Here is a 119,335-nt window from a genome sequence, read left to right as displayed (position 1 = left end):
GGGGACACGTAACTGGTGAAATTCTACCGTGAGTTGCAGCAGAACATCAGGAAAACTTCTGCAGAAATCCTAAGATGTTGAAGATTATTATTGTTTAACAAAGTGGTGAGTAAAACCACTAGTTCAGCCCCAGCTGGACCGGGCACCAAACTTTAAAAAGGACTGGAAGGCTTTGGAGAGGGTACAGAAACCGTTTACCAGAATTATTCTGGATCACCATAACATGAATGGGCTAGAGAAGGTGGGGTCATTCTACTTAGACCTGATAGGGCAAGGAAGATTTCTGATGGGTGTTCACCCCAACATTCCTTCTCAGTTGCTGGGTCTAAAGCCTGGGATCCCTCTGTAACAGCGCTGTGGGTCGACATACAGCAAATAGCCTGCAACGGTTCAAGAAGTTAATTCAACACCACAACCTCAAGGATAGTTTGGGGTTGGCAGTAAATGCTGGTCTAGCCAACATGAATAACAAAATAGACTGCCTAACGGAGTGGTGGAAACAAATTCAGTTGTCGTTTTCAAAAGGGAATGCGATAAAATGCAGTTGAATGAGACTAGCTGGATTATTCATTGAAAAAGTCTGTGCAGTCTTAGAATAGGACAACACAAAGAAGCTGTATCTTACTATGATCTTGTAATAATTTCAGTGAGAATCAGTGACAGAGACTTTCTGTGTGCCTCAATGAAAATCAGTCCCTGTCCCCTAAGAACATTCACCTGTCGTACTGGTCTGAACTCTTTGTTTAAAGGGTGTAGTTGAAGTGACTGATGATGATTTTATCTGAAGGTCACCATGCCTCAGGTGAGGGGCGAGGTTGAGGAGGAGAGTCCCTCACTGTCACCTCAGCCCATGCGGGAATTGAATTCACGTTATTGGTGACACTCTGCATTGCAAATCTAGTCAACTAATTACAGAACCAAAATAATAAGTTTCTCTAGATACTGTTAAATAGGGCAGCTTTCATTTTCATCAACCAACTTTTATAAAAATGTTTATTAGAAGTATTTTGATGGAATAGGAAAATGACCAATACCTGTACTACAGTCTGTTTTACCATGGGCTAAATTATATTATTTAAATGTTTGCATTCTGGTGAAGGCTAAAAGAATAACTGCAGGCAGGTCCTGTGTCTGGTTTTAATAACTTAGAAGTGAAAATTAAACAACACAGACAAATCGTTTGTTTTATTTTTCACAGCAAGTTTAGCAGATTATGGATGTTGATACACTGGTTTAAGTTTGCATGTTTGTAGATGTGTGTGTGTCTGGAGGATAGGGTTAGAGGACTCTGAACCATTGACCTTTCTTGGCAACATCATTGTTGCTGAATTTGCAAGTCAATTGGTAATTAATTGGTCATTTTGGACATTTATCATTGCAATCAGCACCTGGTCATTTGTGTCAATATTTACTGTTTAAATGAAAAACAAAGGAGTAAAGAATCTAAGAGTTGCTGATAACTTTTGTTAATACATTTTGGAGTTTTCCCTGGGCCTTTTCTTACACTCAGTGAGACTCCGTTGCTATGATCTCCTCCCAGTGTTGGTGGGTGAATGTGAACTTGTTTTCCTAGCTCGGGTTTGAGGGGAATGGAAAGGTGTTGATGCACCAACGGCTGGACTGGAGGTCCTCCTTCTTCTATTGAGATTATTCCTCATCCTGACTGAGTGCACCCTTCTCTTGGTCAAGGAGCTGGGGTTTTCGGGCTCGGAGGATGAGCATGGCATTTGGAATGAGCCCGTACTCCTTCAGAGTCTTGGACTGATCGCTGTAGACTTGTTGAGGGAAGGTGCTGATAATGTCATAATCAGCCTGTTGCTTTCCCCTGCAAAACATCAACCACCAGGCAAAATCTTAAAGTCCTGGCACACAATAAGAATTTTCTGGTCAGTTTGGCACAACACCTCCCCTCAGGAACCAGCTGCACCCACTGATGATAATACCTTAATGGACTTTAGAAACTTCTTCAATATAATGGAAGAGGTAACTGAGGTTGGCAGAAGGGAAGGAGTGGCTTGGTGTGATTGGAGCAATTCCAGTTTAGAGGTATTGACGTAGGACTTAGTATATCTCCAATACAGTGGAGATCTTGGTAGCCCAGTAGTCAGTCGTAGCTCAGTGACTCCAGTCTTTGTCAGATGGTTAAGGGCTCAGGTTCCACTCCAGAGACTTGAGCACAAAATCCAATTGCCTTTTCTTAAAATACAGCAATGTCCTCACTTCAGAAGTACTTCACTGTGACACCCTGAGATTTTGAAAGGTATGATATAGATGGAAGTCTTTATTGATATTTGACAGAAGGGTGTGTAGGTATGTAGGGATATTTACAGATTCAGGGTTTCCATCTCTTCATTGTGCATGTTTGCCTAGATCAATACAAGTATTAGCTCAGCAGGAAACTTGTACTGAAGTGAATTGTTGATTTGACATTTTAAATGGATATAAGTTGTTATGTCTGTGACCTTTATTGTCAAGAATGTTATTCCTACAAATGTATAAATCAACATTGCTGATTTTTGTCTCTCAGAGCCACACGTTGTTGTCATATAACTGTTTGATTACAGACTTGGTGCTTATACACCAAGTCTTGAAGGTGTAGGAGTTGGCACCAAGTTTATGGAGTCATGGGGAATGCCTAAAAAGGTGAGTTCTATGAAGGGTAAGGGCTAGAGAGCCTCTCCCAACTGGGACAAAGTATAAGCAAGCTGACAAGGCACTCGCTACCCTCGTAGCGAGGGAGAACTGATTTCTAGGACTGGTGGGCTCAATTCCACCCTCCACAGTGAAAACTGTGTATCCAAGCACTTTAAACCAAAATGGGTCTGCTAAGTCAGGAAACCCTGCAACTTGTTGGACAGCCTCAGTAAGTAAGCACCCAGATGATATGATGATCACTCCAGGGGTTGGTTGGGAGGAGGAGCCAAGACAACAATGTAGGAAGCAGGTTCAATCCAGAGGCAGGTCATGCTGATGAGATAGGTGGAAACATGCTTCGGCACCGTGCAAGCACCCCCCCCCCCATAATATTATGAAGAACTGGTTTATGGGAGGAGACATTTTTCCAAGCCAGAATATTGCCCAGGATGGAGAATCTTCGCTACGAAGAGAGGCTGGCTAACCTGAGGTTGTTCCTTCTGAAGCAGAGAAGGTTGAAGGGTATCTATTGGTGCTGGATAAGATTGAGGGGCATGGTTGGGGGGATAGAGAGCAGCTGTTCCCCTAAGGTGAAGGGTCAATAATATGGGACCATTCCTTTAAGGTGAAAGGTAGGAGGTTTGGAACAGCTTGCAAGTTTAAAAAAACTTTCACCCAGAAGAAAAGATGGTCCACGATGGGCTGTTCAAGGGAAAGATGAGATTTCAACAACACTAATAGTCAGCATGATAGAAGGAGTAAAAAATAGTAACTTAATGCCAGAAAAGTGACACAGATCCAATATTGGAAACTTGGCAGCATCAATAGCTTCCAACATTCTGCATTCAGTGACATTACCGTAACACTGTGGGGTAATTTTGACTTGCCAGATGCAAAATTTTTGCTCTTCCACTTACTCTTTCACCACTCATCGATCAGAATGTGGGTATCCAGTTCTGCCTTGTCCATTGCCTTCATATAGTGATACAATGCCCCTTCCCCACCTCTTATCTGCAGCTCCCCTTACACCCACCCCCAGTCCTGAAGAAGGGTCACACCTGAAATGTTGACTTCGCCACCTCCTGATGCTGCCTGGTTTGCTGTGTTCTTCCAGCCTCCTGCCTGTCTACCTTGGATTCCAGCATCTGTAGTTTTTTTTGTCTCTAACTAAGTCAGAGGGAGCCAGATGACAGAGGCAGATGTCTGGGCAAATAACATGCCATGTTGGTATGACAGGTGCGTATGGCAGGCCATTCTACATTCATATGGTGCCCACCCTACCCCATGACATTGGTCTGTGCTAAATGAGACAATTAGCTGAATGGACATGGGTAATGTGACCTAGCGATCAAAGCAAGGAGCCTTACCTGTCCATGTGCTTTCTTCATTGTCATGCCAGCATATTGCAGAGGAGGACAGGTGAGGAAGGTATGCAAGTGCCAGATTGTGGTCTAGACGTGCAGTGAAGGATGGATGTTATATGTACAAGGAGGGAGGGAGGGATGCTTCCGGTGTACCATGTGCTGCAGCACGAGTGCAGTAGTTGAATGCCAGTGTTCCTGCAGTGGGAGTACAAACTATTTCACGGCTTGGTGTGACCCTGGCTATTATTTTACAGAAGGGCATTAGATTTGATTACTTACAGTGTGGAAACAGGCCCTTTGGCCCAACAAGTCCACACCGACCCGCCGAAGCACAACCCACCCACAACCATTCCCCTACATTTACCCCATCACCTAATACTACGGGCAATTTAGCATAGCCAATTCACCTAACCTGCACATTCTTGGACTGTGGGAGGAAACCGGAGGAAACCCACGCAGACTCCACACAATCAGTCGCCTGAGGCAGGAATTGAACCCGGGTCTCTGGTGCTCTGAGGCAGCAGTGCTAACTACTGTGCCACCGTTCCCCCCATATCCTTGGCATAGACATCCTTGTGATAGATGAGAGGTGTGGCCTAGGCACTCACATGGATCCAAGCATTAATGGGGTGGCATCAGAATGGACCACTGTGATCCACACCGGCATTGATGATCTTTGTCTCTGGATGTAAGATGGAATGGGATTACTACCCCCTGTATGTTGTACTTGCAGGTGAAACGGGCTTACAACAGTAGAACTGGGACCAATGGCAGAAAGCTGGGCCAGACTCGGAACTGGGTCAGCAGGGTCAAAGATGATTCGCTGAGTTGATGAGATGGCTATGGACACTGAAGGTGGCTTTATTGCAGATGGAAGATTGCCCAGAACAGATGCCAAAGCACTTTCAAGTATGTTGTCAATGTGGGGATGATACAGTTAATTTGCAAAGCAGAACGGGATGTTGCTATGATGGGAATCTGAAAGGTGTGTTGCTTGATAAGGGTTCTATAAATATGGCTGAAGGCACTGGTTTGGATCCATACTCTCAATGTCTGGGGTCTCAATCTAATTACATCCTTTTGTGTCTCTCAAAGGTCCCTATGACATTCACCTAATGCCTGGTCAAATTCATCCCTCAGGCAGCAGGAGGTTGAAGAGACGCCAGATGATATACCATCACATCTGACTAACCCACAGTCCACCAACACAGATATTACAGCTACAGAGGGATGTTGTGCATTGGTGGAACATGATGAAAAGCACCATACATGAGTACAGGAGAACTGTGACTCGGGTACATCAGCGAAAGGAAAACAGTCATGGTGATACTCCAGAGGGCAATGGGGTGGGGTCTCAGGAGTCAACATGGTGGTTCAATGGTGGCTAAAATGGTCACATGTTGCGACCCAGTAGCTGGTCCCAAGTAATCTGCCAACTGATGGCTCTGGAGGAGGGGGAGAGTTCTGAGAACATCACGTTACCCTCAACTACTTCTGCTTCTCCAGTTCCTGAGACTACAGCTGAGGGCTGTGGCAATGTCCCAGTGACAGTGGCTGCTCCTGTACAAATGTAGAGTCCATGGTATCAGGCCGATTTCCCCCTTGAACCCCAACATAATGAGGCTCATCCCTATTCCTCAATGCTGTATAGCTGGAGAAGAGAGCAGCTGTCTCCGCTTTCTCTGGGGTGAAATGTGGAGCAACACGTGAGGGTTTGTGAGCACACGGTGCCAGTTCATTTTGATCGTTGATGAATTTATAGTGGCTCCATTTACTATCAGCGTATCCATAAGTTCATGCACTAGTAAACCTTGACTATTCCCTGTGATACGTTTGATGGTTTACATTTAATCAGATGAGCAGAGGAAGGATCCCTATCACCTTCTTGCTTCCATCCCATGGTCAATCTTCTTCCTCCTGCTACCAGTTGAGACCCTTAAGTGGGAGATTAATGCCTGAGGACAGCCCTGTCATGGTTGCTGGTATGCTCCCAGGGGGTATTCCACATCCAAGGTACTCAGAGCCTAATTAATGGCTTCTGCATCTGGAAGGTGGTGAGCAGAGATTACCAACTGAGACCAATCCCCCCTACCCTTGTTGCTGAAACTCCTGATCTCATTGCAGGAACCCGTGTCCCACCATCACTCATCTATACCTGAGGTCCAGTGATCTTATACCTTAAGGGATAACTTAGCAGCAACAACTACAACTTGCTTTGTGGCACTGTGGTTTAACAGAACTGCCTGATGGTCAGCGTCTCACTGAGGGTGCAACCTTTGGTCTTTGATCCTAAGGTCCCTCAAATGATCTGTCATGGGCCTGAGTGGACAACATGAAGTGGGCTTTCCCAAAGGACGGTGACACAGAATTTCCCACCAGCTCTCTGACAATAGAGAGCCCTGTTACCTCTGCAAGATCCTGAAAATGTATTTTCTTCAACAAATGTAGTGGTCTGTCATTATATACCAAGAGAGAATAAGGACTGCAGATGTTGGAGATCAGAGCCGAGCGTGTGGTGCTGGAAAAGCGCAGCATGTCGGGCAGCATCCGAGGAGCAGGAGAGTTGACGTTTTGGGCATAAGTCCTTCATCAGGATTCCTGCACCACACTCTGGACTGTCATTATACACCAGTAGACTCATTTGCCAGCTAACCAGGAAGGAGCAACATCTTACCAACATTAATGGAGATAGCAGCCAGAGGTCCATCTTTCAGCAATGCTATGGGTGAAGGGTCTACTTACGAATGTCTGTGATGTAAGGAATGTTGTTTATAAGTAATTTGATATCATTTATTTTAGAGTTTGGATTTGAACTAGTGATGTGGGTATTGGTCTGTGAGTATGATGGGTCTAAAACTAACTTGTCAGTATTTTTCTACTGTTTCAGTAGAAGATCACATAGTTTTTTAAAATTTAACAATCAGGAAAGATTTCAAAGTGAGATTTGATTCATCCAGTAATCATGTCAACCCCGGAATCATAATGTCTGGCAGTGGAAATCTGATTCTTTTTCCAGTGTGCAGAGAATATCGAAGCTGGTTCACAAAGAAGTGTAAATGTTGCAGGCCGTTCCATCCTTTATTGTCCATCTATAGGTGCATTTGAGGATGGAGCAATGAACCAAATCATTTTAAAAATGGAGTCCATCTAGAAGGAAGTCAAATGCAGTGTGTTTTCCACAGAGAAGGCACAGACACTGTTCTATGTGTACATTGTGTGTCTTTTGAGAAGCTTGCAAGTGTTATTTCAGATGGTAAAGGCTGTGGTTTACAAGGAGCCTCAATGTATTACCAACACTGCATGCTGTCACTGATATCACTATGTGCCATTGTTATAGAGACTATGAAGGATTGGGAATGCGAATCAGTTGATTAGGGCCTGAGAATCTTCCTCTTACAGGCATTGGATTTCACCAACAATTCCTACTGAAACACAGAGCCTTCACCTGCAAAAACTGTTATTAAGTCGGGATACCTTCTTCAGAGATGACATCCTTCCTTGGGACAGGATCTCCTTCTTCTTGTGCTCTGTGGTGGCTCTGCCAATGCTGGCGAGGTCCTCTGACTCTGCCAGGTGTTGCTGCTGCTGCCTTCCCTCTATCACTCTTCATCCAGAGAGCAGCTGCTGCCTTCCCTCTATCATTCTTCATCCAGAAAGCTGCTACTGTCTTCCTGGTGGCTGGCTCAAGGAATGATCCCAGGAGGGCCACCAAAATTTGCCTTTCCATTTCTGTTTCCTGCTGTCTCTCAGTTACACCAACAGCCTAGTGATCTGGGACAAAGCTCTATTGAGAAAGTAAAACTTACATCTTCAAGACTGAACTTTGCTAAATTCCGCACAAGGAAAACATAGCTTTTTGGAGGCTTTTAGAGGCTTTTGTGACTTTCCCATAGTCATAGTTCACAAGCATGGGTTCAGTTACTCATAGCAACTGAAATTCCATCTATTTAAACTCCACAATACGTTATAAAGTCCTGGCAGATTTGCGACCTATTCATTTACAAATTACACCCTGCCACCTCACCCAACTGGAGAAAATGGCTTCAATCAGGAATCAAGGCAGGAGATGCAAATTCGAGTGCCAGCCAACCTTTTCAAAAATGCTAACTCCCACAAGGATACAGCTCATAGTTACAGCATAAGGTGTCGACTACTTAGAACTAGGATAAAGAGAATGTCTTCACACAAATGGTTGTGAACCTTTGGAATTCAGCTGTGGAGGGTCAGTCATCAAATACAAGCTTGCTTTTTAGATTGTAAGAGAATTAAAGGATATGGCAATACTGTGGCAAAGTGCTGCTGATCTAGAAGGTCAGCAATGATCTTACTGAAATGACAGAGAAGGGTCAAAGGGCCTGGTTCTGCTTCTCTATTGTATGTTTTTATAATCATCACCGAGTAATTTTAGTTTTCAGGTTATAACTGCTTTGCTGGAGTCCTGTGCCAGAAAAAGGTTTCTCTTTATGTACATCACTAAATCCTTCAATTATAACACCTCAATTAGATCCTTCTTCATATTTAGAAAACTCAAGGCCATGCAAATATGGAAGCCACTAACCTATTTCCTGTTACCTCAGGATGTGATGTTTGTATTCTAACAGTCAATGCCTCCAGTTAGTGGAGAATTGGGACACTGCCAGCTTGTTACCTGTTCTGGTTGAGGTAAGAGCGAAGGGCCCCAACTGTCTCACTGAAAAGCATTTTAACTATGTACATCTTCTCTCCATCCTCCGACTTGATCCTGAGCGTGGAGATATTTCTCAATCCTCGGTCATTTTCCTCACTGAACGCCAACCTATGATCAAGAAAAACAGAGGACTCTGTGATGCCAGTAGGGGCAGAGAATATACCCATGACACTGGACATTGGGTCAGGGTGTTAGCAGCATGCTGGATTGGACACAGACCCAGAACACTGGACATTGGGTCAGGGTGTTAGCAGCATGCTGGATTGGACACTGACCCAGAACACTGGACATTGGCCAAGGAAACCAAACACTCATTCAGGGCATTGATTCAGGTTAAGAGGAAATTTTGGTTGAGATGTCCAAAAATAGCAAAGGATTATGACTGAGTATGGAAGGCTAGTAACAGAAGGGCATAGATTTAAGGTGGTCGATAAAATAACCAGAGCGAAAATGTGAAATCATTTTTTTGAGGGCTATAGGAAAAGAGAAAGGGAGTGAGACTAGTTGGATAGTTCAACTGAGGAGCTAGCACAGCATGATAGGTTGACTGGCCTCCTGTGCTACATTGATTTGTAGATGAAATGAGAATGGTTGGGTATTCCTGGCTTATGATTCTACCAGAGTGCAGCTGAAATAGAGAGCAAAACTGAGTCAGGGAATTTGCTGATGAGGTTAAGGTGGTGCTCCTCTCTCTTTCTAAGTTTGTTAACCTCCAGGAGCATGTGCATTGAAAAAACTGCCAACAGTAGTTCAGCACTATAGCTGGGGTAAACATTATTTAGGCACGGTGGCACAGTGGTTAGCACTGCTGCCTCACAGCGCCTGAGACCCGGGTTCAGTTCCCGACTCAGGCGACTGACTGTGTGGAGTTTGTACATTCTCCCCGTGTCTGCGTGGGTTTCCTCCGGGTGCTCCGGTTTCCTCCCACAGTCCAAAGATGTGCGGGTCAGGTGAATTGGCCATGCTAAATTGCCTGTAGTGTTAGGTAAGGGGTAAATGTAGGGGTATGGGTGGGTTGCGCTTTGGTGGGTCGGTGTGGACTTGTTGGGCTGAAGGGCCTGTTTCCACACTGTAAGTAATCTAATCTAAACATTGACTGGTCATTAACTGGTACCTTAATGCAATCACAAGGTATAGAACCATATGGATCACATGTTCGGGGAGGTACTCACATCCCAGATCAGCAGCACACAGGCAGAGAAGAAAAGGGTGACTACTAGACAGACATGAGAACCAGACAGGGAGGGGAGGAGACCCCAGAGTCAATCTTGCTTGCTAATTGGTTCTCCACTTTGAAATGGGATGAGCATGATTATTACTCAGGGGAATACAACCAAATCAGTAGCATTATGGGCATCACACGACAGGAAGGAGAAGAGAGTGGAAGCGCAATAGAGATGTGTGATTCCATCGACGGAAGATCAGACAGGCCCTTACTGTGGCCGTAAAGGTGACTCCAGGATGGTGTGTTAGCTTCCTGGTACCAAGGTCATAAATCTTACAGACTGGGCTTAGAACATTCTTCAGGGAGAGAGTGAACAGCCTTGGAATATGACCCAGATTAATGCTAATAACTTAGACAGGAAGTGGGGTAAAGTCCTGTAATCAGATTTTAGGAAGGAAATTTAAAATGTCAGATCTCAAGAGCAATAATCTCACACCTGACGCCATGTGCTAGTAACACAAGAATACGAGAATTGATCAATTGAAACATGTGGCTGCAGAAGTGATGTTGGTGGGAGAGATTTCTGAAGAATTGTGACCTGTTTTGGGGCAAATGTGACTTGTACGAGCTGGATGGGTTACACCTTAAGAGGACCAAAACTGATATCCTCACAGGAAGATTTTCTGGGGTATGTTTAAAGTAGCGTGTTGGCCGGGGGCAGGGGAGCAAGGTGTGAAGTAGCTTGAATAACAAGGGGATAAAGCTGGTAAAGGGAAAAGAGATATTGAAGTGGATAACCAAATTAATGGCTCGAAGGTATCAATGGGATAGTCTAACTCCTACTTCTATTTCCTATCTTTCAACACCAGACCCCAGATGTTTGCTCTCGCTTCTCCGCCCCATGTATTTCAAGCTTCCCTCCCTCATCCCTTTATCAGTGACCCCTGTACCTCTCTCTTAGTTTTGCTAGTGTTGGAGTTTCAATCAAAATCGTATTTTCATTGGCTGGTTTGGAAGGGACCTGTGGAAGGAATAAATTGGACCAATTAAAACAAGGCTAGAGATTATACTAGGTTTGAAGTCAGAACCTCATCCCTGAATGGAGGTATACTTCATAATCTCCAATAAGCTTGGATAGTAGCAATAAAACTCATCGTGTTGCTCCTATCACATTGAACATTCACAATGAAGACCTTGAGAGACATCTTACCGATACCCAAACATAGTGAACAGTGGACCTGCTGGGAGGATTCCACAGAGCAACCATGGATAATTCCAGATTCCATTTCCACAGCGCCTTGGATTGATGGAGCATGTTCTGAAGGTTATGTCAGTCACAAGGTCTTAACTGCTGTTACATCCTCCACTTTAAGTTGGTGAGAAAATAATTCCTTACAATTGCCTGATAGACTCTTGTTTACCATCAACAAAACAAGGATGTGTAGTTAGGTTAGCCATGGGAAATGCAGGGTTGTAGGGAGGTGGGCGGGGTGGGGGATGTGGTGGTGACAGTGGCAGTGGTGAGGCTGGTTCGGATGGTCATCGGAAAGATTGGTGTGAACTTAGAGTCCTAGAGATGTACAGCATGGAAACAGACACTTTGGTCCAACCCGTCCACGCCGACCAGATATCCCAACCCAATCTAGTCCCACCTGCCAGCACCCAGCCCATATCCCTCCAAACCCTTCTTATTCATATACCCATCCAAATGCCTCTTAAATGTTGCAATTGTACCAGCCTCCACCACATCCTCTGGCAGCTCATTCCAAACACATACCACCCTCTGCGTGTAAAAGGTTGCCCCTTAGGTCTTTTATACCTTCCCCCTCTCACCTTAAACCTATGCCCTCTAGTTCTGGACTCCCTGACCCTAGGGAAAATACTTTGTCTACTTATCCTATCCATGCCTCCCATAATTTTGTAAACCTCTATAAGTTCATCCTCAGCCTCTGACGCTCCAAGGAAAACAGCCCCAGCCTGTTCAGCCTCTCCCTGTAGCTCAGATTCTCCAACCCCGGCAACATTCTTGTAAATCTTTTCTGAACCCTTTCAAGTTTCATAACATCTTTTCTACAGGAAGGAGACCAGAATTGCACACAATATTCCAACAGTGGCCTAACCAATGTCCTGTACAGCTGCAACATGACCTCCCAACTCCTGTACTCAATACTCTGACCAATAAAGGAAAGCATACCAAATGCCTTCTTCACTATCTTATCTACCTGCGACTCCACTTTCAAGGAGTTATGAACCTCCACTCCAAGGTCTCTTTGTTCAGCAACACTCCCTTGGACCTTACCATTATGTGTATAAGTCCTGCTAAGATTTGCTTTCCCAAAATGCAGCACCTCACATTTATCTGAATTAAACTCCATCTGCCACTTCTCAGCCCATTGACCCATCTGGTCCAGATCCTGTTGTAATCTGAGGTAACCCTCTTCGCTGTCCACTACACCTTCAATTTTGGTGTCATCTGCAAACTTACTAACTGTCCCTCTCATGCTCGCATCCAAATCATTTATATAAATGACAAAAAGGAGAGGGCCCAGCACCGATCCTTGTGGCACTCCACTGGTCACAGGCCTCCAGTCTGAAAAACAACCCTCCACCACCACCGTCTGTCTTCAATCTTTGAGCCAGTTCTGTATCCAAATGGCTAGTTTTCCCTTTATTTCATGAGATCTAACCTTGCTAATCAGTCTCCCATGGGGAACCTTGTCAAACACCTCACTGAAGTCCATATAGATCACATCCACTGCTCTGCCCTCATCAATCTTCTTTGTTACTTCTTCAAAACACTCAATCAATTTTGTTAGACATGATTTCCCACGCACAAAGCCATGCTGACTATCCCGAATCAGTCCTTGCCTTTCCAAATACATGTACATCCTGTCCCTCAGAATTCCCTCCAACAAGGTGCCCACCACTGAGGTCAGGCTCACTGGTCTATAGTTCCCTGGCTTGTTTTTACTGCTCTTCTTAAACAGTGGCACCACATTTGCTAACCTCCAGTCTTCTGGCATCTCACCTGTGACTATTGATGATACAAATATCTCAGTAAGAGGCCCAGCAATCACTTCTTTAACTTCTCACAGAGTTCTAGAGTACACCTGATCAGGTCCTGGGGATTTATCCACTTTTATATGTTTCAAGACATCCAGCACTTCCTCCTCTGTAATATGGATACTTTTCAACATGTCACCATCGATTTCCTTACAGTCTATATCTTTCATATTCTTTTCCACGGTAAATACTGATGCAAAATATTCATTTAGTATCTTCCCCATTTTCTGTGGTTCCACACAAAGGCCGCCTTGCTGATCTTTGAGGGGCCCTATTCTCTCCCTAGTTACCCTTTTGTCCTTAATATATTTGTAAAAACCCTTTGGATTCTCCTTAATTCTATTTGCCAAATCTATCTCATGTCCCCTGATTTCCCTCTTAAGTATACTCCTACTTTCTTTATACTCTCCTAAGGATTCACTCGATCTATCCTGCTTCCTCCTTTTTCTTAACCAAACCTTCAATTTCTTTAGTCATCCAGCATTCCCTATACCTACCAGCCTTCCCTTTCACCCTGACAGGAATATACTTTCTCTGGATTCTTGTTATCTCATTTCTGAAGGCTTCCCATTTTCCAGTCGTCCCTTTACCTGCGAATATCTGCCTCCAATCAGCTTTCGAAAGTTCTTGCCTAATACCGTCAAAATTGGCCTTTCTCCGATTTAGAACGTCAACTTTTAGATCTGGTCTATCCTTTGCCATCATTATTTAAAACAAATAGAATTATGGTCGCTGGCCCCAAAGTGCTCCACCACTGACACCTCAGTCACCTGCCCTGCCTTATTTCCCAAGGGTAGGTCAAGTTTTGCACCTTTTATAGTAGGTACATCCACATACTGAATCAGAAATTGTCTTGTACACACTTAAGAAATTCCTCTCCATCTAAACCTTTAACATTATGGCAGTCCCAGTCGATGTTTGGAAAGTTAAAATCCCCTACCATAACTACCCTATTATTCTTACAGATAGCTGAGATCTCCTTCCAAGTTTGTTTTTCAATTTACCTCTGACTATTGGGAGGTCTATAATACAATCCCAATAAGGTGATCATCCCTTTCTTATTTCTCAGTTCCACCCAAATAATTTCCCTGGATGTATTTCCGGGAATATCCTCCCTCAGCACAGCTGTAATGCCATCCCTTATCAAAAATGCCACTCCCCATCCTCGCTTGCCTCCCTTTCTACCCTTCCTGTAACATTTGTATCCTGGAACATTAAGCTGCCAGTCGTGCCCGTCCCTGAGCCATGTTTCTGTAATTGCTATGATATCCCAGTCCCATGTTCCTAACCATGCCCTGAGTTCAACTGTCTTCCCTGTTAGGCCCCTTGCATTGAAATAAATGCAGTTTAATTTATTAGTCCTACTTTGTCCCTGCCTGCCCTGACTGTTTGACTCACTTCTGTTCTCAGCTGTATGCATCTCAGATTGATCTCTTTCCTCACTATCACCTTGGGTTCTCCCCCCCCCTCAACCTTACTAGTTTAAATCCTCCCAAGCAATTCTAGAATATTTCCCTGCCAGTATATTAGTCCCCTTCCAATTTAGGTGCAATCCGTCCTTCTTGTACAGGTCACTTCTACCCCAAAAGAGATTCCAATGATCCAAAAATGTGAATCCTTCTCCCATACACAAGCTCCTCAGCCATGCATTCATCTGCTCTATCCTCCTATTTCTGCCCTCACTAGATCATAGGATTCCTGAAGAAGGGCTTATGCCCGAAACGTCGAATCTCCTGTTCCTTGGATGCTGCCTGAGCTGCTGCACTTTTCCAGCAACACATTTTCAGTTTACTAGCTCATAGCATTAGGAGTAATCCAGATATTACTCCTCTTGAAGACCTCCTTTTTAAATTTCTGCCTAACTCTCTGTAACCTCCCTTCAGAGTCTCAACCTTTTCCCTTCCAATGTTGTTGGTTCTAATATGGTCAATGACCTCCTGCTGGCCCCTCTCCCCTGTGAGAACATTTTGCACCCATTCTTGATCCTGGCACTAGGGAACCAACACACCACTCTGTTTTTTCTCTGCTGGCCACAGAAACGTCTATCTGTACCTCTAACTATAGAATCCCCTAACAATTGATCTCTTGGAAGCCGACGTACCCCTTGTGGCATTACAGCCAGTCTCAATACCAGAAACTTGGCTGTTCGTGCTACGTTCCCCTGAGAATCCATCACCCCTACATTTTCCAAAACAGCATACCTATTTGAAATGGGTATATTCACAAAAGACTTCTGCACTAGCTGCCTACCTCTCTTACCCTTCCTGGAGGTAACCCATCTATGTGACTGTATCTGAGACTTTCCCCCCCTCCTATAACTGCCATCTATCACACACTTGCTGTTGCAAATTCCTCATCGCTTCTATCTGTCTCTTCAACCGATCCGCTTGATCTGATAAGATTTGCAACCAACAGCATTAATGGCAGATATAATCCGCAGTAACCCTTAAACTCTCTTTAAACTCCCACATCTGACAAGAAGTTCATTACACTGCAAAGGCCATTTTTGCTCCTTCACAATCTACAGACCCAGAAAATAACACCGACTTATTCCTCTACAAACACCACCCCAGTTAAATTAATAGCTATGGCTTATATTTTAAGTTTAATCAAGAGACTTATCTCCAAAAACATATAATCAAGAAATAATCAATTTTTGGGCCGAATGGCCTGTTTCCATACTGTAGGGACACTGAAGTTCTATGAAAACATTACATCTGTCTTTCTCTTCATCTTTCTATGCCTCCTTTCCCACTTCATCCAGCACCTGCATGGGGCAGTGTGGTCACCTCCAAGTCTGGTGGCTCTGCAGGTTCATCTGCAACAATTCATCTTAGAGAAACAATGGTTTTGGGACTTGCTGAACCTTTGTATATTTCCAAGACTATTTGCATTCAATGCCTAATGATCAACACTAGGTGGCAGCAGATGCATGCTATATATTTTGATGACAATGCTGAGGCAGTGCCCAGAGACATGAACAAACTCAGGTCACTGAATAACAGTAATAGATTCTGGTTGTTACAGCCCAGAATTTAATCGAGTGTTCAAATGGTTTATGTACTGAACAAAGGACAAATGGAAGGTATAATGGACTAGAATCTAATTGAGAAGCTCAGGTGATGGTTTATATGCAGAAGCCGATTATAGCCACCTGGAATGACAGAGTAGACCCCAGTGTATCATCTCCTCTGAAAGACAGCAGCTCTAACAATACAGCCCTCTCTTCAGTACTGCATTCAAAGTACCAGCTTGGATTCTGTGCTCGAATCACTGCAGTGGGATTATGATCCTGAAGAAGGGCTCATGCCCGAAACGTCGACTCTCCTGCTCCTTGGATGCTGCCTGACTGCTGCGCTTTTCCAGCAACACATTTTCAGCTTTTAACTGCATTAACAATTACTTTGATAAATTAATATGGTAACATTTTCTCTATGGTATTTGCTGGGTGAGAGATGCTGAGGGGTTCCATTTTGTGGGTGAGACATTAAACTGAAGTTCTGCCTGTCAGATCAGGTGGATATTGAAAATTCCACAATTCTTCCTCAGGCAACTACTACCATCCGTCCTCAACCCCATCACCAAAAAGGATCAACAGCCATATTGTAGCATCTTGCTGGCTGCAAATTAGTTGCCACATTCCTGACCTTTTCACAGTGACTGTATATCAGGAAGGACTGTGCTGCTTAAAACATGAGCCATTGTGGATGCCTGAAGTTGTGTTTGGAAATCAAGTGACGACTCTTCACATCTGATTTCCAGACACCATTGAGTCAGCAAGTTTGACTGATCCTCCCCCTATCCAATCTGAAACAAATTTGCAGCAAAGAAGGATCCCCCTTGCCCGCTAGGCTGCCCCACACACAGTTACCTGAAGAATATCTTTGATGTCTCCTCTGATATCAATCACCTTCCCAGCCCGAATGATAGTTTTAGGCAGTTTGTTCAGAAACTGCTCCACTGACAGCTTTGGGCCTTAAAAGCAAGCGAGAAATAATTTTTAATTGTTCCATTTAGGTTTCATCATTGCCCACCCCACCAAGCTGTTATCAAAACCCCATTGCAGTTTTCAATGCCTGTGTTTTCATGTTTAGCATCCTCTTCAAAAATAATCAACTCCTCTTACTTGATCTAATCTCTGCACTCCAGCTAGATATCAAGTATGCCAAAATCTGGAGGAAACTAGTCACCTAAATGGACAGCTGTCTCAATGAAGTGTACGTGTGTAAATCATGGTGCCCTCACCCCCTCCGTAAATGGGAAATGATTGGTTTAAGGGCAGGACTTTTGAGAAAACTGTACACACACACACACAATAAAGACCTGGCTCATCTATCAGTCACCACCTTCATTCCATCCCCACCCCCTTTCACTTCCACTACTCTCTGTCACAAGCACCTGGGATGAGCAGGGACTGGATCAGTAAACGTCAGTGATATGGGGCGGTGTGGACCTGCTACATGCTTTGTTGGAACAAACACCTGTGCCCAGATTAAACGTTGTCAAATTCTTGGAACGCAAAGCCTCCAACAGATGTTTACACGCTTGATACGTCATGTTAAAAAGTGCCATTCATGTGGTCTCCCTTTCCTCTCAATGTCATTTTTTTAAATACAGTTATCAGTCAGGGGAAAATCGCAGAGATGGAGTTCCTTTAGCCCCGAGGCTGCTCCTGTCCCCTCCCTCTCTCCTGAGCCACACGCTTTCCCCTGGATCCTCTGCCCTTGAGACTGTAACATCCAGCTCCCTGCCAAGAGACTCACAATAACCTCATGCCACACTTGCCTCATGAGATGTTTGTGGACCCCACCCACCCAACCCCCATCCTCAGCTCCGCTGTGGACTTTTTCAGTGTGTCACTGCTGTTGATGGAGCTGGGAGACACGAGGACAGATCTAAATGAGAGGAAAATATGCTGGTGATGCCAGATGAAGTGAAGGTATACATGCAAGCTGAGGATGGGGCTGTGTATGTGCAAGCTGAGGACGTGAGTCATGATTGTGAGAGTGGGGGCTGTGTATACGCAGATTGAGGGTGGAAGGTGCAGTTTAATCACCGACTGTTCATGTGAAAATTGGGCTTTAATAAGGAGGAGGAGCCTTCACGACAATGATTTCTGATCATTGATTAGTGAAAATGGTGAACAAATGGGCACTGAGCAGGCCTGAGGATGTAGAAATGTTAAGGTTGCAGTGAAAGAGAGAGAGAGAAGACGTACAGGAACCACACTGACAGAATTAGAGGAATGGTAGTGTGTAATGTTCATCACTGATTGTGCAGCTGTGGTGGAATTGGAGCGAGAGCAATTTCTGAAACTAACACAAACAAACATTGCTGGAGAAACTCAGCAGGGCTGGCAACATCTGTGAAGAGAAAACAGAGTTAAAGTTCTGAGTCCAGCGACCTTTCTTCAGAACTGATTCCTGAAGCTAAATGAGGGCAGGGTGCATGAATAACACTTTGTTCAATTACTGTACAACTCCACGTGCACAGGCAGTTACTCGATGTTAACATATCTAACAGTCAAACCAGAGAAGATTACCACCTGTTTTGGCTGCTATAAAATTATTGTTTGCATGCCCTGTTCACTCCTCACTGTGTTCTCACTGAACTGCATTGGCTGCACAGTGATATCTCCATTTAAAACCTCTTATCCCCATACTCCAATCTTTCAAGGGTTTTACCCTCCCTATTTCTGTTACCCATTCCAACCTCAAGCTCTCTGCATTCCTGCTGTTCTGGCCTTGAATACATTCCTGTTGTTTTTGCTCCGTGAATGGCAGCTGTGACTTCAGTTGCCTGAGCCCCAAGCTCTGAAATTCTCTTCTGAAATCTCTCAGTCCATTTCCTCTTTTAAGACACTCCTTAGAATCTACCATTTTGGCCAAACAACTGCCTCTCACACTTCCTTTAAACGTTACCCCATTTTACCTTAAACCTATGTTCCCTGCTAACTGATGTTTCTGTACTGAACGACCATCCATTCTATCCATGCCTCTCATAATTTTGTAAACCTCTACCAGGTCACCTCTCAGCCCCCTACGCTCAGGTGAAAACTAACCAAGTTGTCCAATCTCTCCTTATAGCTAATACCCTCCAAACCAGGCACCATTCTGGCAAATCCTGTTTTGTACCCTCTCCAGAACCATCACATCCTTCCGGTAGTTGCTGTTGTGAAGTTGCTGATGAGCTACCTTCTGGAACTGCTGCAGTTGATGTGCTGTACTTTGACCCCGAAAGCCATTAAGGAGAGGATTCCAGGACTTTGGCCCAGCAACACTGAAGGACATACATTTCCAAATCAGGAATGGTGACTGGCAGTAGGTCAAAATCCTGGAACTCTGTCTCTAATAGCACAGTGAGTGCACATCAAATGGAATGCAGCAATATTAAGGATGCAGCTCAAGTACATCAAGGAACATAGGAATGTGAGTAAGCCATTCAGTCCCTCAAACCTGTTATGCTATTTAATGAGACTTAATGGCTGATCTGTGGCCTAACTCCACATACTTGTCTTTGCCCTGTATCCCTTAATATCTTTGCTTAAAAAAAAGATTTAAAACTACCAGCATATTTAGCATCAACTGTTGTTTGTGGAAGAGAGTCTCTAACCTCCACCACCCTTTGTGTTTCTAACCTCTCTCCTGATTGGTCTGGCAATAGGTGCTGGCCCGGGCAGCAAAGCACACATCCCCTGAATTAATTTCAAAAATGGTTCTGTACAAAAAAGTTAGTGGCAGCTGAAGATGATAGAAACTGGAGTTTCCAGGCAAGTGGAGAAGCCAGGATTATTTTGACAGTGAACAGCATCTTGCAAATGAACATAACAGGAATCGTAGTTTTGAGACAGGAATATCTGAACTGCAGCATCTGGATCTATCAGAATCCTAAGGCGATTTAGTTCCCTGCTCTCCACCCTGCCTGCGACCTGGGAAGGGCATGGAAAGCTGACAAGTGCTGGTTTTAGCTTGTCCAGTGGAGGCTGAAACTGGTGAAGCCTGGTGCTGTTTGGAGGATCCACCAACTCCAAAAAGTTGTAAAGGGGAGTTTAGAACAGGGAGTGAATCTGCCATTCCTTTCCACTACCCTTTCGCTTCTCCAGCCTCAGAACTCCCAAAGGCACAGGGTTTCAGTCATAGGGAAATTCAGCACAGAAACCGACCCTTCAATCCACCCAATTCAACGCTGACCATGTTCCTAAACTAAACTAGTCCCACCTGCCCGCACTTGGCCAATATCCCTCCAAATCTCTCCTGTTCATGAACTTATCCAAACATCTTTTAAACATTATAAATGTACCTACATCCACTTTCTTTCACGGTGTATTCCACACACGAACCATTTTGTGTAAAAAAAGTTGCCCCTCATGTCCTTTTAAATCTTTCTCCTCTCACCTTAAAAGTATGCCCCGTGATTTGAACTCCTCCACACTTGGGAAAAGGCCCTTGCTATTTACCTTACCTGTGCCCTTCATGGTCTTATAAACCTCAGTAAGATCACCTCTCAACCACCTACGTTCCAGTGAAAAAGTCCCAGTTTTTCCAATCTATTTTATGTGTCAAGCTCTCCATTCCCAGCAGCATCCAGGTAAATCTTTTCTGAACCCTTTCCAGGTTAGGAGTAGGAATATTAGGAATATATTAGGAATCTCAGCAATTCCTCAGATGTTGTTACTTTTCAACAGTACACTTGACATTCTTGTGCACAGACGTAGGACGAGTAAATTAGATAGACATTGGAACAGCGTGACTATGTATCTTTCATTTGTTATGAAAGCTGTGTAGATAACTACCTTTGGTGGTTTTGTGGATTCCCCTGGTAAGAGTGAGAAGGTTGAATGTTACAGGACAGGAAAGGAAGAATAAATTGTGCAAGAGGATGTGGAATAACGGCACTCAATGTGTAAAAAGAATTGCATAAAAGAAAACCGTTTTCCATACCACAGCCTTAAGAGGAAACCAAGCATGTTAAAGAGGCCTACAGCAGAAAGACAGGGAATGTCAATTCAAGTCAATTTTACCAGGGATCACACTTCACTGGTAATTTTATTATAGGGTTTCAAAAAACAAAGGTACTGTGTAAACACCACGGCCCAGCTTTTAGCATTGAGAAGCTCACCCAAGACTAGGGGTAGGCCTTAGTGTGTGCATATGGGGTCCTAGAGGAAGCTGACCCATTTATCTGGCTGCCTGCCTCCAGTGAAATGGGAGTCCATGGTGTTTGGAAGTGAAGAATGTGGCAAATAGACCAGTTCAGAGTAGGACTGTTCTCAGTGCATTTGTTCTGAATAGCTTGGGTATCCCTTTGGAAAGCGCAGCTTTGCAGTCCCAGGGCAAGATGTCTGCTAGCCTAGAAACTAGCAGCCCTTTAGGTCTTTCTGGGTCACCTGGCCCAACTTCTAACTGAGTTCATAACCCCAGACCAAAACTCAGAAATCCGGGCAGCCAATCTTGAAGGTTGAGTTTGTGGAGCCAGATTTCCCCACCTCTGAGTACTTAAACTGGGAACAAAAATTAGTTACTTCACCAACCACTGCCATCAGAAAGTAATTCTAGACAAGGACAGAGGACAACTGAAGGGAATTTTAGCAATTAATGGTCATCCTGTAGAAGTATAAGAAATGTTGGTGCAATTGCTTCTGTTTGGGGGAGAGTTTTGGGAGAGGCAGGATCTTCCAGGATGTTTGCTAGCTGCTAAATAAGTTACGCACTTAATTAAAAACATGTATGTACAGATTCCAGCATCTGCAGTAATTTGCTCCAAACATAGAGTCATAGAGATATACAGCATAGAAACAGACCCTTCGTTCCAACTTCTCCATGCCGACCTAACCTAATCTAGTCCCATTGGCAAAAACTTTGCCCATATCCCTCTGAACCCTTCCTATTCATATACACATCCAAATGCCTTTTAAATGTTGCAATTGTCCCAGTCTCCACCACTTCCTCTGGCAGCTCATTCCATACATGCACCACCTTCTGCGTGAAAAAGTTGCCTCTTAGGCCCCTTTTAAACTTTTCCCTCTCACTCTAAACCTATACCCTCTAGTTCCGGACTCCCCCACCGTGTCAATTTTCCCTATCCTTGCTCCTCATGATTTTTATAAACCTCTATCAGGTCACCCCTCAGCATCTGATGCTCCAGAGAAACAGCCCCAGTCTGTTTAGCCTCTCTCTATAGCTCAAATCCACCAACCCTGGCAACATCCTTGTAAATCTTTTCTGAACCCTTTCAAGTTTCACAACATCTTCCGATAAATCAAGACCAGAATTGCACGCAATATTCCAGCAGTGGCCTAACCAATGCACTGTACTGCCACAACATGACCTCCCAACTCCTAAACTCAATGCTCTGCCAATAAAGGAAAGCATACCAAATGCCGCCTTCACTATCCTATCTACCTGCGACTCCACTTTCAAGGAGCTATGAACCTGCACTCCAACATCTCTTTGTTCAGCAACACTCCTCAGGATGTTCCCATTAAGTGTATAAGCTCTGCTATAATTTGCCTTTCCAAAATGCAGCACCCACATTTATCTTAATTAAACTTCATTTGCCACTTCTCAGCACATTGGCCCATTTATTCAAGATCCTGTTGTACTCTAAGGTAACGTTCTTTGCAGTCCACTGCACTTCCAATTTTGGTATCATCTGCAAACTTACTAACTATACCTCCTAAGTTCATATCCAAATCATTTGTATAAATGATGAAAAGCAATGGACCCAGCACTGATCCTTGTGGCACACTACTGGTCACAGGCCTCAAGTCTGAAAGGCAACCCTCCATCACCACCCTCTGTCTTCTACTTTCAAGCCAGTTCTGTAGCCAAATGGCTAGTTCTCTCGGTATTCCATGAGAACTAATCTTGCTAACCAATCTACCATGGGGAGCCTTGTCAAACATCTTACTAAGTCCATATAGATCACGCCTACCATTCTGCCCTCATCAGTCGTCTTTGTTATTTCTTCAAAAAACTCAATCAAGTTTGTGAGACATGAATTCCCATGCACAGAGCCATGTTGACTATCAGTCCTTGACTTTCCAAATGCATGTACATCCTGTCCCTCAGGATTCCCTCCAATAATGTGCCCACCACTGACATCAGGCTCATTGGTCTATAGTTCCCTGGCTTTTCATTAGCACCTTTCTCAAAGAGTGGCACCACGTTAGCCAACCTCCAGACTTCCAGCACCTCACCTGTGACTATCAATGATACAAATATCTCAGCAAGAGGCCCAGCAATCACTTCTCTAACTTCCCACAGACTTCTCGGGTACACCTGATCAGGTCCTGGGGATTTATCCACTTTTATGCGTTTTAAGGCAGCCAGCACCTCCTCCTCTGTAATATGGATGTTTTTCAAGATGTTACCATCCATTTCCCTACATTCTATATCTTCCATGTCCTTCTCCTCAGTAAACACTGAGGCAAAATACTCGTTTAGTATCTCCCCCATCTCCTGTAATTCCACACAAAAGCTGCCTTGCTGATCTTTGAGGGGCCCTGTTCTCTCCCTGGTTACCATTTTGTCCTTAATGTATTTATAAAAACCCTTTAGATTCTCCTTAACCCTATTTGCCAAAGCTATCTCATGTCTCCTTTTTTGCCCTCCTGATTTCCTTCTTAAGTGTACTCCTACTGCCTTGATACTCTTTTAAGGATTCACTCGCTGTCTATACTTGACCAATGCTTCCTTCTTTTTCTTAACCAAAATCTCAATTTCACTTGTCATCCAGCATTTCCTACACCTACACCTAGCCTTTCACCCTAACAGAAATATACTGTCTCTGGACTCTCATTATCTAATTTTTGAAGGCTTCCCAATTTCCAGGCGTCCCTTTACCTGCAAACATTTGCCCCCAATTAACTTTTGAAAGTTCTTGCCTCATACTGTCAAAATTGGCCTTCGTCCAATTTAGAACTTCAACTTTTAGATCCGGTCTATCATTTTTCCATTACTGTTTTAAAACTAATAGAATTATAGTAGGCTGGCCCCAAAGTGCTCCCCCACTGACACCTCAGTCACCTGCCCTGCCTTACTTCCCAAGAGTGGGTCACGTTTTGCACCTTTTCTAGTAGGTACATCCACATACTGAATCAGAAAATTTTCTTGTACACAATTAACAAATTCCTCTCCAACTAAATCCTCAACACTATGGCAGTCCCAGTCTATGTTTGGACAGCTAAACATGATTATGCCCCATTCAGAAGAGGAAGAAGACAAAAAAATGCCAGGCTATTACTGATAATATGGATTTGGTGTAAAATGCCTGTGACCCAGAATTTTGTTGCATACATACTTTAGGGTACTTTCTGTTCGAAATGTCCCAACCAAAAGTACAATTTTGAAAGGCTAAGAGCAGCTGGACAGAAAAACCACTTGATTTCTGTTAAAACTTGCTAAACTGTAACATTCTGTAGTAATCTTGCTTTTTCAGACAGTGCTATCACTGTCCACTGGACAGTGTAACAACACCGAAATGTTTAGAGAGGTGGAGATACCAGGAGAACTTGCCATAATCATCCAAACTTCTCCAGACCTGGGTCAGGTGGATATTAGAGAACTGGAGAGTGCCAAATGTATATTGTAACCTTACTAATGTACTGCTCACATAGTAGTGATTTTATACTAATATTAGATTGTCTGCAGTAGTGCTGTTTTATAGCAGTCTTAAAGATATGATGAAATCTTATCAATGGAATGAAATTTGTGCGTCCTGGATGCTTTGTCATATGTTTCAAACAAAAGAACCATAAAGTTTTAGGCTCCAGGAATGGGGATCTAATAGTTAAAGCTGCTATTAAATGCAAACTGCAATTATTGAGGACATCCTTGAGAGGTTCTGGGGCATAAGATGGGCATAAAACAGGTAGAGTCACAGCCAATGTCAGGGGTTCAGTATCAGGCAATTTGCTGAAGTTAGTGAGAGCTAGTTTTCATCAGCTGGGAGAAAGTCAGAAGTTTCCATTTCATCAACTTCTATTTGGGAGAGCACATGTGGTGCCATGGGTCAGGAATCCTGCATTCACAGTTTTATTTGCTCTGGACGTACATAATAATATTCCTGAACAGCTCAATCAGAAAATATTTTTGTCAACTTCAACAGATAAGAAAAAATATTGCTGGCTGTAAGATAGGTGCGTTGTTTACTGACTGATGTTTACTGGCCAGGTGTATAGCTGGCAGCTACACCCCACCAAAAGTGAAGTTTCACCCCCCAGACATTTCTGCAGGAGTTTGAGAGATATGGTGACTCAGGAAAATCTATTAAAAGATTTAAGTTTGCTCACTATCTAACTAAAGTTCTTCAGTGTTTATAATGGCAACAGACACAACAATTAAAACAGTTGACAGATACAGTGAGAAAGTTAGACAACTCCTTGTCAACAGCCTGAGTGAGTAACCAACTGCAGTTCATCCACTCATACCCACCTGGAATTTCACTTGTCTCCTTTACAACCCCACAATCTTGCTGTTTGGAGACTCCAGGGGTATAGCACCCACCTATCGTTTGTCCCATGCCGGGGAATTCTGCATGTAACTGTCTGTCCCGGAAGATCAAATCTCTCCTGTCGGTCACCTATTCAGGTAGCAAACCACAAAGACCATTGCGGGTTAGATATGACTCTGCTCTATTTAGAGTGCCTCCAAGGGACTTTGAGGAACAAATGCGTTTGTTAAAAAATTAATCCCCACAAACAGACGACTGGCCCAATAACCACAATTCCCTAACTCACCATTGGCTTGTTGACTCATCCTTGACTCCTTGCAGTTGTAAGGTAGGTGACCATAAGATAAATAAATCTAGGCATTTTCAACTGATGTGACTAACTAACATAATCAATTTGATAATATGACTCTTGTCCCTCACAGGAATGAATAAGGAACATTCTGATTCTGGGGTTGCGATCAATGGGTTGTATGAAGGATTAGTTCTGTGAGTACTGTTCCCCATCCCGTAGCTCATAAACAACGGTCATTCTTCATGTGTGAGCCAAGGCAGTATACTATGGTGTATCATTCAGTACTGGAAGGCATCTTAGTTGATCCTGCTACTCATCTCTCATCCAGATATCTATACCAGACAGGAGGAGTTGGGGTGTGGGTCACTTAACAGTGAACAACACTGAGAATCCTGGCTGATGTTTTTCCTGTCTAGTCAGGGTGCTGAGAACAATGTTAGCTCCAAATAAAATCTCAGTGAGATCATATTGTGGATCCAATCTAGGATCTTCTGATATAGCAAATACCCATTAAACACGGGACTCACAAGACACATCTTGCTAAAACAGAATATATCAACTAACAATGACCAGTTCATGGCAAAAGGACGTCTTGCAACTTATTACAAATACTTGCATCAATACTCATTTGCACAATTTAATGCATAATGGGAAATAGATTTTCTGCTTCATTTTAAAGGTGTCATTGATTTCCTCTGTGCCACATGAATTGTGAAAGGGTATATGTAGATAATATAGCACCTCCTGTACAGAACCACCTGAAATTATTAAAGAGTCAAATTTTTGCAAAGTTTCCACCCATTTCTGACAGCAATTCACTGAAAGCTCCATTCTACTGTCTAACACAGCAATCATTAATGTATACAACTTTGTTGGAAACTCATTCTGGGCTAGAGTTTTTGAATGACCAGAAGGTCCACATTAATTTTCTATCTGTCTCAGTAAGCAAACCCCACTTGACCAAGATCAGGTAATTGGCAACCTTTATGTTGGTAAAGACATGGATGAAGTCTTTGGGGTTTAGTGTTATTTGGGGTTGTACTTCTGTATCAGAGTTTGTGGTTTTGAGTTTCACTCCAGAGAGACTTGAACTTAAATTTCAGGTTGCCACTTCTAATGCAGTCTTGAAGGGATACTGCAATGTGTGATGTCCTGTCTTTCTGACAAGATGTTAAACTAAGGGCTCATCTGTCCTTCAGCTGGACATAACATAGAACATTACAGCGCAGTACAGGCCCTTCGGCCCTCGATGTTGCACCGACCTGTCATACCAATCTGAAGCCCATCTAACCCACACTATTCCATGTACGTCCAGATTATAACAGATCCTATCGCCACTATTTTGAGATAGAGAAGGAATGCTCTCCTGGGTGCTCTGACCAATATTTTCCCCTGACCCCTAGGTGTTCTGACCAATATTTTCCCCTGACCCCTGGGTGCTCTGATCAATATTTTCCCCCCCTTCCCCTGACCAATGCTCTCCTGAGTGCTCTGACCAATATTTTTCTCTGACCAATATTTGTCCCCCTTCCCCAGACCAATGCTGTCCTGGGTACTCTGACCAATATTTTCCCTTGACCCTTAGATGCTCTGACCAATATTTTCCCCCCTTCCTGCATGAGCAAACCAGATTTCCTGGCCATTTCTACTTTTTTTTTAGAATATTATTGGCTGAAATGGGTTTTTTAATATAACAGGAGAAAGTGAGGTCTGCAGATGCTGGAGATCAGAGCTGAAAATGTGTTGCTGGAAAAGCGCAGCAGGTCAGGCAGCATCCAAGGAACAGGAAATTCAACGTTTCGGGCATAAGCCCTTCATCAGGAATGAGGAAAGTGTGTCCAGCAGGCTAAGATAAAAGGTAGGGAGGAGGGACCTGGGGGAGGGGCGATGGAGATGTGATAGGTGGCAAGGTGAGGGTGATAGGCCGGAGTGGGGTGGGGGCGGAGAGGTACAAGGTGGGGGGAGGGGAAATGAGGAAACTGGAGAAATCTGAGTTCATCCCTTGTGGTTGGAGGGTTCCCAGGCGGAAGATGAGCTGCTCTTCCTCCAACCGTCGTGTTGTTATGTTCTGGCGATGGAGGAGTCCAAGGACCTGCATTGTCCTTGGTGGAGTGGGAGGGGGAGTTAAAGTGTTGAGCCACGGAGTAGTTGGGTTGGTTGGTCCGGGTGTCCCAGAGGTGTTCTCTGAAGGTTCCGCAAGTAGGCAGCCTGTCTCCCCAATATAGAGGAGGCCACATCGGGTGCAGCGGATGCAAAGATGATGTGTGTGGAGGTGCAGATGAATTTGTGGTGGATATGGAAGGATCCCTTGGGGCCTTGGACAGAAGTAAGGGAGGACGTGTGGGCGCAAGTTTTGCATTTCTTGCGGTTGCAGGGGAAGGTGCCGGGAGTGGAGGTTGGGTTCGTGGGGGGTGTGGACCTGACGAGGGAGTCACGGAGGGGAGTGGTCTTTTCGGAATGCTGATAGGGGAGGGGAGGGAATATATATCCCTGGTGGTGGGGTCCGTTTGGAGGTGGCGGAAATGATGGTGGATGATATGCTGTATACGGAGGTTGGTGGGGTGGTAGGTGAGAACCAGTGGGGTTCTGTCCTGGTGGCGGTTGGAGGGGCGGGGCTCAAGTGCGGAGGAGCGGGAAGTGGAGGAGATGCGGTGGAGAGCATCGTCGATCACGTCTGGGGGGAATCTGCGGTCCTTGAAGAAGGAGGCCTCGACACTGTTCTGTCCTCATCTCCGCATACCTCAACACTGTTCTGTCCCCCTTAGTCCAAGAACTCCCCACCTACGTTCGGGACACCACCCACGCCCTCCACCTCCTCCATGATTTTCACTTCCCCGGTCCCCAACGCCTTATCTTCACAATGGACATCCAGTCCCTGTACACCTCCATCCGCCATCACGAAGGACTCAAAGCCCTCCACTTCTTCCTTTCCCGCCGTACCAACCAGTACCCTTCCACTGACACCCTCCTTCGACTGACTGAACTGGTCCTAGCCCTGAACAACTTCTCTTTCCAATACTCCCACTTCCTCCAAACTAAAGGAGTTGCCATGGGCACCCGCATGGGCCCCAGCTATGCCTGTCTCTTCATAGGATATGTGGAACTGTCCATCTTCCGCAACTACACTGGCACCACCCCCCACCTTTTCTTCCACTACATCGATGACTGTATCGGCGCTGCCTCGTGCTCCCATGAGGAGGTTGAACAGTTTATCCACTTTACCAACACCTTCCACCCCGACCTCAAATTCACCTGGACCGTCTCAGACTCCTCCCTCCCCTTCCTAGACCTTTCCATTTCTATCTCGGGCGACCGAATCAACACAGACATCTACGATAAACCGACTGACTCCCACAGCTACCTAGACTACACTTCCTCCCACCCAGCCCCCTGTAGAAACGCCATCCCATATTCCCAATTCCTTCGTCTCCACCGCATCTGCTCCCAGGAGGACCAGTTCCAATACAGTACAGCCCAGATGGCCTCCTTCTTCAAGGACCGCAGATTCCCCCCAGACGTGATCGACGACGCCCTCCACCACATCTACTCCACTTCCCGCTCCTCCGCCCTTGAGCCCCGCCCCTCCAACCGCCACCAGGACAGAGCCCCACTGGTTCTCACCTACCACCCCACCAACCTCCGTATACAGCGTATCATCCGCCGTCATTTCCGCCACCTTCAAACGGACCCCACCACCAGGGATATATTTCCCTCCCCTCCCCTATCAGCATTCCGCAAAGACCACTCCCTTCGTGACTCCCTCGTCAGGTCCACACCCCCCACTAACCCAACCTCCACTCCTGGCACCTTCCCCTGCAACCGCAAGAAATGCAAAACTTGCGCCCACACCTCCCCCCTTACTTCTGTCCAAGGCCCCAAGGGATCCTTCCATATCTGCCACAAATTCACCTGCACCTCCACACACATCATCTATTGCATCCGCTGCACCCGATGTGGCCTCCTCTATATTGGGGAGACAGGCCGCCTACTTGCGGAACCTTCAGAGAGCACCTCTGGGACACCCAGACCAACCAACCCAACCACCCCGTGGCTCAACACTTTAACTCCCCCTCCCACTCCACCAAAGACATGCAGGTCCTTGGGCTCCTCCATCGCCAGAACATAACAACACGACGGTTGGAGGAAGAGCAGCTCATCTTCTGCCTGGGAACCCTCCAACCACAAGGGATGAACTCAGATTTCTCCAGTTTCCTCATTTCCCCTCCCCCCACCTTGTACCTCTCCGCCCCCACCCCACTCCGGCCTATCACCCTCACCTTGCCACCTATCACATCTCCATCGCCCCTCCCCCAGGTCCCTCCTCCCTACCTTTTATCTTAGCCTGCTGGACACACTTTCCTCATTCCTGATGAGGGGCTTATGCCCAAAACGTCGAATTTCCTGTTCCTTGGATGCTGCCTGACCTGCTGCGCTTTTCCAGCAACACATTTTCAGCTTTTCAATATAACAGACAATTTTAACAAACATATTTACAGAATTATTATGAAGAGGAGGCCTTTTTGCCTGATAGGCCTGCACTGGCTCTATTAGCTAGCGCATACTCCTGCCTTTTCTCCATGTCCCTGCATTACTGTCCAAAAATCATGCGATGCTCTCTCGGATGCCTCAACTGAATCTGCCTCCTCCATATGTCCAGGCAGTGCAATCTATATCCTAACAAAGTTTCTTTTCTGACATTACTTTAAATCTATTCTTGTTCTCTCTTGTTCTTGTTTCTTTCACAGGTGGACACAGCTTCACCCCATCCATTCTATCCAGCCTGCTTATGATTTTGAAAATGTCAATCAGATTTCTTCTCAGCCTTCTTCTCCCCAGGGAGAACAATCCAAATTTCTTCAATCTATTTTCATAACCGGTACCATTCCAGTAAATTTCTTCTGCACTCTCTCCAATGCATTTACAGTTTACCTATAATGTGATCTCCACACTTGTACATAATACTCCATCTGAAGTCTAACAAGTTTCTTGTACAAGTTCAAATCACCTCCTTGCACTTCTACCCTTTGCTCCTATTAATAAAGTCAAAAACACGGCATGCTTTATTTACTGCTCTCTCCACCTCTCCTGCCATCTTTCAAAGTACTTCTGTTACCCTAAAGCAATTTGGGATGTCTGAGACACTGAAAGGCTCGAGATATATGCAAAATTCCCAACATGACAATCTCACGGCCTTTCTTAAAGGAGTTAAACAAATCAACTGCATATTATACTCCTGGCACTACTTGATCAAGACACTTGTCATCAAATAATGACTAGACGACTAGCCTGAGCAATTGAACTGCTAATCGAATGACATTGCCATTATGTCAATATCTCCCAGTAAATGTTTCATTACTAATACTTTATTTATTCCCTCACTCACCTTAATTGGAACTCCTTCTGGGTACCTGTTCTGCAGTTCTGATGGGAAATATCCATCCATGATATCTTGCATGCAATACTAAGATTAAAACATTGGAGAAGAAAAGCCTCACATTAAGTCACTATTTCTGATCACATTTCACAATAGTGTCTGACATAAAATTGGATAACACAGTCAACATAAACAAGAATCAATATAGCCATTGAGGTTCCTGCATAATAAACATTTTGTATAGGGCACAGAAAGAGGCCACTCACACGTGGTACCTCTGCTTCCACTTCGGAGGGACTATTCAATTAGCCTCACGTCCTGACAACTTCCTCAAATCCCTGCAACGTTTGCTTTTCATGAAAAAGAAATACCTATCAATTCCCTTCAACAGTTACAATTGCATCTGTTTACGTCACCTTCCAGGGAGTGCTTTTCGGGTCGTAACAACACACAGAATATTCCTGTCAGTTCCACGTAAACATGAAAAAGACTCACATTTATATATAATCTTTCATAACCTGAATTTGAGCAGGTGCTGGTGAGTTTCCCTCATGAACCACTGCAATCTACTGGGTGTATATACACCAACAAAGCTCCTTGGAAGGATGTTCCAGGATTTTGTTCCGTTGTCACTGAAGGCACAGTGATGATATGTTTCCAAGTCAGGATGGTGCGTGGGCTTGCAGGGGAACTTGCAGGTGGGGGTGTTTTCCATGTATCTGCTGCTTTTGTCCTTCTAGATAGTAGTGGTCATGCATCTTGAAGGTGCTGTTTATGAAGCCTTGGTGAATTTCTGCAGTGCATGTTGTAAATGGTACACACTGTTATAACTGCTCGGCAGTGGAGGGGCTGAATGTTTGAGGATGTGAAGTAAATCCAGCAGGTTGCTTTGTCCTGAATAATGCCAAGTTTGTTGGAGCTGCTGTCTGTCAGGAAGTTGGGGGTATTGCATCATACTTGTGTCTTGTAGATTGTGCACTAATTTGGAGAGCCATGATGTGAGTTACACCCTGCAAGATTTCCACCCTCTGACTCTTCCAGCCACAGTATTAATAGGGCACATCTAATATAGTTTCAAGTTAATGTTACTTGATACTGGGTAAAAACAATGACTGCAGATGCTGGAAACCAGATTCTGGATTAGTGGTGCTGGAAGAGCACAGCAGTTCAGGCAGCATCCAAAGTGCAGTGAAATCAACGTTTCAGGCAAAAGCCCTTCAGGAATAAAGGCAGTGAGCCTGAAGTGTGGAGAGATAACCTAGAGGAGGGTGGGGGTGGGGAGAAAGTAGCATGGAGTACAATGGGTGAGTGGGGGAGGGGATGAAGGTGATAGGTCAGGGAGGAGAGGGTGGAGTGGATAGGTGGAAAAGGAGCTAGGCAGGTAGGACAAGTCCGGACAAGACATGGGGACAGTGCTGAGCTGGAAGTTTGGAACTAGTGTGAGGTGGGGGAAGGGGAAATGAGGAAACTGTTGAAGTCCACCTCACCCTAGTTCCAAACTTCCAGCTCAGCACTGTCCCCATGACTTGTCCAGACTTGTTCGACCTGCCTAGCTCCTTTGCCACCTATCCACTCCACCCTCTCCTCCCTGACCTATCACCTTCATCCCCTCCCCCACTCACCCATTGTACTCTATGCTACTTTCTTCCCACCCCCACCCTCCTCTAGCTTATCTCTCCGCGCTTCAGGCTCACTGCCTTTATTCCTGTTACTTGGTACTGGCCAGCCCACATTTGTATATTGTTCAGTTTTAGCTGCATTTTGCATAGACTGTTTCAGTATATGAGGAATTGCAAATGTTGCTGAACATTATGTAATCATCAGCAAACATCCCTTCTGACCTTATAATGGAGGGAGGGTCATTGAAGCAGTCAAAAATGGTTCGACATAGGACAATACTCTGATGTGTCCTGCAGCTGAGATGACTGACATCCGATTACCATAACCATTTTCCTTCCTGCCAGGTACAACACCAATTAGCAGAGAATTTCCCCGTGATTGCCATTGATTCTAGTTTCTCTAGGGCCCCTTGATTCCAAACTCAGTCAAAGACCTTGATGTCAAGGGCTGTCACTCTTACCTCACCTCTGGAATTCAGCGATTTTGTTCAATCTTGAACTCAGGCTGTAATGAGGTCAGAAGCTGAGAGGCCCCAGCAGAACCCAAACTGGTTATTATTGAGCAGATGATTGACAGTTAGACTATCCACTCAGCACCTGTGAGTGAAGATAATGCCTCTTGACTGTTTACCAGTGTTCCACCACTTCTACTGCATCTTCCCTGCCAATGACACACAGCATACCCAAGGACTGAATGGTGTTGTCTGGGGAATTTTCTGTAAGGTATGATTCTGTGAGTCAAACTCTTACTTGGCTGGACTGTGAGACAGCTCTCTCGATTTTGGCGCTAGCCCTCAGATGTTAGTAAGGAGGACATTTGAAGGGTCGACAGGGTGTGTTTGGCATTGTCATTTCTGGGTGCTTTAGTCAATCCTAAGTGGTCTATCAAGCTTCATTCCTTTTCTTTCTAGTGATGGTGCAACCAAGTGGCTTGCTAGACCAGTTCAGAGGACAGTTAACAGTCAATCTGACTAGACCAGGTAAGGATGGCAGTTTTCCTTTCCTAAAGGGCATTTGTGAGCAAGATTGTTGTCTAATGATCATTAACAATGGACTCAAGGTCATCATTAGACCTTTAATTCCAGATTTTATTGCATTTCATTTCCACCATCTCCATTGGTAGGATTCAAATCCAGGTTCTCAGAACATTCCCATTCTTGCTAAAACAACCCAGATTCTCCAGACTGTCCATATCACTGAAGTCCTTCATGCCTAGTAGCACTCTTGTAAATTTCTTTTGCACTCTGATTAAGGCCTTTACATCCTTTCTAAAGCATGGTGAAGAGAATTGGACTCATGCTTCTGATAAGGTCTAGCCATTGTTTTATAAAAGTTTAGCATAACTTCCTTTTGTGTTTTGTATCTCTATTTATAATGTCCAGATTTCCATGTGCAGTTTTAAACAGCTGTTTCAACTTGTCGTACCATTTTCATACATAAACATTATGGACTGATTACACCATATACAGACTATGTACACAGTATGTGTCATTGTTTATTTTCCCATAGCATAATGTCATGCAAGTTATGCTCTCTTGAACTTTAGGTGGTATAAGACTGTTTATAGTACACACTGTTTACAATATGTGCTTTACCTGAGTTGAAGGTTCATCGTATGACCTGAACGGACCATTAAACATCACAATTCCATTCTTGAAGAGTGTGAGTGGTACAGGGTCTGGTCTCTTTAGCCGAGCTCCGCCTGTGGTGTGTTCCACCCTAGCTTCACCTTCACCAGCCAGAATATTCAAATCTTTTATATTTTCTACAACCAAATTAAAGTCCATTTGAAAAGATTTCAAAGCTGTATCACCTGTGAACATAGAGAAGTAAGGAGCATGAGAGGGAAAGTGGCCACCAGTGTCTTGTAAACATGAGTTCCACATAGATAAATAAATGGTACATTGCATTCCAGGGGAAGCTAAATATACATGTGAGAAAAGAGTAACATCATATGTTGACAAGGTTAATTGCGATAGGTAGAGATAGATCATGTGGAGTATGAGCTTGTACCAGTTCAGCTCACTGGCCTATTTCTGTGCTGGGAAATTCTATATAATTCAATGGGGAATACCTCTCTATTTCTATTGTGACCCTCAAAAGACAGTGGCACCTTGCAATACATTGCAGGTTGTGAGTGGGAAAAGATGTGAACAGAGAATTTTGAAAGACTAGTTCAAAGAGATGTGCTTTGAAACCAAAGGAGAGGATAATGATGAGGTCCAAAGTAAATTTCCCAAGGACGGAGGCTTATTGCTGATAAAATGACTTCCTATAGAGGAATGGTGGAAATGAGCTGTAGCCCACAGTGAAGGCAGCAAAGAGGGACAGTAGGGATGGGTGGCTGAAAAAGATCACTGAGGTGTAATGAGCTGGAGGGATTTGAAGGTGAATTTGATGTACTAGTAAATTATCCACAAAACACTGAAGTCAGTGTGAAATACAAGTGTGAGGGTGTAGTCTGGGCAAGCTGAAGTTTGTGGACAGCAAAGGCCTAAAACTGAGAAAAATATATATTAAAGTATTTCCCTGTCAGTTTCGGTGTTTCAGAGGGAGAAGGAGAACAAGGAAAAGAGAGATATGATGGTGAAACAACATCTTGCATTTAACATGGTGCCTATAAAGTAATATAAAGTGCCAAAGGATGCCACAGGAGCAAAACTGGACACTAAATTACTTAAGGAGATTTTAGGGCAGATGACCAAAATTCTGAAACAAAATGTTGGATTTAAGTGTCATCTTAAAATTAGAAAATTAGAGAGATGGAGTAGTTTAGGAATAGTGTTCTAAGGTTTAAGATCTAGGCACCTCGAGTTGTCAATTATGGAACAATTAAGATCAGTCATGATCAAGAACCAGAATAAGTGAATGTAGATATCTCAGAAAGTGGTGTGACCAGAGGAGATTCAAAACCAGAGAAAGGAAATTCTATGCAAGGGATTTGAGAATAAGAATTATAAATATAATTAACCAGGAACCAAGACTGGTGAGAACAAAGGCAATATGCAAATGTGGCAAATATCAGAATAGATGGAGTCTTGGATGACCTCAAGTTGATGAAGTGTGAAACATTAGAGCTGACTGGCAATGTGTTGGAATAGTCAAGTCTAGAAAAAAAAGATATGGATGTGGGTTTTGTACAGATGCCTGTACAGATGGAGTCATTGGCTATAGAAAGGAGTTTGTAGCAGAGATTGAAGGTAAAGCATTTGTGGGGTTGGAGAAACGGAAGAAAACAAGAAAGTGGCAGAAAATGAGAAATGTAGAGATGGAGAAGTGAAGAAGGAGAATGACAGTCCTGAGATCTTCTTCAATATGAAGTGTTCACCAACTCAGGAAAATGCCTCAATACTAACTGCTTTCTGCTTAGACAATCTGAGATCAGATACAGTAAAGAGCTTGTGACCTATAGGCGTTGTCAGAAATGCTTCCTCCAAGACAAACTTCTGAGTGTAGCTGGTGAGAAACTGTACTTCTATTTATTCTAAACACTTAACCCAACATTTCCTGTTGTGCTGGAACAAGGCTCAATGTATAAGGTAGATTTCCTGCAGTTTTTGGTTTCATATAGATGCATGACAGTTTAGAACACCAAAGTTGTGAATAGCTGAAGATACAGGAAACTTGAGTAGAAAGGGAACTTAGAAACTGACTGAAGTTAGACGTTTCTATATGTAATTCTTCTTGATTTCCTAAATTGTAACGCAAGACACAGCAGGGTGGAATTGGAGGAGATAAGGCCCAAGCAGGGGCCAAGCAGCTGGTGACATTGTAAGAGAACATATTTTTTGATTTTAGCAGAAATACCAGAGAGTGAAAATTGACACATAATTGATTATATGGTTGCTGTCTTTACTCCATTTTCCAATTTAAGTACTTTCTTAAGAGACTAGATTCTGGGCAGGATGTTGTGAGAGTACGACACATACATTACACATGCACTGTCACTAGCACCACCCCTCAACCAGTGCTGTCTTACCCCAACACAGAACAGATTTGTCGGCCTGGTCACTACAGCCACACAGCAACATTACAGAAAACCTGCTTATAGTTCTGTTAGCAAACAAACGAGCATTACCTCTCTTCTGGGAATGACTACCCAAAACTCATTTCATCATCATGTGATTTTTATGTTTATCTGAGAGTCCAAACGGGAACTCACCTTAATATTTATCTGCAAGCCAACACCTTCAAAAGTACAGCATTCACTTTGAACTGCACTAAGAGTGTCAGACTAGATTAGATGTTCATGTCCTGGAATGGGGCATGAACCCATAAAGCCCTCTGATTTGAACAGTGTATTCAAGATGGCAACTACTTGCTGTGTGAAAAAAAACATACTTTTCCCTTCTTCTTGATCCATTCTTTCACCACTTAGCTTAATGCGATCCTTGTTACCACAAAATTTACTTTCCTCTACAATATTGGTGGAAGAAAGACCAATTGGTTACTTCCCAGATATTTGAGAGAACATCCAAATATCAAAATAACAAAAAATGACAGAGGAGAGTCCAGGAGGCAGGCAGTTGAAAGAAGCCTCAACGCAAAACATGGGCTTGGACTGTTCACTGCAATATTAATTCCTAAACTCTCTGCACTGTTGACCCCTAGACTCCCTCATGGCTATCTCCTGGAGGAGTTAGAGATCCCAACAGATCAGAGTTTATCTTCTTTCTCTTTGGCACAGAGTTAATTTGTGGACTAAATAATTAGAAACAATTCGATATGCCCTGCTGTAATCCCACATGTCTGAGATCCAGAATCCACACTATTTCAAAGTTGAAATGGATCACTGCGCCCTTGGACATTAGTTTGCAGTAAACAGGATTCCTATCTGAAATATTAAATTGTTCTTCACCTCAATCCATATCGGAACATTTGTGCACTAAGTTACGGCATCAACATTTTACAACCACATTACCAAATAAAATGGAGCGGCTTTGTATTGAGGCAAGACCCACAAAGAGAGACTGGATCAGTTAGGACTACATTCACTGGAATTTAGAAGAATAAGGAGATACCTCATGGAAATCTAAAAAATGCTAACAGAACTAGACAAGGGAAACCCAGAAAGGATTTTGGTGATGACCAAAGAGTTCAGAGTCAGGGGATCACAGTATAAAGAGGTAGGCTTTTAAGACTGAGATAAAGAGAAATTTCTTCATCCAGAGTGGCAAGCTTATGGAAATCTCTGCCACAGAAAGTAGATGAGACCAAAACATTTAAATGTTTTCAAGAAGATTGGCCTGGACTGGTTGGAGCGAAGCATCTATATTGTATGATTCAATAAGCTGATAGATATAGTTCTTAGGACTAAACGGATCAAAGGGATGGGGCAAAAGTGGGAAGAGCGTACTTTGTTGGATGATCAGCCATGATTAGATTAGATTGCAGAGCAGGCTTGAAGGCTGAATGACATATTTTTGCTCTTGTTTTCTATGTTTCTATGCAATTTACACATTCCTTCATGACTTAGGTAGTTACTGGTAGTTAGGTGACGTTACTCTATGCATCAGAAGGTAATCCTATGGTTCAGAACATGATGTCAAGGATGAGGGAAACCAATTCTCCACCATGTTCCCCGTCCCATTTCAAATATCTCTAATGCATTTGTTTGATGAAATGCCACCTTGTTAGACCTACTGGTGAGGATACTGGCACACAAGAAAAGCTGTTTGGAATCATTGTACCTGCCAGGACTCAAGCGATTACTTCATGGTCATCACGATACAGTGAATGAAACATTATATAGTTCTGGCTGTCGAATATGAATATTGCGTAAAATATGAATTTCCTTCCTCCAACTCTGTGTGTCTCAGCCTTCAACACTATGGTAGTCAGCCCTCCCCTGCTTACGGCACTGAATCCATAATTTCACCAGAACATGCCTGAGTGGTAGCAATATGTGCATACAGACAGCTGGATAAAACACTAAAATTAAACCTGGATTTATATTTTTTGGAGAATCTGACCTCCAAAAACAAAACTGAAAAGATGTGAAGGGATTAAAACCCAGGCCCTGACAGGAAATGCAATGGAACAGAAGAAAAATATGAAGTAGGGATTTTATGAAAAGAAAGACTTTTGAATGCCAAGTTATGTTTCTCTGAGACTTTATGAGTATTTGAGGATGTTAGGTAGCAGCTGTCCTATGTACATTCCTAAAACTGCTCCAAAGGTGTTGCATCTTGCTCTCTGCTGCTTTTATTCTTGTCCGTCCTGTTAGTGACTGCAGGAGATTGGAGAATCTGTCCCAGGGTATAACTGAGGGCTGTCAGTGTACTTGAAACCTCTTGGATCACACTGTTCATGTTATGTTCCAGCTTTTGAATGCCTTTGATAACTGGCTCCTCCAGGCTGTGATAATCAGAGGTCTGGACAGAACCCTGAACATCCTGGAGTGCGATTACATCTTTCTCCAGGGCACTTGAGGGTTCATGGGGCAGAGCCTCACTGCATGGCAAAGCAAGCCTTGACTGAGGTATTGTGGGCAGTGACCCACTTTCACTGGAGTCGTTCACTTCAGACTGCTGCACCTGATGCTCACTGCTCTCCTCAGTTACAGGATCATGGTGCCTGCCATCTGTGGGAAAGAAAGACAAACCATAATCAGCTGGTGGCATAGGAGGGTGGGCAGCAATCTCAATTAATTAAACCAGTTTAAAATGATTGCCATTATTTTCTGAAACAGTGGTTTGTAGAATCATTTACTTTCCAGAAGATGTGGAGGCCCAAATGATGAGACTTTGACAGAGTGAGACCACATTATGAGAATAGGGAGCAAGATATTCTTTTGACTGACAATGCAGAATTTCTACTTTGCAAGGCAGAAGTAAATAACCATAGCAAACTAAGTTAAATCTAATAGATACTAAAACAGGCAATACAACAGTAGTAGTCAAAAGAGCAACAGACCACGATCAAAAGTATCAAGCAAGCTATCTCATCACAGAGTTGCTAAACTATAGCAGGAAGCAATGTTCATGGTGACTATTTAATAACATATGTATGAGGGTGTAAACATGTAAGGACTTACCCTGTGTGTGAATCCCCTTTACAGGGGCAGGAGTAAGACAGTCTGATCCAAAGATGTTGCAGCAGATGATCTGGCCTCTGTTCTCAGCCTCCTATATTGTTCCTCTACAACACAAGCTTGAAGACTCAGCATTGAATTCACCAATGTCAAATTCACTGACATTATCAGACCATCCGCAAAATCCATCCAGCAATTCATTAATGTTTCTTCAACAACACCCTCCAAATCTGCAACTTCTAACACCTAGGAGAGAAAGGGCAGCAGGCTCATGGATACACCACCACCTGCACATTCCACTCGAAGCCACACAACATCAAGACATTGGAATTATATATTATTTCACCGTTGCTGGGTCAAAATCCTGCAACTCCCTCCCTAACAACGCTGTAGATACTCCTGCACAATAGTGGTTCAAAAAGGTGGCTCATTGCCATCTTCACAAGAGCAATTAGAAATGGCAATAAGTGGCCTTACTGATGATATCCATGAACATATGAAAATAAAACCACAATAACCACTCCTTTTCTCTCCTAGACAGTGAGAGACAGCAATGATCTTGTGTTGCTAGTTAATTGCTGAAGAACCTCAGCAGACCTAGCACCATTTGTGGAGAGAAAGCAGAGTCAATGTTTCAATCCAGTGACTTGTCTTCAAAAGTTCCCCAGCAATTTCTGTTTTTTTCTCAAATTTCCAACATCAGCACCTCTTCATTTTTGTTTTTCTATTTTTAATTTAGTTGTGTACCTGAAAAATCATTATTCTTTTCACAGTAGGTGTGGGTGGAAAGTACTGCAGAATGCGTGCAAATGGAACTTGCCTTCAAGATATCAGAGAATCAAACATCATAGAATGAAATATCGCACTTAACCCTTCATGACTGTGACATTTTCTGAAAGAGCTATTCATTTCTGCAACACCTCTGCTCTTTCACAGTGGCCCTGTTTCCTTTCCAAGTATTTGTGCAATTCATTTTGAATTTGCTTTCGTCACCCTTTCAGGTAGTGCATTTCAGATTTTTATAATCAGACTTGAGAAAGATCATAGGAGAACCAGACAAATTAAGAGGAACAGATTTCAATCCCACTCCCTGAGTCCCTTCCTTCTGGAGTGGCAGACCCAAACAATTCACACCAGTGTAAGAAGGTTGACTGGAAGGAATTAGAAAAGCAGAGTTGCTCAGATATATTGCAATCTAGAACTCAACTGGCCAAGTGTAAACAACACAGAGAAATTAGGATAGCAACTAGCCCTGAGAAAAAGAGAGCTTCTGGACATCAAGAACTTCCAGAACGAACAAGGAATGATCAGATATACTGTAGAAGCTTGAGTTGTTCTGCAGCAGGGAAATTTCATTCACTTAATAATTTAGCAATTAAATAATTCCTTCTAATTTGCTGTGTTTACAGTGCCAAAAACATTGGTAACCAAAAGACACAAATTTAAGCTAATAGAAACGGAAAGAATTGGAGACATGCAGCTGGTCTGAGAGCATTTGTGGAGAAAAAACATAGTTAATGTTTTGAGTCCTTTACAATCTTCTACAGAAGTGTAGAAGAATTATATTGAACTCCAAACATTGATTTGTTTTTCTGTTCAGCCATGATTCCACTTTGTTGTTATTTCAGATTTCTAGCATCAGGAGTATTTTAATTTTACCAGTGATTAAAAATAATTGGCAAAAGCATTAAATATGACATGAGGTTTTTCTGTTTTTAACATACAAAACTTCTCACTAATAGCAGCCTACAAATACTTCGCCCATGTAATTTTAGATATTGAAAATCAGAAATGAAAAAAAGATTGCACGATGCTAGAATCACGATTGACACAATAAAGTTTGTTGCTTCAAAATGTGGTTACGAATGTGGCCTACTTTCATCACCTCAGTTCACTAATCCTATTTACAGCCCTCACCCTGCTTGAAAACAAAGATCCTGGTCAAAAATTAATCTCTTTCATTCGATTGACAATGTGAGTGACCAGTCTATCATTAAATCACATTCTGAGATCCTCTGGATTGTTGAAATACGCTGGTTATCTTTAGACTTCTAAATTGAACAAGTCATGCATGAACATCTCTGTATATATACATTTTGCAAGACTAGTACAATACCACCCCATAGGGAAAATTGCCACAAACCCAAAGCTTTCAATAGTGAACAAGGTGTCCAGAACTGATTGCATAATACCAGATACATACAATGAGAACACTAAAGAGAGGAACAATGCTAACACGGAGCCCTGTAAATATGGAAAGTAACCACATAGCCTCTTGCTGCAACACTATCATATTCAATGTGAAATTAAAAGTGGTGTAAAAAGAATGACTAATGACAAAACCAAGGTCGGGGGAACATTCTGACCAAAAACGAGCCAAAAGAGTTCATATGAACATACAATTACGGATCATGTGCAGGCCTACTCATCAAGATTGCTCTTCCTTCCAATAAGAACATGGTTAATCTGACTGCAACCTCAAATCCATATTCCAGATTATCCCTGTAAACTTTCAGCCCTTGCTGAAGAAGGATCCATCTACTTCCACCTTAAAAATATTCAACAGTTTCACAAAGAGAGTTCTAGAGACTCACAACTCTGAGAAAAAAATTGTGCTTAGCTTCAGTTTTAAAAGGATGACCATAATTTTTTAATATTGATTCTTAGTGGAATCATAAGTGGAAATATCCTCTCCACATCTACCCTTCAGAACTTTATAAGCTTCATTCAAGTCACCTCTTACAGTTCTAAAATCCAATGGATACAAGCTTAACTTATCCAAGCTTTCCTCATAAGGCATCTGATCCAGTCTAGATAGTAGGATAGTAAACCTTCTATGAACTGCCTTAAACATTTACATTGGAATTTTGATGTGTATTGCTAAAGGAATAGAATGAAAAGTTGGGAAGTATTGTTGTAACAAAGCCTTAGTGAGACTGCACCTAAAGTACTGTGTACAGTTTTTCTCTCCTTACTTGAGGAGGGATCCAGTTATATTGGAGGCAGTTCAGAGGAGGTTCACTAGGTTGACTCCAGAGGACAGGCGCTTGTCATATGCAGAGAGATTAAGCAGTTTAGACCTATACTCTCTCGAGTTTAGGAGAATGAGAGAAGATCTATTTGAGGTGTATGAGATGCTAAAGGGGATTGAAATATTACGTGTAGGAGGGATGTTTCCTCATGTAGGAAATCTAGAATGACAGGTCATAGTTTTCGAATAAAGCGTACTAGATTTAAAACAAAAATGAGAAAAAATTACTTCTCTCAAAGGGTCATGAACCTGTGGAATTCACTACCCCAAAGTGTGGTGGATGCTGGGACATTGAATAATTTTAAGATGGAAATAGACAGATTTTTAAAATTAGTAACAGGTTGAAAGGTTATGGAGAGCGGGCAGGAAAGTAGAGTTGATGCTAAGATGAGATCGGCCATGATTGTATCAAATGGCAGAGCAGGGTCAAACAGACTATTCCTGTTTCTAGTTATTATGTTCTTATTCGTTCTTAAATAAGGTGACCAATACTGTGCACAGTACTCCACATGTGGTCTTACCAGTGTCCTGTGAAGCATAACCTCCCTACTTTTGTGTTCAAGTCCTCTCTCAATAAATCATCCCATTCTGTGACCTTTCCTAATTACTTGCTATTCCTGCATTCTAAACTTTTGCAATTCATGCACAAGGACACCAAAAACCCTCTGCATCTAAAAGTAATACAATTTTGGCAGAATTAATATTGAAAGTATGTAACTTGTAGAAACAAACGGAATGCTGTGAGACAATGTGGCACAGCAATAGCAATAGGAAGGAAGCACATGAACGAGTATGACTCCTTCACTTTAAGCAGGTAATAAACAATTGTTATATCAAACCACCCTATTACTTTCAATCTGGACAAGTTCTACAGTGACATCTCTTCACTCCAAATTATTTTGTTAGTATCATTCTAGGAATCCAGTATCTGTAAAAGTTCAAAGAACATATAAAAGCATTTAACCCATTGTGAGGATCGATAAAAGTATGGAGGGGTCAGGGATGGGTGACAGTTTGGTGGAGGGTGAGGGTGCATGGTTCAGGACATCACAGGGTATGGAGGGGAAGGCAGAGCTCACTAATGAAGGTATACCACAGACAGGGGTGTGGGAAGGCTTGTTGGTGCAGGGAATGAGGAGCATTTGGGTAACTTAAATCTGGCATCTATGCACAAGAAAATAATAAATTAAATAAAAAGAAGAAATAAAGACTTGGTCGCATAAAAATTAAATACGGAGGCTAGAAGTTGAAGCTTTTCAACTTGTGCTTATCAGAACTAGAACGCAAGAATAAGACTTCAAAGAAGAAAGTTCCTCATTGAAATAGTAACCATAGGATGATGTTTCCTCATGTGAGGCAATCTATGATGAGAGATCATAGTTTTAGGATAAGACGTAGCAGATTTAAAATGAAAATGAGGCAAAATACTTCTCTCAAAGCGTTCCTCATGAGGGCTTTTTCTCATTTATTTAATCTCTTGAAGAAAACACACAAGACAAGTGCACACATAGGATTTAGACACTGGAGGAGGCCATTCGGCCTTCTAATCTGTTCCACTAATCAATAAGATTATGGCTGATCTGTGTTTGGCCAGCTCCCAGAAACCTTGAGTCCAATAATCTATGGAACCATGTTCAATAACCTAGCCTCATTCCTGTCTGAGAAAGAGAATTCCACAGACAAACAACCCTCAGAAAAATAAAAACTCTCCTTTCTCAGTTTAAAATGAGAGACCACTAATTTTAAACTGCGAACCCTGCTTCTAAAACCCCACAAGGGGAATCATTCTCTCAGCATCACCCTGTCAAGCCCCCTCAGGATCATTCAATCTTCTGAACATCAATGTATCTGCACAACCTTTCCTTTTAAGATAGCATCTTCATCCCAGGAATTAGTAGAATAAACCTTCTTGGAAGTGTTCCAATTCAATTATATCCTTATTGAAGTACACAGATCATAACTGTACACAATATCCCAAATGTGGTCTTGGCAACACCCTGAATACCTTTTGTGTAATTTCCAATTATATTCCATTCCCTTTGCATTAAATGTTAATATTACATTTGCCTTTCTAACAATTTACTGTCTCTGCATATCAACCTTTTTGATTCATGCATCAAGACACTTATACCCCTCTTTACCACTGCTCTCTCTCTCTCTCTCTCTCTAATTAAATACTATATTGCTTTTCCATTCTTCCTTTCAAAATGGACAAGTTCACATTTTCTGTACTCCATCTGCCAGCTTTTTGCTCAATATCAAAGATAGAAAACCTATTAAGTCAGCATCACCAAACGCAATTTTAGACATGTCTAGGAAGTGTATGGCTTTCTACTTGAGTGAGAAAGTATTCCTGAGGGAATGAGATCAAATTCCAAGCAAAATGCTATTAATAGCCTACAACACATCCAGTTGATGATTGATTCCATTCACTTGAATGGAAAATTTACAGTATCTATAATGGTTGATAGATATATTGCCACTGTTTTCTGCCCAAATTGTGCATATATTTTATGTTCCATTCTGAAATTCCATGGAAATATACTTGACTCAAGGAAAAAAAGAAAGATTTGCATCTATACAGTGTCTTTCAAAACCACAGATCGAGTTAAAACACTTCATAGCGAATGAAGACTTGTTTGAAGTGTAATAATTGTTTCAACTTCTGAGTGTCTCCATTTCTTTCTTCATCTCCTCAAAGTACATCTTTCCAAGAACGCTTTTGTACAGCACTCCTAATCTCGCCATCCATAGCTCAGTGCTCGGTCCTTCATCTGGTTTGTTTTGTTTCCAATTGTTTCTGCTCACCAGAACATATTTTATATTAAAGATGCTACATAATGAAAAGTTGTCTTGTTGAAGGAAACTTTCAAGGGAAACTACAGAAATAAACTGAGGGATCTCCAATGAGGGAAAGGATTGAATTTGTGTTCCTTGTCCATAAGCCATCACTTTCGTTTCTCCTCCCTCAAAATGTCATGATCCAATCAGAAAACTCACTACTGTTTTAAAGATGTGTCTGTTGGACTGAGCAGTTTGATCTGAAGGTGAAAATGTGTCATTCTGTGATGTAAAATTGAGCTAAGCCACAGTTTCCACTCAATGCATCACAAAACAAAGCTTGTCCTTTTGCAGCGTATGCTGACTGTTTCTGTGGTTTAGTCTTGTGAAAAAAAGTTAGAAACAAAGTCTTTACTCCTGAAAGAAGTACCGCTTCAGGAATTCATGACTATACTATTTGAACATAACTAAATGCTATTTTATGAAGGTTGCTCTACATCTTGGCTTCAGTCTTAATGTAAGGAGCAATGTCATCTATACTTCCCGCTGCCTCGGGAAAGCAGCCAACATAATCAATTACCACTCCCCCACCCTGGTTATACTCTGTTCCACCCTCTTCCTTCAGGCAGAATATATAAAATACGTACCAACAGATTCAAGAACAGCTTTTTCCCCACTGTAATCAAACTTATGACTGGACCACATATGTTAGATTGATCTTTCTCTGCACCTTCACAGTAGCTATAACACTGCAATATATATTGTGCATTCTGTTTTATTACCCTGATGTACTTATGTAAGATATGAATTGTTTGGTTCGCACGCAAAATAATACTTTTCACTGTGATGATAATAAATCAAATCAAATCATTTGTTCTTAATCAGAGACCTGAAGGTTGAGGAAGAGGGGTCACGACTGAGTGTGATAAAATGACAGTGTCCAGTCATTATACAGGAACCAAAGTTATGGCTGACATTACCTTGCCCCACCCTTCCATGGATATTGAGGCCAAGTGGAGCTTTCCAATTACAATCTGACTGAGATGAGCTAGCTCAGCACCTCAGGGATGGACCGTGTGATTTTTGCCTGACTCCATGTCAACCATTTATGAACTATGGAGTTGATTCACCACCTCTACACTAATGCATTTATGTCTATAATCTTATCTGTAATATGAAGAATGACCATGACCAATGTGCCAAAGGGCTGCTGGTAAATGTAGTAAGGGCAACGGGAAACAATGAATGCTCCAAAGAATCCGGCTGTTTTACTGGAATTCAAGGAATATGGTGGGTTTGCAATTTTGAGAAAAGCCAGAGAATCAAACAGAGTTACACAACCCAGAAAAGCACAATACTGGTTTTGCATTAGTGTACTACAATGATATAATTGACACTGGGGAGCAGATGGAGGAAATCTAGTCCACTTTGACTAGCAGAAGAGTAGATGTAAAATGAAATCTCTTGTGCTCATAGCACCAGGTATGCTGAGAGGAAGCACTGAGCAAATTTAGGGCAGCGGACACCTGGAGCTTTGACATTCCCCAAGCTCACAATTGCTCCATACGAGGTGTGCCAGCTCATATAATTTATGAACAACTCATCATATACAGTTCAGGAGTCCAAAACTAGCTGTCATGACGAAAAGATAATCAACAATAAATCCAATAAATTTGAATATAGGAAATGTGTCTTTCCCAGAATGTGGTGACTATACGAATCTTGCTACCATAAGGAGTGGCCTGGCAAATAGCACATAGTTAAGGGAAGGCACCTGGATAAGCACACAGGGTGAAAGGTATAGAAGGAAATATTAATAGAATCTAGATTGGGGGCAGGTCTTGTGATGCATAAATACCATCAGGTTTTAGGTGTGCCTCTATCCAAACCTGTTTTAAAATAAAATAGTGTAAGAAAAAAAATCTCCCAAACTTACTTTATCCTTAAGAAAGCAATTTTAATCATACAGTCCCCTTTGTTTCTAAGGTTTTGAAACCATCATTTGCTTGAAAAATCTATCCAGTTAATCCACTTTCAGATGTTGAATCCATATCAAGGAGTTTTGATTCATTTTCTTTTTTTAAATTAAAAAAGAGAAGTGGAAGTTTTGAGGAAGTTTCAGGCCAAATACCTGTATTTAGACAGCCAGGGTCTGTGCTGAACCCTCTTCAAGATCACAAGCTCCCTGAATCACTGTGACAGTCCTCATGTTGTGCTGCAAAACAAATCCAACCAAGTACTACATCTAGTAACTGTACAATTTACCTGGGTGTGAAGGTAGCTCACTGGGATTGGGAAGTTCCTGCGGCTCTTCCTCTTCCTTCAAATACACATTGCTGGTCTCATCCTTTTCTGAACCAACCCAAATCATCCCATAATCACTCAGGAATTTCTAGAAAATAAAGCCATAAACATTTCAGCACACTTCTCCATCCTTGTTCTTATTTTTGGTTGATTTTTAAATGGACTGTAATAATTTATTTCAAGAAATCTCTGAAAATGAACCAAAAACCGCATGCTAACATCTAATGATATGCCACAGGAGGCCATTCAGCCCATCATAATAGTTTTTGAAGAACAGCACCCTTATGAAGATACGAATTGAAACAATACTCCCTACTGCCTGGATGAGTAGTGATCCAACAACACCCAAGAAGCTTTACACCATCCAGGACAAAGTAGTGAACTTGATTGGTACCATGTCCAAAGAAAGTCCACTCCTTTCACCACTCAGTAGCAGAAGTGTATACAAAAATGCACTGCAGAAATTCACCTTAGCTCCTCACACAGCACCTTTCAAATGGATAACCATTTTCATCTCAAAGGATTAGAGCAGCAGACAGCAGGGACACCACCACCCAATTCCCCTCCAAGCCACTCATCATCTTGACTTGGAAATACAGAGGAACCTCAATTATCTGGCATTCGATTATCCGGAATTCGATTATCCAAACAAACTACTCCCCGCCCGTTCCTTCCAATAATCGAGGATCCTCTGTGTATCATCGTTCCTTCAGTACCGTTGGATGAACTTTTGGAATTCCCTACCTAATGGCATTGAGGATCTATTACAGCACATGGACTTCAGCAGCTGAAGAAGGCAGTTCACTGCCACCTCCTTATGTGCAACTAGGGACAAGCAATAAATGTTGGTCAGCCAGAGATGCCAATGTCTCACAAGTGCTGCATTGAAAGCATTACATAACACAACTCTATAGATGAACTGTGACTTTATCAATAGATGAACCCATGTGAGCTGGAGTAGCCAGTTCTTGCTCAAATTTGCCTTATGGGACTTTTTGGAACCTAGTTTCTTCCCAATGGATGGGGGAATGGGAGCCTCAGTGATAATGAGGCAATATTAGGTCGTGATGAGAGTGATAATGGCCTACTAATATCCCCCTTGTTGCTCACTAGTGAGAAACTCACATCAAAGTTTGGGACTTGATTGGAAAAGGTGACTTATTTTTCAAAATGTCAACATAAGCTTCATTCCAAATGTCTCCCAAATTTCTCACTATTGCCACATTGTTCAGGGCCTGGAAAGATTTCGTCCACAGTACCAGTAACCTCTCTCCCTTTATAACAAAGAACAGGAGTGATCTGACCTTGCACTCTTACTGGAATAGTTCTGAAACCCTGCAGTTGAATATTAAATCGTTGAAGAAGCTCAGGATTAGGCCATGTTAGCATCCGAAAGAATGAATACTGTTTCTCCTGTATCAAAAATAAAATTAGTTTATTTCGCCATTAATTATGCTTTGGGAAAATTTGTATTTGTCTTGAAGGTCTGTGAAATCAGGATAGCAGAAATCCTCTATTTGGTCTGTTAAATCTGGGTAGCAGACATCTGGGTACCTGAAGAAGGGCTTATGCCCGAAACGTCGAATCTCCTGTTCCTTGGATGCTGCCTAACCTGCGCTTTTCCAGCAACACATTTTCAGCTCTGATCTCCAGCATCTGCAGACCTCACTTTCTCCTACCAGACATTGTCTGGTGGGTCTGCTATATTCTCAAAGAAGAAAACATGCTCCTCAGCATCCTCAAATCCTTTAACAATTGCAGACTGTTGAGGTCTGTTTTAACTTCTTGTCCTTTAGACCTTGTTCTGACATAGCTTTGTTCACTGTGCTCATGACCTTCAGTAATATTGGCTGAGCACAGCTTCTGCTGGTGGGATCCTTTTTCGCTGAAGCATTAGAGATGACTATGGGTTCTTCATTTCCATGCTTTATATTTGCAGATTTCTGTATTTCTGCGCACCCTTTCATTTCCAATCTCTGTGGGGTGACATGGTGGCTCAGTGGTCAGCACTGCTGCCTCACAGTGCAAAGGACATGAGTCCAATTACAACTTTGGCAACTGTCTGTGTGGAGTTTGCACATTCTCCCTGTATCTGTGTGGGTTTCCGCCAGGTGCTCCGGTTTCTGCCCACAGTCCAAAGATGTGCAAGCTGAGTGGATTAGCCATGGGCAATGCAGAGGGATGGGTCTGGATGGGCCGCTATTTGGAGAATTAGTGCAGACTCGATGGGCAGACTGGCCTGCTTCCACACAGTAGGGACGCTATGGTTCGCTGTTTACCTGTAATCAGCTGTTATAAAATGGTGCTGATGATGAATTAATCTGCTCTTTCTTATGGTTATTTGCCGAAAATTCACTGTTCAGATCACTGATTCTCTCATTTAATGCTTTCTGCAATCTTGACTAGTAATCCTTGAAACCTTCTTTTTTGTGGGGTTTTCCTGGTCTCCAGATGTCTGGCTGATCAATTCTGGAATTTCTCCATCCACGAAATCAACCCATCCTAAGATCTGTTTACTCCTTTAGATATTCCCTGAGAATTCCCACTACATAGGCGACTACTGTATTATTTTCTAACCTTCCATAGTTTGGAAGTTCTATCAAAGGGTCTAGAAATTGCTGCCAACATGCATCAAGATCTTGTCTGACAAAAGGTCAGACAAAACCCAAGCCAGTAAAGATCAACAAAATTCGTCATTTATAGAATCCCTACAGTGTGGATAACAAGTCCACGACGACCCACTGAAGGGTAACCCATTCAGACCCATTCCTCTATCCTATTGCTCTACATTTCCCCTGAGCGAGTTTTGAGAAGGTTTGTAGTTCAGGTTGAGGTTCTGGATGTAGGTTTGCTCCCTGAGCTGGAAGGTTCATTTCCAGATGTTTCATCATCCTACTAGGTAACATCTTCAGTAGGCCTCAGGCAAAGCACTGTACATGATTCCTGCTTTCTATTTATATGTTTGGGTTTCTTTGAGTTGGTGATGCCATTTTCTGTGGTGATATCATTTCCTGTGGTGATGCCATTTCCTGTTTTAATTTCCTCATGGGGTGGTAGATGGGGTCTAACTCGATGTTGTGGTTCTGTTCACCGAGCTGGAAGTTTTTGTTGCAAACGTTTCGTCCCCTGGCTAGGAGACATCATCAGTGCTCTGGAGCCTCCTTTGAAGCGCTTCTGTGATGTTTCTTCCGGTATTTATAGTGGTCTGTCCTTGCCGCTTCCGGGTGTCAGTTTCAGCTGTCCGCTGTAGTGGTTGGTATATTGGGTCCAGGTCGATGTGTTTGTTGATGGAGTTTGTGGATGAATGGCATTCATCCACAAACTCCATCAACAAACACATCGACCTGGACCCAATATACCAACCACTACAGCGGACAGCTGAAACTGACACCCGGAAGCGGCAAGGACAGACCACTATAAATACCGGAAGAAACATCACAGAAGCGCTTCGAAGGAGGCTCCAGAGCACTGATGATGTCTCCTAGCCAGGGGACGAAACGTTTGCAACAAAAACTTCCAGCTCGGCGAACAGAACCACAACAACGAGCACCTGAGCTACAAATCTTCGCACAAACCTCTAACTCGATGTGTTTGTTGGTAGAGTTCCAGTTGGAATGCCATGCTTCTCGGAATTCTTGTGCGTGTCTCTGTTTGGCTTGTCCTAAGATGGATGTGTTGTCCTAGTCGAAGTGGTGTCCTTCCTTATCTGTATGTAAGGACACTAGTGAGAGAGGGTCATGTTGTTTTGTGGCTAGTTGGTGTTCATGTAACCTGGTGGCTAGTTTTCTGCCTGTTTGTCCAATGTAGTGTTTGTTACTGTTCTTACACGGTATTTTGTAAATGACATTAGTTTTGCTTGGTGTCTGTATAGGGTCTTTCAGGTTCATTAGCTGCTGTTTTAATGTGTTGGTGAATTTGTGGGCTACCATGATGCCAAGGGGTCTGAGTAGTCTGGCAGTCATTTCCGAGATGTATAACATATAAATAGAAAGCAGGAATCATGTACAATGCTTTGCCTGAGGCCCACTGAAGATGTTACTTACTAGGGTGATGAAACATCTGGAAATGAACCTTCCAGCTCAGCTAGCAAACCTACATCCATTTCCCCTGACTAATGGACCTGACCTACACATCTCTGAACACAATGGGCAAATTTAGCATGGCCAATACACCTGACCTGCACATCTTTGGACTGTGGGGAGGAAACCGCAGCACCCAGAGGAAACCCATGCTGAGAGAATGTGCAAATTCCACACAAACAGTTGCCTGAGGCTGGAATCGAACCCGGGTCCATGGTGCTGTGAGGCAGTAGTGCTAACCACTGATCCCATTATATATAAGACGGCGTACAGAGGTCACCCTTGGAACCATATACACTCAAGTCTCAGTTCCATGCAATGTATCAAAATCTGACATCACTGGTGTTACAGTCTACTAATTAGCACAGCAAAATTAACATAACCCATTATACTCTGTAAGGTAACAGTGAAAACCAAGAAGGACTTTGAGTGGGTGATGGTGTGATGAAACTTGGTTCCAATGCATAGGTGAACCTCTTACCTCCATTTCCCACACTTGATTCTGAAGCTGATGTAATTTTTCCAACTCCTGCTTTCTTTTGGGTTTATCAGCTATTACAAGAAAAGAATAAAGAGAAACAGGATTAATGAAAAAAAAGGCTTCCAAATCAAAACAGCTCTATCCGAAGCTATCCTCAGCTAAGATACCTCTATCTAGTTAGTGCTGTCTCTGATTAACAATTCTCTGCAGAAAAGTCTTCCCATTTTGTCCCAGATTATCTGTGTAAAACCAACAGAAACTTTCTCCCTGTTTATCCCATCAAAAAACACCTCTCCTAAGTCCCCCTCTTTGCTCTCAGACCAACCCCAGCTGCTCTAATTTTATCTAAAATACTTAACTTCTGATAAATTCCCTCTGCACTAACTCAAGGTATTGATATCTTTCCTAAAGGATGCAGAATATTCAGTAGAGGTGTAACCATAAAGGTCTACCATCTAGACAGTGAGTTTTGCATCATTAGCACATTTACGATGCTGCAGTTGCATCATGGCAACTATAAATATAAGGCATAGCCTCTGCAAAACTTCTCACCACACTGCACAACATCTTTGATATACAGCATTAGCACTGGACATTATTTTATTTATAGTAATGTAAAGGCCTTTACCATTGGACAGCTGGAGTAAACTCAGCTTTTCTTCCAACACAGCAATTTTCTGGTTCTGTCAAAAGAGAGACAATATGATAAAGAAAATATTCCAATGTCTCAGTGTTATGACAGAGTGGATAGCTGAGAAATTCTTTCATGACATCAGTTGGGAAATTCCTGCCTGGCATTGTCTGGAAACCTGCCTTACCTTCCTGCTGATCTCCTGTGCCTGGCTTCGGACCCGCTGTTCCATATCGGTCAGCCGTTTCACCATAGTGGACATGAGCTCAGCATCACTGATACTTGAGTCTGGAGACACACAAATACAACAACAAGGCAAATGCTAAATGTATTATAGTAACCCCTGAAACATCATAGAATCATAGGAAGCTGCTTCGGTGGTAAATTCTTATGTCCATATAATGCCAAGTTGGAGATCACCATTCTAATCTCATTTTTCTCCTTAGTCCCTATATGTTTGATGTTGTCCGTCAAATGTTTATCTAATTTCCTCCCAAATATTGAGATTTTCTCACCTTCAGTAATTGCTTTGGTCAGGATCAAATATTCTAACAGCCATTTACATTAAAGTCCTCCCACTACCATTTTTCTGTTTCTAACACTATTCTGATTATTTTTGCTTCTAGCTGCTCATTATATGTAAGCTCTTTCAATTACAAACTTATGTTCCACTGCAAGCCTTTCTCACCATAATATTCTTCACCCACTAAGCTTTCATTCTCTTTGATACAAATTTCCAATATGGATCATTTCCCCCTCTATTCTCCCAATTCACTACCCTTCTATTCTGCCTAAACCATATAAATTATTTGCTCCCTCGGCCATATTAGCTCCCACATTCATAACAACTGAAAATATTTCCCTAATTGCTACGTCAAAATAATTTTCGTCAGTCATAAAAGGATAGCCTCTTTGGTGATGACAATTCTGCATTATCCACCCCTCTCCATCCCTTCAATATTCTTTCTGAAGCTTCTGACACAAGTGACCACATTATACTCTTCCATTGCCCCATTGGCAACCTTGGCAGAAGACTGTCTGCTTGGTTCTAATCTTGACTATCTGGTGGTCAAATTGAAACAGAGCAAAGTATTTTCAGAAACAGGCTTCTCTTCTCACCCTTGTGTTGTTTCCCCTGGAGATCCCTCTTTCTTATCTATACTCTGCAATTTGTCATCATGATCCAAAGACATGGGGCTGAATTTGACTTGGTGGGAGGTAAGGGCTACAGTGGGAGACAACAGATAAGGTGGTTTCTGGGTATCTACTTGCCCATCAAGGGTTGGGGAGGAAAGACAGTCCTTGTTTGGGACTGGATGCCACTTAATTGGCATGGAAGCAGGCATCTTGTTCAATTAAGGAGACAAGTCACAACCATTGCAGTCTGTGAACTTTAGCTCATTCATATCATAGATGCCTGTCTGCTGCAAACCTTATTGAATGATTACCCTAACAAATCACCTAACACCTTGAAGTTTTTACCTTAATATTTGAATCCCTCCTGATTTTTGGTACACCATCTTTCCACTACATCCCTGTTACCACTCTTACTCTATACAACCCAATTACTATCTAAGCTTTTTGCTCAACTGAATCAGGTGTCTTTGTTCATCTACCCCTCCCAGTTTCTGTGCCTGGTGTTTCACGATCCTTTTACTAAGTCTTGCCTTTTGCCTTTGTCCTCTGTGATGGGGACGAAGTAGAAGCTGCTGAGGAATTTGACCATGACAAAGGAGGAAGGATCTCACTCAGCAGCGCAGCCTCATCATCTGCAGGAAGAGACAAATGCTTTAAGGGGTCATTGTTTTGCTTGGGGATGTCATTTGCATTGTCTCACCAAATACTCCCAGGGCAGATACAAGGTTTGGACACTGCATAAATCTCCAATTTATATCCTCTCAAAATGTAACTTGACATGCACATCACAACTGCACCTGTAGGACATCTGTCATATCAGCCAAAGCAATCAGACAGAGTACAATGACAAATGCATACTGAGTGAATTCTTGTTCCCTTTCTGTTTGGCTGTTCACCAGTGAGGTGCACTGACAATATCATATGGTGTGCAGAAACCACAAGTTCAGCAGAAGTGCTAAAATGTTATTTGCAGCACAGACTCATATCTCATATTAAGCAAAGCTCACTACTTTCTGTGAAGTAGAAAGAGTCTCTGGCACTAATCTGGGAAGAGTAAAGTCCAAAAAAGGGTTTCAAGGAACTGGTTCTCTCAAATCTGTAAGGTCAATCAGAGGCTTTTTAAACAGTGAGTTGAAAAACACAAAAAGGAACCAGTCTATGACTCTGGGTGGGAACAAAACTAATGAGTGGTCTTTGGCTACACCTGAATGCAGGAAGGTAGAGAGGGCTCATGGAGCACTCGCCTTCTAGCTTTCTCACTGCTTGGTACCATCAGGAATGTTTTTGACTCTGAGCTCCAGCAACTGCAGTCCTCACTATTACCTGCCTCTGCTCTTGACGTAACTGATCCTTCTGCCACAAGAAATAGTTCTCTTTCATTTACCCTTTCATAATACGGACATAATTCAAAGTTTGTGAGAAGATTTGTGGCTCGGGTGCTCGTTGTTGTGGTTCTGTTCGCCGAGCTGGGAGTTTTTCTTGCAAACGTTTCGTCCCCTTTCTAGGTGACATCTTCAGTGCTTGGGAGCCTCCTGTGAAGCGCTTCTGTGCTGATTCCTCCGGCATTTATACTGGTTTGAATCTGCCGCTTCCAGTTGTCAGTAGCTGTCTGCTGCAGTGGCCGGTATATAGGGTCTATGTCGATGTGTCTGTTGATCGAATTCGTGGATGAGTGCCATGCTTCTAGGAATTCCCTGGCTGTTCTCTGTTTGGCCTCTCCTATAATGGTGGTGTTGACCCAATCGAATTCATGTTGTTTGTCATCTGAGTATATGGCTACTAGGGATAGCTGGTCGTGTCATTTCGTGGCTAGTTGGTGTTCATGGATGCGGGTTGTTAGCTGTCTTCCTGTTTGTCCCATGTAGTGTTTTGTGCAGTCCTTGCATGGGATTTTGTAAACCACGTTGGTTTTGCTCATGCTGGGTATCGGGTCCTTTGTCCTGGTGAGTTGTTGTCTGAGAGTGGCTGTTGGTTTGTGTGCTGTTATGAGTTCTAGTGGTCGCAGCAGTCTGGCTGTCAGTTCAGAAATGCTCCTGATGTATGAGAGTGTGGCCAGTCCTTTGGGTTGTGGCATGTCCTCATTTCATTGTCTTTCCCTGCGGCATCTGTTAATGAAATTGCGTGGGTATCCATTTTTGTTGAATACCTTGTATAGGTGTTCTTCCTCTTTTTGTAGTTCAGGTGTGCTGCAGTGTGTTGTGGCCCTTTTGAATAATGTCCTGATGCAACTTCGTTTGTGTGTGCAAACAGACATAACAGACAGCAGGACGCTGAACCTATTAACAAAGACGGCATACTTAAACTACTAGACCTGTGCCTCACAACACACTTCACATTCAACAACCAGATATATGAACAAATTAACGGAACACCCATGGGCTCACTGATCTCTGGACTGATAGCAGAAGCAGTTATGCAAAGGTTAGAAAAAACAGTTTTACCGCAACTACAACCCAAACTATGGATCAGATACGTGGACGACACCTTTGTAATCATAAAAAACACAGACATAGAGAACACACACTGGATCATCAACGCCACACTCACAGGAATCCGATTCACGAGAAAGGAAGAAAAGGACAACCAGCTCCCATTCCTGGACGTAATGGTACAAAGAACACCGATTGGAAAAATCACCACGAAGGTATACAGAAAAGTCACACACACAGACCAAGTCCTGAACTATGAAAGCAACCACCCCAACACACATAAACGAAGTTGCATCAGGACATTATTCAAAAGGGCCACAACACACTGCAGCACACCTGAACTACAAAAAGAGGAAGAAGAACACCTGTACAAGGTATTCAACAAAAACGGATACCCACGCAATTTCATTAACAGATGCAACAGGGAAAGACAACGAAATGAGGACATGCCACAACCCAAAGGACTGGCCACACTCCCATACATCAGGAGCATTTCTGAACTGACAGCCAGACTGCTGCGACCACTAGGACTCATAACAGCACACAAACCAACAGCCACTCTCAGACAACAACTCACCAGGACAAAGGACCCGATTCCCAGCATGAGCAAAACCAACGTGGTTTACAAAATCCCATGCAAGGACTGCACAAAACACTACATAGGACAAACAGGAAGACAGCTAATGACCCGCATCCATGAACACCAACTGGCCATGAAATGACACGACCAGCTATCCCTAATAGCCATGCACTCAGATGACAAACAACATGAATTCGATTGGGACAACACCACCATTATAGGACAGGCCAAACAGAGAACAGCCAGGGAATTCCTAGAAGCATGGCACTCATCCACAAATTCGATCAACAGACACACCGACATAGACCCCATATACCGGCCACTGTGGCGGACAGCTACTGACAACTGGAAGCGGCAGATTCAAACCAGTATAAATGCCGGAGGAATCAGCACAGAAGCGCTTCACAGGAGGCTCCCAAGCACTGAAGATGTCACCTAGAAAGGGGACGAAACGTTTGCAAGAAAAACTCCCAGCTCGGCGAACAGAACCACAACAACAGACATAATTTTGAATTGATCTGGAAAGTCTACTTTGAAATTTTTTTTATGAAGAGAACAATTTTAGTTTCTCTTGTCCATAAACCAAAACTACAAGAGTCTGCACATAACTGGGTAGGACTGTGATGGAGAAGTCACAGCTGAAATGAACCTAGACTACACCAATACCACTGTGGGTATTTTTGAGTTGGGATCACAATGGTGATCGAGAGTGTAAGCTCTTGGGAGAAAAACAGTTATACATTAAGTTGGAGACATTTGGAATACGAACTGGAGGAATAGCTCTTCGTGGATGTTTTGTTGTCCTGTGGGTACAGGTGGATTTTGCAACCTCAAGTGGAAAAAGTGCAGAATCCAATTCTCAAAAGCAATTCTAGCTTACCACTTCAGTCCAGTGGTCAGTTCACTCTGCAGAGACTGAGATCAATTCCAGACTCACACCACAGATCATCAGGCAGGGTGTGTAAGGACCACTAATGTTCCAGAGTATGGCAGATCCTGGCAATGAAACAGCTCAGCAGTTCATGTTAACTACTGTGGCTACAGGATATATCAGGATTAGAATTTGAATGTGTCTGTGATAGTTTGGCTGCCTTACCTGTGTAGCAGTCCTTTTCAAAACACATTGCTTGTTTGCTGTGAAAAATACACCAAAATAAATTAAAACATTTACGAGTGATAGCTCTACAAGGCAAATTCTCTTTTTTCTATTCAGTGACATGAGTATACACAGACAAAATATTTCGAAAACAACAAAACAAAAGGAATGTATATATACAATTACAATAGGATTAGAGGTGTCAGCTATTGTTTAATGGAAGGAAAAGTGAGGACTGCAGATGCTGGAGATCAGAGTCAAAGAGTGTGGTGCTGGGAAAACACATCCAGTCAGACAGCATCTGAGGAGCAGGAGAGTCGATATTTTGAGCATAAGCTCTTTGTCAGAAATGCCTGATGAACAGTTTATGCTCAAAACATCAACTCTCCTGTTCCTCGGATGCTGCCTGAACGGCTGTGCTTTTCCAGCACCACATTTTTTGACTATTGTTTAACGGTCACATGCTTGACTCCATGTGAGCAGACTGAGGGTTTTAAGAACCTGTTCCAGGGACTACAGTCCAATAATTCAGCTTGACAAAGCTAGCCCATTAGGAAGGGAGTACGGCATATCACAAAATGCCAAATTTCCATTGAGATAATAAACTGAGATCCTATTATATCAGGTGACTAATGCAGATCTCACATCTCTGTTTTAAGATAAGCGGGGGGGATTATCCCCAGTGTCCTGGCTAATATTTATTCTTCAAACACCTTCAATATTAAAAGTTGTTATTTCTTGATTCTGAGAGGAATTTACTACATACTAAGTTAACTTCTCTGTTTTCCACATTACAACTATGACTACGATTTCAAAAGTACATCGCTGGTTTGAAAGCATTTTCAGATCCTCGACTGTGAAATGAGCTAAATAAATGCAGAGTTTTCTTTATTTAACAGTATGCTAGAAATAAGTGCTTCTCAAAATATTTCCCACTGTGACCCCCATTTTGTTGCTTGAATATCACTGTGGCTCTTAAATGAGAAATGTAAGGGGAGGGGGTTTGAAAGGGAAAGAGGCCTGCAAGTTTGGGGAAGGCTCAATCTGTTAGAGACACAGCGCAGCTGTTGTAACTTAGTCATGATCCCAAATCTTTTTGCCTGTGACCACCATGGAGTCCCAACTCCCACTTTGGGAGTTCTGGCATAAAGCATTAGACTTCATGACTCTATGGTTTAAACTCCAGTCTATGATTATAACAATCAGTTGGATATTCTCCCCTGACTGCTGCAGATAACCAAATGCTGAATGTGTGAGGTGAGGTAAACTCAGATGTGATGCAATCATAGAACAATTGACCCTCATTGTCTACACTGTGCCTCAAAGACAAAATGGTGGAGGGGAGTGGGACAGAGGGGAAGAGTGAGAGAGGAGGCCACAAATGGTATCTCCAGTACTCTTCACTGAGAGTGGAAAGGGGCAACATTTGGATTCGCAGTGGGCAGTTAATATTCACTTGAGTCTCTTAAAAAAAAATGGAAATTATGTTGAAACTGAAAATACTGCAAATGTACTATAAAATACGACTCTGCTGTGCAGGTTGTTGTGAAATATGTTGCAGTGAAGACATTCTGTGACAATCTACAAACTGCAATAGATAAATATTGGAGGACTGGAGGAAGATAATTGAAATTTATTTTTGGCTGTTGTGCAAAACAGGGTTTGATACACACACACACACACACACACACACACACACACACACACACACACACACACCACTTTAAACATCCACCAGAGAACTGAGCACATAATCTCAGCTGACAATTCATTGCAGTGCTGAAGGAGTGCAGCACTGTCAGAGATGCCATCTTTCAGATGAAACATTAAAGATCCTGCTGAACAATTGGAAGAACCTGGGAGTTCTCCCTGGGGTCATACCCAAAATTCATCCTTCAACCAATATCATCAAAACAGATTATCCTCCCACATTATCAAACCTGTGTATAGTGTAAAGAAAAACTACAAGTTTTCCACTTCAAAAGTATATCATTGTCCATTAAGTGATTTAGGATATTCAAAGATCATGAACAAATTTATGTGGTCTCAGTTTAACATCTTGTCTGAAAGACAAGAACCTCCAAAAGCATCAACCCACATTTTGTTTCACATATTATAACCAACTCAATCTCTTTAATTTCAAAATAAAGTTTCTTTTCATGGAACTTCAGGATGCCATCATACTCAGAGTGCTACAGATTAGGTTAGAGAATATAGTCCTAGGACATGTGTTCATGTAGTCTTGCCTTATGTGAAATGATAATACATGCATTTTTCCAAATAGCTGAGGGTGAAAGCCAGGACTAATATAACGATCCTGCACTACAGATGGCACGAGCAAATGCTGGTCCCAGAGATTTTATTAAGAACCTACATGTTCCTATTCATTATTGACATGATATAATGTTCATTGAGGAAGACTGAAGCTCTGGTTACACAAACTTCTTCAGTGTACAGAACATTCCTTAGAACCTTTCTTCATATGGATGCACAAGATAGTTCACACAGACAGATAAATTGCACTTATTAAAGGGTTATAGAGTCATAGGGTCACACATCACAGAAACAGGCACTTCAGCCCATCATGCCTATGCCAGCTAATGCTAAAGCAGTACTGAGCTCCACCCCATCTGATGATATCACACACACTTTGGGTGTAGAGAAGTGGTCTAACATGAAGTCCTGATTGAAACAGAGCATATTTCTGACTCCTGAAAGTCTTAAGGAATTATGCCTAACTAGCCAATGTAACCTATACATATTGCCTTAACATCATAAATTGCCTCTTGTTAACCACTCAAGCAGTTCTTCTGTTTGAGGAAAGGTCTTTCTTCTATCAGAGTCAATTATACACTCAGCATACAACAGAGTAGCAGCATCAAACCTGAACCAGAAGTTGCCAGTGATTGATAACTCAACGTCCAATACAATAATGGATCATTTTTGAAATGCAATCATTGTTGTAATGTAGGAAACATGATAGTCAATTCACATACAGCAAGCTCTCAAAAGCAATAATTAGGTAACTGACCAAATCACTAGTCATTTCAAATTAATATTGGTGATGTATAAATATTGGCCAGGAACCTGCAGAGCTTCCTTTCTCTTATTTTAATAATGCCAAATGGATTCTGATATCCATCCAAGGGAGCAGACATTGTCTCTGTATAACTTCTTAACTGAAATCACACTTCTGACAATGTGGAATTTCTCAGTACTGCATGATAAGTTTGTTCCTTATCAATATGGTTGTATTCTGGTTGGCTATACATCAGAGAGCACATAATAATCAGAATATTGGAGTTTTTCATCTTCTCCTTCTTGGGATGGCAGAAGTTCAGAGATTTTGTGCATGAACTGTAGAGATTAGCAGACTGCCTGGTAATTTGTGATGAAATCTTACTTTAAAGTTAAACTATCTACAGTAAGCAGAACAGAGTCATGTAAATTGAATGGGGAATGCAACTACCGAACAAGTAGTATCACTGAATGTTTCTTTACTTTTTTCTGGAATATTGGCCTAGTCAGCAATGGCTTCCCATTCCTAATTGCCCTTGAACTATGTACCTTGCTTTGCTATTTCAGAGGAAAATTAATATAAAATGAGCCGCATTACTGTAGGTCTGGAGTCACATGTAGTCCAGACCAGGTAAAACTAACAGATTTGTTTCCCTTAAGGACATTAGGAAACAAAATGGCTGTTTGATCGTTAACATGATTATTAGCACTAAGACTCGCTTTTACATGCCAGATTTATTAATTGAAGTTAAAATTCGCTAACCACCAAGGTGCTATTTTAATGCATATCTTATAGCATTAGCCTAGGTCTAAGGATTACTGATACTGCACAACGTTACCATCTCCACTTCTTCCCATGTCCAAAATACCCCAAGTCAAGATGGTGCGTGACTTGGGAAGGAATTTTGGGCAGGTTGTGTTTGCATGTGCCCTCTGACCTTGGTAGAGAAATAGCACTTTTATTCATTTATTTGCAGCACAGAATGGACCAGAGCAAGGAGCAAGGTCTCACTTACCGATGATCCTGCAGCTCTGGCAGGAGGACTGATACTTTCCGTAATTTTCCTAGAGATGAGAGTGGGGAGCTCATTATGATTACAAATACCTTGCTCAGATTCTTTAATCACTCTGCCACAGGGCCTAGGGTCCTGTCCCAAACTGACCACTGCCCGGGATCCTGTCTCACACTGACCACTGCCTGGGATTCTGTCTCACACTGACCACTGCCCGGGATTCTGTTTCTCACTGAACACTGCCTGGGATTCTGTCTCACACTGACCACTGCTGGGATCCTGTCTCACACTGACCACTGCCTGGGATCCTGCCCCAAACTGACCACTGCCTAGGAATACTGTTCCAAACTGACCACTGCCTGGGATTCTGTCTCACACTGACCACTGCCTGGGATCCTGTCTCATACTGACCACTGCCCGGGATTCTGTCTCACACTGACCACTGCCCGGGATTCTGTCTCACACTGACCACTCCCCGGGATCCTGTCTCACACTGACCACTGCCTGGGATCCTGTTCCAAACTGACCACTGCCTAGGATCCTGTTCCAAACTGACCACTGCCTGGATCCTGTCCCCCACTGATCAGTGACCTGACCGCACACTCCTCTCTCCCGCTGACCGATGCCTCTAGCTCTGCCTCTCAAGCGCCCCGGTGCTCTAGCTTTCAGCAGGTTATGGGGCTTTCGGGGCTGGTCAGTGTCCTGGGCTCCTGCCCAAGTCGCTGCATTGTTTACTGTGTTGCTAGGAAATACAGTAAGCAAATAGCTGATTGGCAGTGCTGAGACCAGACCACAAATAAAGGTGAGACATGATTGGACATTAACAAACTTGTGGTTTATTTTCAATCAGAGACCAAATATCTTCAACAAGTGAATCAAAGAGCAAAACTTTAATCCAATCACTGAGCATAGATCTTAAACCAATCAAAAACCAAGCATCCCTGTTCAATGACTGATCATCACCTCCATCCAATCACTAACCAGTCAACTCGATTCAATCGCAGACTGGTCACCGCCATCCAATCATAAAACTGTCATATTCGTCCACCAACTAACCATTCACTTTCATCCAATCATAGTCCAGTCACCTCCATCTGACTGGTCACATCCGTCCAATCACTGATCAGTCGCCCCCACCCAATCACAAACCAGATCCCTCTCTGCTCGCTGGAGACTTACTTGGGTTAAGGGAAGATGGTCCTGGGTGTTGGGGGGACAGTCATCTCAGATCCAGGACATCTTTGCCGGAGGTCCTCAGGGTAGTGACCTAGGACTATAAAATATAGGAGTCGAGAACATTGTGCTGGAAAAGCACAGCAGTTCAGGCAGCATCAGAGGAGGAGGAGAGTCGATGTTTCGGGCAAAAGCCCTTCATCAGCCCCGTTGCCTGAAATGTCGACTGTTCTGCCTGACCTACTGTACTTTTCCAGCACTACACTCTCAACTCTACTCTGCAGTCCCCACATTCCCCTATAAGAAAAGGATCCTATGAAGTCACTCAACTCCCCTGCCTTCTCCCTATAAACCCTTGATACTCCTACTAGTTGATAATCCATCTGTCTTAATATACTCAATGACTTGACGTACGCTACATTCTGCAATAATTTGTCATGAACCTCGGCCCACCCATCTTCAGCTGTTCCATTCTCTTCCATTATGAGAACTGAAGTGGATATGTTTGCTGATGGTTGCAGCATGTTCAGTATCATCATCGATGCCTTGCATATTGAAGCAGACCATATCTAAGCTTGGGCTGAAAAGTGGCAAATTACATTCATTGTTGCAAAAGTGTTAGGCAATGACCATCTGCAATAAGAGATAATCTTAAAAAAAATTGCCCTTGATATTCAATGATGTCACCATCACTGAATCCCTCACTATCAACATCCTGTGGTTTTCCACTGTTGAGACACTCACCTAGGCTTGCTATACAAATACAGTGACAAGACGAGGTCACAGGCTCAGCATCTGCCAAAAAGCAACTCACCTCCTGATTCCAGAAAGCTTGTTTATCATCTGCAAGGCACAACTCAGGAGTGTGACGAATGCTCCTCATTTGCCTGGATGAATGCAGTTCCAACAACACTCAAAAAGCTTGACACTATATAGGACAAGCAGCGAAATCGACATTTCGACAGTCGACATCAGGATGAAGGGCTTTTGCCTGAAACATCGATTTTGCTGCACTTTGGATGCTGCCTGAACTGCTGTGCTCTTCCAACACCACTAATCCAGAATCTGGTTTCCAGCAGCTGCAGTCATTGTTTTTACCACTATATAGGACAAAGCAGCTTGCTTACTTGGCACCATATCTACAAACGTCCACTCCCTATAACACTGATGCTGGGTAGGCGCTGTATGTACCATCTACAAGATGAACTGCAAAAATTTACCAAAGCTTGTTAGCACCTTTCAAACCCACAATCACTTCTATCTATATGGACAAGGGCAGCAGGTACATGGGAACACTACCACATACAAGTTTACCTCCAAGCCCCTCAGCATCCTGACTTGGAAATATATCACCATTCTATCACAGTCACTGGGTTAAAATCCTGGAGTTCCTCACGGACTGCATTGTGGAACTACCTTCTGCACATGGACTACAGTGGTCTAAGAAGGCACCGCCTTCTCAAGGGGAACTCATAACTGGATAAATGCTGGCCTATGATGAGTATCTTGTCTGCATGGCTGACAAGATTCCATAAACATGTCCTCTACTCTGTGCTCCACAATGGTAAGCAATTACTAAGAGTGTAGAGGAAATGCTACAAGGACACTCTGAATGTCCCCCTAAACAAATGCAAAGTCCTCACTGACACATGGGAGTCGCTTCCCTTAGAACACTCAATCTGGAGAAGAAGAATCGTGAAAGAGCCAACAACTTTGTCACCGAGTGGAGTGCATGGAGGTCAAGTGCAAGCAACAGAAAGAGTGCAAAGAATCCAGAGCTTCCCACCGCTCCACCTCATCACACAGTTTCCATCACTTTACTGATAATCAAGAAGCGATTAAAAAATTGGTTGGATTTCTCCTGGTTTTACTTACTGACCAACCATGGACATTTTCCACATTGTCAGGTAAATTCCAATATGGTAGCTATATTGGCATAGCTTGGCTAAAGATATGGAAAGTTCAGGAGTTCAAATCTAGGGTGCTATTACAATCATAGACGTGTACAGCACAGACTCTTCAGTCTGACTCATCCATGCCAACCAGATATCCTAAATTAATCTAATCCCATTTGCCAGCTTTTGGCCCATATCCATTTAAACCCTTCCTATTCATATACCCATCCCAATGCTTTTTAAATTCTGTAATTGTACTAGCCTCCACCACTTTCTCTGGCAGCTCATTCCATACACACATCACCCACTGCATGAAAAGGTTGCCCCTTAGATCCCTTTCAAATCTTTCCCCTCTCACCTTAAGCCTATACCCTTGACTATTCATCCTAACCATGCCCCTCATGATTTTATAAACTTCTGTAAGGTCATCCCTCAGCCTCTGATCCTGCAGAGAAAATAGGTTCCAGCCTATTCAGCCTCTCCCTATAGCTCAACCCTCCAATTCAGGCAACATCCTCATAAATCTTTTCTGAATCCTTTCAAATTTCACAACATCTTTCCTTATAGCAGGGAGACCAGAAATGAATGCAATATTCCAAAGGTTTGCAGAAATGTTATTGGTGCCTGTAGCCTTTGCGGTTTCTGATGCCTCCAGCTGTTACTTAATTCACCCAAGATCCTTAGACAGATTCCAAACCCCCAACTACTTCCATCTAGAAGGACAAGGGCAGCAGATTTTTGGGAACAACATCACTTACTAGTTCTTCTCCAAGCCACTCCCCATCCTGATTTTGGAAACACATTGCCATTCCTTCACTAATGCTGGGTGAAAATCCTGGAAATGTCTCTCAAAGGGCATTGTGGTTCAACCTAAAGCAAGTAGACTGCAGTGGTTCAAGAAGGCAGCTCACTACTGCCATTTAAGAGCAACTAGGGACAATTCATAAATGCTGGCCAGCCAGCAACTCCCATGTATCATGATCAAATTAAAAAAGTCACATGGAGTAAATCAAATTGGCATCAGTGATGCTGACGACTTCTAGAGGAGGTTAAAATGGACCATGCACTCAGCATTTTTGGCTGAAGATTGTTACAAGTGTTTCAGGTTTGTATTTTGCACTAACGTCCTGAGCTACTCTATTGCATATGGATAGAGATATTTGTGGAGCTTCCCTCTCCACGGAATTGCTTGATTGTCCAAAACCATTCATGACTGAATGTGGCAAGACTGCAACACTTATATCTGATCTATTGGTTGCAGAATCACTTAGCTCTGTCTATCACTTGTTGTTAATGCTGTTTGGTATACAAATAGCCGTGTTTTGTAGGTTTAATAGATTAATGCCTCATTTTTAGGTATATATTTGGTGCTGCCCTGGCATACCCTCCTGCACTCTTCATTTAACCAAGGTCAATCTCCTGGCTTGTTTGTAATGGCAGGGTGAGGGATACAGAACAATTAAGGATGGACTAATAAATGTTGGTCCAGCCAATGATCTCCACATCTCATGTATGCATACAGAAGATTCTCTACATGTAAGAATCAACTTTAGAATCTATTACTTAGAATTGATGTCATACCCACAACAGCCACAGGAATTAAACGATTGTTTTGTCAGTTGATACATGAGAAGAACAATGAATGATATTTCAAATTAACAAAAAATAATTTCTGGAAGAAATTTTATTTATATGAGCAGAGCTTTCAGGGATATGAGTGTCAAAAGGGCATGAACATCCATTCCACATTACCGTAAATTAAACAAGTTTTCCAAATGAATATCTAGCACCTTTTAATCACATCCTCAAGTGTAGGTCGATGAAACAAGATTTTCCTGTGACCATGTTATACTTCAGATTTATACCTATGGATAAGGAGTTGTCATCATCAGCAAAGATTATATTCAAAAAGTAATAAAAACAATGTTGCAAAACTGCCACCTATCTAAATTCTCCAAGATGCAGATCATGCTTCGAGTTAGAGAGTCATAGAGATTTACAGCACAGAAACAGACTCTTGGGTCCAACTTGTCTATGCCAAGCAGATACCCTAAATTAATCTAGTCTCATTTGCCAACACTTGACCCATATCCCTCCAAACCCTTCCTATTCATATACCCATCAAGATGCCTTTCAAATGTTGTAATTGTGCCAGCCTCCACTACTTCCTCTGGTAGCACATTCCATACACACATCACTCTTTGGGTGAAAAAGTTGTTCCTTCGGTCCCATTCTCACCCTAAACCTATGCCCAAGGCTCCCCCCACCCCCGGGGAAAATACCTTGTCTATTTATCCGATCCATGTCCCTCATGATTTTATAAAACTTTATAAGGTCACCCTCAATCCCCCATACTGCAGGGAAAACAGTCCCAGCCTACTCATACTCTGCCTCTAGCTCAAACCCACCAACCCTAGCAACATCCTTGTAAATCTGTTCTGAACAGAGAGCATAAAGTTGGTGCATGTCTGGCATATATCTACCTCAATTGCACATTTGATAAAAAGTCAGAGTCACAACCCACAACTGGAATCTGGTTACCTTATATCCAAGATGTGCAGTGATCCCAGGTATTATAAAGATATGGCACCTAATGGTACAAGAAGAATAGATTGCATCTAAATTGGAAGGGGACTAATATACTGGCAGGGAGATTTGCTAGAGCTGCTCAGGAAGATTTAAACTAGAAGGGTGAGGGGGGAGAGATCGTGAGGAAAAAAAATAATCTGACACTGGGACAGTTGAGAACAGAAGCGAGTCAGTCAGGACAGGCAGGGACAAAGCAGAGAACAAGGTAGGACTGATAAATTAAACTGCATTTATTTCAGTGCAAGACGCCTAACAGGGAAGGCAGATGAGCTCATGACATGGTTAGGAACATGGGACTGGGATATCATAGCAATTACAGAAACATGGCTCAGGGATGGAAAGAACTGGCAGCTTAATGTTCCAGGATACAAATTCTCCAGGAAGGACAAAAAGGGAGGCAAGAGAGGAGGGGAGTTGGCATTTTTGATAAGGGATAACATTACAGCTGTGCTGAGGGAGGATATTCGGGTGGTACTGAGAAATAAAAAAGGAATGATCACCTTATTGGGATTGTATTATAGACCCCCTAATAGTCAGAGGAAATTGAGAAACAAATTTGTAAGAATATCTCAGTTATCTGTAAGAATAATAGGGTGGTTATGGTAGGGGATTTTAACTTTCCAAACAGAGACTGTGACTGCCATAGTGTTAAAGCTTTAGATGGAGAGGAATTTGTTAAGTGTGTACAAGACAAATTTCTGATTCAGTATGTGGATGTACCTACTAGAGAAGGTGCAAACCTTGACCTACTCTTGGGAAATAAGGCAGGGCAGGTGACTGAGGTGTCAGTGGAGGAGCATCTTGGGGCCAGCGACTATAATTATATTAGTTTTAAAATAGGATAGACAAGATCTAAAAGTTGAAGTTCTAAAGTGGAGAAAGGCCAATTTTGACAGTATTAGACAAGACCTTTCAAAAGCTGATTGGAGGCAGATGTTCACAGGTAAAGGGACGGCTGGAAATGGGAAGCTTTCAGAAATTAGATAATAAGAGTCCCAAGAAAGTATATTCCTGTCAGGGTGAAAGGAAAAGCTGGTGGGTATAGAGAATGCTCGATGACTAAAGAAATTGAGGCTTTGATTAACAATAAGAAGGAAGCATATGTCAGGTATAGACAGGATATATCGAGTGAATTCTTAGACTTTATAGCAGTAGGAGTATCCTTAAGAGAGAAATCAGGAGGGCAAAAAGAGGACATGAGATGGCTTTGGCAAATAGAGTTAAGGAGAACCCAAAGGGTTTTTATAAATACATTAAGGATAAAAAGATAACTAGGGAGAGAATAGGGCCCCTCAAAGATCAGCAAGGCAGTCTTTGCGTGGAGCCGCAGGAAATGGGGGAGATACTGAACGAACATTTTGCATCAGTATTTACTGTGGAAAAAGACATGGAATGTAGGGAAATAGATGATGACATCTTGAAAAATGTCCATATTACAGAGGAGGCAGTGCTGGATGTCTTGAAACGCATAGAAATGGGTAAATCCCAAGGACCTGATCAGGTGTACCCTAGAACTCTGTGGAAAGCTAGGGAAGTGATTGCTGGGTCTCTTACTGAGATATTTGTATCATCGTTAGTCACAGGCAAGGTGCAGGAAGACTGGAGGTTGGCTAATGTGGTGCCACTGCTTACGAAAGGAGCTAAGGTAAAGTGAGGGAACTACAGACCAGTGAGCCTGACATTGGTGGTGGGCAAGTTGTTGGAGGGAATCCTGAGGGACATGATTCACATGCATTTGGAAAGGCAAGGACTGATTTGGGATAGTCAACATGGCTTTGTGTGTGGGAAATCATGTTTCACAAACTTGATTGAGTTTTTGATGAAGTAACAAAGAGGATTGATGAGAGCAGAGCGGTAGATGTGATCTATATGGACTTCAGTAGGGCGTTCGACGAGGTTCCCCATGGGAGACTGGTTAGCAAGTTAGATCTCATGGAATACAGGGAGAACTAGCCATTTGGATACAGAACTGGCACAAAGGTAGAAGACAGAGGGTGGTGGTGGAGGGTTGTTTTTCAGACTGGAGACCTGTGACCATTGGAGTGCCACAAGGATTGGTGCTATGTCCACTACTTTTCATCATTTATGTAAATAATTTGTATGTGGGCATAAGAGGGGTAGTTAGTAAGTTTGTAGATTACACCAAAATCAGAGGTGTAATGGACAGCGAAGTAGGTTACCTCAGATTACAACAGGATCTTGATCAGATGGGCCAATGGGCTGAGAAGTGGCAAATGGAGTTTAATTTAGATAAATGTGGGGTGCTACATTTTGGGAAAGCAAATTTTAGCAGGTCTTATACACTTGATAGTAAGGTCCTCGGGAGTGTTGCTGAACAAAGAGACCTTGGAGTACAGGTTCTTTGCTCCTTAAAAGTAGTCACAGGTAGATAGGATAGTAAAGAAGGCGTTTGGTATGTTTTCCTTTATTGGTCAGAGTATTGAGTACAGGAGTTGGGAGGTCATGTTGCAGCTGTACAGGATATTGGTTAGGCCACTGTTGGAATATTGCGAGCAATTCTGGTCTCTTTCCTATCAGAAAGATGTTGTGAAACGTGAAAGGCTTTTGAAAAGAATTACAAGGATTAGAGTGTAGGTTTGTTCGCTGAGCTGTAGGTTTGATATCCAGACGTTTCATTACCTGGCTAGGTAACATCATCAGTGGCGACCTCCAAGTGAAGCGAAGCTGTTGTCTCCTGCTTTCTATTTATATGTTTGTCCTAGATGGGGTTCCTGGGGTTTGTGGTGATGTCATTTCCTGTTCGTTTTCTGAGGGGTTGATAGATGGCATCTAGATCTATGTGTTTGTTTATGGCGTTGTGGTTGGAATGCCAGGCCTCTAGGAATTCTCTGGCATATCTTTGCTTAGCCTGTCCCAGGATAGATGTGTTGTCCCAGTTGAAATGGTGTTTTTTTTTCATCCGTGTGTAGGGCTATGAGGGAGAGAGGGTCATGTCTTTTTGTGGCTAGCTGGTGTTCATGTATCCTGGTGGCTAACTTTCTTCCTGTTTGTCCTACATAGTGTTTGTGGCAGTCCTTGCATTGAATTTTGTAGACAACGTTGGTTTTGTAGACGACGTTGGTTGTACTGCGTCTTTTAAGTTTGTTAGTTTTTGTCAGTGTTAGTTAGTGTTAGTCAGAAAGCGAACAGGAAATGACATCACCACAAGCCCCAGGAACCCCATCCAGGACAAATATATAAATAGAAAACAAGAGACAACAGCTTCGCTTCATTTGGAGGTCACCACTGATGATATTACCCAGCCAGGTAATGAAACGTCTGGATATCAAACCTACAGCGAGCAAACCTACACCCTAAACCTCAACCTGAGCTACAAACCATCACAAACCTTGCATTTATTCAGATGTTGCCAGGGTTGGAGGATTTGAGCTCTATGGAGAGGCTGAACAGGTTGGGGCTGTTTTCCCTGGAGCATCAGAGGCTGAGGGGTGACCTTCTAGAGATTTACAAAATCATGAGGGGCATGGATAGGATATAGAGACAAAGTCTTTTTCCTAGGGTGGGAGAGTCCAGAACTAGTGGGCATAGGTTTAGGGTGAGAGGGGCAATATATAAAAGAGACCTAAGGGTCACTTTTTCACACAGTGGGTGGTACGTGTGTGGAATGAGCTGCCAGAGGATGTGGTGGAGGCTAGTACAATTGCAACATTTAAAAGGCATTTGAATGGTGTATGAATAGGAAGGGTAGGTGGGACTAGATTGGGTTGGGATATCTGCTTAGCATGGACAAGTTGGACCGAAGAGTCTGTTTCCATGCTGTACATCTCTGTGACTCTATGACTATAAAATAGAGCAATGCTGAAGAGATATAGAATTCAGCCAAGGGAAATGCACAATATGCCAGTGGTGCATGGCAAATAAGAAAGACCACATCCAGATAACCTCAGTGTGACAGAACAATCAACACACTAAAGGCACATTTATATCCAAAAATGAAGTCAAAACTTTCAGTATTAAAGGTGCAGGGTGAGGTCTTAACTAAATCTGGAAGAGTTGTAAAATAGTAAGTGGACTCTTAGACTTCTCTACTCATAAATTTTATGGTCATTATCTCCGTATAAAAAATATTGCTACTATTCATGTTAACGAGCTTTCATTTGTCACATTCATATCTTTGGGAAAAAGAAAGGAAGTTTATTATCTCTTGAAGAAGCTCAAGATGCAGATAAGCACATATATCACATGACCAGAGCATTGGTAGCATTTTAGTCACAGGTGACGCCTATATATTGTTCTGTGTTGTCTTTGTTAGTTTAGCTGTAAAGAAGCCCATCAGATAGCTTCCCATAAACATTATCTACGGTAATCATTTGTGTAGACGGTAGAAGATGATCTTTACAGTTCCACTATGTCACAGATTGCTTGATAAGGACCTGCCATGTGCCATGGTTTTCACAAGTTTCTCCCACATTCTGATGGCTGTGGATAGCTTCACTGAGAAACAAACATAACAGGTTTACCAATTACGGTAGTATGTTTAGAATTTCTCTTTCGAATCCTCCCACTTCCTCCAGATGAATGAGGTAGCCACGGCACCCACATGGGTCCCAGCTATGCCTGTTTATTTGTCGGCTACCTGGAACAGTCCATCTTCTGTGGTTACACCGGCACCAGCCTCACCTTTTCTTCTCTTATATTGATGACGGCATCGGCGCCACCACAAGGATGTTGAGCAGTTGATCAATTTCACCAACACATTCCACCCCGACCTTAAATTCACATGGACCATCTCTGACACCTCTTTCCTCTTCCTGGACCTCTCCATCTCCATCAATGATGACCAGCTCAACACCAACATTTTTTTACAAAGTCACTGACTCCCACAGCTACCTGGATAACACCTCCTCCCATCCCACCTCCTGCAAAAATGCTACCCTGTATTCCCAATTCCTCCGCCTCTGCCATATCTGTTCCCAGGATGACCACAGAACACACCAGATGGCCTCCTTCTTTAAAGACCATAATTTCCTCTCCCACGTGGTTGAAGATGCCCTCCAATGCATCTCATCCACGTCCCGCCCCTCCACCCTCAAACCCCACCCCTCCAACCGCAACAAGGACAGAACCCCTCTGGTCCTCACCTTCCACCCCACCAACCTCCACATAAACCACATCATCCGCTGACATTTCCATCAGCTACAAATGGATCCCACCACCAGGGATATATTTCCCTCCCCACTTATCCAATTTCCACAAAAATCATTCTCTCCATGACTACCTGGTCAGGTCCACGTGCCCAAGAACCCACCCTCCCCTCGTGGCATCTTCCCCTGCCACCACAGAAATTGCGGCCACACCTCTTCCCTCACCACCATCCAAGGCCCCAAAGGAGTCTTCCACATCCAACAAAGCTTCACCTGCCCATCCACAAATGTCATTTATTGTATCTGTAGCTCCCAATGCTGTCTCCTTTACATTGTGGAGAGTGGTCACCTTATCGCAGAGCACTTCAGGGAACATCTTCAGGACACATGCACCAATCAACCCCACCACCGAACCTTTCAACTCCCCCTCCCACTCTGCCGAGGACGTGCAGGTCCTGGGCCTCCTCCACTGCCACTCCCTCACCATCTGACACCTGGAAGAAGAACGCCTCATCTTCTGCCTCAAAACCCTTCAACTCCAGGGCATCAATGTGGACTTCACCAGTTTCCTCATTTCCCCCCAGTTCCAAACTTCCAGATCAGCACCGCCCTCATGATTTGTCCCATCTTCCTTCCCATCTATCCACTCCACCCTCCTCTCTGACCTATCACCTTTACTCCCACCTCCATCCACCTATTGCACTCTCAACTACCTTCTGCCCAGCCGCACCCTCTCCCATTTATCTCTCCACCCCCAAGGCTTCCAGCCTCATTCCTGATAAAGGGCTCCTACCCGAAATGTCAATTTTCCTGCTCCTCAGATGCTGCCTGACCTGATGTGCTTTTCCATCACCACTCTAACCTTGCTTCTTATCTCCAGCATCTGCAGTCCTCACTTTTGCCTAGTTCCAAGATTTGACCCAGCTATGATATGGGAATCATGATATATTTCCAAATCAGAATTGTGCATTTCATGGAGGGAAGTGATTGTGTTTGCAAAAGCCTTGGGAGGTAGTGGATTTAGGAGGTGCTGCTGAAATAGCCATGGTAGGCTGTTACAGTGCACCTTGCAATACATACGCATTGCAGCTATGGTACACCATTAGTGAAAACTGAGACTCAATCTAGGAATATAGTTAGAGGAAGACTCCATTCAGCCCTCTAACCTATTCCAGTAGCGAATTAGATCACACTTAATCTGTACTGTGACGCCATCTACCCAGTATGCTTCCATACATGTTTTTTTGGCATTGATATAAAGATGTTTTGAAATTTTCAATTAATCCTTACTTCAAAACCCCCTTTGTGCTCTGAGGTGGGTGTAAAGGAGGATGACAGATAAAAGCATAGTTGTTGTTATTGTAAAGTGAGATTTCTAGAATGGAATCAATATTTGAGGTCACAATTACATTTGGCTCACCAGACTGCTAGAAAGTAATATAAACATTTGAATTTAGAACAATTAAGTGTTCCATATATATGGTGCCTTTAATAAAGTAAATTGTCCTTCTGTTCTTCACAGAGGTGTTCTTCCATGGAAGGATAAAAAAGAAATCTGTTAGCATTTTTACTGTATTCTATAATTGTGCTGACATTTTAATTCACAATGTACCTGGAGACCTGTGTACTTTGTACCTTCAGTGTTTCTAGTTTTTTTACCATTTATAAATCCTATTCTATCTCAAAGATCTAACATTTGCCTAAGGTAAAAATTTGCCATAGTATGTCCATTTACTTAGCCCATTAATATCTCCTTTTTATGTAACACTTTTATGTACACTAGGGGTGGCATGGTGGCTCAATGGTTTGATTCCAACCTTAGACAACTGTCTGTGTGGAGTTTGCACATATCCCTTGTGGCTGCATGAGTTTCCTCTGGGTGCCCCAGTTTCCTCCCACAACTCAAAGATGTACAGGGTAGGTGAATTTGCCATGCTAAATTGCCCATAGAATTAGAATCCCTACAGTGTGGAAATCGGCCCTTTGGCCCAACAAGTCCACACCGACCCTCCGAAGAGTAACTCACTCAGACCCATTCCCCTACCTGATATTTATCCCTGACTTATGCAATTAGCCTACACATCCCTGAACACTGTGGGCCATTTAACATGGTCAACAGTGCTGTCCCACAGGGATATGTAGGTTAGGTACATTAGTCAGGGGTAAGTAGGATATGGGTCTGGGTGGGTTACTCTTTGGGTGGTTGGTGTGGACTTATTGGGCCAAAGGGCCTGTTTCCACACTGTAGGGATTCTATGATTCTACACTAATGCTATCTATATTATTGTGATCAGAAAATTTGGATGTCTAGCTTTTTATCTTATCCTCTGCGCCATTTAGATAAATGTGAGGTTATTCACTTTGGAAGCAAAAACAAGAAGGCAGGCTATTGTCTGAGTGTCTGTAAACTGGGAAATGGACCTGGGTGTCCTTTGCACCAGTTGCTGAAGGTAAGCATGCAAGTGCAGCAGGTGGTTAAGAAGGCAAATGGTATGTTGGCCTTCTTTGTGAGGGGTTTCAAATACAGGAGCAGGGATGTGTTGTTGCAGTTATACAAGGCCTTGATGAGGCCACACCTAGAAAATTGTGTGCAATTTTGGTCTCCTTTTCTGAGGAAAAATAGTTTTGCTCTCGACGGAGTGTAATGAAGACTTACAATGCTGATTCTGGGGATACCGACACTGACTTATGAAGAGAGATTGACTAGGTTAGGATTGTTTTCACTGGAGTTCAGATGAATGGGGGGGGGGGGGGAACGCAGGGTGTGTGTGTGTATGTGTGGTGGGAGTGAGGTGGAATCTTATAAAAACTTACAAAATTTCTAACAAGATTAAACAGGGTAGATGCAGAGATGATGTTCCCAATAGTGGGTGTGTCCAGAACAAACGGTCACAGTCTGAGGATTGAGGGTAGAACAATTAGGATGCAGATGAGGAGACATTTCTTCACCCAAACAGTGCTCGGCCTGTAGAATTCATTATTGTAGGAAGTAGTTAAGAAACAGCTAGATTTAGCACTTGGTGTGAATGGGCTCAAAGGTTATGGGGAGAAAGCAGGTATAGGCTATTGAGTTGGATGGTCAGCCATGTTCGTGATGATTGGCAGAGCAGGCTCAAGTGGCCAAATGGTCTCCATCTGCTCCTACCTTCTACGTTTCTATATTTTTTTTAACAAGTCATTACATTGAATAGTTGAGGCATCAACACAGATCCTTGATGAATGAATGACCTGTCCATTATTTCTGTTCTCTGTTTCCTGACATTGACCAAATTTCTTAATCAGCGAAATAATCACCCTGGCTCCCCTTTATCCAACTCTTCATTTGACAAAAGATTTTTAAAAATAATACATTAACCATTCAATGAATGTTTAACTGTTTATTTGTTGTAACTAAAAAACATAGATAAGATTTATTCTTACACATCCTTCTGATTTTGGCAGGGCAGTTTTAAGAAATGCTCAGTGGTTAGCAATGCTGCCTCAAGGCACTAGGGTCCCACGTTCAATTCCAGCCTCGGGCGACTGTGTGGAGTTTGCACATTCTCCCCGTGTCTGCGTGGGTTTCCTCCGAGTGCTCTGGTTTCCTCCCACAGTCCAAAGATGTGCAGGCTAGGTGAATTGGCATGCTAAATTGCCCACAGTGTTAGGTGCATTAGTCAGAGGGGAAGTGGGTCTGTGTGGGTTACTGTTTGGAGGGTGGGTGTGGACTGGTTAGGCTGAAGGACCTGTTTCCACACTGTAGGGAATCTAATCTAATCTAAGTAGCCAGCTGATTTATCCATTTTCCTGGAGACATCACTTGCTCAGGTGAGTTCTTTAAAATCTCTGCCTGTTGATACATGGATAGTCAAACTGTGGCAGGGTTCAAACTTGCGAGATGAGTGTATGAAAAAGAAAGAGAGAGAAAGAGAGGCCAAGATGCTCTTACTTGTCTTGCTGATTTGGCATCTTTTCTATATCTATCTGTGGGCAGGAAAAGCAGTTTCTTAAACACAAAAACAAAACACAAAAGTTAGCTTGCTACATGATTCTCTCTTTCATCTGTTTTAAGGTTCAAAAGGGTCAATGTTTGAGACTGGGTGAATAGTGCCTCTTATAATGATGATTTAGACCAGAAGTGGGGATGTTCTTTTATGATTATACAATGTTCATGACCATTAGCGATAACTGAGACACTGAAGCAGCCTACTTTCATATGCAGCAAGATCGGAGCAACATCCAGGGTTGTATTGATAAGTGGCAAGTAATATTCACACCACACAAGTGCCAGGTAATGACCTTCTCAAACAAAAGATTCTAAGCTAAATCTTTCCTTAACGGTCAATATTATTGCTATTACTGAGTCCCTATTATCAACATCCTGGGGAATCACATTGATCAGAACCTTCACTAGGTCAACCATATAAATACAGTGGCTATAGGTCCTGGTCAGAAGCAAGTAGCTCATCCCTTGACCCCTCAATGCCCATCTACCATCTACAAGACACAAGTCAGGAATGTGACTTCCCAGGATGGGTACAACTCTAGCAATGCCTAAAAAGATCAACATTATCCAAGACAAAGATCCCTGCATCTCCACCACCATCTCCACCATTCACTATTAGTTCCTTCATCGCTGATGCATGGAAACAGCAGTATGTACCGTCTAAATGATGCAGTGCAACAACTCATCAAGGCTATTTAGATGGTACCTTCCAAACTAATGACCTCTACCACATAAAAGGATAATGGCAGCAGATGCATAGGTACAATTTCACCTGGAACTATATCACAATTCCTTCACTGTCACAGCACCAAACTTAAGGAACCCCTTTCCTAATAGTGTTGTGGCAGAACCTATTCCCCACCAACTGCAGTGGTTCACCACCAGTTTCACCACCAGTTTCTCAAAGGCAATTAGGAATAGGCAATAAATGATGAGCCAGCCACCAACACCCACATTCCATGAACAAGTAAAAATCAGAGAACATGTGATAAAGAGACTTGAAATGGGATTGATTATGGCTTCAGCAGAGTGAAACATACTTTTGTTGGGCTGTACATACATCCTAGATATGCAATAAACTTGATTTTGGCTTCATCAGAGTAAGACATGCTTTTTTAGAGCTATACGTAAATCCTAGATATCCAATGAACCCAGAACTTTTCAAACTTCCTGATGGCTCAGTAATCTATCCACACGGGTCTCCCTGCTATTGGAAAGATGTTGTGAAACTTGAAAGGGTTCAGAAAATGTTTACAAGGATATTGCCAGGGTTGGAGGATTTGAGCTATAGGGAAAGGCTGAACATACTGGGGTTATTTTCCCTGGAGCATCGGAGGTTGAGGGGTGACCTCATAGAAGTTTATAAAATCATGAGAAGCATGGATAAGGTAAACAGCTATGATCTTTTCCCCAGGGTAGGGCTGTCCAAATCTAGGGGGCATAGGTTTAAGGTGAGGGGGGAAAGATTTAAAAAGGACCTAAATGGGAACTTTTTCAGATACAGGATGGTGTGTGTATTGAATGTGCTGCCAGACGAAGTGGTGGAGGCTGGTACAAGCTTTCAAAAAAACCTGTTGAACTATAACCTGGTGTTGTGTGACTGTTAACTTTGTCCACCCCAGTCCAACAGTGGCAGTTCCACATCATGGCTAACATTTAAAAGACATTTGAATGGGTATATAAATAGGAAGGGTATATAGGGAAGTGGGCCAAATGCTGGCAAATGGTATATTAGTTTAGGATAGCTGGTTGGCATGGACAAGTTGGACTGAAGGGTCTGTTTTCACTCTGTTACAGCTCTATGACTCTATAGCTGGACTAACCACCATTAATTATCAAGGACCCAATGACCCAAATGTAGTCATGGATGGCATTTGCCACATAGATGGTATCAATTTGATTAGATTGTGACTGGGTGAATGTTTCTCTGTGCCAGCATCTGAGATAATTAATGCGTAGTCTCCACTCAGGCAATTGTCTGGATGTTCTGATGAGTTGGTTAGCAGATTATCCCATTCACATTTCAAGGTAATTGTCACTTCTTGGGTTTCCCAGACAGATTGGATCCATTTAATTGCTTTATAACCTCTTATCCACAGTGAAACAAATGTTCACAGCCTTGAGGTTGTGGCTTCAAGTCACCGGAATATTTGTTTGGTCTCTTTAAGATGTGGTCAGTGATTTTCAGCTCGAACCAACAGAAGGTTATTTTAAAAAGCTTGGCAGGCATGTCCTACCCTTTAGAAATGCTACTTCACTCTGATCAGCAGTCAATTTTCAATGTTTTAGTCACTCTATCATTCATAACTGCAACAATTAATCTCAGAGTACTTAACTGAAATTGACCCTTGTGGAATTAAAGAGACACCCAGGCCATTTAAACTCTGCTTTATCTTACTTGCAGAACAGTCCAATGTCTAGTCATCCAGATCTCCTGGCTATTATATATCTGATCACATTTTAATGCCGTTGAAATTGAGTTTTATAATTACTGGGAGATGAACTCAGTTCACAGTTCATGTGAATGGTGGTCTCATGATGCAATAGCAATGTCACTTCCTCTGGGCCAGAAGAATCACGTTTTTTTTAGATTACTTACAGTGTGGAAACAGGCCCTTCGGCCCAACAAGTCCACACCGACCCACCGAAGCGCAACCCACCCATACCCCTACATTTACCCCTTACCTAACACTACGGGCAATTTAGCATGGCCAATTTACCTGACCCGCACATCTTTGGACTGTGGGAGGAAACCGGAGCACCCGGAGGAAACCCACGCAGACACGGGGAGAACGTGCAAACTCCACACAGTCAGTCGCCTGAGTCGGGAATTGAACCCGGGTCTCAGGCGCTGTGAAGCAGCAGTGCTAACCACTGTGCCACCCGTTCAAACCCTATCTGCTGTATCGTATCATTATATCATAATAAGGACAAACAAATTGATTAAAAAATAATTGCAGCTCATGTAATGGTGAAAGAAATTAACCCCTATGTGTAATTTTGCTAATAAGATGGAGCTTCATTTTTTGGTTCATGCATTGACTTCTTTTTCCATCTCTGAACCAATCCCTCTGCTGTTTGTTCAGGATATGTCATTAGCTCCATTTGTGCTTCTGCCCCTCAGTCACTACAGTTAAAGACTTGTCAAGTCTGATGTGTAAGTTGATGACTCCCAGTTCTGTCCAATCAGCAACCCTTTTGACGCCTGGACTGTGCCTGATTTTCATCATATTTGGCTAACATTGAATCCTGGCTGAGCCAAAATTTCCTCAAATAAAAATTGGAATGTCAAAGACGTTGTTTTCTGTGATGGTAACATTTTGATTCTCAATCCATTGATTCAGTCTCCCTCTCTCAGGTTGAACCAGACAATTTCAGCTTTCTCTTCAAACTTGTGGTGAGCTATATTGTTTACAACACTGTGATAACCTCCATAATATTGCCAGTCTCCACTCCAATCTTAAACCCAATTGGTGCTGAGGGTCTTATTCATGCTTCTTACCTCCAGACTTGACTATTCCAATACCCCCCCAGCTGGACTCCCATCTTCCAACAGTTTGAGGTGATTAAAATTCTGCTGCACATATTTTAACTTTCATTGGATCCTATTCCCCTTTCACTCTGGGCTTGCTGACCTACCAACACCTCAGTTTAATGCTGTCACCCTAATGTATTGTCATTGGGTAGCTCCTTCACCTCCCCATTAGTGGCCGAGATTTCAACTGAAAAAAGCTTAACTATAGGTCAGTTAGCTTAACATCTGTCATTGGGAAAACGTTAGAGGCTATTATAGAGGATGTAACAGCAGAGTATTTATAAATGCATAATATAATAAAGCAGAGTCAGCATAGTTACATGAAGAGGTAGTCATGCCTGACAAATGTATTAGAAATCTTTGATGAGGTAACAGGCAGGATAAACAAATGGGAGCCTGTAGATGTAATATATTTGGATTTCCAAAAGATGTTTGATCAAGTACAATGCAAAAGGCTACTTAATAAGAAATGAACCATAGTTTTGGGGTATGTGTTAGTATGGGACAAAGGATGGCCACACGGATCAGTGATAGGGCCACAATTACTTAGAATATCTATTAATGACTTGGGCTACAGAGATGTGTGTACTATGACCAAGTTTTCAGGTTGCACACAATCAGAAGTGGAGATGACACAAAGAGTCTACAGATGCATATATACGGGTTAAGTGAGTTGACAAAACTTGGCAGGTGGAATATAATGTTGGAAATGAGAGGGAGTGCACTTTGGCAGGAAGAATGGAAGAACTGAATATTACTTAAAAGAATAAAGACAGCAGAAGCACATCGGGATTTAGGGATGCTTGTGCTTGAATCAAAATAAGCTAGCATCCTAGTTCAGTAGATAATAGGGAAAGCAAATGAAATGTTTACCTATATTTCGAAAGGAATAATAATAAGGAAGCATTTCTCAAACTATACAAAGCGCTAATCAGACAACACCTAGAATATAGAGAACAGTTTCGGTTCCTGTTGTACTTTTGTCTCAGGTATACAAATAATTGCTTGGAGGCAGTCCAGAGAATGTTCACTAGATTGAGAGGTTGAGAAGATTGGGCTTTGTACTCAATGGAGTTTATAAGAATAAAATACGACCTGATTGAAATAAAATCAGAAGTCACACAACACCAGGTTATAGTCCAACAGGTTTATTAGAATCGCAAACTTTCGGAGCACTGTTCTTTCATTAGGATGAAGGAGCAGTGCTCTGTCAGCTTGTGATTTCAAATAAACCTGTTGGACTATAACCTGGTGTCGTGTGACTTCCAATTTTATCCACCCCAGTCCAACACTGGCACCTCCACACCCTGGTTGAAATAAAAAAGAGTTTCTAGGACAAAGTGAGAACTACAGATCCTGGTGAGTCAGAGTCAAACAGTGTGGCACTGGAAAAGCACAGCAGGTCAGGCAACATCCGAGGAGCAGGAGAGTCGACTATTCGAGCATAAGCCTTTCATCAGAAATTTGGAGGGTAAGGGTGCTGAGAGATAAATAGGTAGGTGAGGGTGGGGCTGAGGGGAAGATAGGTGGATGTAGGTAGGGGGTAATTGTGATAGGTCAGTAGGGAGGCTAGAGCAGATAGGTGGGAAGAAAGATGGACAGGCAGGACAGGTCAAGAGGGCAGTGATGAGTTGGAGGGTCAGATCTGGGATGAGGTGGGGGGGGGAGAAATGAGATTTGGAAACTAATGAATTTGATGTTAATGCCATGTGGGTTGGAGGGTCCCAAGGCGGAAGGTGAGGCATTCTTCCTCCAGTTGACAGATGGCTTAAATTTGGCAATGAAGGAGGCCCAGGCCTGGTATGTATTTGAGGGAGTGGGAGGGGGAGTTGAAGTGGCTGGTCACAGGGCAGTGGGGTTGATGGTATGTGTGGCCCAGAGATGTTCTTTGAAATGCTCTGCAAGTTGACATCCTGTCTCCCTTATGTAGAGGAGACCACATTGAGAGCAACGGATACACTAGATGAGGTGAGTGGATGTGCAGGAAAATCACTGCCAGATGTGAAAAGATCCTTTGGGGCCTTGGGCAGAGTGTGGGTGCAGGTTTTACACCTCGTGTAGTGGTAGGGAAAGGTGTCAGGGAGGGAGGTGGGTTGGTGAGATGTGGATCTAATGAGGGAGTTGTGGAGGGATTGGTCTCTGTGGGAACCAGATAGAAGTGAGCAGGGAAATACATCTCTAGTGAGGTCTGATTGTAGGTGGTGGAAATGGCAGAGGATAATGCACTGTATCTGGAGATTAGTAGGATGAAAGGTGAGGACTGGGAGTTCTATCCTTGTTGTGGTTGGAGGGGTCTGGTTCAAGAGTAGAAGTGTGGGAAGTGGAGAAGCTGCACTGGGGGGGCATTGTTGATCATGTGAGAAAGGAAATTATGGTCCTTGAAATAGGACGCCATCTGAGATATTCTGGAGTGAAATTGGTCCTCCTGGGAGCAGATATGGCAAAGGTGGAGGAATTGGGAGTAAGGGATTATGTTTTTACTTGGAGGGGGGATATTTGTGAGGAGGTGTAGTCAAAGTAGCTGTGGGAGTCAGTGGCTTTAAAATAAATATTTGTGTTGTTTCAGTCGCCAGAGATAGAGACAGAGAGGTCCAGGAAAGGGAGGAAGATCTCAGAGATGGTCCACTTGAACTTAAGGTCAGGGTGGAAGATGTTTGTGAAGTTGATGAGCTGTTCAACCTCTTTGTGGGAGCATGAGGTGGCTCTGATACAGTCATCAATGTAGCAGAAGAAAAGGTGGGGAATGGTGCCAGTGTACCTGCAGAAGATGGACTGTTCCATATATCCAACAAAGAGGCAGGCATGGCTGGGTCCATGCGGGTGCCCATGGCTACCACTTTGGTCTGAAGGAAGTGAGTAGATTTGAAGGAGAAGTTGTTGAGGGTGAGGACTAGTTCCGCCAATCAAATGAGTGTGTCGGTGGAGGGATACTGCTTGGGTTGGTGGAAGATGAAGAAATGGAGGGCTTGGAGGCCTTCACCATAGCAGATGGACGTGTATAGGGCATGGATGTCCATGGTGAAGATGAAGCATTGGGAGCCAGGGAAACTAACATCATGGAGGAAGTGGAGGGCGTGGATAGTATCCCAAATGTGTGCGGGGAATTCCATGATCAAGGCTGGGGGGGAACAGTGTTGAGATATGAGGAGATACGTTTGGTTGGGCAGGAGCAGGCGGAAACAATAGGGCAGTCAGGTTTGTGGATTTTGGATAAGAAGGAGAACCAGGCAGTGCAGCATTGCAGAACTGTGAGGTTGGAAGCTGTGTATGGGAAATCTCCTGAGATGATGAGGTTTTGGATGGTCTGGGAGATGATGGTTTGGTGATGGGAGATGGATGATGGTTTTGCACCTCCTAGATCATCCACAACCTCACCACCTCAGGGGATTTCCTATCCACAGCCTCCCACCTCATTGTTCCACAACCTTCACCTGCTCCTGCCCCAATGTACTCCTCATATCTTCACTAGTTTCCAAATCACCACTCCCCCCACCTCATCCAGAACCCAGCCCCTCAACCCTCTTGACCTGCCTTACCTGTCCACCTTCATTCCCACCTATCCATTCCACCCTCCCAACTAACCTACCACAATTAACCGCTCCACCTGCATCCACCTACCGCCTTCCCAGCTACCTTCCCCCAGGCCCACCCCCACCCCTTATTTATCTCGCAGCCCCTTTCCCTCTCCATATTCCTGATGAAACGCTAATGCCTGCAACATCACCTCTCCTGCTACTTGGACGCTGCCTGATCTAAAGTGCTTTTTTTTTCAATGTATACAAGAGTTTTCCAGCCTCTTCTGTTTTATTTTATATTTCCAGCATCACATTATTTGTTTTAAATTTTTTTTAGGGGCTTGACAAGGTAAATGTGGATAAGTTGTTTCCTTTTGAAAATGGGGTCTAGGACCATAGGCCATACTGTAATTGCAAAGTAAGGGGTCATTCATTTAAAACATTAGTTTCTGAATCTGTGGAATTCTTTACCAGAGAGGGCTGCCAAGACAGGGTCATTCAGAATGTTCAAGGCTGAGATAGATTTTTAATGAGAAAGGGAATCCAGGGATATGGGGGTATAGAAGGAAAGTGGAGTTGAGGATTGTCCAATTGGCCATGAGTCGGGATTAGAGAGGTGCTGGAAAAACACAGCAGGTCAGGCAGCATCCGAGGAGCAGGAAAATTGACATTTTGGGCAAAAGCCCTTCGTCAGGAATAGAGGCAGGATGCCTACAGAGTGGAGAGATAAATGAGAGGGGAGTGGGGTGGGGAGAAAGTAGCGTAGAGTAGGAGATGACCTGGAGGTTGCAGTGAGAGAGAGAGAGAGACTCACTGAGATTCTTGTAGAGAGAGGAGGAATGGGCTTATTGAAGGGTAGAATAGTCTTGATGCACTGAATGACCTACATCTGCTCCTACATTGCCTAATATGTCCCTTTAATCAGTTTCCTGTTACAAAAGTGACACTTCAGAGAAAAAAAGGTTATGGCTTTGGCTATAGAAGCAATTTGGAACAATTTAAGGCACTTTATAAAAGCTTTTATTTAAACCTCTTGACTTCTCTACACCTTTTGTAAAAAATGATCAAGCTATTGGTCGCCTGTCGTCAAAAGCCTGCTTTGGCCTGGTGATCAGTTTTGCCTGATTAGGTTTCCTGTGAACTCCCTTGGTAAGTTAAACAACGTGAAATGTGTAAATATACATTGTAGTAAAATATACCACATCTGCTACAACGCCAAGTGAGACCTGTTAGTGCACAAAAGTAAATTACTTTTTGTTTAGCAATGACAGCATTTCAGCAACGTTTTTTTTCAGACAGGAGATAAGGTTGTGGTAACTTCTCAGTTTTCTCCATTTCCTTTTTTCTAACGTTATTTGACTGGTTTCCGCTGAGCCGAGCTCAGAGGAGCAGATTCGCCACTGTCAGAGTTGTGAGTAACACTCAGTTCATCGGCGGCTCGTTTTGCCAGGACACCCAACTTTGTGACAATGAATAAGATCCTGATTTGCCTCCTCATCTGCATGGCGCTTCTTGTGGGCATACAGGTACAGACTCACTCTGTCGCTAAAACCCAACACGTAATATTATTTGACAAATGTATCTGTAACACAATCTGCTGGAGATTAAGTTTGTTCAGGGCATCAGGCAGCAACGATTTGATTTAGAAGCTGATAGTGTTTGATTTCGATGGAGATGAAGCATTACCCAGTTTAATTGTTGGATCCATGTAGTGATGGCAGTGAATGTAATTAATTAAATTCGGAGATACCAACTCAAGAACCATGAAATTTCCAACGTACTTTGGAAATGATGGGTCTAAGTCCCCACTTGCCACTCCTTGGAGCCTGTCTGGGTGGCTTTGCTCTCCCCAGAACAGATTTTTGTTTGCAGTTTTTCACAGAATCCCACCCGTGTGGAAGCACGCCATTCAGCCCATCGAATCCACAGCTACCACAGAGCATCTTACCCAGACCCACCTATAACCATGCATTTCCTACCGCTCAGCCACCCAGCCTGTACATCCCTGAACACAATGGGAGGGGACCAGAGCACCCGAGGAAACCCACATGGGCAGTCGCCCGAGGCTGGAATCGAACCCGGGTCCCTGGCGCGGGAGGGCAACATGCTAACCACTGAGCCACCACACCACCCTTTTCTCATGCTTGTTTCAGGAGGTGTGGGCATTTCTAGCAGTTCCAGCATTTGCCACCCATCCTTGATTGCCGAAATTGAATCGGGTGGCTTTCTGGGCCTTTTCAGAGGGCAGTTAAGAGTCACCCACAAATGTGGGGATCTTGTAAGCCAGCCTCACTTCTGTAAAAGACATTGATGGGGTTGGGTGGGGGCAGAGGTGCACCTAGAACCTCAGCAGTACACAGGGTTCCCAGCTGAGGCAGGTCTGCAGTGGAAGTACTTAGAGGCTTACATTTAAATAAAACATATAGAAGTGTGAAGTTGGCAAATCCTTGGACTGGAGGTAGAAGCCCTCTGCGTGGAACATTTGGGACATTTGTAGTACCTTCCCTCCCATTGTCAGGAGAGTTCCCCAGCAGCAGGACTGTCCTAAATCAGCTTCCCCCCTCAATACCTTGACCCCAATCACTTCCAAGTCTCTCACTATGGGGTTGGAGAGATTCAGCTTTCTTTCTAGCATGTCAGAGTATCCTTGCAACTTGTTCTTTTCAACAAGACAATTTCTAAGTGTACAAGAAAATGTAAGATGGAGGAATGTATTTAATGATGAGCAAAATTTACCATTAATCACTCTGTTGAAACTGAGGATTTTATATCTTTTAAAAAGGAAAGTCATGGGCATCTTAACCCCTCCCCAAGTTGCTGCTTCATCAGATTCACCTAATATTGGATGGGTTCATTCACTGTTCAGACCATGTTTAGCACAATGCATTTGAGAGCAATCTAAATGCAGCGAAAGAAAAGGAATTTATACTGGCAGTGGAGTAGGTTATGTGATTTATAATAGATTCAGATGAGTTTCTTTGAGATCAGCTCCTGTAATTATTTGAGATGCATGCCAAATTTCTGCAATCAGAAAACTGTCTTCAGACTGTTGGGAAACCACAGATTCTTGTCAAAGGTTTGATTAATTCTTGCTTAATCTTGCACTTGTTTTATTTCTCAAACATCTGCAGCTTGCTTCCTGCCCTCTTGGTCAGTTTTGCACTTTCTGGGTCTAAACGAGCAGTAAGGGAGATGTACATGCAAGTTAATTTCAGTGCGGTATTAAATGTATAATTTCATTCTCACATCACCATCTGGCGCTGATTCAGACAACTACCTTCACTAACAGCGCAATTTTCAGAATTTAACGCAAGATCCTGCCCCAATCACTCCCTGCTTTAAATTCTGATCAATTCTCAATGGTTGTCTTCAAAATGAGAGATGGAAAGGGACCTGATTTAATTTTAAACCTTGCTTATCAGCCACTGAATTCACTGCACTAAAGTAGGAGCATGGTTTGAAAGGAAAAGAAAACCAGTCAGTCATGGGGGAATATGCTGATTTAGAAAATTCCAGTGGAGTGATTCACTGTCTGATGTTTTGGATTTGCAGAATAATGTCATAACTCACTCCTTCAAACTGCACCAGAATTTAAAAAGATGATTTGTCTTCACAAAATGTCGCTAATGGGGTCTGAGTGTAACTTTGAGCAAGTAAATGAATTTTGATTGAACAAACATCTTGCCAGGAACATGGGCCGGTGGGAAGAGGGGGGAAGGGGTTTGCAAGATAACTGTGGGCCTCCTCTTGCTAGTCAATGCTACCCCGATATCTGCAAGTTTCTGCATTTATAAACTGACAGTATGCATCATAGAAGTTTACATAATACGAGCAAAAAATCTAATTAAAATAGGAGCCTGCTGTATCTCCACCTCTCTAGTATTCTCACCAACAATCTCACCTCCGAAACTCTCTCCTCCTGCTCATCTCCCCACCATCTCCACTGCCATTTCCCCAGTATCTTCGTTGTTTTCTCTCAGTACACTCACCACTCTTGCCTTCATCCTCTCACTTGCTCAGTTCCTATGTTCTCCCCATCATCTCCTACTCTCTTTCTCTCATCCTATCTTCTATCTCTGCTTTTTATCCCTGTCCCCTCCCTTGCCCACTCTGCTGTTCCTCTGCCTCATACTATCCTGACCCTCAGGCACTTGCCCGAAACGTCGATTCTCCTGCTCCTCGGATGCTGTTTGACCTGCTGTGCTTTTCTAGCACCACATTCTTGACTCTGATCTCCAGCATCTGCAGTCTCCACTTTCTCCTATCCTGACACTCTTGCCCACCTACCCCTCACATTGTTCCTGGTGTCTCCCTGGTCTTATGTCTCCACCCGTTTCCCATACCATTTTCTCTATTCTCTCCTCCATCTCCTTCTGACGTCTTCATTGTCCTTAGTCTCTTCCACCTTACTGTCTCATCTAATGAGACGCTTTCCTCTACCTTCTGTTGATTCTCTCACAAGTTCAGCCCCCCCATCTTCCTGTTAATCTCACTTGCCCCATCCCCTCCCACCTTGCCATCACGTCTACCATCTCTTATGTCACCCTGAGTTTTCACTGCCTCACATGCCCTATCAAATTAATTTTTAACTTGTGATCACTGTTTTGCAAACCTTTAATGGATGCATCCAAACTGATGATCTCCTCCATTCATCTATATGCTATTCTTCTGAAACTGTCATCCCTCTTTACAACCACTGCTATTTGAACTCTACCTTGAACTCTATCACAATCTACCTTCCCATTTTAATTTGCAGCCAAGTTATTTTACACTTGGCAATCTTCCTCATTGCTTTGAAACAACCTCCCATTGGTGTCTGGCTCTAACGCTCTTCTGCTACAAGTCCACCAGCACTTCCTCTATGAGATTTAATCCTACTTCTCGATAAGAAGTGCCACAGAAATGCAAGTTTATAACACTGCAGTTTCAAATTCAAAATGGTTTTGTGAAATCTTCTGTGGAAAGTGAGAGACCTGGATTACAACTACATGAAGAGTTGAATCTATCCTACCAGATTAAGGTTAACTGGGAAGCACTTGTGGACAATTACCCTTAGCTGGTGAAATCTACAGGAAGGGAAAACACTGATGGGAATTAGATGTGAGGTTAAAATGTTGAGTGGTTATAAGGTTAGGTTTGCAAGGGCCTTATGATAGTGGCCAAGGCATGAGAGAGGGATACATCTGGGCACGATACCCAGTGCCCAGGGCTCCAAGTGGCTGGCCAAGCACAAGTCAGGGTGTGGCAGAAGCTCTGGGAAAGAAAGAGTATTGGGGCCTGTTATTTCCCCTGAGGGAGGTTAAGATGAAGGACAATTAATGTGACAGGGGTTAAAGCACCTCACTTTTCCATCTGCTAACATTTATCATGTATTATGTCAGAGAAACAGAAGGTAATTTTTTATCTAAATGCAGAGAAACTTCAGCATACTTGGGTGCAGAGGGATCTGGGATGTCCTCGTGTATAAGTCACAGAAATCTAGTATACAGGTACAGCAGGTAATAGGAAGGCAAATGGAATATTGGCATTTATTGTTAAAAGGAACAAAGTATAAAAGTAGGGAGGTGTTGCTGCAACTGTACAAGGCATTAGTGAGGCCGCACCTGGAGTACTGTGTAAATTTTCAACCTCTCACTTGAGGACAGGTGAAGTTACACTGGAGGCAGTTCAGAGGAGGTTCACTGGATTGATATCAGAGGAGGGGTTTGTCTTTTGAAGAGAGATTTAGTAGTTTAGACCTTTGATCTCTGGAGCTTATAAGAATGGGAGGAGATGTAGTTCAGGTATAAAGGTTACTAAAGGGGACTGACAAAGTAGATGTAGCAAGGATGTTTCCTCATGTGAGGCAACCTAGAACAAGACATCATAGTTTTAGGGTAAGGGGTAGCAGATTTAAAACAGAGATCAGGAGAAATTATTTCTCCCAAAGGGTCATGAAGCTATGGAATTCACTCCCCCAGAGTGTGGTGGTTACTGGGACATGGAGTAAACTTAATGAGGATTTGGATAGATTTTTAATTAGTAACAGTTTGAAGGGTTATGGAGAACGGGCAGAAAAGTGGAATTGAGGCTGATATGAGATCAGCCATGATAGTATTAAACAGCATGGGTTGAATTACCTATTCCTGCTCTTAGTTCTCATGTTTTTATGTTCTAACATGCATAACATTAACACAAATTGCACAGACAAGATCTGATCAATTAACCACTGTAATTTAAAGTTTAATATTCATCCAAAGGTTGCATATTTTACTTGTTTTACATTATACACTGAATATAAGTCCAGCTACATATTTATTGTTTATCCAAATTCAGTATTTAAAATCAAAGCTGGTTCAGTTTTTTAAATTTATGTTTGAGTTATTTTTGAGAGTGAGTGTATCATATTTTCTAATAGGAAATGGAGCAAGATAGACTTTTACTTCACTGCTTCAGACTCTTTGCTATATCTTACTTAGTGATAAGGAGGGCTCTGTGGTGTTTTAGAGTAACTACCACAAATAGTCATATTTGCACTGTAGAGCTGACTAATTAGAAACTGGAATGCACTGGATGAACAGGTAGTGAAAGCATACTCCACTGGAATGTGTGGGGGTTGGACTGAATAAACTGTACAAATTTAGTGAAAATCATAATCAATAATATAATCAGCAATTTTAATATTTATCCACATAGAATTTATTTTGCAAATGGGTGCTTTGGACTTCTTTCCTTGGCAGCTTGCAAATTTTGTCCTTGATCATTTTATACAGCTTGGGAAATCATGAGTTGAGATAAAATGTGCCCATCATTCAGCACCGGTCTAGGTGCCACATTTCTTAGCGTCATTCAGATGCAGGACAATGTTTGATGAAGGGTAAAAAGAGATGATAAATTCTTGCTAATCTTTTCTGGAGACAGAACTTCCCAAGTAATTGCAACTGCTCTCTGACTAGCCATGGGATAATGGAAGTTCATATAGACAAAGCAGAAGTAAACCAATACAAACAAAGAAACTAGGAACATGAGTAGGCCATTTGACCCTGTGAACCTGCTCAGGTATTCATTATGACTATGGCTGATCATCCTACTCATCAGGAAAAAGTGAGGACTGCAGATGCTGGGGATCAGAGTAGAGTGTGGTGCTGGAAAAGCACAGCAGGTCAAGCAGCATCTGAGGAGCAGGAGAATTGATGTTTTGGGCAAGAGCCTTTCATCAGGAATATGCTTTTCCAGCACCACACTCTCGACATCCTACTCAATACCCTGTCCCCACCTTTACCCTGGACCATTTAATACTGCACCAGCTCTTGCAAAAGTGCTGTTCACTTGGTCCCACCTTCCTGCTCTTACCACTGAGTTAGTAATTTCTTTTCATTCAAGCACTTTTTCAATTCCCATTTGAATTCAATTTGCTTTCACTGCCACTTAATGTAGTGCATTCCAGTTTGCACCAAATTTGTGTTGGCAAACAAATTTAATTTTGTCTTTTATTTGCTGATTGCCCAAGTCCTGTGGTACCACCATGAGTCCATTGGTACCACCATGAGTCCACTGATACCACCAGTGCATTCCAGTTTCTAATTAGCCAGCTCTACAGTGCAAATATGACTTTACCTCTGTCAAATCCCTTCTCAATCGATACATTTTCAAACATTAAGGAGATTGAAAGCATGAGAAGTGGTATTCCTCAATGAGCAGACTCAGTGAGCCATGCCCCCTATTCCTGATGTCATTTCTGATTTTCCAAATCTTCCCTGCTCCAAGGAGAATAAGTTAATTTCTTTCCAGTTTCTCCCATTCCTGGTAGCATTCTATTCACACCATCTCTAAAAGTACAGTTTTTGGCAAGTCATTACAGGAAGATTTAAAACCAATACTATTGGTGGAATATTGATTTGATGGAGGAGTGAGTCTCAATGAGTAAGGGTTTCAGGTTCACCCCAGTTTTAATCAGAGGTCAGGTTGAGCCATCCTGTCTGTCATTGTACCACTTTGCCCTATAAAATGAGTAGCCATGTGTCAAGTCCGATATTGCTAATATATCACTAGTGGTCCTATCATTACCCTATCATTCTCCCAGAAGCTTAACACTACAAGGACCCATCATTCAGGACACAAGCATTAAATCAGCAGTAAGCTGCAAATCAAAGTCCTTGTTTCCTGGGAATCAATTTGTGCTGCATCACGAAGTATTTCGCAAACACCTAATTACCTGCTTAGTTACTTATCTGGTTGCTGTTTGTGGGATGTCCCTGCTTCATTTGGCTGCATTGGCCACTAATCCCTGCTTCTGTGATTTTCTTCAACCTCCCAGGAATTCGGTGCTCCTCAAACTCCACCCTCTCACACGCCACTGATGTTCCTCACTCCACATTTTTTGGCAGTAACTTCAGCTACCTCAGCCCTTATCACTAGAATTTTCTCTTCTAAACCTCTGCATCTGTTTTTTCTTCAAGACATTTCTTAAAACTGATCAGAGATTTCAGAGTAGTACAGATTACACAAGATATGCCACTGGGACAAGTCTTAATAATATGTTTATATTTTATACAGCTCTTTCAAATGTACTCCAACACCCATGGTGCATCACTGGCATGCTGTCAAGATTATTAGTTAAAATTTGACACTAAATCACTAGGGATAAAGTAACATTGGTGACCCAAAGCTTGCTAAAAGGTGGAACGAGTTAAGGAGGAGAGATTTGGAGATGTACAGGTCAAGATAGCTGAAAGCATGGCTGACAGTGTACAAATGGCCAAATTTGGAGGAAGGATGACTTCTCAGGATAACAGGGCTGGAGGTATTTCAAGGTTAGGGAAAGAGGCAAGGCATGGATGGATCTGAAATCATGGATAAGAGTTCTAAAAATAAAGTGGTACTCAGTTAGAAAACAGTATAGATTGGTGAGCACAAGGGTGAGTCAAGATTTCAGAGATTTTGGCTGTGCTGAAGATTGTGGATTCTCCTGTTCCTTGGATGCTGCCTGACCTGCTGCACTTTTCCAGCAACACATTTTCAGCTCTGTTCTCCAGCATCTGCAGTCCTCACTTTCCCATAGGAAAGGCTAGCCAGGAGAATGTTATAATACAATGATCAATGATCAAAATTCTTTCAACTCCAAGATATTCAACATTTTCAAACTGCAATGCCTTTAGGAAGGAAAACTGAACACAACAGTAAAAGCGAGACAATGATTGAGTGCTGCCAGCCTTTCCCCTTGTGCATGTGTTTAAGTAACTGTATAGGGCAGCTTCCAGTGACCATGGCACCAGAATTTAGGATGGATAGAATGAAATAAAACACAACAAAAAAAAAGTTAGCTGAGGAACGAGATCCAACAAGGTCTATTTATTATTAAATATATGCAGAATTTTTAATTGCAAAAAGATACTTTATTCATCAAAAAAATCTTTATGTAATGCACAGTTACTAAAGCAGTTTAGATCTGTATAGACTTTGCAAAGAGAAAGCTAAAATGGGTTTGACTTTGTAAATAGTTGGAACAATCCAAAAGCTTTCTTATTTAAGCAATGTATTACTTACATGAATTGGAGGCTTTGGGAGGGGCCAATAACTAAACAGACCCCCCCCTGTTGTACTTTGGCAGAAAAACTTTAGAGGTGGTGGTCTTTTTCCACTGTGCCTTGGCAGCAGCTGCCCCAGGCTTCAGTGCGTCCCTCAGCACATAGTCTTGGACCTTGGAATGTGCCAGTCTATAACACTTAGTCAAGATCAACATCTTTGTTTTTATTTTATTTCAAAATATACTTTATTCATAAAAATATTTAATACAGTTCAGTTCTGTACAGTAGCATATCAAGGAAACAAAAAAAAGTGTCTAACTCTACCCAAATAACCAAAAACATCTCATGTTTGAACCAGATTATATCTACATATATTTGAGGCATGAGGATGATCTAATAACTGAGCGAACCACCTTTTTAAGTTCAGCAGAAAGACCTCAGAAAGAGGGTCCACTTCCTGTCCACAAACTTTACAGTCTGAAACAAATGTTAGTTACAATCAAAAACCTCAAGGAAACATGCCGGCTTTTCTATTAGGTTTAGATTAGATTAGACTTTAGATTAGATTAGACTTACAGTGTGGAAACAGGCCCTTCGGCCCAACAAGTCCACACCGACCCGCCGAAGCGAAACCCACCCATACCCCTACATTTATCCCTTACCTAACACTACGGGCAATTTAGCATGCCCAATTCACCTGACCCGCACATCTTTGGACTGTGGGAGGAAACCGGAGCACCCGGAGGAAACCCACGCAGACACGGGGAGAACGTGCAAACTCCACACAGTCAGTCACCTGAGTCGGGAATTGAACCCGGGTCTCAGGTGCTGTGAGGCAGCAGTGCTAACCACTGTGCCACCGTGCCGCCCACTTGGTTTATTGATGAACCAAGTAAATAATGTTGAACACCCAAAAAAATTGCACACACAACCAAGTACACTCACTTATTCTGCACACATATAATTATTTTTTGGCTGATTAAAGGTGAGGAAATAATATCATGAGAGGGCAGGTATCCCTCATTAAGAGTTCTTAACCAGCGCAGGTTTAAAATGGCTGTAAGACAGGAATCCAACTAAAAAGGTATTAGAAGAGTTCACTGTCAAGTTAAATAAGTTACTTCAGTAGCAGATGAGCTGAAGCTTTGACTATGTTTGAACAGTGTTTCAGGTTGTAAATTCTATGTAATTCTATAAGTGGGCTGTTAATCACAGAGAAGAACAAGTAGTTTCATTAGAAGTGGAATTGTACCCAGTAGCTGGACTTATCTGTGCTTGACAGATGTCTTCTGTTGCTGACCCTGACTGAGATCAGACCCCTCTGCACAGACTAAGAGATAGAACTATGTTTTCTCTGGTTTGGGTGCCACAGTGCTCAGAAAGATTGTTTGAGAAAGGAGTTGTCTGCTGATTGGATGACAAATGACTCTGATAGGTAGAGGTGTTGCCATGGGGAATGTACCACTTAATGAGAATGGATAGTTAACTGCTGACCTTTGCTTAAAATTTAGATCAGGAAAATTGACTCTGATGGTCAAGACGTTGCCTTGAGAAAGGAACTAGAGAATGGCTGTCATCTACTGTGTTGAGTTGAAACAAGCACAGTCTGTACATATCGTGTCTGCATAGAACAGGTAGCTGTTTATTAATATATAGAGCTTCCAGTACATGCAAGTACACCACCCTATGAGTCTGACAGACAATTCTAAATTGGTTGGGTGTTGTTCTTTTTGTATCCATGGGCTAGTCAAATTGGGTCAGTACTTCTGTTGTTGCAAACAACTGAGAAAGTATGCTGTTAGATATCTTAAAAGGCCACATCCTGTACCCAAATCCTCCATTGAAATGGAGCAGTTAAGTGAGGTTACTTTCTGTGAAGTCCTATTTGAAAAATTGGATAGTGGGTCCTTGACTACCATCTCCCACAAATCTGTCTATTCCACATGCTAGAAGGTTGGCTTTTTTAGGAATCTCCTAAATAGGGCCCAAGCCATTTGTTCACCATGCAAGCTTGATGCTGAAATATGTTGCAATTAAGCCATTCTGCAGTTTATTAGCAACTCTGATCAGCTCATTTTTCACTGTATATTGTGCAAAATCTATGAAATGGCCTGGGGTGATCACCTTTGGTCCTGAAAAGTGCCCATTCTATCTCAGATAGAAAGTTTGAGGAATAAGTGAAGCCAGCTGATTCACGTTGTTACAATGCACAAGTGGTGTTCAGCACTAATAGGATGCTACTGTCAAGCCAAAAGGATATTTTGCTTATTGTACAAATGAGTGAAGTTGCATGTGAATTTTAATGCAGGCGTGAATGTATGTAGGCTTTATATCCAATGGCTGGCAGATTGAATCGAACAAAGAAACATGGAAAATAGAAGCAATAGAAGCAAATTCAGCCCATTGAGCTTACTTTGCCATTCAATTTGATCATGGCTAGACCTCCATTTCAATGTCATACTTCCATTACCCTTTGTTGCTTTCACTATTTAGAATATCTGTTTCTCGACTAACTAGGACTGAGGTGAGAAATTTCTTCCCTCAAAGCGTGGTGACTGGTCTTCACTGCCTTATGTGGTAGTGAATTTCACAGGGTGACAGCTCTGAGTGAAAAAAATTCTCGTCTCACTCCTAATTGGTCTACTCTTTATCCTGAGACAGTCCACCCTTATTTTAGAGCAAGGCAGAAGATCATCCTGCATTTAATCTGTCCAGCCCTGTAAGGATTTATCATGTTTCAGTGGGGACCCCTCTCATTCTTCCAAGCTCCAGTGAATAAAGATACAGCCAACCCAGTCCCTACTGGTAAGGCAAACCTTCCATCCCAGAAATCAGTCTTGTGAATCTATGCTACACTCCCTCTATGGCAAGTCAGTCTTATATAGGGAGATTTAAGCTGTACTTACCATTCCAGATGTGATTTCACCAAGGCTCTGTGCAGCTGCAGCAAGATATCCTAACTCATGTACTTAATCCCCTTGCAATGAAGGCTAACACACTGACAACTTGTGCCTGGAAACACGTCCCACAAACTTGCAAGTGATATCAAATAACAGCTCAGAAGCAAACTTCCATTGAGCAATCACATTAGTTTATTGCACTAAATACAACTAACAAACAAAATATCTTTGCATAAACTATTCTTGTGTCTGTATGTGATAATAGCTACCTGTCCTCAGGCTGATCAGGCCTAGTACAAGGGTACTTCTTCTCAAAGTCTCAACCTAGGGCTGTCTTTTGGAAAGTTATCTGTTGTCTCCCCACACCCTCCCTCCCTCTCTCTCCCTCCTTAATCAGACCATATATCTTAGAAAGCAAGCTTTGATTTCATCACATGTCCCATGCCTCTGGGTTAGGGTGTAACCCTGCAACCAACTGCTTCACTTGTCATCTCTGTTGTTTTGGAGCCTACACCACAGATAGGTCAGATCCAGTTGCACACCTAAAATCTTTCTTCCTGTTTATTGTCTAACCAATGCATCTCACTTTGTTGGTGACGGCGCTGTGAACATTTGAAGTGGATCCCCTGTACCATTACACTTTGCTATTAATTTAGACAAATCCAGTAACTGGGTGACCGAATAAGGAGTATTGTATGGGACTGACAATCACTTGATGGAGTGGCGCTCTGAAAGCTAGTGCTTCCAATTAAACCTTTTGGACTATAACGTGGTGTTGTGTGATTTTTAACTTTGTACACCCCAGTCCAAATCATGATCTGTTCCTGCTGTCCTTGTTACCCTTTGAGTTGTAAAGTAGGGCATTAGCATAGCTGCAGCCATCAGTCTGGGTTCTAGAGAGGGTTTGTCCCATTATCACAGTGTCCATACCTGTATGCCTCCCTGCCAAACTATCCCATCCAGCTCCCACTAAGAACTTGCATTGTTGTATACTATTGCAACTCATAACGTGAATACTTCTTCCCTAGGTGGACAGCTGCACTCTTAACTATTTCTTTCTGACATTTAGTATTGGCTTGTTTATCAGTTTACTGTCCTTTTCTCAACACAGTTAAGTCTGCCTTTAAATTGGTGCACATTTTGTCAGGTACAACTCAGATCATCTGTTAACCTCTGCACTTTCTTCTCAGCCTGACTCCAGTTGTTCTAAACCTTTACAGTGAGAGTCTGGAAGTTCGCTATATGCTGAACCATACTGATTCACTCCAGCAGCTGCAGCTCACTGTTTACTCTTTTCTCCGCCTCTCAATTTCTGATTTGCTTCTTCTGATTTATTTTTTCGCCTCTTCCAATTGTCTCTCTCCAAGTAGCAGGTGAACATTGCAGTTAGTCCACTCAACCCCTTTTTAGATTTGTAGATGGCTTTTTACCCTGCCTTTTCCCCCTACCTGTTTAACCCTGCCTGTTTTTTTTACCCTGCTGAAAATGTGTTGCTTGTTAAAGCGCAGATGAAGGGCTCTGGCCCGAAACGTCGAATTTCCTGCTCCTTGGATGCTGCCCTACCTGCTGCGCTTTAACCAGCAACACATTTTCAGCTCTGATCTCCAGCATCTGCAGACCTCACTTTTTACTCTTTTTTTTACCCTGCCTGTTAACCCTGCCTGTTAACCTTGCCTGTTAACCCTGCCTGTTAACCCTGCCTGTTAACCCTGCTGCTTCAGAGCTGCTGCCCACACCTGCCTCTTGTGGATTTCTCTGGATCTGAAAAACTCGGACCTTTACATCAACATGGCCACCTATAATCCACATATGCACGCGGTACTGTACCCATTCTGGTTTTGAATTTGTAGCCATTTCTCTTAACTTGTTACTTGATATCGTTTACTCGTCTGTTATATTTGAGTTTGAACTCAACTGAACTGCTTTAACCAGACACATCACAGTTGACTCCTGGCTGATTCACCAATTCTGTTGGCCTGCGCCCTGCAGAATGTCTCATGTGCTAGCCAGTGATATAGAGTAATAACCCTGGAAAAGAAATTTTCCTTTGAACAATCATATTACTTAGTTGTGCTAAAAGCAACTTACTAATAAAATACTGCATTTAAGTAAACTATTTTCGTGTGTGTATGCAAAATTACCTATCTGTTCTCAGGTTGAATAGTTGGTTCAAATACTGACCTGAATTGAACTCAGTCGCTCACTTTTAAAACCTCTCAACATTTTGTTTTCTATAGAGCCAAACACCGCAAATGTCGAATACAACAAAAAGCGAAGCTGCTGGGTTTACCTCAGTCACTGTCAAGCTGCTGGTTTTGTCGTTTCTCCCAGTCTTCCTGCAGAGAGTACTCTCCTAACCGAATAACACAGAGGCAGCTCCATCAGCCCTCTCACTCAGCACGGAGACCATTCTGCACAGCCAACATTCATCTTCAGATTCACTCTCAACGTCCATCACTAACTGAGCCTGATGCTGCCTCCTCAGTCAGTTGATTGAGGCATGCTCATCTACCAGTTATCTCTCTCCACCCTTGATTTCTACTAGCCTTTTTACTCTGATCTGCCAAGTAATTGGAATGGAGAAATATACAGTGTAAAGTTAAATCAATAAGTAAACCAAAAGCATCAATGTTCACTCTAATGTGGCTGAATATCATTCTGCTATTCATGGCATGTGTTGACATTTAAAGTGACTTTTTTTAACAATAAACAAACAATCTTGGTATACTGTCAGTGTGGATGTCTTGCTTTTGGTTGCAATTTCTGTGTCTGTGCCTGCATGATCTGGCTCACTGGAGAGGTAGTGGTGTCTTGATTAATGTCAGAGGCACAGAATAATGCTCTGGGGACATGGGTTCAAATCCTGCATAGCAGCCAACGGTGATTAAAAATCATTTGTAAATCTGGAATTGAAAGCTAGTCCCAGTAATGATGATAGAAATGATCATTGATTACTGTTAAAGACTACGTCGCTTCACTAATATCCTTTAGGGAAGGAAATCTTCTGTCCTTGCCTGGCCAGTGACACCAAATCCACAGCAATGTAAAAGCAAAATGCTGTGGCTATCATAAATAGAATATGCAAGCGAAACTCAATAGGTCTAGCAGCTTCTGTGGAGAGAGAATGTTTTGGGTCTGGTCTGACTTCAGAATTTTGAAAGAAGCGATATGTTGGACTCAAAATGATAACTCTGCTCCTCTTTCCACAGATACTGTCAGATCTGCTGAGTTTCACAAGCATTTTCTGCTTTTATTCCAATGTGTTTAACTCTTAGCTATCCTTGGAAATGCTCTAACAGGCCAATCAGACTAAGAGCAATTAAGTTTTGGAAACCATGCCACTTTTCTTTAAAAAAAAAGCTACAACTTTTACAGATTTATTGATCATTCATTTACACAAACCATAGTTTTACGGAGGTTGTGATCACTTTTCTGACTACTGAAGGTGTACTTAAACTTAATAATTTGACCTGAAAATGTGTTGCTGGTTAAAGCACAGCAGGTTAGGCAGCATCCAAGGAAAAGGAAATTCGATGTTTCAGGCCAGAGCCCTTCATCAGGAATGAGGAGAATGTGCCAGGCAGGCTAAGATAAAAGGTAGGGAGGAGGGACTTGGGGGAGGGGCGATGGAGATGTGATAGTTGGAAGGAGGTCAAGGTGAGGGTGATAGGTTGGAGTGGGGTGGGGGCGGAGAGGTCAGGAAGAAGATTGCAGGTTAGGAGGGCGGTGCTGAGTTGAGGGAACCGACTGAGACAAGGTGGGGGGAGGGGAAATGAGGAAACTGGAGAAATCTGTGTTCATTCCTTGTGGTCTCAGTCGGTTCCCTTAACTCAGCACATTTCCCCTCCCCCCACCTTGTCTCAGTCGGTTCCCTCAACTCAGCACCGCCCTCCTAACCTGCAATCTTCTTCCTGACCTCTCTGCTCCCACCCCACTCCAACCTATCACCCTCACCTTGACCACCTCCCACCTATCACATCTCCATCACCCCTCCCCCAAGTCCCTCCTCCCTACCTTTTATCTTAGCCTGCCTGGCACATTCTCCTCATTCCTGATGAAGGGCTCTGGCCCGAAACGTCGAATTTCCTGTTCCTTGGATGCTGCCTAACCTGCTGTGCTTTAACCAGCAACACATTTTCAGCTCTGATCTCCAGCATCTGCAGACCTCACTTTTTACTTAATAATTTGACCCTCTGATCATTCATCAGGTACAGGTGGGGTCATGTTACTAAGTGATCAGAGAGCAAGTTCTCCATTTTGAACTTCTATTTCCTAACAGGGGGTTGTGGGGAGTGAGGGGCCAATATATAATCAGGATTGAAGAATCCAACCTCCTTCCAGATCTTCTTACAAAACTCAATCCATCAACAGGGCTCCCAAAAAAAAGTCATGGAGGTTCAACACACTTTTAAAACTACCACAACATTGACACCTATCAGCCAATGATAACAGTAGCTAAGATGGGATGATGGTTAACTGAGACCCAATACTGTCTAGGGGGTTTGCGTTGAGATGGTTAGGCTCCATGAGGCACACAGTGTGCATCCCATATGGTCATGGTGCTAAAACACAGGACCTATTGGACATGTTGTGGGAGTCCTGCTCTGTCTGGAGCTGATGTTATGAGTTTGCAGCAGTAGGACCCAGGCTGGAGGTGAGTTCAGGCCCAACAAAGTACCAATGATCAGCACCTTTATTACTTCTCTTGTGCCAGGAAACACAGGAGAGATTCCCCTTCTTAAGAGAGGTCTGAACAGGGAGATGTCACGATTAACCCAAATCTCAATTTCCTCTCCTAACGTACCGCACAACCAGTGAAGTGCTTTTTATTAAATAATCTCTTATAATATAGGAAATCCATTTTGTGGATATCAGGGTACCCAGTACGGCACTGGAGCAGTTGTTTCAGTGATGTCATTGAGAGGTAAATATTCTTCAGAATGCTAGGGAGAAGTCTCCTCTTCCAAATTATGCAATGGGACCTCACCAGCAATTTCGATTCTCATTTGACGGTGTCAGTCCCAACAGTACAGCACTGGGAAAGACAGTCTAAACTGTATGCTGTGCCTCGATTGGATCTTTAAACCAAAGCCTTCTGACTCAAAAGTAAAAGTGCCAGAATTCAGCGACAACTGATGCCCAAAATGGTAGAAGAAAAATGCTAACAGGAAATCAGTTCTTGAAGTCAGGAAATGTAGGCAGGTGCAAGGTTTTTGTTATACATGTTGCACAGCTCACTGTGATATGTGCATAGTTCAAGGTGACGTGAGGGGTAAAGCAATGGCAGGATCTCTATCAGGATGTGGCCTCACTTACTGACTGATGATGGATTGCCAAAAGTATGTAAACGTTCCACAGACCAAGGGAAATGTTCTGTATTCAATTCACACAGCGTTCCTGGGGAAGTTGCTAGCTGTATTGATGCACTGCTCACCTTGTGATTCAGACACCAAAACAAACAGCCGCTTTTTGCTGACATACAGAATTAGTCAGCTCTGAAAAAAATGTCTTAAAAAATACTTGCATGGTTTTTTAACCACACGATTTGGGAAGAGGGACCAGAAACATAGAGCTTTGAATAGGAAGCAATTCACATTTACAGTTTAATATGTCATCACCAAGTGATCACATTTCAGTCTGTGGATCTTTCAACTCTCTTGCAACACTTTCTTAAGCTCCTGCCAGATGGCTTTAGAACTTAATTGCATGTCACATCTGCCTTCAACGGACTCACTCCTTACACTGTTATAACTCTTGTTATAGGTTACCCTTGTAGAAGTCACTTTTGTAACCTTAGCATCAGAATTCCTCACAACTTCACATAATTGTTTCTCAATGTGAATCGGAAATTCCTTCTTTAACTGTCAGGGTTAAAGGTGTGTTGGCACTCATGGAGAGGTTTATATTGAGGTAACAAGGTGAGGATATATATAATCATGCGAATGGGGGTGGAATCAGGCAAATTTCCTTCAGTCATGTGTTATAAAGCTCTAATGGAGAAGCTGTGGTGAAATGGATACTGTCCCTACCTCTGACCCAAACGCCTTGTGTTTAAGACATGAAGTCCAAAGAACGTGCAAATGTAATGCAGCCAAACAGAATGAATTCAATTTATAAACCTTACCAACATGCAACATGCAAAGGTTAGAACAAACAGCCCTACCACAAATTCAACCCAAACTCTGGGTCAGATATGTCGTAGTCGAAATAACATGCAACGATGGCAGGTGTCAAGAACAAGAGAGGTTCTGCATAGATTATTTAATGGAAAGGAAGTTGGAACGTTTACCATCACAATCAGTTGCTGAAAACTGCAATATGTATGTAGAAATGCACACTGACACAATAACCCATCCTGTCTGACTTCAGGAAGGTTCCTTCTGAGTGATACATTTGTGGGTGAATCAGAGCATTTGTGAACAAGTTTCCCACTTGAGCTTGAGCTCAACTTCCAACCTTATACCCATTCCATCACCATTTACTTTGCAACATCACTTGGCTCTGCCCTGACTCAAAAGATTATAGATCATAGAATCCCTATCGTAAGGAAGCAGGCCAGCTAACCCATTAAGTCCACATCGATCCTCCTTAGAACATCTTGCTCAAGTACCCTATCCCTGTAACCCTGCATTTTCCATGGCTAATCCACTTAGCCTACAGATCTTTGCGCTGTGGGAGGAAACCGGAGCACCCAGAGAAAACCCACACAAACATGGAGAGAATATGTAAATTCCACACAGAAATCACAAGGCTGGAATTGAACCTGGGCCCCTGGTGCTGTGAGGCAGCAGTGTGAACCACTGAGCCAACATATACCATGCAGATCTTCTGTTGAAAATCTCATCCAAGCCTTTGTTACCTACACTCCTCACTATTCCAAACATATTCCTGTCCAGGCTCCCATGCTTGATACTTCGCAAACACAACACATCCAAACTACTGCAACCTCAATCTGAACTGGAACCAAGTCTCATTTAACATTTGTAATACCTCAATTTAAAAATCTTTACTTCTGCATCTCTTAAGGATTTCTGCATATGTCCTCCATTTCCGGCAGTTCAGGTATCCCAGTTTTCAGCATTTTCCCACTGATGTCAAGCTTATTCATGAAGATCTGGAATTCCTTCCATGAATTCCACCCCTCTCTCAACTTCTTAAAATTTCTTTGCCCAAGCTGTTTGTCACCTGTCTGTACATTTTTGTTTCTAGATCACTGTCAAGTCTTATTTGACCATTTTTTCTTTGAAAAGCCTTGAAACATTTTTCTATGTTAAAGGTACGACATAAATCCAAGTTCATAGGGATGTACAGCACAGAAACAGACTCTTCGGTCCAAATTGTCCATGCCAACCAGATATCCCAAACCACCTGCCACCACCCAGCCCATATCCCTCTAAACCCTTCCTATTCATATTCCCATCCAGATGCCTTTTAAATGTTGCAATTGTACTAGCCTCCACCACTTCCTCTGGCAGCTCATTCCACACCCGTACCACCCTCTGTGGGAAGAAGTTGCCCCTTAGGTCTCTTTTACATCTTTCCCTTCTCATCTTAAACTTATGCCCTCTAGTTCTGGATTCCCGGACCCCAGAGAAACAACTTTGTCTATTTAGCCTATCCATGCCCCTCATGATTTTATAAACTTTATTAAGGTCACCCTCAGCCTCTGACTCTCTAAGGAAAACAGCCCCAGGCTATTCAACCTCTCCCCATAGCTCAAATCCAGCAACCCTGGCAACATCCTTGTAAATCTTTTCTGAATAGTTCGAGTTTCAAAACATCCTTCTGATAGGAAGGAGACGAGAATTGCATGCAATATTCCAAAAGTGGCCTAACTAATTTCCTGTACAGCTGCAACATGACCTCCCATCTCCTGTACTCAATACTCTGACCAATAAAGAAAAGCATACCAAACGCCTTCTTCACTATCCTATCCACCTGTGACTCCACTTCCAAGGACATATGAACCCGCACTCCAAGATCTTTATTCAACAACATTCCCCAGGACCTTACCATTAGGTGCATAAGTCCTGCTAAGATTTGCTTTCCCAAAAGGGAGCACCTCGTATTTATCGAAATTAAACTCCATCTGCCACTTCTCAGCCCATTGGCCCAGCTGATCAAGATCCTGTTGTAATCTGAGGTAACCCTCTTCGCTGTCCACTACAACTCTAATTTTGGTATCATCAGCAAACTTACTAACTGTACCTCTTATGCTCACATCCAAATCATTTACATAAATGAATGAAAAGTAATGGACCCAGTCTGAAAAACAACCCTCCACCATCACTCTCTGCCTTCTACCTTTGCACCAGTTCTGTATCCAAATGGCTAGTTCTCCCTGTGTTCCATGAGATCTAACCTTGCTAACCAGTCTCCCATGGGGAACCCTATTGAACACCTTACTGATGTCCATATAGATCTGCTCTGCCCTCAATCATCTTTGTTACTTCTTCAAAAAATGCACTCAAGTTTGAGAGACATGATTTCCCACAAACAAAGCCATGTCGACTATCCCTAATCAATCCTTGCTTTTCCAAATACATGTACATCCTGTCCCTCAGAATTCCCTCCAACAATCTGCCCACCACCGACATCATGCTCACCGGTCTATAGTTCCCTGGCTTGTCCTTACCACCTTTCTCAAATAGTGATACCACGTTAGCCAACCTCCTGTCTTCTGACACCTCAGCTGTGACCATTGATGATACAAATATCTCAGCAAGGGGACCAGCAATCTATTCCCTAGCTTCCCACAGAATTCTATGATACACCTGATCAGGTTTTGGGTATTTATCCATTTCAAGACATCCAGCACTTTCTCCTCTATAATATGGACATTTTTCAAGATGTCACCATCTATTTCCCTACATCCTATATCTTCCATGTCCTTTTTCACAGTAAACACTGATACAAAGTACTCGTTTAATAACTCCCCATCTCCTGTGGCTCCACAGAAAGGCTGCCTTGCTGATCTTTTTGAGGGGCACAATTCTCTCCCTAGTTACCCTTTTGTCCTTAATGTATTTGTAAAAACCTTTTGGATTCTCCTTAACTCTATTTGCAAAGCTATCTCATGTCCCCTTTTTGCCCTCACTCATTCTCAGCTGTCTATACCCGACATATGCTTCCTCCTTTTTCTTAACCAAACACTCAATTTCTTTAATCATCCAGCATTCCCTACACCTACCTGCCTTTCCTTTCACCCTCACAGGAATATACACTCTCTGGGCTCTCGTTGACTCATTTCTGAAGGCTTCCCATTTTCCAGCCATCCCTTTATCTACGAACATCTGCCCCGATCAGTTTTTTCACATTCTTACCTAATATTGTCAAAATTAGCCTTCCTCCAATTTAGAATTTCAACTTTTAGATCCAGTCTATTCTTTTCTATCACTATTTAAAAACTAATAGAATTATGACCGCTGACCTCAAAGTGCTCTCCCGCTGACACCTCTGTCACCTGCTCTGCCTGATTTCCCAAGAGTAGGTCAGATTTTGCATCTTCTCTCAAAGGTACATCCACATATTGAAGCAGAAAATTTTCTTGTAAACACAAATTCCTCTCCATCTCAACCCTTAACACTATGACAGTCCCAGTCTATGTTTGAAAAGTTAAAATCCTCCACCATAACCACCCTATTATTCTGACAGATAACTGAAATCTCCTTACAAATTTCCCTCTGACTATTAGGGGGTCTATAATACAATCCGAATAAGGTGATCATCCTTTTCTTATTTCTCAGTACATCCAAATAACTTCCCTGGATGTATTTCCAGGAATATCCTCCCTTATCAAAAACGCCAATCCCCCTCCTCTCTTGCCTCCCTTTTTGACCTTCCTGTAGCATTTGTATCCTGGAACATTAAGCTGCCTAGGCAAAGGTGAAGACTGCAGATGCTGGAAACCAGAGTTTAGATCAGAGTGGTGCTGGAAGAGCACAGCACGTTAGGCAACATCCGATGAGCAGGAAAATCGACGTTTTCGACAAAAGACCTTCATCAGGAGTAGAGTTATTCCTGATGAAGGGCTTTTGCATGAAACATCAATTTTCCAGCTCCTTGGATGCTGCCTGACCTGCTGTGCTTTTCCAGCACCACTCTGATCTAAACATTAAGCTGCCTGTCCTGTCCATCCCTGAGCCATGTTTCTGTAATTGCTATGATATCCCAGTCCCATGTTCCTAACTGTGTCCTGAGTTCATCTGTTTCCCTGTTATGCCTCTTGCATTGAAATAAATGCAGTTTAATTTATCAGTCCTACTTTGTTCTCTGCTTTGTCCCTGCCTGCCCTGACTGATTGACTCACTTCTGTTCTCAACTATCCCAGTCTCAGATTGATCTCTTTCCTCACTATCTCCCTGCTGACCTAAGTGTTTTGATGCTTTCATGGGAAATCCTGAAGCCTTTGTCGGTGCATGCATAAAAGTACATTGGCCAGAGGAAATCTGAGCCTGTCACTCTGGCCAGTATTGATTCCTCAACTAGCCCTCAAGCTCAAAAGATTTTCTGGTCACAACCACATTTTATTGTGGGAGATTGCAGGATGAAAATTTGCCACACTTTCCATATTGCAATAGCAATAATGCTTCAAAAAGTGCTTCATTTACTGTAAAATGCTTTGAGATGTCCCTAAGACCATCCAAGATGCTCCATAAGTAAGTCTTTTCTTTCCTTTCTTCATCAACATTTTTCCTGATATTGGTAGAGACTATCATGTTGATACAGATCTTGATCGATAAGGACAGTATTACTGCAAGTTCTGTATGGTTACCATCTAAAGCTGCAGCCCTTACCCAACCTAACATAAAATGTACCAAAGTCAGAGTTCACCCCCTAGATGTCCTCACTTTCCATTTCCTTTATTTTATATTCACATTAGGCGCTGTGATAATGAGAAGTGAATTGACATTGACTCTAAAACTTAGGGTTACAGCACCATAGAGAAACAACCAAACATGCATTGGGATCTACGAAGCCCTGTTGAACACTCAGTATTCTTGAAGTCACTGGTCATCTGTAGTCTATCACCTGTGTAAGATGCAAGCTTTGGGTAATTCCTACTTGCTGAGTTAACAGTTCTTTCTCACAGCCACCCCCGTATTATTTGTCCATGAGTTTAAGTGTCCCCTCGAGGTGAGATCATGTAATGGAACAGATTTTCAATATTTACCACATCTGAACCAGCCATAATCTTATACACCTCTGCCAAAGCTCCCTTGCTCTCAGAGCAACCCCAGCTGAACTGATCACTGAAATCCTTCATTCTGGGAGCAATCCTGATAAAGCACCTCTGTGTCAGAACATGAACATAAATAATAATTATAAGCAGAAGAATATACCAAAAATCAAGTTCTGTAATCATAAAGTAATGTAAATAGAGGTCAACACAGGTTCCTTCCCACCAACTCAACTCTTCTTTTAAGCTAGAGCATACTTTAATCAGAGCGTTCACTCTAAGTTAGTGCGATAGTATTATAAATCCTAAAATCAGTCAAGAGCAGGTTTAGTTAAGGGAGTGAAAACAGGCCTGTGGACTCGAAATTCCTACCAGTTCCAAGGTCAAGCAAACGCTAAGTGAGAATTACTTTATTTTCCTAAAAGCATTATGCTGTTGATAGTAACTAGTTGAAAGAAAAACAGAGTTTATTGGAAATCCTCCAATAGATCAGGTGGCATCTGTGGAGAGAAAAGCAAAGTTAATAGGTTGAATTTTATCAGTATTTTGTTGAAAGGCTTGAAGGCAAAATGGAACGGGAAGTCTTTGGAGATGTTTGTCATTTTGTCAATGATGATAAAGCAAGCAACATGCTGCCCTCTGGGAGCCCAATCAGGCCACATAACTGACCGACAGTGTCCCTCTCAAAGCGGTACTGGTAGATCATTCGCCATCTTGGGAGGCCATCTGGTGAAACTCGGCAACATCCTACTGTGCTCAGGGTGGAAGGTACTGGTCTGGGCAAACCATAGGCAAATGACTGGGCAGCCCAGAGCAACTACACCACCAGTCCTCAGCAACAACCTATTCCTCCCTCACCCTGGTCATTGAGCCTACCCATCTGGCACTGACATCCCCTTTACATTTGACTTCAAGGGTGCTACACCCTTGTAGCGATTGGAAACAGGGTCAGGTGAATTGCATTGTCGGTCTCCCTGATTGATGCAGATTAACAACCCAATCAGGGAGCTCAGGCTGACAGATATTAACACGAGATTTTTTGTCCCGTTCAAGGACGTTAAAAGGTGTGTCCTATATCGACTGCTGCTGCACACCATCCACCTCTTCTCCCTCATCCACCGCCCGGACACGCCCTGGCGTGCCCATTTGCCACCGGGCGGTGGGGATCCCCAGTGGAGGGCTCTCTACGCAGGAGTCCTCCCCCTTTCTCTCGGGGATCTGGGGTGGAGGGTGTTGCACGCAGCAGTCCCCTGCAACCGCAGATTGCGGTGGTTCACGGACTCCCAGCCCAACTGCTTGTTCTGTGGCGCTGTGGAGTCCGTGGACCATGTGTATGTTGGGTGTGGGCGTTTGCACTCCCTTTTTGATTTTCTGAAAAACCTTCTCCTCTGCTTTTGGTTGCACTTCAGTCCCACGCTCCTGATCTTCGGGCACCCGGTGCGGAGGAGGGAGGGCAGGTCTGAAGACCTCCTCGTGGGTCTGCTCCTGGGCCTGGCCAAACTGGCCATAAACAGGTCCAGGCAGCGGGCCGTGGAGGGGGTCGTTAGGGCCGACTGCCTGCCCCTCTTCCGCGGTTACGTTAGGGCCCGGGTGTCCTTGGAGAAGGAGCACGCGGTGTCCACCAACACCCTGGAGTTGTTCAGGGAGAGGTGGGCGCCGCAGGGAGTGGAGTGCATCATTTCCCCCTCCAACTCTATTTTGATTTAGTCCCTGCCCTCCCCTTCACTGTTTTGATCACACAGCATTGCCCTTTGATGTGAAGGGCACTGCTCGTCACAGGCCACTCGGGTGTTTTCCTACTTTTCCTGGTGGTGGAAATTAAATAAAGATTTGTGCACTTTATGTCTCTCACTGTGTCTCACAGCTGCACACACACACACACACCATGGGTGCTGGGAAAAAAATAAGCACTACCGCAGTTAGGCGGTAGTGTGGGGGTTAATAAAAAAAAATAAAAAAAAAATAAACAGAAGTGTCTCAAAAAAAAAATTAACACGAGATTTTTGATCACACAGCATTGTCCTTTGATGTGAAGGGCACTGCTCGTCACTGGCACTTGGGTGTTTTCCCTGTCAGGAGTTGGACCAGTGTCAGTGTGTAAGAAGACGACAGAAGGAGAAAGAGGTGGGAGCCTTGAGTCTTGGGCCTCGCCCAGATCAAGTGAGTGTCTTAGCTGACCTGGGGCCCACTCCCACTGCTGGTCTCTGGGACCCTGCCCCGGCCTGCCTCCACCACCGCTGCCTGAGACTCGCCTGGGAGTCCCTCCCCAACAGGTCTGCCTCCACAGCTGGGACCGAGGGCCTGCCTGGGACTCGCCAGAGGCCTGCCTCAACTGCTGCTGCGGCCTGAGGCCCACCTCCACTGCTGCTGCTGCCCGGGACTTGCCTTGGGGACCCTCCCCAAAAAGGCCTGCCCCCACCGCTGCAATCAAGGGCCTGCCTAGGACTTGCCTGAGGCCGGCCTACTACGCCGAGGCCTGCCTCCACCACCGCTGCCTGGGACTCACCTCGTCCCCACCCCAGGACCTCCACCACTGCCACTGTTGGAGGCCCACCTCCACTGCTGCTGCCTGGGACTCAATTTTGGGGCTGCCTGGGACTTGCCTTGGGGACCCTCCCCAACAGGTCTGACCCAACCGCCACGACCAAGGGCCTACCAGGGCCTCGCCCGAGGCCTGCCTCTGCCGCTGTCTGAGGCCGGTTTCCACCGTCGCTGCCCGGGACTCTCCTCGGGTGACTGGCCTTGGGCACATCCCCACGACTTCCACCACTGCTCCTGCCAAAGGGCCACCTCCAGCAGCAGAGTATGGCGAGCCCGAAGGTCGCAGGGCCCAGCCGGATCTATGCCGGGGTAGCCGCTGCCTTAGGCTCAGCTGTCCCAACCCTGGTCGCAACCGCTAACCCCCTTCAGGCACCTGACTAAACGCCGGGGGTAAAGGCCTATCCCCATCCCAACATGACCATCGAGGCCTGCAGTAAGGCCATGGCTAGTGTGGTCAGCCCACTGGCCATCGTCGCTGCGGCCCGCATGTACGGGAAGGCCGTATTCTTTCTTAAGACCGAGCAGGCGGTCCACCTGGCCGTGGAGAGGGGGCTCACTGTGGGCGGGACACATCTGCCAGTCGACCCTTTGGAGGTCACGGCCCAGAGAGTCGTGATCTCCAACGTCCCGCCCTTCATTGCCAGTGAGCTCCTTCTTCCCCACCTCACCACCTTGGGGGAGATCCAGTCAGGTGTTCAACCGCTCCTGCTCGGTCTTAAGGACCCCGCCCTCCATCACGTATACTCCTTCCGACGCCAGGTGTTTATTTGCCTGGCCCGGGAGGAGGTCACGGAGGGCTCGTTCACTGTCCTCCACGAGGGCGCGGCATACCGCGCCTTCTGGACGGCAGACGGTGTGCAGTGCCACCTGTGCCACGAGGTGGGGCACATTAGAAAGAATTGCCCCACCCAGAAGGCTGCCCAGCCCACACCAATGGCTGCGGGTGGTGCCGCCGCACCCACACCCCCTCCCCCAAAGACAACACCACAAGCCCCGGCACCGGGGGCTAAGCCGGAGGCTCCCAATGCCTCAGCCTCTGGCAGGGAGGGGGGCGAGCGTCCGACCGGACGGAAGGCGCTCAGGAAGACGCAACGCGTCAAGCCTGCCCACGAGGAGACCACCCTATCCCCTTCCCCTCCACGTAGCCCACGACCTGCCCCGCCCCAGCACAACAATGCCCCTGCGGCCATGCCAGCTTCACCCCGGCGCAGGAGCCCTGACCCCCGAACCCGTACCTGATCCCGGTCCCACTGACCCCGACCCCGACCTGGTTACGGAAACTCCTGGGGCTTCAACCCCTCCTCTGGAAACTGAGCCCCGCCCCACCCAGCCACCCCCTGGCACTAACCTGGGGGGAACCACCACTGCTCCACTTCCTGCAGCAACTATGCCTCTGGGCCCCAGAGAGGGAACTGGGCCCCTGCCTGGCCCGCCATCACCTGATATACCAGGGCCAGGGCAGGAAGTGACACAGCTGACCCTCCCCACCCTGGCCACGCCCCCTGCATTCCCCCAGCCAATCATATTCCGGGAAAGGCTAGGGGGAGGGACCTCAGGCCCCATGACCACCAAGGCGGGCAGGGAGGGGAAGACCCATAAATTCCCCCCTGTCTCTCTGGGGAAGAGGTGCCGGCCCTTGGAGGGGGGAGAAATCCCATCAGTGCGCTGGTGGCACTTCTCCTCTCCGGCGGATGAGCCGACGGTGCCCCCCCACTGTCCTGCACCATGGCCCGACCTGCCCAAACCCCCAGGGGCGACAGCCGGGCCTTCCACCGCCATAACTCCTCCAGTCCCTGGGGAGGATTTTAATAACAACACGGGCCATGGTGCAGACGACAGACTTTTATTCACTGCTGGGTCGTCGAGCGGTGGAGGGGAGGAAGGTGTTATCCTCACTCCTCCCTCCCAGACTGTTTTTCCGGGGGCCTTGGCCCTGGGGGAGGACCTTTTCCCCGAGGAGCCGGGCGTCCCGGTGTCGGGAGAGGAGCGGGGCCCCGAGCCTCTGCCGCCCGGCGACCCGAACTCGGGGTGTTCCGGGAAGGGGTGCGCCGAGGAAGGGACTGAAGGTGACCCTGGGAGTGGGGTCACTGGAGGTTTGAGGCCAGTTGGCGGTGCCGGACCAGCCCCCATCCTCTTGGTGGGGGAGGGGTCGGTGACCGAAGGCGACCTCCCGGAGGAGGGTTCTGGATCGGTGGCGGACACCGGGGATGACGCGGAGTCAGTCTCCAGCGAGATTTTCGAGTCCCAGGTGCCCCCCCACCGATCTCCCCCTCATCCCCCTCGAGGAACTCTGGGAATTTGTCGAGGAAACTCTGAGTCGCCGGGATAGAGCCCAACTGGCGCTCGACCGCTGGAGCTCCTTAGAAAGAGTCTACTGGTCCGCCCACGCTGCGCGCCAGGCGCCTGGGCTTGACGTCAATGAGCGAAAGCGAGTCAGGAACTTCCTGGGAGCACTCCTGGTGAGGGCGAGGGACCTCTGTGCCCCTCTCTCGTCCTCCCAGTAAAAATGTACATAGTTTTTGTTAACTGTTTACCGGTGGTGGTTGCACTATACTTCCGACATGGAGATAACTATAGCCAGCCTCAACATCAACGGCAGCAGGGAGTCACAGCGCAGATTCCAGACCCTCTCGGTCCTTCGGGACGGGAGGTATGCGGTGTGCTTCCTGCAAGAAACCCACACTAGCCCGGGAGACGAAGCTACCTGGCTCCTGGAGTGGCCAGGGGGGGGTCTACATGAGTCACCTCACCCGCAGATCTGGCGGGGTGGCTATCCTGTTGGCCCCGCGTTTTCAGCTGGAGATCTTGGGGGTCAGGGAGCCAGTGCCAGGCCGTTTGCTTCACCTGACGGTTCGGCTGGGGGGCGCGGTGCTTCACTTTGTGAACGTCTACGCTCCCCTGGCCGGGCCGAGGCAAGCGAGCTTCTTTGAAGAAGTGTCCGCTCATCTTGCTTCCATCGACGAGAACCAGTGCGTTGTCCTCGGGGGAGATTTTAACTGCGTCCTCGAGGACAGGGACCACGGCGGTGCCCGCACGAGTTCGGCGTCGGGGAGGAGGTTGGGGGACTTGATCAAGTCCTTGGACCTGGTGGACGTCTGGCGGAATCTCCATCCTGACTCCATCGCCTTCACCTTCGTGAGTCCTGGGGTCGGAGCGTCCAGAATCGACCGCCTGTACGTTTTGCAGGCGTACGCCTCCTGCTTTCCGAAGGCCTCCACGCGGCAGGTGTCGTGCACGGACCATCACCTGGTGTGGGCGGAACTCCTTCCGTTCAGCGCCAGGTTGGGCTCCGCGTACTGGCACTTTAACAACCTGCTGCTGGAGGACGAGCGGTTCCGGGACTCGTTTCGTCGTTTCTGGGCCGGCTGGAGAAGGAAGCAGGGAAGCTTCCCCTCCCTGAGGCTATGGTGGGACGTGGGCAAGGCTCATGTCCGCGTCTTCTGTCAGGAGTATGCGAGGGGGTCGACGAAGAGGCGGAAATCCAGGATCGGGGAGTTGGAGAGGGAGATGCTCGACCTGGAGTCACGCCTCGGTCAGCCCGACGCGGACCCGGCCCTGCGCGGGGTGTACGAAGAGAAGAAGGCCACGCTCCGGGACCTGCAGCTCGTCGGGGCTCGGGGCGCGTACGTGAGGTCGCGGCTCCAGCTCCTCCAGGACCTGGACCGCGGCTCCCCCTTCTTCTACTCGCTGGAAAAAAGGCGCGGCACCCGTCAGCAGCTCCTTGTGCTGCTGGCCGACGACGGGTCCCTCGTCTCGGATCCGGAGGGAATCAGGGCCCACGTCCGATCCTATTACACGGCCCTGTTCTCTCCGGATCCGTCCAGCGAGGATGCTCGCAGAGTTCTGTGGGAGGACCTGCCGCAGCTCAGCCCGGAGGACGCTGGAAGGCTCGACGCACCTGTCACCTTTTAGAGGAGCTGACCGGCGCCCTCGAGGGGCAAATCCCCGGGGCTGGACGGGCTGACTGTGGAGTTCTTCAGGGCGTTCTGGGAGGTCCTGGGGAGCGACTATGCACAGGTCCTGGGGGAGTGTCTAAATGCCGGAGAGCTGCCCCTTTCTTGGCGCAGGGCGGTCATCGTCCTGCTGCCAAAGAAGGGGGACCTTCGTTCCTTGAAGAACTGGCGTCCGGTCTCCCTCCTCAGCACGGACTACAAAATCTTTGCCAGGGTGTTGTCTTCTCGCCTGGCTTCCGTGCTGGCCCACATGATTCACCCGGACCAGTCCTACACGGTCCCGGGCCAGAGGATACAAGACAACGTCCATCTGGTCCGGGACCTGCTCCATTTCTGTCGACGGGCTGGTCTGCCGAGCGCCTTCCTGTCTCTCGATCAGGAGAAGGCGTTCGACAGGGTCGATCACGAGTACCTGCTCGGGACTCTGCGGGCATTCGGGTTCGGGACGCAGTTCGTCGCCCGGATCCGACTTTTGTACGCCGCCGCAGAGTGTCTGGTTAAAGTTAACGGGTCCCTGACGGCGCCCCTTCGCTTTGGGAGAGGAGTGCATCAGGGCTGCCCCCTGTCCGGCCAACTGTATTCCCTGTGCGTGGAGCCTTTCCTGCGCCTCTTGCGGAGGAGGTTGTCGGGGCTGGTTCTGCGCGGCGCGGGCACGGGGGTGGTCCTCTCGGCCTACGCCGACGACGTGCTCCTCACTTTCACCGACCCGGCTGACCTGGGGAGGATGCGCGAGTGCCAGGCCGTGTACTCGGTGGCGTCTTCCGCCAGGATCAACTGGGCCAAATGTTCCGGGCTACTGGTGGGTCCGTGGCGGGTGGACTCCCTGCCAGAGGAGTTTCGGGGGTTCAGCTGGAGTACCACCCATCTCCTCTACCTGGGGGTCTACCTCAGCCCGACAGAGGAATCCTGGCCGGCCAACTGGCAGGAGCTGGAGGCCAAAGTCTCGGCTCGCCTAGGCCGCTGGACAGGACTGCTCCGAGTGCTATCTTACAGGAGCCGAGTGCTGGTCATAAACCAGCTGGTGGCTGCCATGCTGTGGTACCGGCTGGTCACTTTGGTCCCTCCTCCTGGCTTTGTCGCTGACATCCAGAGAACGTTGGTCGACTTCTTCTGGGACAAAAAGATGCACTGGGTCGCTGCGCAGGTTCTGAGTCTCCCCATTGAGGAGGGCGGTCAGTCGCTGGTGTGCGTCTGCACCCAGGTCGCAACCTTCCGCCTTCAGACCTTGCAGCGATACCTTTACGTCGAGCCTCCTCCTAGGTGGTGCGCCCTGGCGACGTATTTTTTTCCGCCAGATGCGTAACCTCAACTACGACACGCAGCTCCTGTTTGTCGATCGTGACGGTTTGGAGGTCGCCCTCAAAGTGCTGCCTGTCTTTTACCAGGACCTGATAACTGTCTGGAACGTGGTCGAATCGCGTCACGCCTACCCTCCGGCAGGAGTAGCGGCTGTCGTCAGGGAGCCGTTGCTCAGGAATCCGCACCTCTGTGCTCGCGGGTTCGAGTGGCTGTCGGAGGGGAGGGCCTTGGCGGCGAGGGTGACCAGGGTCGGGGATGTGCAGGGGGCCTGGGCTGGACGTTGCCGCAAGACATAGCGAGCAGGGCAGTGGTAGACGTCCGGTACGTGGCCACCGCCATCTGACACCTTAAAACAGCGGTGCTCGGACCCGATGTAGTGCACCAGTTGGACGCTCAGGTGTGCGGTGGGATCCTGTCCACGCTCACCCCAGCCCAGATGGAATTTCACATTGGCCCCAAGGTCCCGTACTTCCCACAGGAGCCTGTGCCCCACAACCTGAGCCACCTCCAGAATTTTATTGTTGTTTCTTTTCAGGGGGTGAAAAGGCTGGCCTTGTAAAGACTGCTGCTACATACCGTCCACCTCTTCTCCCTCATCCACTGTCCGGACGTGCCCTGGCGTGCCCATTTGCCACCGGGCGATGGGGATCCCCGGTGGAGGGCTCTCTACGCGGGAGTCCTCCCCCTTTCTCTCGGGGATCTGGGGTGGAGGGTGTTGCACGCAGCAGTCCCCTGCAACCGCAGATTGCGGTGGTTCACGGACTCCCAGCTCAATTGCTTGGTCCACGGACTCCACAGCACCACAGAACATGTGTATATTGGGTGTGGGTGTTTGCACTCCCTCTTTGATTTTTTTGAAAAACCTTCTCCTCTGCTTTTGGTTGCACTTCAGTCCCACGCTCCTGATCTTCAGGCACCCGGTGCGGAGGAGGGAGGGCAGGTCTGAAGACCTTCTTGTGGGTCTACTCCTGGGCCTGGTCAAACTGGCCATAAACAGGTCCAGGCAGCGGGCCATGGAGGGGGTCGTGAGGGCCGACTGCCTGCCCCTCTTCCCCGGTTGTGTTAGCGCCCCGGTGTCCTTGGAGAGGGAGCACGCTCGTCCACCAACACCCTTGAGTTGTTCAGGGAGAGGTGGGCTCCGCAGGGAGTGGAGTGCATCATTTCCCCCTCCAACTCTATTTTGATTTAGTCCCTGCCCTCCCTTTCACTTTTGATCACACAGCATTGCCCTTTGATGTGAAGGGCACTGCTCATCACAGGCCACTCAGGTGTTTTCCTATTTTCCTGGTGGTGGAAATTGAATAAAGATTTGTACACTTTGTGTCTTTCACTGTGTCTCACACCTGCGCACACACATACCATGGGTGCTGGGAAAAAATAAGCACTACCGTAGTTAGGTGGTAGTGTGGGGGTTATGGAGAAAAAAAAATTAACACAAGATTTTTGATCACACAGCATTGTCCTTTGATGTGAAGGGCACTGCTTGTCACAGACCACTCGGGTGTTTCTTTTCTTCCTGGTGGTGGAAATTTGAATAAAGATTTGTGCACCTTGTGTCTCTTACTGTGTCCGACACCTGCACACACACGACATGGGTGCTGGGGAAAAATAAGCACGACCGCTGTCAGGTGGTAGTGTGGGGAGAAAATTTTAACAAAAATAAACAAGACTGCTAGAGGTTCAATTCACTCTAAGAGCTGGTTCTGAGGAAGCCGGATCATTAGGCGTGAACAAAGAAAAAAATAACATGGGATTTCTAAGCATAATAAATGAGTGGTAATGTGAAAACAACTGGATTTACTCCATCTTTACTTTCACTTTCCCCTAAGTTGAATGTGTGCACACTGGAAGTCTGTTTTGTCACCACAACACTGTGGTGTTTATTGCCCTGGTAGATGTTAACAATGTTAGAACAGCAGGCTTTGAAACTGTCACAGTTATAAGATCCTATCTCTGAATTCAGCTTTATTTGAATTAACTGAGTTGAGTTGCAACAGAACAGAACACTGTTTACATCTGGTTTCTTACTCTGGAATTCAACTAACTTTAGTGTTTTCGTGTTTAGAAATACTTGTTTGACGTTATTATTTCTGTAGGCTCCATATATGGTGCTAATTGGAAATGTGCTTAATTTTACTGAGTAAAGAAACCCTGCGTTAATATTGCCCGGCACGTCAGTCTCTTCAAAGTGATTTTGGAGAGCATTTCAATTATGCAAAGTGCCATGCTAATCAAAAGTTGAATATCAGATTAAATGCACTTCTTAAAAACAAAATAAGTTGGATAAATGCTTTTCAGTTTCTTTCTTAATACAGTAGCACCTCGACATACGAATGACCCTGTTCACGAACAAATCGGGTTACGAACAGGATTGTACATAAAATTTTGCTTCAACGTACGTACGAAATTCAAGGTATGAACGCAAAAAGCCCGTGTGTGTCCACGTGGTTTCATTGTTCTGCTTTGCTACGCGCACTTTGAACGCAAAAGCTCTCGGGCCCCGCGTGAGCTCATTCAGTTCATCTGTGAACGTCGTTCGTTGCTACGTCCAAGCATTCTTACACAATCCGAACAATGGGACAAATTTATTCGGTTCGCGAACCAGGTCCTGGAACGGATTAAGTTCGTAAGTCAAGGCGCTACTGTACTTGGATATTCGCCTCATATTGGTGGTAAATTAAGAATTGAACCACTATTCTGTTAGTGTTTATAATTTTAGTGCTTTCATTGAAATCTCTGGTGAAAATGGTTTTACAAATTAGATCAAGCTATTTGTAAACAGTTTTTTTTACTAAATTCTTTGCAATTATATGTCTAAACAATTGTAATGTTAAACATTAATATGCAATTTATGTGTTTTTTTTACTGAAATAAAGTTGAATATGAAATCTAAAGTGAAAAAAAAATTAAGAGATTTATAAAGTCTCCTTAGTCTAGGCATGGGCTCTGACCAACCGGCTCAGAGCCCATGTACAAACCACATGTAAATAAAGGGTGACTTGATGATGGAATTCTACCCTCTATGCACCTATTTCACTCAGTGTAGCTCCAGTGATAACCATCACTGGTGACAATTAATTTTACCCCAGATTATTCTCACAATTTCTCTCCATTGTCTCTAAATTCAACAGGATTTAACACAGACACCTGAAAACTCCCAGTAGCCCCAGAGAATAACTGGCTGGAGGCAGCACCAAGGTCTAGATTTTCTGGTGGAAATAGATGCAGCTGCAGCTCAAAAACACCAGTGTCAGCTCATGTGGCATTTCCTGTCACTGGCCATCTTCACAAGAATGCGAGAAAAGCATCCTGACAATTTCACCCAGTTACTGATTAAGACACAAGAAGGCAAAACAAAGGGTTGCTCTGATTTTTCCAGGAAAGCATTGACTGCAGACACTACCTGAGGCAGACCAGGTGAAGAGATAGGCCCCTGGAAGTCAGATGGTAAGCAGAAGAGTGTGGAGGGTCCTAGAGATTGTCTTCTCAGCATAGGATCTGGTGAATATGGATAAAAAAAATCAGTGCCACAAGGGACTGTAATTCGCCAGTCAAATGGCTATCACCACCATCCTATCCTCCTTTACTGTGATGATCAAAAGATAGGATGCCTCATCCATCTATTTGGGCACTTCTTGTGGAACTTTTGGCCCATTATAACGCTAAGGCAAAAAAGGGACATGATCAAGTGCTGCTAACCTCTAAGGTCAAAGCTGTTCCAGTTCATTGGAAGATGCATGTTTTATTGTTGGCAGCTCATCAGTTGTGGCTCTGAGCCATTAGGGGCTAGGGTAGGCCATTCAATCTGTCAAGCCTGTCTCACCATTCAGTTGGATCATACCCAATCATCCTCAAACACCTCTTCTCAGTGCTATCCCCATATCCTTTGATGTTAT

The 119,335-nt window shown here is 44.0% G+C and overlaps 1 protein-coding gene and 1 long non-coding RNA gene across 2 annotated transcripts; one reads left to right on the top strand and one right to left on the bottom strand.

Annotated features, from left to right (window-relative positions):
- Window positions 1-1,637: 1,637 nt before the first annotated feature.
- ubxn11 (UBX domain protein 11) lies at window positions 1,638-64,574 on the bottom strand. The gene is made up of 17 exons (XM_060847177.1): window positions 64,565-64,574; window positions 62,268-62,316; window positions 58,234-58,271; window positions 54,659-54,760; window positions 53,179-53,279; window positions 52,989-53,043; window positions 52,361-52,431; window positions 47,762-47,888; window positions 38,935-39,234; window positions 34,247-34,464; window positions 31,042-31,119; window positions 25,416-25,495; window positions 19,551-19,579; window positions 16,785-16,888; window positions 10,801-10,871; window positions 8,647-8,793; window positions 1,638-1,825 (listed from the first exon to the last, which is right to left on the bottom strand). Exons 1-17 carry the CDS (start codon window positions 64,572-64,574, stop codon window positions 1,648-1,650), a joined length of 1,758 nt encoding a protein of 585 aa, XP_060703160.1. The 3' UTR covers window positions 1,638-1,647.
- Window positions 64,575-85,381: 20,807 nt separating this feature from the next.
- LOC132830082 (uncharacterized) lies at window positions 85,382-99,192 on the top strand. The gene is made up of 2 exons (XR_009646317.1): window positions 85,382-85,587; window positions 98,705-99,192. It is a non-coding gene; the product is annotated as an uncharacterized LOC132830082 (long non-coding RNA).
- Window positions 99,193-119,335: the final 20,143 nt, after the last annotated feature.

The sequence above is a fragment of the Hemiscyllium ocellatum genome, chromosome 30 (assembly GCF_020745735.1).
Source record: "Hemiscyllium ocellatum isolate sHemOce1 chromosome 30, sHemOce1.pat.X.cur, whole genome shotgun sequence".
Lineage (NCBI taxonomy): Eukaryota > Metazoa > Chordata > Chondrichthyes > Orectolobiformes > Hemiscylliidae > Hemiscyllium > Hemiscyllium ocellatum.
Note: the sequence above shows the minus strand (reverse complement) of the source record. Positions and strands in the feature narration are given on the sequence as shown.

Excerpts from the sequence above, each read along its gene's own strand:
- ubxn11 (XM_060847177.1), bottom strand. Across the intron at positions 25,496-31,041 it reads CAGAAGGAGTTCCAATTAAG|GTGACCGACAGGAGAGATTT; the intron begins GTGAGTGAGGGA and ends CTACCTGAATAG. Across the intron at positions 8,794-10,800 it reads CTAGCAAAACTAAGAGAGAG|GTTGGCGTTCAGTGAGGAAA; the intron begins GTACAGGGGTCA and ends TCTTGATCATAG.